Source organism: Aricia agestis, chromosome 8 (genome assembly GCF_905147365.1).
Source record: "Aricia agestis chromosome 8, ilAriAges1.1, whole genome shotgun sequence".
Lineage (NCBI taxonomy): Eukaryota > Metazoa > Arthropoda > Insecta > Lepidoptera > Lycaenidae > Aricia > Aricia agestis.
Window position 1 is genome coordinate 9,688,343 of NC_056413.1, and position 104,491 is coordinate 9,792,833.

Below are 104,491 nucleotides of genomic sequence, written 5' to 3' on the forward strand. Positions count from 1 at the left end.
ACTGGCTGGATAAATGGATTTTATATATTTTACTGCAAAACTGGCAAAGTTTAGCAGACCCACGGTGCTTTGCACCTGTTTAAAGGTGACATGCTTTCTTTGCAAAATCGCAATTAAACTTTGAACGATCTGGTTGCACTTTTCTTTCGGAAGTGCTATCCTATTTTCCCAAGGAAACCACTGGATTCCCAGGAACACCAAATTTTTTTTGAGGGACTAGTATGGATTTGTCGAAATTGATATGCCATCCGAGATGTGTTAAAAGTGCTATAAGCATGTGTACGTGATTTTTTAAAGTGGATTGGTCTTGATGAGCCAAGAAATAGTCGTCCAAGTAAACGACAATCCGAACACCTTGATTGCGGAGTACCTGAGCTATCCAATTAGATATTGTAAACGTTTCGAACGTTTTCGGAGCTGTGCTTAGTCCAAAAGGAAGACAAGTCATCTGCAACAACTCGTTTATGTAAATATCTCTCAGAAAACGTCTGTGACATTTCGCAACCGGAAGATGGAAATACGCCTGGGAAATGTCTATTTTGCATAGCCAATCGCACTCCTGCAAGAAGTCCGGTATTCGGTGCATGTTTATCAAGCGAAACTTGTCTGGCTTGATGAACTGGTTGAGGTTCCTCAGATTGAAAATAGGTCTCATCGATCCATTGCTTTTGGGTACCAAAAACATCGAAGAAACGAAACTTGGGGAAATCCTTGCTCGTTCTAGGATACCTTGAGATTTCATATTTTGTATTATTTGAGTCATCTCCTTTGATTCGCTCGTTTTGGCAAACTGTCTATTTGGCATGGCAAGTGGAGATTTCTTTACAAAGGGTACCCGATAGATACCCTTCAATAATTTCTAAAATTACATTTGGTGCGCCGATCGCTTGCCACCTCCCCAGGAATTGTTGTAGCTAACCGGCCTGAAAATGTTTCGAGTCATTGTCTCGATCTTTTAGAATTCCCTCTATTGGCAGAGGGAGAATGATTCCGCTTACGACCACCTCGCTAGGCATTATAGGGTCTTGATCCGGTTCTTGAGCCTCCACTACGGAAGGAATCGTAATATCCTTTTGTTTTGTATGCTTAGGGCCATTACAATGGATGTGGCTCCTGTCGGCTGGGCTCTCCCGAAGAGCCATGATTATGTGAATTATTGTTGTCCACTCTCGGGGAGTGGCCCCGAGAGTGGACAACAATAATTCCAACGATCTACAGGTAAATCGTACGATCTATAATTCCCACGAGATTAAACCTTCTATGAAGCCGGTCCCCCCGAGTGACGGTTTGATCGTTTACTGGTACCAGGTTCGGTTTGGTTGTCTGGAAGAAACTGCTTAAAGCAGTAAGACTTTTTGCACAATTTTGTATTTTTTTATACCTTTTTTGTTGTTGTTATTTCTTTTGTTTTTTTCTCTTTTATGTGTTTTTGTCTTTTCTTTTGTGTGTGCAAATAATGAATTTATTATTATTATTATTTCCAGGTTGCGAAGAGCGTTCAAAACCTATATTATTATTAGGCTAAAAAAATGTTCGAACACCACCAGCATTTTCTAGAGCATTTGTGAAGGCGTTAGCATTAAAAAAATTGGTACAAGAGGGTGGAATCTTGTTCAAGGTCGATTTCATTAAAGGATCGCGTACATGAGTAAGGATAGCATCACGACGCATTTCAATACTTTCTGACCTATGACCACAAGCTAATTGCAATAAATCGCTAGAAAATTTATGGAATTCACCTTTAACAAATAACTCCTGAAGCTTAGTACTTAACACTTCCGAATTAAAGCCACTTATCTGCCCATGTTATCAAAGAACTTAAATTAAAGCAATGCAAAGGAGTTCTCTCAGCACCTTCCCAATCTAATCATGGTATACCTTGGTGCAAAATCTTACTTGTTGATTCAGGGCTGTAGCTACAGTCACATTTGAGGTAGGGCAGCATTGGTTACAGGTAGGGCAGAAGTACAAAAAAATGATCATAATTTATTGATTTCTTGGGTTTTGGTATTTTTAAGGTAGGGCATTATGATTTTAAGGTAGGGTATTGCCCCCCAATGCCCCCCTCTAGCTACGGCCGTATGTTGATTGCATATGCTTAGACTACTTCCCACGAAACCGAAGTCACCACATGTTTCCATATAAATTTTAAGGAGTTCCCTCGATTAGTCATGGCTCCCAGCATCAGATCACCACTTTTGTGAGTATAGTACCAAATTGGGATGACACTCTTCACCAAAAGAAAAATTTTGAAAATCGGTTCACAAACGGCGGAGTAATCGTTAAATATAAAAAAACGAACATAACACCTCCCCCATTTTGAAAGTCAGTTAAAATTGTAGCCTATGTGTTATTCTATGTAGTTTCTGCGTGAAAGAGTAACAAACATCCATACATCCAAACAAACTTTCGCTTTTATAATATTATAAAGTAATAAAGTAAATAAAGTAATAAAGTAATAATAATAATAATAAAAGTAATAAAGTATATAAAGTAATAAAGTATAAAGTAGGATTAATTATATTCTGTTCACTAAACAATGCTGGCATGCCTTGTATGGCAAAAGCCCTTATTAAAATAAAGATTTAAAAAAGATCTCTTTGTCGCGGGACAGAAAACCGACAACAATCGGGGAACGGGCCGCGAAGTGCGAAACATATGCGAATCGGATCTCTCACTCATGCTTCGCAGGAATTTCGCGGCGCCGCGGCGTCGCGCACGATTCGCGCGCGAGTGGGGATGCGGTCGGGGAACCAGCCGCGAAGTGCGAAAAATATGCGAACCGGATCCACACTCACGTTTCGCGGAAATTCCGCGGCGTCGCGTCGCGCGCGGTTCGCGCGCGAGTGGGGATGGGGCCTCACTCATGCTTCACAGGAATTTCGCGGCACCGCGGCGTCCGCGTCGCGCACGGTTCGCGCGCGAGTGTGGATGCGGCCGGGTAACCAGCCGCGAAGTGCGAAAAATATGCGAATCGGATCCACACTCACGTTTCGCGGCGTCGCGCGCGGTTCGCGCGCGAGTGGGGATGGGGCTATAGACAAGTATCTATAGAACTTCTGCTTACGATCGGCACAACGGGGAACGAGCGATGCGAGCGCTCTATAGCTTGCTAATGTATACTCTAAGATAATATAACCCTTGTAATTGTTGAGGTAAACCTCTTTAGTGTAAGATGGTGTTGGCCGTTCAGATTTTAGAAGATGTTTATTTCCTATGTTTTTGATATTTGACACCTTGTCAGTTTTTGATTGTTCTGTTGATTGTCTAAAGAAAACCAATATATGATTTACTTTATATACTTTGCTTTTTATTAATTTCACAAAGTACTTCATTCCACCGGAGCCGAATTAGAATAGCAAACGACTCCTTGTAAAAGGTTATGTGCCCAGAACGTAAGAAGTACTAAATATATTCATTATGGAATTAAGTAAAATGCAAATCTCAAAGTTGGATGGTAACTGGGTGCAGTGGCGATACAGGATGACTGCACTACTGAGAGGTATGGATGGGCTTATCGATATTGTGAATCGTAAAGTTAGTAAGCCAGAGAAGCCAGCAATCAACAGTGGCGATGCTACTGCTGCAGCGGCAATGGCCGAATACAAGAAGAATTTAGGAGAGTACTTGAAACTAGAAAGTACGGCTCTTTTATTGATTACGAACAATATTTCCGATGAAGCATTAGATAAGGTGATCAGGTTTTCAAGTCCAAGTGATGTCTGGGATGAACTACATCGGCTATATGACGGCGTGAATGATGACCGTCTGTATCACGCCTGTACGAGCCTATTTCAGTTAAAGATGGACATCTCAGACGACATTGCGACTCATATATCCAAAGCGAAGAATTTGTGGCATAATCTAAATCAAGAGCTAGTTATCGGCTATATGACGGCGTGAATGATGACCGTCTGTATCACGCCTGTACGAGCCTATTTCAGTTAAAGATGGACATCTCAGACGACATTGCGACTCATATATCCAAAGCGAAGAATTTGTGGCATAATCTAAATCAAGAGCTAGTTAAGGCTGATGATGGGAAGGAGCTGCCAGAAATACTACTTATCTGCATGATTTTGGATACATTGCCGGAAGGATATTTTTCCTTCAAGTCGAGTTGGTTAATGATGTCAAAGAAGGACAGAACTATAGACAATCTGACCAGTCAGCTTTGTGCCCATGAAAGGGCATTGACGACAACCTCCAAGGAAGATACTGGATGCGTGTCAAGATCCACTGGTGAAGCTTTGATTGTTGACCGTACGCGAAGGTCTATAAAGAAAAAACCCAAAGCGTTTAAGTGTCATGGTTGTGGTGAAGTTGGGCACTTCAAGAAGGACTGCCCTAAAAAGGAACGGCGCGGAAAAGCAGGAATGACCAACATGATGGCTGTGCTGGTCAACGTCATTGATTGTAACACGGATCGGGATGAGTGGTACGTTGACAATGGCGCCACACATCACGTTACAATGAGAAGTGACTGGTTCCAGGATTTCGAGCGTTTCCAAGAACCACACATGGTAACCACTGCTGATGGGAAAGTGGTAGATGCGCTAGGAAAGGGTTCGATTCTTATGCAGACAAAGAAAAGAACATTCTTAATGAATGACGTGTGGCTAGTTCCGAATGTCACGAAGAATCTTTTTTCGGTGCTCTCAGCACATGATATAAACACGGAAAGTTTGTTTACGTCACAAGGCACTACTTGCTCATTTAGCATTAAAGGAGAATTGTGCGTGACTGGAAGTAGACAAAAACATGGCGGTTTGTACAAACTGAACTGTAAACCGATTCAACCCAAGAAAATGGTGATGTTGAATGCAATTGACACGTTACAGCTTTACCACGAACGTATGGGTCATCAGGACAAACGCCATGTGAAGCGAGTAATAGAACGAGAACTTGATGTAAAGGCAAAGGACAGTGGGAGTCTATGCGAAGGATGCATTTTTGGAAAGACACATAGGAAGAAGTTTGGTGTCCGAGAAAAAGCTGTCAGTCCAGGAGAACGCATTCACTCTGATGTATGTGGTCCATTCCCACCAAGTTGTTCGAAGTCTCGGTATTTCGTTTTATTCAAAGACGAATTCTCCAAGTACCGTTACGTGTACATCATGAAAAATAAATCGGAAGTACCTGAGTTACTAAGTCTGATGTTAGCAGATGCGAAGGCAGCAGGTCACCGAATTAAGGAATTTCTGAGTGATAACGGAGGCGAATTCGATAATGAAAAAGTACGTAAAGAATTGGACAAGTACGGAATACACCAACGGTTGGTTATGCCTTACACGCCTGAACAGAATGGCATTAGTGAAAGGGAAAACCGCACAATCGTGGAAATGGTTAGAGCAATGATGTATGCACATGAAGAACTTCCTCAAGTTTTATGGGCTGAGTTGGTGAAGACTGCGGTTTACATTTTGAACAGAACAGGCCCAACTTCTGTGGAAGATAAATCCCCATTCGAGCTGTGGTTTGGTAAGAAACCACAAATTAAACATTTGAGGATCGTCGGTTCTACGTGCTACGTGCATATCCCCAAACAAAAAAGGAAGAAAATGCAGAAGAAGGCACAAAAGTGCATCTTTATTGGCTATGACAACGACGATGGGTACAGAATTTGGAACAAGGAATCAAACTCTCTGGTACGATCTCGAGATGTGACATTCGATGAAAGACCCATAGAATCAAAAATTGACTCCGATGGTTCACAAGTGGAGAAAGATTTGACTGACCTGGAAGTTCCTTTATATGTTAGAAGGAAATCTACCTCTAATACTGATGTGAATGAGGACGTACTGGTTGAGAGGCACAGAGACATAGCCCAGGAAGAAAGCCAAGACGCTGTTGAAGCCCCTGTTGCCAGTGATGAGGTAGAATTAGGAAATGTACTTCCAGAGATGCCAGATGAAGATGAATCTATTGAATTAGGGGGGGAGAATGAGGAAAGAGATGAAGAACGAGTCAATGAAGAAAATGAAGGGAAGATCATTGAGGAGTTAGTAAGACATGAGATGCGCTTAAGAGACCGCTCTCTCCTCAGACGCCCTGGTAAATTCAATGATTTCGTATCATATGTCGGTACAGATTCCTATGTAGAGCCTAACACGTACAAGGAAGCAATAGCCTGCCCTGATAAGGAGTTGTGGATTAAAGCTATGGAAAGCGAGATTGAATCCCTGAAAGAGAATAAGACATAGATTCTAGACAGGTTACCCAAGAACCGGAAAGCTATTCCATGCAAATGGGTTTATAAGGTAAAGCAAAACCCTGATGGTACAGTCAACAAGTACAAAGCTCGACTAGTAGTAAAAGGCTTTCGACAAAGAAAGGGAGAAGACTACGACCAGACTTTTAGCCCTGTAGCCAAGATGGCAACAGTCCGAGCGGTATTGAGTATTGCAGCTAGTGAAGGCATGAAACTAAGTCAGTTCGATGTTTCAACAGCTTTTCTTTACGGATCTCTATCAGACGAAGAAATATATATGAAGCAGCCAGAAGGGTATGATGACGGGACGGGTCGAGTCTGCCTGCTAAAGAAAAGTTTATACGGTCTGAAGCAAGCTCCTCGTTGTTGGAACAGGACTATTCTGGATTTCTTCAAGGAAATTGGCTTTGAAGTCAGTGAGGCAGATCCATGCCTCTTCAAAAGAAATATTGGATACGAAAAGCTGATAGTGGCTCTCTATGTCGATGACGGGCTGGTCGCTGGTACAAGTGAAGGTGTAATTGAGAAGTTCCTTGAAAAACTAAAAGAGAGGTTCAAAATTACAACGAAGGCAATCTCGTATTTCCTGGGAATAGAGATAGAAACCAGAGAAGGTGGTGATATAAGAATCCACCAGACAGCTTATGTTAAGAAAATTTTGAAACGGTTTGGAATGCAAGAATGCAGGCCGGTATCCACTCCGATTGTTAAAGAAGAAGTAGTTCAGAAACCAGAGAAGGACGACGACTTTTTTATCAGGAACTACAGGCAAGTGGTTGGTGCACTCGCATATCTGATGGTTGGCACTAGACCCGATATCGCATACGCTGTGAGTGTGGTCTCCAGAAAACTAGAAAATCCCACTCCAACAGACTGCGTAAGGTTGAAGCGCATTCTACGCTATCTGCAGTATGCACCCGATTTGGGAATACTTTATAAAAGGAATTTAAAAATGGGTAACATAGAATGTTATAGTGACGCCGACCACGACGGAGATATTGCGACAGGAAGATCCACTTCTGGAGTGCTATGCCTATATGCTGGTGGAGCAGTATCGTGGCTCACAAAGGCAACAAAGCGTTGCAATATCTACCACAGAAGCCGAGATAGTCGCTGCCAGTGAAGCAGCAAGAGAAAGCATTTGGCTAACTCGTCTTATTGGTAGTTTGGTAAAGACGGAAGGCCTACCTGTACTGTATGTAGACAACGAGGCAGCTGTACGTCTTGCTGAGAACCCTGAGTTTCACAGAAGGACAAAGCACATACGCATTCGGCACTTTTTTGTACGAGAGCTAGTGGCGAATGGAACTATAACTGTGAAGAGGATCAGCACTGAGCTGCAGCTGGCAGATATTTTTACAAAGCCTCTTGCTAGGACTCGGTTTAAACATCTGGCGAACTGTCTTGGCCAGCACATCTAGAGAAGGTGTTGAGGTAAACCTCTTTAGTGTAAGATGGTGTTGGCCGTTCAGATTTTAGAAGATGTTTATTTCCTATGTTTTTGATATTTGACACCTTGTCAGTTTTTGATTGTTCTGTTGATTGTCTAAAGAAAACCAATATATGATTTACTTTATATACATTGCTTTTTATTAATTTCACAAAGTACTTCATTCCACCGGAGCCGAATTAGGATAGCAAACGACTCCTTGTAAAAGTAATGTGGCAAATATGGAGTGTAGATTTAGGAGAACTATCTCTGTTTGTAAAAAGTGTCCGCTGAAATGCGTTAAATTAGGGTGGCGCTACAGTAGCAACAGGGTAAATTTTAAATCATTTAGCAGCTTTTATTTCAGCTATTTTAGGTTATATTTGTCAAAATATATTTATTGGTATTAACCATAGACTTATAATATATACTGGTATTAACCCTTACTGTTTCTGTGACTCGGCTATTTGGCTAGCTTCAATTTATATTTTGTCACCAACGGCTACATTCATTCCATACTCTTTGCTGCAGCTAGCGCCATTCTTGGAGGATTTTTCAACTGTTATTTACTGCGTACAGCTGGACACTTTTTCAAATATTCCCCTATAAAAGATAGTTCTCCTCCGTCTACCCTCCATAGTGGCAAAGTACACCCCGGTGTTAGTGCCAAAAGGCAACAAAAAAAAAATCATCTGTGCACTTGAGAATTGATTTTTTTTTATTTATTTATTGAGAGCTGGAAACGAGTCCTTTGCTTTAAAAAAAATACAATAATAATACAAAATACAACAGATTAAAATTAAAAAAAAGGAATGTCTTTCTTCTATGATGGTTCTCACCACAGGTTCTCACCAATGTTCACACTAAGCACTATTTACAAAAAAAAAAACAAAACACTACGGTACCTATTTACAATTATTTTTAAACTTTTTCCATCGTTGAGCATATATAACGGTATAAACATTTGAAGAAATTGTAATTAGACAGTAAATCTTCTGGGCGGCGGGGTTTTTATGAATAAATGATGCATTGAAGAAATCATTAGCTAATGCCGCTTGTTTGAAAGTTATTTTTATTTTGCGGGCGCTTATTCTAGTTCTTTCATAAACTCCTTTTGCGTTTTTGATAATTTTCGAAAGGCTAAGGGGGTTCATGTTTCCTATTTTTGTATCCTTATTACAATGTTCGACGAAGACAATAAATTCTCCGTTGTAATTATTGTCAGGATATTTTCTTGAATATGAAGGTTTAAGAAAGGGTTTGTACATATCGCCTGAGTTTTCAATTATTTTCCTTTTCTTCGATGACGAAGATTTATAGTTAGGATCATCTCCGTCGTCGCTCTCTTCCTGCATATTATCTACTTTTAACTTACTTTTAATGTATAAAAACGTTCTAAATGTGCAGAGAATCATTCTTGTAAAGAATGCACATCAGAAGTTTTAAAATGTAAAAACTGTGGAGGTAATCACCTAGCTATTTCTAAGGAGTGCCCAATTAAGGCTTCTAAAATTAAGAAAACATATCTTTGAGAGTTAATAATTCTACTTATGCAGACATAACAAATAATTTAACATCTTTCCCATCTCTTACAAAAGCTAATCCTCTTTTGGATTGGGCACTCCTTAGAAATAGCTAGGTGATTACCTCCACAGTTCATTCTTTATAAGAATGATTCTCTGCACATTTAGAACATGCTTGTTCATTAAAACACTATTTTGCAGAGTGATTGAAAAGTAAGCATTCAAAACATTATAAACCGGAGGTAAATAATTATGAACCTTATATCTTCATCCATCTAAGAAAATGCAGTGTGGTATGGCAATACAGTGCCAGAAAAAGTAACAGTAGAAGAACGCAGATTAAACTTACTCCTGTCAATCAATTGTAATATCCCCATCATTTCTCAACATGACCGCCTCTTCAAAAAATCGCATCCGGTTGGTGAGGGTATCCTAGGGGATTTCTGGGGAGAAATTAAATTAGTTCAGGGGTACGTCGCCGAGACCATCTGGCAACACTGGTTGACACTTGACAGTAGTTCTATAACGTTACGTTTACGTCCTGTAAAACTTACGTTGTGTGATGACGTAAGTTTTGCAGGACGTAAACGTGAATTCAGATTGAGATAATTTCCTGTAAATGTTAAGAATTGTTAAAAGTTCTAATGGAATATCATTGTAATGGTATAAAGCTGCGTAAAATTTATAAATGGCATTTTTAGACACATCCAAAATGATCCTAATTTAATGGTGACGCCATTACAGTTATTAACTGTCAGTGTCATAGGGATCAAGGTTCGCCGCGCCGAGTTTAGCGTTGGCGTCGGCAAGTCGGCAAATATATAGGTACCAAAGAGAATGTCATTTACTACGTAACAAGATGTCGGACTCAGAAGAAAAAAAATTAACAGTTATTATTTTTTAAATTGAAACTGAAGTTAAAATTTTTAAGTGCCACGGATTAAAAACTAAAGTGACGATATGTATATTTTTAGAGCCTCTGCCTAAATGGCAAAGGCCTCAAAAGTGAAAAAAAAAATTTTGCTCATTCATAAGTCATAACAATAATGTGGTTGGTGGCTCTAGAGATTTCATTAGTGTCTGTAAAATTCAAATATAATATTTTAATATTGATTGGATACTTCTAAATACTTGCTTAAAGTGTTGTGTTTGTAAGTTATACCTACTTGGATGTTTTAATCTGAACTTACATTTGGATTCATAAAATCTTTTAATATTGATTCTCATATTAATGGTAATCTGTTCTATTGTAAGTTTAAAAACTAAGTACATAAACACAATTGCACTTTCATTCAATGATACACATAATATTACAGTTTGATTACAGTGGTAAACTATTCAGGTTATAGAAAGAGAGAAGATATTATTGAACCACTTTTTAATCATGTGTGCAATGTTTTTGAAAATATTCTATCATGCATTTTCTTGGCAAGGTACCTGTGCTAAAGTTATTAATGTATGATTGCTGTATTGTCAAACCTAGCTAGCTAGACAATCATAATACTATGTATATAAAAAAGACTGAACACGCTATAGTTAGCATTTCAATCTCAGTCATATCAATCAACTCAGCATCCTTACAAGATTTTTGTTTAAAAAGATGAAATCATATAACATGCCAATTGCCAGGATGAAATTCTAGATGGAGCCCAAGCCACAAAAGCTGGACTACCTTAAATTTTGGCCTGATTTACAATCATAAACCTAGTTTTATCGAAATGCCTGGCAATTATTATTAGTTTTAATGCTATACCAACTAATGTTTGTGTTGAAACAAAATATTATAATTATACAAACTTACCTCCAATTGTTACTGTTTTATGTATAAATATTGCATTTACAGGTATTGGTGACATAAGCTTAAGCAGTTGCAGTTAGTCGTGTTCCTTTGTTACGGAAGTTGCAGTTAGTGGTGTTCCTTTGTTACGGAAGTTATTAACAGGAAAGTGTTTACCACATAAGAAATGAGAATAATGTAACTGACCAATAGTTAAGCTAGCTAATGCTGGTTTCCCAGTGGCTTGAACCCATTTCTTACAACTGAAAGAATAATAATATTATGTAAAACGAAAGTTGCAGTTGCATAATATTGTAAGTAGTAAGTATGTGGACTATCCATACGTTTTAATATATACTTTACTTATATTACTTATTAGTTATTACCTACTACCTATTATTATAAATGTGAAAGTGTCCGTCTATCTGTCTGTTACCTCTTCACGCCTAAACCACTGAACCGATTTTGCTGAAAAGCATAGAGATACTTTTGAGTAAGTAGGTATAGGGAATGGACATAGGATACTTTTTGTCCCGGAAAAATGTACGGTTCCCGCGCGATAAACGAGTTTTGACGCGCATCGTTTTATTGAAATATATTTTGCTTTAAATTTTAAAATTCTTACACATTAGTACTAAAATTTTACTTACCGTTCCTTGCTGGTGGGAAATCTTGCTAATAAGTAGTTTTCTTATCGATATTATGTCCCATGCAGATTTCACACTTTTTGTACTTTTTCTGACTCATTTTATCAATTTTTTTTGGGTTTATTTTAATACAAAAGCGAGTTTAACAATTGTTCAAACACGGAGAAAATTTTTCTGAATCTATCCAAATTCAAATAAATTTAAAAACCGCGGCGGACATTGGCGGGAAACGCTTACTTAATGTTAGAAAGAGTACACACTATTTATGAGTGAGACAATTATATTTGAATCGCACAGATTATGCTATTTCTTCAGTCACCTCGTTTAAATTTCGAACCCAATTTTTTTTGTTCGGAAGTTTCGTCCACCTGAATATATATTAGTAATCTGTGCAAGTCGGCAATCGGTTATTCCTGTATTATCAGTGATTTAATTGATTTTGCTTTAATATTTGCCTAAATATAAGTGTTTCTAGCAAGTACGAAGTCTAAAAAAGATTTACTCAGTTGAAAGTATGTAAAAACATATAATTTTATCTTAATATAGTAATATAAGTACCGTATTACAGAATGCACAACTGAGCATCGATCTCAGTCATTTCAAATGTAAAATGATAATTATATTTAAACTTTGTTTCAGTTTTCTACTTTCCTTCTTTTAGAACTTTTACAAACACCAACTTTGTACTTGAGTTAGTTAAAAATATTTTTAACTCGCTACTTACTATTATTTTATTTCGTAGGTATGCTTTGAATTGCAGCCATTTTTAAACGACTTCCAAAAAGGAGGAGGTTATATTATATCATATAGCCTCCTCCTTGGAAGCCGGATAAAAATGAATGCAATTTCAACATATCGCTCCCGTCAATAAAGTCGTAATATCAAAAATACTTTTTTACAGGAGAGACCAATGAGTTTCTAAAATACTTAGTAACATAGAATATCATTGGGAGAGACAAAATAAGCTAATTTGTTTAAAGTGCACCGTACAGTGGTTCAAAACAAGCGTTTGAAGTGTCATATGAAAGTTAATTTTTTTACCAATATAACCATATCAAAATAATTGTAATACTTAGTTTAAAAATTTATTGAAATAATTGAAAAAATGTATACAACTCGGGCGAATTAACATGACACCTGGTTCAATTGACGTTTCTCATAAGTACTGAGTGCAAAAAAAGTTTTTTTATTTTAAGTTCATTTCAAAAAAAAAATTACGTTACCGGAACTAGTTATTTTTATAGGGCTACACTAACCACAGTATTAACCAAGTACGAGTTGGACTCGCCCAAGGGTTCCCCAGCAGGAATACGAGGTTTATGGATGCGTCCGATAATTTGTATCTAGCTTCATATTAATATATTCCGTGAGTAGCTAATTCATACCACAGACGCACGGCAATGTTCAAACGTTAATACGAATAACAAAAACTTAACAAATTTAACGTTCAAACGTAACAACTAACAAATAACACAACAAAACTCAACAAAAATCCAAAAACAATAACCATTAACTACTAACAAATAACTCTGAAACGCAAACTCAATAACACACGTGTAACGGTAACAGATTTAATATGCTAACGCTACTGGACGCGTACGACGAGAGCGGGGTGCTGCGCGGGGAAGCGAGGGAGGGGTAAAATTTAAGCCAGGTGTCAAGTTAACTTGCCCGAGTTGTAGTACAACCAATTAGCGGTATTGTATCAATTGCAACATTGTTTATTAACTTTATAAAAACAGCAAACCGCTTGAGGTTTACGACTGTAAGAACATAATACGACATATTTTTCGCCTTAGATTTAGAGTGCACCAGCCGATTACTCCCTTTTTCTGGGGAATCTTACAGCTAAAGCTTAGCTGTATATTATATTCACCGGTTTTTTTTAGTTATGTTTCATAGAGTAGTGCAAGAATACAGTTTTAGTCGTAAGAGAATTTTCCATTCAATAAAGCTGTTGCCATTTATTATAAGTACCTAAAATGTTATTTAAAAAAAAATAGGGGTGCTAGACTAATACTCAGAGAAGCCAAAAAATCAAATAACATTAAAAAGGGTGTAACCAGCATTTATCCCTATATTGCCCAGGGTCAGCGATATAACTTAGTAAATATGTTTCGTCTGTTTATATTTGACAAGGGTGTTTTAAATCATATACTGGTATCTTATACAACATAATAAGTAATAAATCATTATTAGCCAATTTAGAATCAGTGTAGGCATTCAAAAGCAAAAAGTAAAAGACCAAAACTTAAAAATGGGATGGTCAAAGCTACACAGTAGTACTTTAATAACAATGCTTAAGAACCAAGACCATCTACCTACACTTTTTAACCCCCGATAAAAAAGAGGAGTGTTATAAGTTTGACGTGTCTGTCTGTCTGTCTGTCTGTTTGTCTGTGTGTGTATCTGTCTGTGGCATCGTAGCATCCAAGCGGGTAGACCGATTTTGATCTAGTTTTTTTGTTTGAAAGCTGACATGATCGAGAGTGTTCTTAGCTATAATTCATCATCATCAGCCTGCTCAGCGCTGGACAATCAGGGTTTATCTGTTTCATGAAGGGCCGTTAGCAACTTGTAGTCGTTTAATGGGTTTTATATTTCATTCTAGTTCGTGACATTTGTGAAAATACAATATACGTATACACATATTAATGGAAAGTTGACCTGGTGCTGCAGCATCACCTGGTGATCAATAGGATATCCAACTCCTCGGCAACTTAGAGCAGAGGTTTCGTGTTTGGGCTTATTTTAATTGCGACAACCAGTAGATAGACAGTAGAAATATTTACATGCTGCTGCTGCAGCATCACCTGGATTCTATAGGAACCGAGCTTCGTATGAACCCAAAATGGAGGTTTCATGTTTGGGCTCATATTAACGGCCTCATTATTCATTAAAAAGGATATTGATAAATGGTAATCATGAGAATATGATTCTGTTGACAGGCATTATTTTGCACTTTAACCAACACAAGTTTAAAAAGTATGAAATAAAATTAAATTAAGAAATTTAAAAAAACCCCTGCCAAACAACTTTAAAAAGTAATGAAATAATATTTACTGCCTTTTAGTTCAAATAATTTCTAACTTGTGTAAAGTTATATTTTAGTACATAATTGTCACGGTGTGTCGGGGGACCGCCAAGTAAACTACAAACTACAACCGCCAAGTCGCTGATTATCTCGATTCGGTTTGCTGTGAACTGATGTTAGTATGTGAAATCAAACATCTACATTAGCGGTCCCCCGACACACCATGACAACAATTATGGACTAAAATATAACTTTACACAAGTTTGGAATTATTTGAACTTAAAGGCAGTAAATATTATTTCTTTACTTTTTAAAGTTGTTTTGGCGGGGTTTTTTTTAAATTTATTAATTTAATTACTTTTTAATGCAGTTCTTAATTTACACATTGTTTCCTTTGATCGGTTACCTCAAATTTGCATTAAAAAAGAAGTTATGAATAAATACCAATACCACCTAAGTTATGGGACAAAATAAATTTACGTAAATACCACCTATCTACACACTATGTACACTACCAATTTCGTCAGCAAAGTTCAACCTCCTTCAACAATTAAAAGAAGTTCTACAAAGGATTGTCATCTGTTTTATAATTCGTTGCTACACATTAAATCCTACTCATATTATAAAGGCGAAAGTTTGTTTGGATGTATGGATGTGTGGATGTATGGATATTTGTTACTCTTTCACGCAAAAAGTACTGAACGGATTTTATTCATTAAAATAATGGGCGATTCCGCTAGAGACGACTCTCAACACGATTTTTTAAAGCATAGCATTTGTTACATTTTTTTATTGAATTATAAATAAAAAGATGTATATTTACTAGCAAAAGAACTTTTATGAGTAAAAATTGTAATTTGAATGATTTAGAGCATTTTGAAGTGATATCATCTAACGGCGCGAGAAAAACTGCTTATGCCACACATGATCATTTTTACTCTAAATCACTATCTCGAAGTTGAATTTCATTACATAATATTGACTATAACATAAGTTTCTATTTCGGTGCAAAAAAAAACAACAATTTTGAAATAGTTTTCAAACATTATTAAAGGAAAATTGCCATGGTTGCACCCGCGATAAAAAAGGTACAAAAGTTTAGTTTTCTCGCTAAAATATGTTGTTAATAATTTAAAACTTTATGAAAGTAAGGGGAAATGTGAGGGAAATTAGAATTAATCATTGGAACAAACTATTTCATTATTTTTAATAAAAAAACAGAACCTTTAAAGTGGTTGCGCCCGCGATCGATGCAGTACAACTGGAAATGCAACAAATTATTTTTTTACTATTGTATTGATTTTCGTCTTATTTCGTATTATTAAGGTAAACAATAACGTTAGATTATATTTGTTATCAATAATTTACATGTAATTACAAGATTTATAAAAATTTGAATGGAGTCACATCGTGTTTTATATTTTTCGAAATATTTCATGTATTACTTAACAGATGTTTCAAAATGATGATTTATATTCTTTTATTTTTAAATATTTTAGAAGAAATGCTACAAATGACAGGGAAAATCATAAATATTTAGTAATTTTCTTTGAAAAAAATATTTTCACTTTTAATTCTCCCCTATTCTTTTAAATTATGAATATTAATTTTGAACTAAAGGTGTGTTGTAATTCGGTTTTATAACAATACATCAAAAAAGGTTTGCTTAAATTACATTATTTAATAGTTTTTAGTGGTTTAGATGATTTCTTTTCTTAGATCGATAAATGACTAATAATTAAAAAATAATAAAAATTTAAATAGTATTATTACAATTTACTAATAATATTATGTATTGCATATCAAAAATGTAGAAATTAGTCGCAGACTTATGAATAAATTCAATTTCTTTAGACTCGTTGCGCCCGCGATATTCTGATGTTGCACCCGCGATCGTGAAAATTGTTAATAATTCCTAGTACTAATTACTTAAATTCTATCTAGTTAAATCATTTCTTTGTCTTATACACTTTTGAAATATGGGTTAATAAATTACTAAAAGTTCCACAATTAGCAGTATTCTCAAATGAACTCGTCCGAGTTCTTAATAGAGGACCAATTTGGTTGCACCCGCGATAGTACTTCAAACATGTTTTGTGGCTTTTCTTAGATTTAATTTTAGTTTTCATTTTCAATTTATGATTAAACTAGTAAAAATGTATCCCTTCAAAAGATTATTTATTAATAAATGTGTTTTATTTTGTCAGTAGGACGCTTTAAGTGCGTCAAAATGTTGCACACGCGATAATGGAATCGCCCTAATATAGCTTATACATCAGAATAACACATATTATGCTACAATTTTAACCGACTTTCAAAATGGGTGAGGTGTTATGTTCGTTTTCTTATGTTCAACGATTACTCCGCCGTTTGATAACCTATTTTCAAAATTTTTCTTTCAGTACATAGGGTATCATCCCAATTTGGTATTATATTCACAAGTGGTGATCTGATGAAGGATGCATAAGTAATCGAGGGAACTCCTCAAAATTTATATGGAAACATGTGGTGACTTCGGTTTCGTGAGAAGTATTCTAAGCATATGCTACCAACAAGTAAGATTTTGCACCGAGGTATACCTGGTATACCGTGGTTCGGAAGGTGCTGAGAGAACTCCTGATTCTTTATAGATACAAGTTTGGGAGTTTCGGCGATGTTTTAAGAACGGAAAGCATATGCTACTATGCAAATTACATTCATCATCATCATCATCATCATCATCATCATCACTACCATTTTATACCATACATCGTCCCATGGTTATGACTTATGAGCCTATAATGACCCTGTTATTGGTACTTTTCACAGTCTTTTAGATCGAGACTCGAGTTTGTCAAGCGATAATTGAAAAAAATCTATACTTAATATTGCTTGAGAGTATGTTTGCTTGAACGCGCTAATCTCAGGAACTACTGGTCCGATTTAAAAACTTATTTCAGTGTTAGATAGTTAATTTATCGAGTAAGACTATAGGCTATATATTATCACGCTAAGACTAATACGACCGAAGAAATTCAGGAAAATGTGGGAAAAACGGGGGAAATATTAGAAATTAGTAATTACGAACTAATGGAGCAATTTTTATGGCAATATTTGGCACAGATATAGAGTAAACCAAGTGAAGGGAATAGGGACATAAGAGCTATTTTTTATGGGAAAATGTACGGTTTCAATTCCTAATTTACGCGGGCGAAGCCGCGCGGGACATCTAGTTTTTCTTAATTTAGATAAAAATTTACGCAAATAGAATATAACACACAAATATTTTAAATAATACCAGCTACCATTAAATAATATCTACCATAATTTTGAAACGAATAAATCTTTCTTAGCCAAGAAATGGAAAAGAAAACAAGGAAGGCAATGTAAAAGGTGGGAAGATGACCTACCAAAGAACTGGAGAAGAGATTGTAAAGACAGGACTATGTGGCATAATCTGGAGGAGTCCTATGTCTTAAGACAACCAACAACGAAATAAAATTTTAGTGTAATTTGTAAATGAAAAATATTTGTTTTGAATAAAGGCTTATCATATCTAAAGCTTTCTTCAAATACATCTAAACATTTTTTCCTATGCTTATCCAGTTAAGCTTAGGCCTAACCTACGCGACCAGGCGACTGCGAAGCGGAGCGTCAAGTTGTCAAATGTGTTTTTTGTATACAAAACACACATTTGACAACTTGAGGCTCCGCTTCGCAGTCGCCTCTGGTCGCGTAGGTTTGGCCTAAGCTTTATGTTCAGATATAAAAAATATCTAAGAATTGTTTGAAGAAAAAAAATAACTTTTTTTCGTCTACTGTAAAATCGACTGTTTTGTAGATAGATAGTTTTGGTTCTTAAGCGTCGATAATTATTAAATGCTAATTTTTATTTAGACTAGTATTTTTGACTTGTATTTTGTTTTTACAGAAAACACTATGCATTTTGAACGGGATTATTATGATGATGAAGAATTTGAAAATGATGATATGATAAATAACTTTAGTGGACCACCTTCAAGATTTAACCATCCGCGGAGGTACAGTAGAATACACTTTTTTTACAGTCAATTTTAATATAATAATAATTTTCTACCAACATTTTTCGATTGCAATCTTAATGCCCATGGAAGTTTAATAAATCGTTAACTACTTTATTTTAATTTTTTACTAATGTTGCCAACTACAGAGAAAAATTTTGTTTCTAGAAAGATATTGTACCTAACGGGTGTATTGGGGCATTTTCAAAAAAATGTGTACCCCTGGTTTTTACCTTGTCCCTTGACTTCGCTACAGATTATTTGTAAAAAATTACATACTAACATTTTGTAATTTTAATGTAGGAGCAAAAACAAGTTTTCTTTTATTAAAATACATTCACGTTTGTATAAAATTTTATTTAGTATGAGATTTATAAGGGTTTTTAAGTACCGAAACCTATTAAATTCACCTGTCCCCTTCCCAGAAGTTGTAACAAAATCTTTAATAACTATTTTTTTTCTTAAAGTAAATTACTTAAAAAACATATGTTAGATTCCTAAATACTTAATGTATCAATTGAATGTCTTGTTATTGAAAAATCTAACATAATTTAACTACAATTTAATTAAAATTATAATCATGAAAAAACAACCCGGCCGGAATGTTCGGTTTAGTGACCGTTTTTTTTGGTTTTATAAACATACTACAAAAATATTTTCGGCACTAAATGATAGCACTATATTTTATTGTACATCGAGAAACTTCAATTTGAATTTAGTAGTTAAAAATCTGCTACAAGACGCGGACGCAGGTTGGATGGTTCTTCAGGAACGGTTTATTTGTTCAGATAAGTGACCATATTTTGTAAGCATTATTATACTTTCTCCAACTGTTTTTACTGTTGACACGTTGCAAAATTAGCTTAGTATTTAGTAAAAAAAATGAAATTGTGATAACTATTATCGGTTATTTACAAACACTTTAAAAGTAAAAGAAAGTAATATTACGTGACTTCCGACTTGTGACTTTTCGTATGGTCACATATAATGGAACGGACAAGTCACAACAGGCGGAAAGCATAAGGCTTAGTGCACATTTTAAATAAATTATTTTTTTATTCACAGATTTTATTAAGAAAATTGGTGATTTTTAAACTGGTACGATTAACGTACAAATATATTTTTTTATTACTTATGTGTTAAGGTGACGCCGCGTTAAAGTAAAAAACCGTTTTGGATATGTTTTAGATTGCTAGTTTTCTTTGCATCTAGACATCGGATTATATGCATTGCATACTTGCATATGCAAATGCATATTATAATGTCACTTTTTAGGCGATAGTGCATATTTTGGCAATTTTGCATATTTCGGTAGTTTAACTTCTATGGGCATTAAGATGGCAATCGGAAAATGTTGGTAGACAATTATTATTGGCGTATAATAAATAAATAAAAACTAAAAAGGCTTTATTTCAAGAAATTAAAAATTTTGATTTTATGAAATTATAAAAATTGGCGCTTTTATTAATGTCACTACCGGAAAAGTCTTAAAAATAATAATAAATTTTAATATAAAGTTACTTTTGATTGATTGATTAAATACTGACAATGAACTTTAATTTCTTAGCTTTAGTCATTGCTGAGAAAAATCGATATCGCTACAGCCAAATTATAAAGGCGTCGACTTTACTTAACAATAACAAATATACTATTTAAAATTTAAGTACCTAAAAGTTTTATTTTTTTTAATAATTTTGATTTTATTTCCACTACTTTTCTATCAGTAAAGTTGAAAATCATTTTGTGTCGTTGATATTTGCAGATTTATAATAACTAGACATCAGATTATATGCATTTGCATACTTGCATATGCAAATGCATATAATGTCACTTTTTAGGCGATAGTGCATATTATGGCAATTTTTCTTTGATAGTGCATATTTCGGTAGTTTAACTTCCATGGGCATTAAGATTGCAATCGGAAAATGTTGGTAGGAAATTATTATTGGCGTATAATAAATAAATAAAAAGTCTTTATTTCAAGAAATTAAAAATCCTGGATTTTATGAAATTATAAAAATTGGCGCTTTTATTAATGTCACTACCGGAAAAGTCTTCAAAAAAATTATAAATTTTAATATTAAGTGACTTTTGATTGTGCATATTTTGTGCATATTTCGACCATTTTTCGTGCATATTTGCATGGATATTTCGGCACTTTGATCGTGCATATAATCCGATGTCATTAATAACTTAGGAATTCGTAGACATGTGAACACATCTTTATGATTATGAGATGTTCGTCCCTCTAATTAATGAAGTTAAATCTATGAAATCAAAGAATTTTTTACTTTTATAAGTAGTGCAACAATAAAAATGTTTAAATAAAAGGTTTTTGTGTTATAAAAACTTCTTTATATATGTTAAATATTACTTACTCATGTAAAAAAATGAAAAATAACCTAGTGGATAGGTCACATAGTCACACTATGGATTAAAAATAATTGCTACTCTTGTTGATCCTTGAAATTATCAATTTTTTTTTTAATAAACAATTAAATATGCATTTCATTAGATTAAATTAACGAAGAAATCCATTTATTGCTGTATTTTTTTGTATTAAATTATATTTTACATTTAGTCGCACAACGGAATCTGTTTCGTCGAAAATTCGATTTTTTTTCAATAATATCAGAATAATATAACGTTTTCAGCGTTCTTTTTAACTTATTCCATTAGTTCAATATTTTTCCTTGTATATGACATTCAAATAAAGGTAAATAAATGACCTTAAAAAATATAGACATATTTTTGCAAGGGTACACGTTTTTTTGAAAATGCCCATTGCATTCTTTAAATGGGGATGGAGCACTGACCTCTATAATAAATAATAATACACGACAGGCGATCACTATCAATAAAATGTTCGTATTTGATAGTCGCCATATTGGCGCTGATTGCTATGTGAAAGCAGTACTGAGTGCACTTGGAACTACTACCTATTTTGCAAATGGCGGTTGTAATTTTCTATGTAATTAGTTCACAGTACGCTCACCGCGGCGCTTCAAATCGGCACAAAAAATAGGTGTCATTTTATACGGCATAGCCTGTCCAGCGTATTATAGAGGTCAGTGGGATGGAGCCACATGTTTCAAGTGTTTTGATCTATCGTACGTCTGTTTTGTGGCCTCAGTGTGTGTCATGATAGCTAGTTTGGAGACTACGAGGGCATAAAACTACCGAAATATGCACTATCAACGAAAAATTGCCAAAATATGCACTATCGCCTAAAAAGTGTCATTATATGCATTTGCATATGCAAGTATGCAAATGTGAAATGCATATAATACGATGACTAGTCATAATCATTATAAGAAAAAATATTTTTCAGATTGTAATGAATTATTGAATACTTAATAAAGGTATTAAAATATCAAAAATATGCAATTTTAATAGTAGAATCTCTATCCATACTAATATTATAAATGTGAAAGTGTGTCTGTCTGTCTGTCTGTCTATCTATCTGTCTATCTGTCCGTCCGTCCGTCCGTCCGTCCGTCCGTCCGTCCGTCCGTCCGTCCGTCCGTCCGTCCGTCCGTCCGTCCGTCCGTCCGTCCGTCCGTCCGTCCGTCTGTCTGTCTGTCTGTCTGTCTGTCTGTCTGTCTGTCTGTCTGTCTGTCTGTCTGTCTTACTTACGTACTTTGAAGAACATAGGATACTTTTTGCCCTGGAAAAATGTACGGTTCCCGCGTGATAAACGAATTTTGGCGCAACGGAGTTGCGGGCGTCATCTAGTTTAAAATAAATATAAATGCCACTTTTGATGTCATTTATTAACTCAAGAATGGGCTCACCTATCCAAACTTTGTTTGTTTGTACTATTTAGTAAACTTAATCAATTCCTTTCTTTTCAGTATGAATTTCAATAGAAATAATGCATACAATAATGCATATGGAGACTATAGAGGAGGCTATGGGCCTCCTGGTGGCTTTGGAAGTAATTGGCGTGCACCTCCTCCACCAAGATTTGGACCACCCGGTTCGTTTGGACCACCACCTAGAGGTTCACCAGGACCACCAATGCGTTTTGGAAGACCACCTAAAGATCTTGGTCCACCACCATTGTTGCCTCCGCCTCCGCGTGGGATCCCAGAATTCCCCTGGGGAAGGGGATTTGGGCCCCGAGGCCCACCAATGAAGAGGCAACCTCTTGAGGACAAAACCATTAAGTATCTAATAAGTAAGTAAAGAGTCAATTAATTTTCTTTTGCAGCTGTTGTGTTATATTTTTTTATTATTTTAAATTACTTTTTATTAAATATTGGTTACATTTTTAAACAGAATGTGGTGTAACAAAGGAGAACTTAAAAAATTTGCCAAAAAACCTTTTGGCCTTATATGAACCAGAGTATTGTGGATTGTGCGCCCACAATCTCGAGAGCCATGCAGTTTGTAAGTACCACAGTCTCATATATTATATATCATACATTACGTAAATTAAATATTTTTTTTATTTATTATTATGTACAAACTTAAAGAAATGTAATACTAAATTTTTGCAAAATATTTTCTACATGACGTCTACTACCAGTTCCATACCCAACCATCACTAAATGTATATTATTAAGTGTACAAAATCTATTCTTCTATACTATATATTAATATTATAAATGCGAAAGTATCTCTGTCTGTCTATCTGTCTCGTTTTCACGCCAAAACTACCGAACCGATTGTAATGAAATTTTGTATACAGATAGTCTAAAGCCTGAGAAAGGACATAGGCTACTTTTTTACTGGAAAAAAGTAGTAAAAAAGTCCACGCGGACGAAGTCGCGGGCAACAGCTAGTATACTTTATAAATGCTTATTACAATTATTTTAGTATTCTTTTTTAAGATATTAATAGGCCCTTATTAATATCTTAAAATATATAGGTTGTCATAGTACAGTATCTGTTAAAAAGTGTTTGAATCTGTTTTCTGAGATATTTAAAATATGTATACAGTATCTGTTGTTGAAATTTATTTGCAGCTCGCATGCATTACCTTTCCAAAAATCATCAGAAGAACCAGAAAAAATGGTTAGCTCAGCAATCCGATGATGGCTCTCGCAAAAATAAGGAGGTAAATCGACAATTTGTTAATGTAACGTTTCCGTAGCCAGCTTTACCGGATATTATATTCACATAGAGTCAGCGGTCCTTTTGCTTGATTCCCTGTTAGCGACTGTGCTCGCTAACAGATCGCTTCAAGTGAAATTTATGTGAATACTGTTGGTAAAGCTGAAACTTACATTGAAACAAATTGTCAGGCGTCACGTTGCAGAGACGTGAGGTCCCTCAACTAAGGTATAATATATCACTCGACAGAACACGTCGAACGATATACACTTTATTGCTATTTTATACATACTTTATGTTAACATAGAAACAATGAAATTTCTTTTTTCTTTGGTATAAACCATTTTACTTAAAAAAAAGATGTATCCAAGTAAAAAACCATCACTTAAATGTTTTAAGGAATTTTCGTTATGGTAGACCTAGTTTTTTTATTTCGTTATGATATTGGACTGACCAAAAAAACAATAGAGGGAATAAGAAATCAATGACTGTTATAACGATTAACGCACGCTATGTCAAGGACTCTTCGTTCATATTATCCATTTATATTACAGATTCCGATAAAATCTCGTGAGCTGTACTGCGAGCTGTGCGATGTGCACATCACATCCAAAGCCCACTCCGACTCGCATTACTCTGGGAAACAGCATAGAGCGTAAGTTTTCAATATTTTTTAGGCCTACTTGCTAGGGTTGCCTATTTTAGTTTAATACGTCACAATAAAGTGTTCACATTTTGATGCTGAAAACAGTATTTTGTATACTTTATTTTTGTTCAACAGTAAAAAGTATAATCTAAAACCAGTATTATTATATATAGGGTTGCCAACACCTATACTGTTTAAAACAGTATAGTTGGCAACACTACTACTTGCCAAGATCTGGGTTAAATATCATATCGTCCTCGTTCTTATGAACGTAATGCTAAGTACTCACATACGGTTTTACTTGATCGAGTAATCACGTAGAGTAAAACCCACGGCTTGGGCTTTTGTCCTCACATTCAGCATTAATCTATTGAGTGACGCGTGCCGTTCAGTTATCACCGAACCGTTCGAGCCAAAAGATGACTGTTTAAGGAGACTGTCTCTGAGAGAGAGGATTTAGCGAGTCTCGCAATTCGTACACAGTACACACGCTTGAGTAAAGTTCGATGACTCGCGTCGAGTAAGTTCGAAGGAAATTAGATTTATTTAATTCCATCGAACCGGCTCAATGCGAGCCTTCGAGTTGTCAGTTTTCGGTCCACACGATAATTTTTACTCGATTTGGAGTAAAACTATCGAGTAATACCGATAGTGAGTACTGACCATTACATTATATTTTACCCAGGGTTAAATGTATCTGACTTTTTTATTACAGAATCGTCGAAGGACGTAAGAAACCGCGCAATCCCATTTTGCTCCAACATGGAATGGAAAACAGAGTGTAAGTATATGTTTCGTTGGAGCCGATTCCGGGATTCCAATTATTATATATATATATATATATATATATATATATATATATATATATATATATATATATATATATATATATATATATATATATGTATATATATATATGTGCTGATAAATTATTGCATGCCATATGTGATTTAAGATTTTAGTTCTTTTTATATATTTTATTTATTATATTACATAAGTATGCTTTTATATTATTATTATCTGAAACATTTTGCATAATTTATTTTTAAATTGCGACACTGTAGCCTTGGGTGGTCTGTTTTGCGCCTGACATTTTGGATCCACTGTGGTTATCCATAGTCGTTTTACCTGAGTGGACTCCATTTCAATGGCTTGAGCATTACACCTCCTACCTTCCCATAACACTCTTGCTTGCTAAGTTATAATTGAAATATTTGTTACTTGCTACTTTTCTTATTTTTATTTTTTGTTCATTCTTAGTTAGGCTAGTTACAGTTCATATTAGACTACTGTTTCGTATTGCCATGTCAACATCATTTTAACTGTTCTGTGTTTTTTTTTGTTTTTTTTTGTAATGTAGTGTGGTGTAATGTCCAAAGTTCATGAATAAATGTTTTATTATTATTATTATTATTATTAAATGATTGCAATTATAACCTATTATATTTACTGTATTTTAATTAAAACCTAATGTTACTTATCAAAGGAAAGCAGAGCACAATGCTGGTAAGCATGTTTTGTGATATAGCTGCAATCTACCCATTGGTGTATGGCGAGCAATGTTGCTGTCCTTTTCAATCAAGTGAATTTTCCGATGTATCAGATAAACACGGCAATAAAATAGTTAATTTTTTAGTGATCAGCTCATCCGTCGCGAGAAGAAGTTCATCAAAACGTCTAAGGACGAGGAGTCGGGCGACGCGGCGGCAGGCGGCGACGCCAAACCCAACGTTGCATCTGACCTCTACTGTGACATTTGCAAGGTAATATGTCGTTAATACTCAGCCCTGTTGGCAGTGTTGTCACATCTACCAACTTTGTGGTAGATCTACCTATTTTACCGCCCTTCTACCTATCTACCAACTTTGGTATCAAATCTACCTATTTTTCGACATATCATTGTTCACGCACAAATAATAAACATTGCAGACTCCTCAGATACCATTTTGGTATAAATTGTACCAAAATGGTATCCAAGTCGTCTTGGTACAATACTTCCTTCAGCAATTATCATTTAAAAACAAAAACGGACCGCTACTACAAGAGCTGCAGCTGTTCTGAGCCGTTAACTCACTTTTGGAACGCAGATTGATAGATAGAAAATGCTTTATTTGTACAAAAATTAGAAACTAAATTACAATTTAAAATATATGAACCTGTACAAACAGGCGGTCTTACCGCTGAAAGCGCGTATATATACTAGATGTCCCGCGCGGCTTCGCCCGCGTAAATTAGAAATTTTACAGAATCCGTAGGTACATTTTCCCATAAAAAATATTTCCCCCGTTTTTCCCACATTTTCCTGAGTTTCTTCTGTCGTATTAGTCTTAGAGTAATAATATAATATAACCTTCTCGATAAATGATGAGTCTTACTCGATAAATGATCTATCTAACACTGAGATAAGTTTTTAAATCGGACCTGTAGTTTCTGAGATTGACGCGTTCAAGCAAACATACTCTTCAGGTTTATAATATTAGGTAGATATAGATTTTTTTAAATTATCGCTTGACAAACTCGAGTCTCGATCTAAAAGACTATGAAATGGTATAATATGGTAGTGATGATGATGATGATGATGATGATGAAGAATGTAATTTGCATAGTAGCATATGCTTTCTGTTCTTAAAACAACGCCGAAACTCCCAAACTTGTATCTATAAAGAATCAGGAATTCTCTCAGCACCTTCCGAACCACGGTATACCAGGTATATCTCGGTGCAAAATCTTACTTGTTGGTAGCATATGCTTAGAATACTTCTCACGAAACCGAAGTCACCATATGTTTCCCTATAAGTTTTGAGGAGTTCCCTCGATTACTTATGGATCCTTCATCAGATCACCACTTTTCTGAATATAATACCAAATTAGGATGATACCCTATATACCAAAAGAAAAATTTTGAAAATCGGTAAACAAACGGCGGAGTAATCGTTGAATATAAGAAAACGAACATAACACCTCCCCCATTTTGAAAGTCGGTTAAAATTGTAGCCTATGTGTTATTTATTTAATATTTTAATCAGCACATGAATTGAATAACAAATTTTTTTTCAAATTAATCGTAGCACCATCTGTCAGGACAAACTAAAATTGAAATAGAATAATATTGAATGCGATGATAGCGCCGTCCGCCGGATCTAATGTAAAACATTCCAAAATCAACAACTCCTTATAAATAAGAAATTAATTGAAAAAACATTTTCCAGTAGACCAAACTGTAAATCTAAACCATTCTCGAATCTCCACGAACACACACAAAAAATTTCATCAAAATTGGTCCAGTCGTTTAGGAGGAGTTCAGTCACATACACACGCACACAAGAAATATATATATTAAGATATATATATATATATATATATATATATATATATATATATATATATATATATATATATATATATATATATATATATATATATATATATATATATTATAAGTACATAATATTATTAATTATTATATATATACCAATTTTTGGTTCCAACATCTACCTAATTCTACCAATTTTTAGCATCTACTGATTTTCTAAAATTCCGTGTGACAACACTGCCTGTTGGGCTGGGAAGTGGGCAGCACGAGAATGTAAACACTATTTATGCTGCCCACTTCCATTTTACTAAATAGTCACTCGCGAGTCTAAGCGAGTAGAAGGCTGAGTGTAAACACCCACTCGCGTCGATGCTGCCGCAGAAGTATCCAGGAAAATATTTCCCGCAGCGCGAGCGGCGGCAATGGCTGAGTGTAAACGACTCATGTTTATTAGTAAGGCACACTGTACTGTGTGCCGGGGCAGAGTGCAAAATGTAAGCTGAAATTGCTCAAATACAGTTTGTATGTGTTATAATATTATATTGTGTCGGATTCCGAGGCTTTGCGTCCGTAGCACTACACAAATATATCAATGCACTGATGAAGATTATATTATAATAATGTAAATTGCTCAAAGAACGCGGCACGTTTCGGAGCACTGCCTAGCATTATAAACACATCTTTGTTGATCCTTAGAACGCTAGTTTTTCCTTATTTTTTATTAATTTAGAATTTAATGTATTTTTTCAGACTTCAGTGACTTGCACGGAGCAGATGACGATGCACTTGAACGGCAAACGCCACCTCGCGAAGGAAAAGCAGCACATACTAAGGATGATGAAGGGAGAAAGTGAGTCTTGTTAAAAGCTTAATTTTTTTACAGCTTAGCAATAAAGAGTCTGCCGCGGTGACAGCTGGAACTAAAAGTTTTAATTTATGGCACCATTAACGTACTTGTCAACTGTAGTTCTATCAGAGAAGTTGATTCATAGACAGATGGCAGACCTACGTATTTTGGTCGCGTTTTGTCAAACCTAGCCGACAGATGACGATTTACAGTACTCCCAAATTAATAATGCGCATGGAAATCTTCGCTAATTGTCGTAATGACGAAAACACCCGAATCTATGAAACTTGTATTTTGGCCCTTGTTAAAGGAAATAGAAGTAAATATCATATAGCCGGTGGCTGTCCGCTGTCGCCGGTCCGTCAATAAGTGCTAGCCATCGCGGCGTTACCATGGTATGGTCCAAGCAACGTCAGGCGCCTCTACGTCGCTGCAAAGAGCTAGTTAAGTTTAAAACAGCGCTTGCAGCGACGTCTTCCGACGCTCGGGAAATACGACCGTTGCCGAACATTTCTATGCGCATTATCACTTTGGGAGCACTGTACATTAGGTTGATATAATTCAACCAAATGACTAGTAGTTCCGTCAACTGCCTATGAACCCATTTCCTCGATACCTTTTTTTTTACATGATAATGTCCAAAGTGCGTTCAAGCTTAGCGTAATGTTGCCTATAATAAAATAAAAGCGCTCTCATTATTGCTAAACTGTAATATTTTAGTAATATGTAATCAATTGTAAATTATGACATTATTTTTAAACTGAAACAATTAAGCAAATAAATTTTTTATAGAGTCAGATGAAGCAAACGAGTCGGCGGCCAATGAAGAAGAGATGGACGTTAAAGACGAACAGGGTAAGTATCATAATGTATATAAAATACACACAATGTTTGTGCGCGTTTTTATATTGATACTAGATAAATAATTTATATGGCAAAACAATGTTGCCGGGTCAGCGAGTATCAACTGCTGCTGCTGACCCGGCAAAAATCAAAATTAAAATCAAAATATATATTTCTAAATAGGTTAACAAAGTTAACACTTTTAGAACAACATATATAAACTGTAGTCGATGACCATCTTTTATTTTTTCATATAATGACTGGTATAAGTACATTATTCAAATCCAATCCAGCGCTTGTTTTGCTAAATTGCAAATTGCATATGTAGTTCCAGAAGGGCAAGATGACGCTGCAGCTGCAGAGCCAGAGGGCGACAACCACGACGACTGGGCCAACGGCAACGGCACGTGGGAGGAGACACCCAACACTGAATAAGAGGTTAGTACAATCTATGTTACTAGATGACGCCCGCAAATACGTTGCGCCAAAATTCGTTTATAGCGCGGGGTCCGTCCAAAGGAGGAGGGGCAAAATGACGCTGACATGTTTTTTTTTTGTAATGAAGTAAGGGGGCAAAAAAGGAAACGAGTCACCTGATGGAAAGCAACTTCCGTCGCCCATGGACACTCGCAACATCAGAAGAGCTGCAGGTGCGTTGCCGGCCTTTTAAGAGGGAATAGGGTAATAGGGGAGGGTAGGGAAGGGAATAGGGTAGGGGATCAGGCCTCCGGTAAACTCACTCACTCGGCGAAACACAGCGTAAGCGCTGTCGCCGGTTTTCTGTGTATGTCTTTACGTAAGTAAAGCTCCTTTTGTGACTAGCATTTGTTACTATGGGGTCTCCAGCCTATCTCTGTAAAAAAAAAGTTACAGCTAAAAGAAATCAATGAAAAATCGTTTATTCCAGGTATATCAAAGCTATAATAATTTATTTCATTGACATTTAAATTTTTTAAATCACGATGCAAAAGTGCGAGCAACAGAGCTGAGTTGATTTCTTTTAGCTATAACTTTTTTCCCTGTGATTGGCCGGCAGGCTGGCCCTCGCCCCTGATAATAACAAATGATAGCCAAGAAAAGAGCTTTCTAACGCGATACCTCTGACAGTTATTGGTATGTAGATATGTATAGATCTGTTCAGTAGTTTGGGCGTGAAGAGGTGACAGACAGACAGACACACCTTCACATTTATAATATAGTATGGATGTAAGTGTGATTGTGGGAATACTATGAGTGGTGGCCACAAAGGAAGACCTTCGACGTCGAGAGGTTTAAGGGTGCGTTTCCACTGACGCGGAGCGGGGCGGAGAGGAGATTAGCGGTGCCCGAATCGACCAATCGTGCTGTTCCATTGTAGCGGGGCGAAGATTTCGAGCATGGTGATCTGTAAATTCGGCACCGCTACGCTCCTCTCCGCCCCGCTCCGCGTCAGTGAAAACGCACCCTTATGCTCGGTCAGAACAGAGCCTACTATAATGAATAAGGTCCAATAAACCAATAGGTAACATAATATTATTGTCATTATCACCATATTTTAACCGCGATCAATCACTAACCTCATATGTTTTGATTATTGATCCACCTATCGTATGTGGCTAAGCGGGCCTCTAGACAAGCAATTTTATTGCGCAATATCACGTTTTGCGTAATATTATTGACCGTCTAGAGTTGATATTGAACATCGCGTTCAACCTTGTCAAATTAGTGGAGCAGTATAGAGCAATTTCACTAAATTGCGGCAATTATTTCGACAATATTGTTTCTAATTGCTCCATTTTTTTTCGTTTCGTGCTAAGTACTCACATACGGTTTTGCTCGATAGTTTTACTCCAATCGAAGGAAATGACTTATTTGACATATTTAATTCCATCGGAGCCGGCTCGAAGCGAGCCTTCCAGTTGTCAGTTTTGCGGTCCACACGGTGGTTATTGCTCGATTTGGAGTAAAACTATCGAGCAAAACCGTATGTCAGCACACAGCATACGACAGTTTTGACAATTCATTTTGTGAATTGACTGAGAGGAATTATTGCTAAATGTGACCATTTTAGCACCGCAGATATTTCATATCGCTCAATGTCGCAGATACGAATTGACGAATATCCAATGGGCTTGGAACTTCCAGGCAATTTTTATATGTATCTCGTTCGCACTTGTTTGTTTTGCGTCTTGCTGTCTTGCTTCCGAGCAACGATGTCGTCCATAGCGAACGAATACTGAAATGCTCGTGTAGGACAGTATTGCCTAGTTGATGAAGTTGCGCCATATCGCTCAATACTGTGTTGCGCAATATTGATGCTTGTTTCCGTTGCCGCAAATTGCTTGTTGTAGTCGTGACGTCATAATTGACGAGTATTGACTGGAATTGAGCAATTATAGTTGCCCGTATAAGCGCACCTTAGGCTGTTTACACACACGCCGCAGCGGCAGCGGCACCGCCACCGCGGCGGCGGCGCTGCAATAGTCATCCTTGCCAAGGCGTTCAACTTACAAAACTATAAAGCAAACACTTTATATAGTAATACTTATTTTTATTTGTTTTTCAGATTATAGCCTAGAGCCAGAAGTATCCGTTGGAGTGGATGTACGTTGTACTCATAATTTTTCATTACATCAGTTAACTTTATTTTTACAATATTCTTAAGTAACATCCAATAGAATTCCATTTGTCTAGAATATATTGCTTTATAATATTACAGTGTTTTATTTTTCTTTTGTTTTGTAACGAGTATCTTGAGTTATCTGAAATCATAAAAGGATTTAAATAGAGGAATTTATTGTAAGTACATTTTTCATCAGGTATTTTAAGAATTAAATGGCCTAATGTTCACGTCATTGAAGGCCACGGTTTATTCGATGTTATATTCTGAAATCTGAATCCTACATCTAATAGGTTGGAGACTAAGTAATTGCGGATTTTACTCATAGATGGCTTCACTCGAATTTTGAGTTTGCAGACGTGGTGGTGGTACAAATGTAAAACATATTTTGTCTGTTATTTGAAAAATAGAAAATGAAAAGGAACATTTTCGTCCTATTTCAATAGTGATAATGATATCAAGTCTTATCTGACTCAGTTTTTTGCTAATAAAAACCAGAAGTTAAATTTATTAACGTGAATCCCACGTTGCCTGAAACATGGCAAAAGGTCATTAATCAAAAATTAGTTCCATGAATAATAAACATTGTCATTGATTATTTTAAAAAATCCGCAATTACTTAGTTTCCAACCCAATATCAATGCAAGTTTCTATAAGCGAATGCTGTAATGACTTATTAGTGTCACGTCGTGACATCATGGAAAGAATTATCCAATAATATTCCTTCAGCTCCACAAAGTGAGACAGCTGAGGTCAGTCGATTTTATGATTTATTTATTCATTTATTCCCAAATCTCACTGCCAATCCAAACCTCATCTTCTACTTACGGGTATTAAATCCTGGTGCCTTGTATTTTGGTATCCGAAGTTAATATAACAACGTGAAAAATACGTTTCTCGCGCGATTCACGATTTTCTGTGCGAACGACGTGTCGGGCAACAACTAGTAATATAATAGAGGAAATTTATGGAGATGTAAAAAAAGATGTTTTCTATCAGCTAACGCTATAAGCATTGTAATAGAATAAGCTGATTTTGTAGAATATTCTACAAAATCAGCAAAATCAGCACGTAGTGTTTATGCACTACGTGCTCAAAATTACATAATTGTCGTGCCATTGGTTCGTCATCCCTGCCCTAGTTCGTGCTTGTGACAGTAACTGGAGTAAAATTTTAGCGGTCCAATGTTCGAGAGTTATCGTACTTTATACAGAAGTATAAAGTTAAGCAGGGTAAGTTCGGACACAGGGTAAGTCCGGATAATTCAAGTTAACGCTAAATTAAACTACAGTTTGTGGTTGCAGTGCAGTATGGCGTATATAAAAAACACTGACTAATTCAGTGATATGTTAAATTATCCGGACTTACCCTGTGTCCGAACCCTGATTAACCTTACGTACAGTGGCGTAACTATAACATCCGGGGCCCTTGGCAAATTGATGGGGCCTCAGTAAAAATCGTAACGTTAATAATAAAACAATGTAAGTACGTATGTATAATTATTTTTATAAGTATTTATAAAAAATTCTAACCTCACGGCCTCTTGGGCCCTTTTGGGTCGGGGGCCCGTGGCATTTTGCAGCCCTGCCACCCTATAGTTACGCCACTGCTTAATATGTATTTCCATGGTCTTTACTATGACACCTACCGACAAGGGCTGGTTGATCTTCTTCTCCGTCGTCGTCGCCTCATGCAGTTGGCGCTGAAGCCGTACCACAGCGCTACTCCCAGCACCACCAGCAAGCCCACCAGCACCACCGACTGCGTCTTCGGGTCGCGGATGTTGGTTGCGTCCGTCACAATCTTGGATAAGTCCTTAAACGAGTACGATGTCGTGGGTTTGGGTTTCGCCGGGGCTGGTTTCTCTATGTCCGTCTGCGACATTTCTCTTGCCATCTTTTAAAGTTATATTATGAAGGTTAATCTAAGTGACCCATTTGCATTGCCGGGGTGTTAATTTAGGTGTTTTGGTTACGTATTATTGATTTTAATTTTTAGTTTCCAAACATGTTTTAGGTAAGTATTTTTCTGTTTCTTTGACACAAGTCAATATGTGACATCTTGGTGACATCGTATTCGCATGTTCTTGCACCAAAAAGTTTATGTAGCGCGTTCAGAATAATTATTTTACCTCGAAGTTCTAACCTGAGAAAGTTAGATTCTACGGTCTTTGTGTTCAACGTGGTTCAACCCACACTGACCATATTTCTTGCCTAAAGCATAGTAGGTACTTAAATTATAAAACAGAGTTGAATATGCCTTGGCGAAAAACGTGATTCGTCGCTTTGACACTGCCCCTGTGTGAAAATAACTTAACCATTTATCGCAGTTGCCGCGAAGGAAATTCATAGGAAAATTTTGAAATGAAAGAAAAATTATTATATTCCTATTTTTATTTGATCGAGGTCAAACTATGGCAATCACAATATTTATTTCACAGTACCCATAATAACAAAATGTTATGATTGTAAATTAATAAAATAAATAACAATTTCTCCTACTCACTTTCCTTAATAACTAAACATCGTTCACTTACATATTTATCAGTCCGTGTTGGAATAAAATGCCGCTAAGTCATTATGTACAAGAGGTACTTAACATACACTTACCTATCTAGATATAATTATATTCCAAATATATAAATTCAAAAGTTTCTTACATTATTAGGCCAGAATTTGTATCAAAAAATTGTCTTGAATAGGCTTTGTAAACGCTTAGCGCGCAGGAGGACCGCGCTTTCAAAATGATTTCTTTAATTCTAGGTAGGTAAATAAGACATAAGAAGGACGTATTTTTGACCCTATTTTGTGACAGAAATTCTGATGCCATCTGAATATTACATCTACGCATACCACCTAGGTACACCTACCTACTCGACCTTTAGGTAACTTACAATTAGGGGAAGATAAACAAGTGTAAGTTGGAAGTGATGTATTCATACACTACTAAAATGGCAACGAAACTTATGCGAACGGTAAAGCCATTGGCATACGATAATGACTAAGTATATCTCTAAGTACCTAACTGCATTATTCCAAAACGTTATTCACGAGAAACTTAACAAATACAGAGCGCTCGGACAAAATGCATTCGCCAGATCCGATGGCGCAGATAGATATCAAAAATGTACCTATGGGATCTAGTATAACGCTTAGGGTCAATTCAGACCGCAATGCGACGCGTAGATGCATTTTTAAATTTGTATGTATGTGACAGATTTGTTTTCACACTCACGAAATCTGTCAATTCAGTTCTTTAGAAATGAAGATACGCGCGCGTTGCGATCCTGAATTGACCCTAAAGTGTCATGGCGCTTTCGATGCATTATGCCAAATCCCATACATTTTTGACATTTAACTTCGCTATCGAAACTGGCGAAAGCATTTTGACTAGGTAGCCACTAGCTTCGTCCTAGTCGACGACACCGCCATTGGCGATGAACGTCTTCTTCGCGACCTCAAAGAGCTGGGCGGACATCTTGTCGCTCGTCTCGTTGACCATCTTGGTGAAGTGTCCCTCGGGGTTGCTGAGCAGGCGGTAGGGGTAGTCGAACTCCACCAGCCGGCCGGAGTCCATCACCATGACGCGGTCGGAGTCCATGATGGTGTTGAGCCGGTGCGCCACTGTCAGCACGGTGCAATCGGCGAACCTCGTTCTTATCGTTCTTTGTATGAATTCGTCGGTCCTGTAAACAAAGTTTTATGTTTAGGCTTTGTCACAAACATACAAAACAGCCAACACGAACTGGTAAGTTCATTAGGTAGATCTGAATTTTATAAAACAATGATTTGACTATGGAAGCTCTTGTGTTCTATTGTGTTTCATCAGGCAACTGCAGTTAATTAGAACACCTATGTCCTAACAAAAAGGTAGAGGCGATAAACTTACTTAGGATCGACATTGGCGGTGGCTTCGTCCAGCACGAGTATGCGGTTTCCGCGGAGTATGGCTCGGGCCAGGCAGACCAGCTGCCTCTGTCCCAGTGAGAAGTTGGATCCACCTTCCGACACCTTGAAGTCCAGAGCTGGGATGGCTGCCTTTAGGTCGACCTGCAAGATTGGTAGGCATGTTAAATTATGAACGAAACACGACGATTTCTTTTAACTATTAGGTGAATATAAAAGTAATGTATCAAAAAATTAAATTGCAGCAAAGCACTAGAGAAGTTAGAATATTTACCGCTTCAAGAGCCTGCCATAGCGCATCGTCTTCGTACGAGTTGAAAGGATCCAAGTTGTATCTTATCGACGCGGAGAACAACACTGGTTCTTGAGGAATAATTGATATTTTCGATCTTAGGTCCTGTAAAAATAACAAAGTGTTAGGTAAGTACTCACATAAAGTTCTATTATCCTAAGATCCGACCGTAAAATTCTGCATGAATCGTTTTTTTCGATCAAATATATTTTAAAATAATCTTTAGAACGTATATAATGGATTAATGTTGGGTTGCCTTGTTAAAAGTAGCCGCAAGTACCTCTAATTGAGCAAAATGAAAGCCCGTAATACAAACTTGCGTGTATTCAATAGAAAAGTAAGAGAATTAAAAAGGAATGACATTGAGGAATGTCAGGACAATGCACATAAAAATAAAAACGCCTGTTAAATAAAAATAGCAATCTTGCGAGTTCTCGACGTCCTCAAATAATGCCAGGCATAATAATTATAGGCCTGAACATATGTCATATACAAAAGTGATGGCAACCCCAGTTTGCGGCTATCGTGCAACTGTCATCCATGGATATTCATGTACAAAATGCATAAAACTTTAATTTGGTATCAAAATGTTTACGGGCTGGCAACCCTAGGTTGCGGCCGACTTAGAGCTGGCAACCATTTATACCTTATTTTCTCACGTCATTTTCTTTCAAATGATGTAAAAAAAATATACATGCAAATTATGCATTTATCTCATGAGAATGTTCATGAGAACTTAATTAGAGGTACTTGCGGCTACTTTTGACAAGGCAACCCAACATTAATCCATTCTATACGTTCTAAAGATTATTTTAAAATATATTTGATCGAAAAAATGATTCCTGCAGGATTTTACGGTCGGATCCAATACAATGTTGTTTTTGTTATTTTATATTGTTTATAACACGGACGTAAAAAAAGTACGGACGTAACCTTCTCTAATCACGAGTGAAGCCTAGTTATGGCCGCCCGTGTAGGACGTGTGCGTGATATGAGGGTTGCCATATAAATCATAAATTTCCCTACTTTTAAATTTTGTAAACTCAGACAAGTTAAATGTATTTTTTATAGGTACTTAAACATATTTTTATGTTTTTTTCGCTTCAGAAATGTAAGCGGTTGTTAAAGATGTCATAATGAAAATATTATTTTTATGACACTATAGATAGAAAAAAACACATATTACGTACAGAGAAGTATATTATTTACATAACATTATTAGTAATAATGATTATGTACAAACATTTACAATAATAAAATTATTACTAGCTATTTGACCGAGCTTTGCTCGGTATTCGATAAAACACGAATAAAATGACATTTTCTAAAAATAATTCCTAGCTAGACATATTTATCGCCCCCGAAACCTATATAAGAAACCTGTATACGAAAAGATATAAGATACTTAAGTCCCATAACCCGTTTCATGAAACAATCAAGTAATGTTAAATAAATAATGGCTTGTTAAATCAGTTAACGGCCTGTTAGAGCTATCGAGAGTTCTACCATGCGCTAACGTCAAATCAAATCACCTAACATGGTGTTAAATTTATTCCTGGTCCATTCAATATTTTCATTCCTACTAGGTCTCAATGACGCTCGGGTGACTACACCAATAGCACCTTCCCTCCCCTACTACTGAAGGAAATCTAAGACAACAATTTTATCTATGGACGCTTCACACCACGTCAGTCTGACCCCGTGCTAAGTACCTGAAGGACTTGTGTTACGGGTACTAGACAACGGAAATATATTTAATACTGTTATACTATACATATATTTAAGATTTTTATTATATGATACACATATTTAATACACACCCATGACCCAGGAACTTTGAAAACTTTTTGTTCCGTCGGCAGGATTCGAACCCGCGACCCTCGGCTTGAGCCACCGACAGCCCACCCACTGAGCCACAGAGGTCGTCAAACAACAATATCCACTTTTGTAAATTAAGAAATTAATAGGGGTGTAGACTATTTTTAGGAAATATATTTATTTTACAGATGTACCATCAAGGAAGTTGATTCCTATGCAACTGACATACCAACGTTATTTGGTCGAATACTTAAGTCAATTCAATGTTAATTGTGATCTGTCGGCTGGGTTTGACGTAACGCAACCAAACTACTTATGTCCCCGATTTGCATAGGAATCAACTTCTCTGACAGTACATAAGTATTTTGTTACACCTAAAAATATGTATAAAAAATAAATACACTCTTATTTCAATTAAAAAAAATCACTTATTAAATATAAAAAAATATTATAAAGTTATTAAGTAAAATATGTCCATTTTCGGTAATTCTATAATACAAACTCTCAAAAAAACAATAATTTGTATTAGATTTCGTTTACTGTCTACACCCCTATTATTGTATTCCTGCCTAATTACTGGTCAATAGTATGCTAAATACTTACATGACACTAATAAAAGACAATAAAATTAATTATTTGATTATTTAAAAATAATTTAAAATTTTCCCCGGTTTGGGGAAAATTTCCCCACTTTGTTATGGACATTACTGACCTGTTGAAGTTGAATTAATATTTACATTATTTTATCAAAATACTTTAAAAATATGTTATCTTACCTATGAAATATTATTCCTTGAAGTTTTTTGTGTAAGGTTGTATTGTTCTTGCACCATTTTACAACACAAGATGGCATATTTATTTTTATTTATGAATGACAAAGATGTGTCACCGCGATGCAGTCTAATTGCGTAATGGCGGTACGATCGGCTTATTACAGTGCGAGTGTTTGTGCAAGATGTGTACATATGATCGCCTGGGCTTATTAAGGGTGCTTCACTCATTTCTTAATGGCGATCCGTCCGTATTTTTTTTACGTCCGTGGTTTATAATGCAAATAAAGAATTTATAAATAAATAAATAAATATATGTATCATATTTTCATTTAACTTCGGTTACTCAAATGATAGTTTTATTTTCCATTTCTAGATAATTTTTAGTAACTCGCTGGTCATCTTTGAATCCTAATAATAGTCCTATATGAGCAGATTCCATCCCAATCCGCTCATTCGTAAGGCTGTGGACTACGAACATGACGCATCATTCCGATACCCCTTCAGACGGCCTAAGCATATCTTAGCCGACCCTGTAGACCCCATCACAGAATACGTAACGTACTGTGTACAGTTACGTAAACACAAATCACACTCACCCGCGTGGTTAGTACTGCACCGGGGACGACGCCGGCGCCTTCCCCGAGGACTTAACACGACCCGAACGACAAACAGACAGACCGACCGAAATCCGGTGCCGAGCTCGATCCCGGGTTCGAGTTCGCATGCGGATAGCATAGGAACACACCTAAATCATGACCGCGACCGCGACATTGTCGTAGAGAGCTCTACCAATTACTTTGACATTAGAACATACACGCATGTGTCACCCCAACCGGACTCGGAAGGGGAGAGGGACGGCCCTCTTTTAAGCAATAACATTAATAACTTGAGCTCATCTACCGCGATAACTCGTACGCAGCTAGTTTGTGCTACCGCGCGCGAGCAGCCTCACTCGTCTGAGAGTGAGTAAGGGGTCGGACCCCTTAAGAGCAGGGGGGACCCGTGTCCCCACGTCAGATAAAAATAGCTTATTTTCGTAGCTCTCCCCAATATTGCCCGATTAGAATGTCACACGTGTGACTTTAGGGGAGGGGGCCAGGCTCCGCTCATTGTTTATCTCCAAACTAACTAGCAACAGACTAGTTATAGCCACGATTAAACTACCATGGTCTTAACCAGACCAGTAGCTTAGACCCTTTCGAAAAAAAAAGAGCAGATTCCTACCTGTAGTGCTAAGCTGCCAGTGTCCACACCGTCTATGATAACTTCTCCTTCCACGATGGCAAGTCTGAACAATGACGATATCAGCGAAGATTTTCCGGCACCCGTTCGCCCGACTATTCCCACCTGTGTACAAAATATGAAATTACAAACAGATAAATTTATAAACTATGCAAGCGATTGAAGTAATTTGAGTGAGATCACGGAATTGAGCGGTAGTCGATTATGATTACAGTGATCATGGCTTTTTAAGTGCATAGTGCATACCTACCTAACGTCGAGTAAGAAGTGAAGACATGTAAGTTATTCAATAATTTTTATATACTTAAATGACAAATCATCCAAAGATGTTTCTCACCTTCCAGCCACTCTCAATGACTAAGTTTAGGTTCTTGAGTACAGGCAAGTCTTCTGGTGTGTATTTCATGTAGCAATTTCTGAATTCCAGTTGGCCGCGTGCTGGCCAATTTTTAGGCGTTTCCTTGGCTGGAATGATAAAAAACCTATCAGAATAGCAAGACATAAAACTATCAGTACGCTGACCTATAAAAATAGGAGGCAGTTGCCAAGTGTTAAACATTCGAACAATTTCCAAGGATATAAAATGTTTTAAATCTTGTTCAACCGCAATTGTCAAATTTTTACAATGTGATGCCGTTAGAATATTATACTTTATTTCTATTCATCTTTAGTCTGAGCGTATTGGGCATAATATTATAATCTATATTACCTATAAACTTATTAATAAATTACTGACCTCCCTTATCCCACTGCGGTTCCCGCTCGATGTGCGTGTACTGCAGGATTCTCTCCACGCTGGTCATCTGCGAGATGACCTCGGCAGTTTGCCGCACGCCGAATTGCAACATGCCCGTCAATATCAGAGTCTGGGATATTGCCAACCCCACGTTGCCAGAGAATATGGTTTCTGTGAAATAATCGCGGTTATGTAATTTCATACGATTGTGATATTATGTTACACATTATGTAACTAACGGAGAAATCTGGATGAACAAAGGCCTCTTTTGTATAAATGGACATTGTTCAATACTATATTGTGAGTTTTCCAATTTCAGACCAAGAGCACAATGCGACTCAGTGGCAAAGTGTGCTAATGCTTAAGAACGTGAATTAGGCTTTTTGAAACATTTAACGTAGATCATTATGCCGCAGTCCGCACTATCCACACGCTTTTGACTGATTTTCCATACTCTATCTGTCAAGTTAAGTGGTGAATATCCTATCCGGCACTTATCAGGAAGTGGTGAAACAAGCCCTGATTGTGTTTTTCAATAAATTGGCGAAACTTACTGCTATCAATGACTAGGAAGGCAACGATGACGATGGTCAAGTAAAGGACGCAGATGAAGTCCAGCCAAAAGCCAAGAGTAACTCCGCTGGCGAGGTAGCTGCTCCAAGTTGAAGTGTGCACGTCCTTAAACATAAATATTCCAGTTAGTTTTGTATTGAAATTGGAGTTTTTTAAAGAGTTTTCAAAAGATAGAAGATATACCTGGAAACGATCGAATTCCTTGATAAGCCTTTGTTGGGCACCGGCTGATCTGATAGTACTGATTCCGTTGAGGGTGGCGGACATGTGAGAGAATACAGGACTGCGAGCTGGAAGAAGGAAACAATAATTAACATAATTAGCACATCGGGTAGATAAAATGTTAAAAAAGCGGCCAAGTGCGATTTGGACTCGCCCATGAAGGGTACCGCAGCAGCAATAAGGTTTATTTTTATGAAATTAAAAGGTTTTTGATTTATTTTTATGTTTCAGTTGATTTAATGAAAGTTTATTTAAGGTTTATCATTTATGACGTGTAAAAAAAAAACTACTTGATAGATTTCGTTCAAACCAATTTTCGTTGGTAGTTTTAATAGTAATGTACTATCAGAGAAGTTGATTCCTATGCAAATCGGGGACCTAAGTAGTTTGGTTGCGTTACGTCAAACCCAGCTGACAGATCACAATTAACATTGAAATGACATATTCGACCAAATAACGTTGGTCTGTCAATTGCATAGGAATCAACTTCCTCGATGGTACATCATATATTTTTTTAGACTTATCATGCCCCTACTTTGGAAGTTAGAGGGGGGGGGGACACATTTTACCATTTTGGAAGAGTCTCTCTCGCAAACTATTCAAGTTAGAAAAAAATGAAATTAGAAACTTTAATATGATTTTTAAAGACCTATTCATAGATACCCCACACGCATAAGTTAAATGAAAAAAATTTTTTTTTGTTGGTGTAAGGTTTACCATTTATGACGTATAAAAAAAACTGCTTGCTAGATATCGTTCACACCAATTATCGTTGGTAGTTTTTACAGTAATGTACATTATATATTTTTTTTTAGAATTATCATGCCCTTACTTTAGAAGTTAGAGGGGGGGGGGGGGGGGACACACATTTTACCACTTTGGAAGAGTCCCTCTCGCAAACTATTCAGGTTAGAAAAAAATGATATTAGAAACCTCAATATGATTTTAGAAGACCTATCCATAGATAAAAATTTTTTTTCATCTAACCTAGTACCTATGGGGACCCCTAAAATTTTTAATAACTTTTCCATTTTTGTATCAAAATCTTAATGCGGTTCACAAACTACATCTACTCACCAATTTTCAATAGTACAGCTCTTATAGTTTCGGAGAAAAGTGGCTGTGACATACGGACGGAAAGACAGACAGACAGACAGACATGACGAATCTATAAGGGTTCCGTTTTTTGCCATTTGGCTACGGAACCCTAAAAATGAACTTGAAGAGTAAAAGCGAGTTTAGAAAAGAGGGGCATTCAAAAAGCAAAAGTTATACTTACTTGTGCCTTCGAGACGCTTAATTGATTGAGCTGACTTCAGATATATCTGGAGAATCATGTAGAACACCAGTAGAATACAAGTGGTAGGTAGCAGGGTCCACACTAGGGCAGCTGCGTTTAAGGCCAATATACTGGACATCACAAGGTAGATCTGTATGCACTCCAGGAAGAAACGCGGTAACAGTTCATCCAAGGCACCCATATCCTTTGAGAAACGGTTCAGAATACGACCTGCGAATAGAATTCTTGTTGAAACTATCGTTATATTTATACGGTAGAGTTAGATATTGTAATTTTGTTTATATGTATAACTCTTAAGGGTAGATTTACATACCTGATGAATTAGTGTCAAAGAATCTCATAACACCACGCAGCATGGAATGGAACATGTCGTTATGGAGGTTCCTGGAAGCCGTCATGCAGACCTTGAAGAACATGAACGCTCGGGCCGTGATGAAGAAGATGCAGCAGATGATGAGTATCGTGTATATGTACAGATACTGCACGGTGTCCAGTGGGCCGATGTATGCGTGGATGTCCATACCTGAAAGAATAGGGATGATGACAAGGTCAAAGATTAGCGAATTTTGTTAATAAAATTAAGAAATTACGGTAAAAAAATAAGTGTTCTTAAAATTTCAGCTTTATAGCATTTGTATTTTTTTTGTTATGCGCCTTCAAAGTCAAAGATATTCAAGTCGATTTTTTTTTCAATTAAATTTCTTAATATTTGTATACAATTCGATAACTTATGCAATTAAAAGCAACTTTTGTTATGAAACCACTTTCATAAACGCAATATTTAATATACCTGTCGAACAAAGTTGTCTCCCGATGCGTACAAACTACGAAAGACTGACGTCATACTTTCGTAGCACTTTGTATGGAGCGTTTCGGGCAGGTCTTTTTTATGAGATATTTGAATTGTCATATCTTGGTGAATTTTTAAGCTATGAGAGTCATTCTTTCAGCGATGTTTCTATTTTTTAAGTGTCTTTCAATTACCGATAAGAAAAAAAAAATAGTCAACATGCCAATTCAAGATATTAGATTGTAAAGACATTGCCAAATATTATAAAATCGATATTACCAAAACGGTTATATGCGTTTTCTATGTCTTATTGTTAGTTTAAAGCAGCATAAGAACTTACTTGGTTTAACTTCAATTCCGGTAAAGTAACTAGCAAAGCTGAAGGTAGAGTTGGCCCTTTCGTTCACGTCCATGTCAAAATCGTCTGCGATTGTGTTGTTCTTTTCTCTTTCCTTGAGCCGTGTGACTTCGTTTGTCCTAAAATGCAGAAGTATCAACACGTGGTTTCTTTGACAGTTGCTCTTTTTCCGACATCCAAAAAAAGGAAAGTTCTATGTTTGGCTGTGGATATATTTTTTTGACAGTTTTTGTTAAACTTACCAGAACATCACCCAATAGTCGCAAAGTGTTGCAGATAGTTGTCCGATTACTAGAAGGAGCACCATCAGCAATAGTCTTGGCGCTTTGCCGCCCGCCCTCATGTAGGCGCCATACACATGCCAGCCCATAGAGCCAGACTCTCTTTCTTCCTCTTCCATCTCTTGTGCAGGAATTTCGGTTCCGATAGACACAGCCGAAGCCAGGGAAGCTCGTCGGCAAGTCGAAACAATTGACGCTCGTCTAGTTGTAGATACCTGGATGTAATTGTGGGTATTTTAGAAGGTTTAGATTGTATGGCTGACAGACTTTTAGGCCTGTTACGAAGTTTTTGCAGTAATTTTATAGAGTTCAAACGATGGATGGTTTGATAGAATTTTTCTATTCGTCTTGAAAAAATCTGTTGCAGTCTGTTATCTAAATTTCAATGACATAAAACTTACCCTCGAGGCGCGACGTGACAATGGCATGGGCTTTTCCACGTCCTCATTAGTTTCATTTGCATCGTGAGTAGTGTCCAGTAGCTTAGCGAAGTCTTTGCCCGATGAGACTAGTTCTGAGTAGCTCCCGGTAGCTTCGATGGATCCCTAAGAAACACAAAAAATGTTGTTAGGAACTATTTGCCACACATTTTTTAGCAAGAACCCTACCAAGAATCTAATTAATTGGAAAAGAAACTATAAGTACACTAAAAGTGTACCATCAAAAAATTGATTCATAGGCAGATGACGGACCTACATCAAAGGTCGTATTGTGCCAAATCAATATTAGGCGTGATCTGTCGGCTGGGTTTGATATAACACAACCAAATTACGTAGGTCCGTCATCTGCCTATGAACCGACTTCTCAGCCCTATATAGTAGACAAGCGTAAACGCTAACACAATGTATGCGATTTGACATAAATCATCACTTTGCTAGCGAATACTAATGTCAAATCCCTTTTGTGGCGTTGGCGTTTACGATAATTGCTTGCCGCTTGTCTAGGCCCTCTGATAGTACATTATTTTCCTTAGGGCCTGTTTCACCACTTCCTGATAAGGCTATCCACCACTTAACTTGACAGATAGAGTATGGACAATCTGTCAAATAAGCCTATACGGCACCTTATCAGGAAGTGGTGAAACAGGCCGTTAGTCTATGATAGTATTAAGGGGAAGAATATCTTACGTTGTTCAGAATCACGATGTAGTCGACGGCTTTGAGGTAATGCAGTTGGTGGGTGACGAGAATCCTCGTGCTGTGCCGCAGGTAGCCGTTGATGCACTCGTCGAACAGCTGCCGGCCGACGTGTGCGTCCACTGCCGACAGCGGGTCGTCCAGCAGGTAGATGTCAGCCTAGTGAATAATTAGTCCAGGTTTATAACAAAGGTATTATCATATTAAGCTTAACAAAGGTATTATCATATTAAACTGGAGGGCGCTTAGACATATTTTATTACGTAGATCGAAAGTTTCAAGCTGTTATATACTCGTATTACAATTTACAAGGGACTTGAACCGTCAATATATTAATATTATCTCAAATGAAAGGTGAATAACTTGTTTTTTTTTTTCATGAAATCGATCCAACACAAAATTGCGTTTTCTTTATTACCTGCCTGCAAATGGCTTTGTAATCACTTCTGCTTCAATAGATTCTTATCATAGAAAATAGCTTATTATTATTTGCCGTTTCGAGAGCCAATCCGTAACCTTGAAACTTTGAACCTTACATTAAAGTTTTGAAATATATACTCAGGGCCGGTTTTAGCACTACCATCGCCCGGGGCGAGATTTCTTCGGCGCCCAGGGTGCTGATAGTGCTGAAAAAATTTGGCGCCCCTTTTGTCGGCAGACAGCGCCCCTTTTTATCCGGCGCCCTGGGCGGTCGCCCACCCCCCCCTAACGCCGTACTGTATATATAGTGATAAGTGTCTTGGGCGGCCATTCATTTGTGATGGACCATTTTTGAACATATTACCTAGCTAGTAGTTAGGTAAGTCAAAATCAAAATACATACTTAAGGAAAAATTTGAAAAAATATTACCTGGCGGTATACAGCTCTTGCAAGGTTGATACGAGCTCTTTGACCTCCTGATAGTGAGGCACCCCGCTCTCCAACCAGCGTCTGGTCTCCGTGAGGGAATTGTTGGAAGTCCTTTTGTAGAGCGCACACTCTTACAACCTGAAAATGTTAATATCGTTAAGAAACATCAAATCGCTTGTGTAGTAATTTTTGGTTGTGAATTAGTGTGTCGATGTAGTCGTACTCGTAGTATAATATACTATATTATATCGACACAATAATTAAATGATTACAATGTATATTATGTATTACATTAGGCGCTTACTGAAAACCAGCGTTGCGACTACGGTCGCAACACATGCTGAGTAAGCACCTATTTGGTAAAGGTGTTGAAATGTTTTTTAATTGTTTAGTTTGTTTGTATTGTTTACCAAATAAAGTTTGTTTGTTTCTTTCTTTCTTGGTATTACTGAGAATTTTTTGAGTGACCAATAATAATAATAATTATTATTATGAAGAAAATCATACACTTAACGTGTATGATTTTCTTCATAATTTGTATATATTCAAAATAAGTTCGTCATGCTAAATGAGTTCAGAATACGAACCTCCATATATTTTTTGGGGTTATAAGGCAGGCCGAACAGGATGTTCTGTCGGACGGTGGCCACGAACAGCCATGGCTCCTGGCAGGCGTACGACAGGGGCCCGGACAGGTATATGCTGCCCTGCGTGGAACGTAGCTCATTGAGTAGCAGCTGCAGGACGGAACTCTGAAAACACAATGTTTTTTTAATCCCCGTGGAAATAGAGGGGTGACATTTTGACGTGTCTGCATGTCTGTTTGTGTTTGTGTCTATCCGTGGCTAGGGATATGTCATATTGCTATACTGTGCCGTGGCATTGTAACAACCAGTTTCTATCTAGTTTTTTTTTGCTTGAAAGCTGACATGATCGAGACTGTTCTTAGCCATAATTCATCATCATCAGCCTTTTCGCTGTTAGATAATTTCGTTTTTTATTTGATATTTCTTAATTTATATTTATTATAAACTGTTAAGTGAAATATAATAAACTATTCACGATATACATCCGTTTATTCAGCTACGGCATGTCAGAAACAAAATAAAATCGTGTGCATTTTTCAACTAACCGGGAGGAATGTTCACTGACTCTGTGAAACTATTCTTGCGTGACTTTCAAAATTGTTTGCAATGTTCATCCTCTACAAACGCCTATACAAACGCCGAATATACAGAAGTCATGGTGGTGTATTGGCACTTTGCCACTTAAAGGGGTTGACAGAAAATGTAGAGGATAATTCAAAATTTAAAATAAGGGCTATAACTCACAGGGACGCCACCGCGACGTAGCCAGCGACGTCCAAGCAACGTCTTATACGTCGCCTCAAAGCGCTGTTCTTCTTAAAGTTAAGTTAAAAAACACTGCTTTGCGGCGACGTATAGGTGAACTGGTAATGTCAATGGCTACGTCGCGATGGCGTCCCGGTGAGTTATAGCTCTTAAAGTTAATTAATCATTAAAGTGATAAGCTTACCTTTCCCGATCCAACGGACCCGATGATGGCGCAGAGTTTTCCCTTAGGGATGGTGATGTTAATGTTTTTAAGTGTGACGGCGTCGTCGGTCCACCTGGCGGATACGTTCTGGATGCTGATGCCCACGTCGGGGCTCGGCGGTACAGCGTTGTGACCCGGACCCATGATACCCTTTTCGTTGCAGTCGAATCCTGGAAAATATTCATAAGTGTTATCAGATGGCGGACCTACGGAATTTGGTCGACTTAATATGTCAAACCCAGCCAACAGATCACGACTAATATTGAAATGACATAACCCGACCAACTGACGTAGGTATATCAACTGCCTGCGAATCAATTTCCTCGATCGTATATTATGTTGGGAATATTTTCTGGAGATACTATTATTTGTGAGAGTTGTGTGGTGTGGCTGTCTACGTTTGCTCGTGATGGACCAACAGAAGTGATTGCAAAAGTGAAGAGGAACACATTTGCCCATCACTGGCGTTGATTGTGCATGCTATCGAGTATTGACAGCTTCGCAGTTATGGAGCAATCAAAATTGCAATAATATAGTTCAACATGGCCTAAGAGCCCCCACAGACTACACATTTTTAGTCGGCCGATAGTTTGATCGAAAGCTTAATCAGTACGAAGATGTATGAAGGTGCGCACACTAAACGATTTGTATCTGCCGATAATAATGTACTGAAATCCGAATTTGGTCACACTATCGGCTGACTAAAAGTCTGTAGTCTGCGTGGGCTTTAGAGCCCCCTAAAGTTGTTAAACTAATATGTATTCTGTGCCTAAAAGTAAAGTAGGGCTGCCATCATCTAAATTGCTGTCGCCGGTCAAGCACGGCAAAATTCCTGACCATTAGGACGCCCTTCAAACTAGGACAAATCCGGAGAAATCTGAACGGATGGCAGCCCTAGCCCAAAGTAGACACTCTACTGTATGTGTAGTAGCGACTTTAATATGTTTACGTGTGACGTAAAATAATTTGCATTGGAATGGAAAAACTCGGTTGGAATAGTCATAACTTGTTTGTATTTCGATTTATAATGATCGGGTTTGATAATAATCATAAAAAATGAAGCAGGTCGAATGACGAGAACTTACGAATCACGTTACATAATAATATCACAATAGTATCTTGTCTCATATTACCTGTGTTCAATTTCATTATCACAATTTTGCAGCTACATTTTATCAATATAACAAACAAAGCCTAATTAAAATCAATGATTTCATTGGGAATAGGGTGGCCCTATACAGGCTACTATAAAATAATTTTTATTGTAATTAAAATATAATTAGATCTTAAGACATAATATTGTTATATTATTTTTTGAAAAGATAAATTTTCCATCGTGTTGGTAAAAGAGCCCCGTAGGAGTTTCTTACGCTGGTTCTTTTCGCCGGGTTAGTTCCCGAACCGGTGGTAGGCACCATAGTACCAACGTTCAGAAAAAAATGTAAAAAATTAATTCTAAATAAAAAAATATTTGATTTGATCTGCCTCCAAATAAAGACATGAAACCTTTTACGTTGGAACGTACCTGGATTGTAAATGCCTTCGTCGTCAATTTTCTTGAATGTGTTCTGACAGAGATCCAATTCGCTGAGATTCTTGTTCTTTTTGTTCTCGACCATTTGTACGAGCTTCGCTATGTCGACGTCCGCGACGCTCCGGAGGTCTTCGCGTTCATCTGTTACATAAACTCCTATTCAATCTCTGTGCCTGCATTGCTGAATTGAGTAATTTAGTTTACGATTGAATATTTCTTAGCATCTTAATGGAAAACTAAAATTATGGTAAGTTATTACGTAGGTATTATTCAAGAGAACTTAGATATAAAAGAGCAAGTTAAATTATTTCAAAATTTGTATTTTACAACTATCTTATAATTTATCTATCAAATATCCTGTCGCACTCAGAGTAGAACATTAATTATTATTATGTACTTAGATGTAATTACTTAATTTAAAATTTTGACATAAGTCTCATTACATTATCTGTCAAGATCTTCATTAAATTGAATGTTAATCGCAATTAAATGTCTCTGAGTGCGGCAGAAAGAGCCGTAAGAAGACTGTGGATTGTGGAACTTATGAATAATAAAATATACGAGTTAGTGGTTAGTTTCACAAAAAGCAATCTACTCAAGTATTTCGAGCATTAGAGCGTGTTTAAAGTAGCATGCAGTATACGTATACCTACACCCCCTAAAGCGGTTAGAGCTCAGCATTTTATCAAAAATATTAAGGTAAAGACAGGTCTCAGGATATCGGAACGGAGAACTTTAGGTGTTCGCAACTTAAAAACTTGGCCATATTTTTTGGCGAAGTAGCTGATATAAAAGGGTACATAATTCATATCATACCTAGGGACATGAGACGTTCTATGCGGAGTATCGAAATGTACGACTCCGTTAACATGGACAGGCTATTAGGCATATGTACAGCTAATGAAGCTTGTAGAATGTTAAACATTTGAGCCAGTGGAAATGCCTGCAAAGACCATACGGAGACATCGTTTATTATTCGTGTTACACTTTTCGCTGCTACATATTACTATCAGAGTAATTGATTCATAGGCAGATGGTCGAGCTACGTAATTTGGTGGCGTTATGTCAAACCTAGCCGATAGATTACTACTAACTATTGAATTGACATAATGCGACCGAACGACGTAGATCCGTCGTGCTTAGGAATCAATTTCTTCGAGGGTGCTAGTTGCTACACATAATTAGTAACTACCACTACTAGTGATATAACAAATCGACCCCCCAATTTTCTACAACATATAGGGTTAACGACAACACAGACGATAAAGTTAGTTCAGTTGACACGTAGAGCCATTGTTATAAGTAGGACTCTTCGTAATACGAACAGATAAGTTTCATGCAGTGGCTTTCGAGGTCCTTTCGACCCCACGTACCCATCAGCATGAAAGATTCGAGACGCTGGACCGAAATGAGGGCTTCGGCCAAAAACGACACAGCGTGGGACATGATAATTGATAGGGTGCCCTGTAGAGTGTTGTAGAATTGCGCCAGTGGGAATACCTGAAAATTACATTCGATCAAAATATACATCATCATCAATAACGGGTTCGGACCGTTTTTAACCGACTTCCAAAAAACGTTATATGTTCGGCTGTGGATATTTTTTTTTAGTTTCATTTAGTTTTACGTGTTACACGTTTAATAAATATTCATTTTCTTGACAGGAATTTTCAATTTTAAGGCTTTGAAACAGATAACGCAATAGGCGCATTGCAATCACATTTTTAATTAATGGGACATACTTATTTGTCTTAAGGCAGGATTATCCTGTCCACCGTCGAATTCGAAAATCTTCTTGACTTATATTAAATTGGGCTCTATAAAATGTTACTTACAATGTCAGCAGTCACTTGGTATCCGAATAGTGAGTAGGAGAGTAGAGTGATGTAGAGGGAGAGTCTTTCGGTGAAGACCATAAAGCTGAGGTAGACCCCTCGCAGGTAGGAGGCGGACGTGATGCAGTTGATCTCGTTCTTACGAGCCAGCGCCACCACTTGCTCGAATGGTTTTTCCCACGCGTACATTTTTATAACCTGAAAATTTTTAATTTTAAAATATATTTTATTTCCTTTTGTGTTATAATTGCTATTTATAACCGAAAATATATCGCAGTTGATTTAGGTTTGCTTTACATATTCAGGTATATCATTTGTAACTGCATTTTGTTTTGATTGATGATGGTGATTGGTGAGAAAATTTGCTGATGATGATTATATAGAGATATATATTATATACAGTAGACCACGCTAATCCGGCCCCTGGCTAGTTCGGCGCCCTATCTATCTACAGCTGCAGCAGATATCTAAACTGTTGAAATAATAAAATCAAGCTGATTCATTATTTAATATACCTGCATGCCGCTGATGATTTCGTCCATGATGCGGACACGTTCGTCAGTTTTCACAGCGGTTTTCATACGAAGAATAGCGGCTAGTTTACTCATATAAGCTGCAATTAAAAAAATAATGGTAAGTAAATTTACTATTTTTAGACGTAACAGCTTTGTTTGTTGCCAAAATTTGCTGTAAAGACTGTATTTACAAGTTATAAAACGAATTCGCTTTGTAGGTACATATCAAAAGGATTTAAGTATGTGAGTAAAATGTAAATTTTATTTTGTGTATGCTAATTTCGTTTCGTATAAATTATGAATTAAGTACAAAAAACAAAGAATTTCAAGTTGGGTTATTACGGCGACAAAGCGTCGACTTTTCTACGATATAAATCTACGAGTATTGGTAGTTGCTTTCCAGTTATATTATACCCTTATTTCCTTCCTTATTACAAAGGGTTAAGGGTTATAGTATCTACGTACATTGCACTGGCAGGGTTTGTAGGACAATTCCAATGACACCAACGATGGCTGCGTAGCCTATTTTCAGGTAGATCAAGTAGCAGACGAGCACCACTTGAAGCGGCAGCAGCCAGATGAAATGGGTGTAGATGAAGGCGTAGTCGAATCTGTTCACGTCGTTGGAGAGCAGATTCACCACCTGACCTGCCGTGGTCTCGGCCAGCGCGCCTGAACTCATGCGCATTACCTGAAGAGTGAGAATTCAACTATCAAAACAATTCTAAATTGGTTTTATGTATGAATAATTATGATATTAAATATCCACGTTTGAAAACAGAATTTTCTACATGTAATTGTCGAGCTCTAGAATATAATTCTGGTTTAAGACATTTATTTCTCAAAAGAACTTACACAATTCACTTAACTGAGAAAATATACAATAATTATCAGTTTACTAGCTCTAAGCGTACCGAGTGTACAGGCTTACAATAATACATTATAATATTATAAACTTTGCTCAAAACATTACAATTTACAAACCTTATTCATAACTAATTAGTAATTAATTTTTGTTTTCGTTTTGAGGGTGGACAGTAAAAACTTACGTAAAAACAGAATAACATCATGGATCTCATATTTAAATATAATTCACTTAGATAACAATCCATCGTAGAATTTCAAGTATCTAATGTATTTTCGAGCAAATCTAACCAACACCAAGAAGAAACTCGATCCAAAAATTTGCTCCTATGTCGTAGGTTACACGCTCAGTCTGGCATCAGTTCAGTCTATCAATCTGAGATTGACGCTAGATTGATGGCTAAAAAGTATGTACTCGTAAAAATTTTTATCAATCATCAATCCGTGGGTTACACGTTCAGTTTCGCGTCAATCTTTACCAGGGCTACTGATTGATGGATAAGATTGATGAGAACTTAACGTATAACCTCCGACTATGATATTATATGAATAGTTAAAATATACCTTTCTATAGATGAGCGAGCAGGCAGCTATGCGCACTTTCATGCCGAACTGCTGCGTGGAGAAGGTGCCGTGGTGGTTGAGGAAGGCGATGAGCAGCGACATGAGGATGACGGAGGCGGCGCAGTAGATCGCCTGCTCGTACGTCATGTCCGACCCTGGCTCCCAGTACGACAGCATCATGCTCAGAGCCACCGGCTGGAAAGGCCTGGAAATGTTTTGTTTCGCGTTAAATATAGAAGACAGAAAAAGAGTGACATAGCGGCTTAGGTAGGTGCTACACTAATCTTACTCTAACTGCCGCACTCACATTTAATTATGGTTAACCTTCAATTTAATGAAGAGTTTGACAGATAATATATATTTTTTTAATGAAATCAGGGGGCAAACGAGCAAACGGGTCACCTGATGGAAAGCAACTTCCGTCGCCCATGGACACTCGCAGCATCAGATGAGCTGCCGGCCTTTTAAGAGGGAATAGGGTAATAGGGGAGGGTAGGGATGGGAAGGGAAGGGAATAGGGGAGAGTCTGTGAGAACGTGGTATTTCTCCGGCCGAGCCGGCCCATTCGTGCCGAAGCATGGCTCTCCCACTTAATACCATAATGTATGAGGCTTATGTCAAAATTTTTAAATTAATTACATTTAAGTAATGTTCGACTCTGACTGCGGCAGCTGCTTCCTACAGACGAATGGCACTTGTCGACGATACGTGTCGTCGCTGGATATCTTTTCATTGATTTTTTTTTATCAAATTCCGTTCGGCTGTACAAGAATAAACTAAAATGTGTACGTAAGCTATTGAATAATATTAAGGAACTTCGTTCTAAAAATGTTTGGTCGTTGATTTGTACCGAACCTTTTTCTAAGCTTGTCCCGATATGCTCCTGATTAATAGGACATGTTCTGTACCCAAAAGGTAAAAACGGGATCCTATTACTAAGACTTCGTTGTCTGTCCGTCTGTCTGTCTGGCTGTCTCCAGGCTGTAACTCAAGAACGGTAATAGCTAGAGAGTTGAAATTTTCACAGGCTATGTATATATCTGTTTCCGCTATAATAACAAATACTAAAAACAAAATAAAATTAATATATTTGGGGGACACCCATACAACAAACGTGATTTTTTTGGCCTTTTTTGCTCTACTTAATATATCAAAAATGGCAACAGGTAGGTACTTGAATTTTCCTTAGTTATATTATGTGTAAGTACTTTAATATTTAATTTTAATACCAAAATAAAACTACAGATTAATTACCATACAAAAATCCCAATTTTTGGCCTAATTTTGCTCTTTATTGGTACGGAACCCTTCGTGCACGAGTCCAACTCGCACTTGGCTGATTTTTAGGAGGTTTTTTTGTATCTACGTTTATACGAAGTTAAAACATACAAGGCTCATAGATTCTGAATTCTGATTAACGACGAGAATATAAGAATTCCTGAAAATACTTTTAAATGAAAATGTGCTTCCAAGGCAGTTTCTTGTGTTCAATACGTAAGGAAACTTTAAAACTGGTTCCATTTTCAATTGAACTTTTGCTAAAGGAAAAATTTAAAATTCTAAAGCTAGTTTCTTAGAAAAATATCGTGTATTTAACTATAGTGCGTCAAGAAAGTGAAGAAATTAAAAAGTGGCAACATCGTAGTGTCATCCCTTTTTTCTTAGATTGATTTGAAAAAGATGACACTACGATGTTGCCACTTTTTAATTTCTTCACTTTCTTGACGCATTATATGTGGAAATTTATAAAATTAAAAAAAATATATTTGGCAAAATAATAATAATAATGTAATTAGCGACAAAAACAAAAAACAACTAACCTAAAACGGAGATTTGATAAATCATACAAACAACGTAAAAAGGATATCAAATTAGGAAAGATCAGCGGATCAACACTTAGCACAAATGTGTTTTTTGCATGTCAATGTCAATAACTCACTTGAGGATGAGCGCCTGTATGAAAAACATGACGCCGGAAGGTGCGTAGCTCAACCAGAATGCCTTGGTCATCGCGCGGAGGAGGGACGGCTTGCGTCCCTGCCGGCTCGCTAGCGATATCTCCTCCAGCCATTTCCTGGAAATAAAAAACATTTATTAGTATAAATATACTATAATTTTCATAGGAAATACACCATAAATTAATGTAATTGCTTCAGACGTTAGTGTTTTAGTATCTTGTATTTAACGATGTTGTATGCAACTTTAAAACTTCAAACTTGCCTCACATGCGACCTTTACCTATTCTAAGATTAAACAATTTTCTGGTAATGATATTGCGGATAATATCTAGTATTCTCCAAAGTCTAGTGCTGTGACTACATGTACATAATATAAAACAAAGTCACTACTTGTCTTGTCTGTCTCTACGTGCGCGTGTTCTTAAATCTTTAAAACTACACAAAGGATTTTGATTCCGTTTTCTTTGTTTTCGTGATTTAACCGGAAGGACATAGGCTATTTTTAGCGAAAAAGGGGGCTAAAAGGGATCCACCCATGGTCATGTGGACAAAACTTCGCGAGTCAGCTTGTCTGTAATATAAAAAAAAACACATTCCATAAAGCTCGCTTGGAAAATATTTTTGTCAATGTCGCGCTCCTCGGTGAAGGAAAACAACAAAGAACCTGCATCCCTAATAAGGGATTTAAGCACGTCTACCGTCTTCAGTTATACCCATGTAGAGTTCATGAACTCCTTCCAACCTGCAGTGCAACTTGCTACTTTTATTAATTAAAATGATTAAAAATATTATTTTATTTTACAGAATGTTGTGAATTTGTTTGTCTATAATCTATATTACGTCTTCACTTTTAAGAACGTAAAGAGATAAAGATTTAAATTCTTTATTAAACATATCTTATCTTATTTATATCTTTAAACGAGCAATTCTTGTATATATTATATATAATTGGAATCTCGGAATCGGCTCCAACGATTTTCATGAAATTTAGTATATAGGGGGTTTCGGGGGCGATTAATTGATCTAGCTAGGAATCATTTTTAGAAACTGTCATTTTATTCATGTTTTATCGGATACCGAGCTAAACTCGGTCAAACAGCTAGTATTACAATAATATACAATAGTATAAAAGCTAGGTAGCGTCCATCACGCATGAAACTTAGTATCTCGATACTTCATGTTATGGGGAAGGAGGACATAGTCTTTTTATCTTTTGTGTCAATAGGTACAGTTACGGTATAAATAGTAAATACATTTGTCCGTTAACAAAATTGCGGGCAACGTGAAATTGTTGAGCTATAAAACTGTATATCAATATGCAATAGTTCGATAACAAAGTTCATTAAAGGTTTAAACATTTATTGAATTTTTTTACCGAACCCTGGTGGCTACTGGCTTACGTTTTGTTTTGCCGTCGAGAAAATTCGATTATTGATATAAATATTCCACAACATTGTTCCTAGACGTTATTCAATTATTTATGGTAATTAAACCTCATGCACGAGGACTTGATCATGATTCATGACATATTTATGGTAAATAGTGTTTTATATCTGCTACGTGTGCTCTACTACTGCACAATCTTTATAAGGATACAATAAACAACGCGACGGCGCTAGACAAAAATATGTAAAAAAAAAGAATTAAGGGTGAACATGACAAAATTGATAAAGAAAAATTCGAAATCTCAGCATCTCCTAGTGCACTCACATGTATTTTAACTAAGTGACTTTTGATAAAATAATACACTGCAAATATTTGATGTATAGAAGACTAGCTATTGCCCGCGACTTCGTCCGCGTGGACTTTAGTTTATAGCGCGCGGTGTCAACAAAATTTGTGTCAAATTTAAAAACTTTTTAAAACCCTGGTAAGTGGTACCCCTCTTAGGGTCGCGCTACACCGGAATGGCAGCGCTGAAAGTGCTCGCCTCGCCGCTGCCATTCCGATGTAGCGCGGCCCTTAATTAATCAAAATACCCAAAAACAGCTGTGCAGTGTGCACATAATCTATACTAATATTATAAATGCAAAAGTATCTCTGTCTGTCTGTCTATCTGTCAGTCTCGCTTTCACGCCAAACGCCAAAACTACCGAACCGATTGTAAGGAAATTTTGTATACAGATAGTCTAAAGCCTGAGGAAGGACATAGGCTACTTTTTTACTGGAAAAAAGGGTTGTCAGGGGGTGAAAATGCGTAAATTTGTTCAAATTAAGTTAGTTCCAAAAATTCATAATAGATGGCGCCGTGCGTCTTCTACATCGCGCTGACGCTTGCTCAAAAGTCTTTCTATAAGAGGTGGTATCATCTTACATTTAAGTTTCGATTTTTTTCGATTGTTATATCAATTCTACGGTATTAAATAACTCAGTACTTTATCTGTGCAGTGACGTAACCTTAAACCTATCAATGATAAATAGTTTATGGGTAAAGTTGTGTAATTGGGGGGCTAAATAAGCTTTAAAATTTGGCATAAAATATAAAGTTTAATATAAAAAAATGAAATACTTATTGTGTGCACACTGCACAGCTGTATTGATTTAAGGGGTACCAGGGTTTTTTTATAAAAGCTTTTGACACCAATTTTGTTGACATCGCGCTTTATAAACTGAAGTCCACGCGGACGAAGTCGCGGGCAACAGCTAGTAACTAATAAGTATGATTAGTTCTATGTTACAATGAAGTAAAAAATAAAACGCCATCTGTTGAATCGTATTAGAACTAAAATGTTCATTGCATCGATATATTTCTGGATTTTTTATAATATTATACATAAAATATATATTAAGTAAAAAATAAAACGCCATCTGTTTTCATATATTAGAATTAAAATGTTGATTGCATTGATATATTTTTTGGATGGAATATAGGCCAACACGATAGACTTGAACTCCTTTATTTTAGAGCGCCTTCTGTCGTCAACTTGTCACATATATTAGAAATGCAGTAGGAGTTCTATAAGATAAGATAGATTGATTATTATTATACCAAGTGATAATATTATTAAACATAATATTCTAACGTATTAAAAACTATAAACAAAAGCATAATAACTAATAAGTATGATTAGTTCTATGTTACAATGAAGTAAAAAATAAAACGCCATCTGTTGAATCGTATTAGAACTAAAATGTTCATTGCATCGATATATTCCTGGATTTTTTATAATATTATACATAAAATATATTTAAGATTTTTGAAATTTTATTTTAATACACATCCAAGACCCAGGAACATTTAAAACTTTTTGTTCCGCCTGCGGGACTCGAACCCAGGACCCCCGGGAGTGCCCGGGATGAGCGCTGGCCACGCGCAATGCGAATTCATTTTCATCGATATTTTCATGGAAATAAGATATTTTCCCACATCAAAATGTAGCCTATGTCCTTTCTCAGACTCTAGAATAACTGTGTACAAAATTTCATTGCAATCGGTTTTGGCGTGAAAGCGAGACAGACAGACAGACAGACAGACAGAGATACTTTCGCATTTATAATATTAGTATGGATAAATATTAGAGGTTCTCAAAAGTTGGAGGATAAACAAAAAACGGAACCAGGCTAAAGCTTAGCAGGTTTCCATGTCACGAGCTGGCCTTAGCTTTTTGTTTGCGTGTCAACCCGCTCAATAGACAATAATGTTCTGTTTTAGTCGTTATTATTATAAAATGAATTTATTGAATAGATTTTTAATGATATGATTTAATTAGTCCATTTAATGGCTTGTAGACCACGATTGATCATTAACGACGCAAAATATCGTGACTGCAGCGTTGACCGCTATAATTAAAACAAAACACAAAATGAATATATATACAATGTGTCCCAACTCCCAACACCAGTATCCGAACCTACTCTTAACTCTACCTTTGTCTCTACGCTACCGTAGAGGTAGAGTAGGTTCGGTCACTGGTGTTGGGACACATTGTATATATATTCATTTTGTATTTTGTTATAATTATAGCGGTCAACGCTGCAGCTAGCGGTCGACTCAAAGTTCTTTAGAGCATATGGACAAGAGCGCATTCATAATTATTCAAATTTTTGTGGGTTAATTATGATCATTTGATGCGATACAATCATCGTCACCTTCTGATCATCAACTGGTCCCATTATATAAATTATGAATTTGTTATCAATATTATGTTATCCATTCGAAGACATTTGATATACTTGAAAATCCAGTCTTAAGCGCTGACTTAGACTCGATCTTTAAGTTTTTTTGTGCATAATATTTTGAAACACATCAGGATGTTTGATTATTGATCTTTTCTACAAAAGTCTGCTTTTATTACAGATGTTTTTTTTATTATTGGTTATCAATCACGTTTCGTGGCATTTACTGAGTTATTTCTTATATTTTTATGTATAAAATGCCTCTGTATAATTGTTATTATAAAAAAAATCATATCTATAAAAGTTATCAAGCTAATATATTGACTAATTAGACATAGAGATTAGAGATAAATGTTACATAAGATATTATATCTAAGGAAAATCCATGCCTCGCTTAAAAAGCTTTTGAGTGAGCTCGCACGCGTTCCTTCTTAATGAGCTAAGGAAGGGATGGCGAACCTTTTCGTATTAATGTGCCCTTTTTCTGAAGAAATCTTCATGTTATGAACGTGCAAATAAATTTTGTGATGCTATGCGTATTTCAAAATTTGTCTAATTTGGTGCCCACTATGCAGAGGACGGCCCATAACCTTTATTGCTGATTAAAATAATTTCGATACTAGTTTTGGGACCGATAGGCCTACTACGAAACCGTTTTGAGATTCAAACAATCGGCTGAGAATGCCGTGTCCTGCTCTAACAACGTCATTTCTCGTTTGTTAGAATAGGACGCAGCATTTTCGTACGATTGTTTGAGTCTCAAAACGGTTTGTGGTGGCACGCGTGCCATTGGTTCGCCATCCTTGAGAGTTTGAAACAAATCCTTTGTAGATACTTACTAGACAGTACGACTGAATTAATAAAAAGAGAGTTAAGGCGTATTTAGATAATACGAGTATACACATTATAATGCTCTGGAATTAGAATTTGGTACCGCATTTATTTCACCGTATTTTTACATTAAAAATAAAAAAACGCTATTGTTTTTAAAAAGTAAAAGAATGTAGGGTGAACATGACTAGTGATTGGACCGTACTAGTCATTGGACAGCACAAAAACACTATATTTATTAAGGTTGCTTTAAACACTACGTCCTGTTTTTCTTTAAAATCAGGAGTTTTATTACTTTAAAAACATACAGACAAACCTAAAAGCTTAAAAATATTATATAATAATATAATATTTTTAAGCTTTTAGGTTTCCGTGCTTAATAATTGAAAATAGGAACCTATCAGACTTCGCTTTCTATATGTGGTCCGTCCGTCTATCGCCGAGGTTCATCTCAAGAACCGATAATAGATATTTTCACCAAATTACGTTTTTTTGTAAGCGCTTTAAGAATTTTTTTTTTTTTATGAAATAAGGGGGCAAACGAGCAAACGGGTCACCTGATGGAAAGCAACTTCCGTCGCCCATGGACACTCGCAGCATCAGAAGAGCTGCAAGTGCGTTGCCGGCCTTTTAAGAGGGAATAGGGTAATAGGGGAGGGTAGGGAAGAGAAGGGAAGGGAAAAGTTGAGGGTAGGGAAGGGAATAGGGTAGGGGTTAGGGGATTGGGCCTCCGGTAAACTCACTCACTCGGCGAAACACAGCGCAAGCGCTGTTTCACGCCGGTTTTCTGTGAGAACGTGGTATTTATCCGGTCGAGCCGGCCCATTCGTGCCGAAGCATGGCTCTCCCACGTATAAAATATATTAAAATCAAAATAAAATTAATGATTATTGTGGGGCCTCGAACAACAAACACGTTTTTTTGCTCTATATCCATACCGGTAAGGCCCGATGGTTGTTCATCGTGAAAAGAAGCCTCAGTCTCCGTTGCAGCTATTATTTCACGTCACTGATTATTTATAACACTTAAACATTCATATTGGTTAAAATTTGATTGAATGTGTGGCACTAGTCCCACTGAAAACAAACAAAAATCTCATAATAACTGAACGTAAATGATAACAAGTCTATATAAATAATTCTCTACCTTAGAGGTAAAAACGGACATGCACGACATGTCGCGGGACGGTGCGTAATTTCCAACGCGGTACAAGACGGTAAGTATAGATGTCCGCATCTACCACAGTAAAATCTAATAAAACTCCCAACTTTTCGTCATATTTTACGTCTTTTTATCTTTGGAATTACTTGTGATAGAAAAAAAATAATAATGTAGGAATATGCGTCTCATCATATGGAAGTGCATGATGCAAATAAAAAAAATTTGCTATTTTGGACATGACCTTTTATCATAAAATAAATAATAGTACTTACAAGTACTTTTATACGTAGGGACCGTCAGTCTGTTTGCTTCCTAAGAAAAGTTAAGCAATGTTGAAATAAATTTTATTGCTTTATAAGTTTTTCTGCGAAATGGAAAAGCTTAATTAAAACATGGAAAATATTGCGAGAAAGTCTACGTGCCTGTTTACATTTTAGATACGTTAACATTAGGTATAATACATGACTCATTTGCCGCTCGACGTAAACAAACTCAAACATTTTTTTCATTCGGTTGAGATATTATACCGTATACACAATGCATAATAAAAATACTTCAAATTATTTACCTACCTAATGGTTGTGTCCTAAAAATCATATTTTAAAACTCCAAACAAATATGAATTAAAAAAGTAACAGTGTCATTTCGACAACGATTTTAATGGCTTTCGTCAATAGGATTTAAATTTGATTTAAATTATTAACTAATAATTATGTTAATTGATCTTAAATAAAACCCTTAAACCAATTATTAACTACAATGTTTTTAAAGCTAGAGTGCAGCACTAGCATACTGTACTTAAACAAAAAGTTTTTTTCGTCGTTTGACAACGTTAAAGTCAATATTCTAATAGGTCGCGTACAATTATTATGATTATTATAATATTATGTAATATGTATGTGCTAGTACCGCCCTCTGCTCCGATCTTTGGACTTTGCGTAATATTCCTTATTGTTAATTTCATTAGTCAACTTTATTCTTTTCGTTTTTCGTTCAATTTATTTTTCTCTCTCCTACAAACCTTATATAGGTATAAGATTGCTACTTACTAATAGTAGAAAATATTTACGATTTGTATTTACATACTCGTAATTTAAATAGGGGAATCACAGAAAATAAAGAGAATAACAGAAAATAATAAAAGACAAGTCCTACCTGTCTCTGACCAGACTATAAACTATACCTACAGGTTGACTTTTATTTTACCTGTTACAATAAATTTATTACACTGCCTGCATAATTTTTAATAAATTCGAAATCAGGTTTATTAGTATTTTTCAAAATCAAATTTATTAAGTACTTAATTATATTCAAAATTCACAACCAACGTCTATTTCGATGGTTTAGGTGTTTGATGAAATGGATTTTTTATGAAATCAATCATAATATTTTAATGGATATGTGCCACGTCCATAAAGTGTATGTTATTATACGTAGGAATTCTCAACACTATTCATTTCCATACTTTCCTTCTGATTAAAAATACTTTCAGGTGGTTTCAGCATATAGCGCTCTCTAAAAGATCATATGTTTTTCTTGGTTGGTTTCCGTCTTCGTCCTTGTTTACAGGAGTTGTGGTGGTATCAATGTCATAAAATATCTAGTACACTTTATTCGGAAAACACTTTGAGTTGACATCTTTTCCAACCGTTCAAGTACCGGCTTTTAGCTTAAAGATATTAGAAAGAAATAGAAAGTGATATTTTTATGTGTATAATGTAATTGATATGAGATGTTCCATCCTTGAATTTCTGGGACGGATGTTTTTAGTACACAAGTCGAGTTGTGATTAAGAAAGTTGTCGTACCGGTAACGAAATATTTAAATAAACAGCCGATGAACCCGCGTATCGTAACATCGTTGTACTTGAGTATTTTTTTAAGAACATTAAAAAAATACTCAAGTATTTTTTTAATGTTCTTTTTTTGTTCTGCAAAGTGCCTCTCACTTGCAAATCCACTTGCAAATCTTTTGTTGGCTTTAAAGAGGCATGCATGCGGGGCATTTTTATGCTGAGAAATTCCTTTTTTTAAACTGTGTAATGTGTATGTGAAATAAAATATACGTGTATTAAGTATTAACGAATAAAGAAGCCATACAATATGCAAGTTCTATATGACAACGTAAATATTTAAGGTAAATATTTAAGATATTAACGTTGTTAAATAAATTTTGAGAAGATTAACAAAATAAATTTTATTTTATTGAAATTTCCCATGTCAAGAATTAAATTGTTACGACCGGATGAGTTGTATGTCCTTATTTTGCATAAACATTTTGATAAGAATTTTGACGCGAATACCATCGTTTTTATCTTAAGTTCGTTTACGGTTCCACATTAACATGAATTCCTTTTTTGTGCCACATATTCTGACCTTGATACGGTTATTTATTAGGTTGGTATGTGACAACTGCTGATCTGACGACGGCGATGTAACTTTATAAAGAAATTGTACAACAATGCAACTAGCTGCTGCTCAAGACTCGATATAGGTACAATGTGAAACGCAGCTCTATAAAATAATCATACTCATGGGGGGCAAGGAATATTTGCGATAATTTAAATACATTTAAGTAACTTTAGTTACCTTATTAAGATTGCAATGCACCGGTTTTAATCTAATGTTGATTGGAGTTATACAGATAATACACTAATTCACACCATATTTACAAAAATATAATGATGTGATGTTAATCGATCAGTGAAAGTGTATTAGCCAACGGGGAATAACGTCACAACCGGTATCTTCTACGCAGTTACGTATCTGTGATATACTGTGATATTGACATATATAAAGTGTTTTATATAATATGTAGAGGTTAACAACACAAACACACACACACAACATAGAAGTAAAAAATAACTCTTTCAGCGCTGCTACAGTTCTACCACAAACACACACACACCCTTAAGTATTATCACTTTTTTTTTTATTTATTTATTTTAGGTCGCTCAAGTTTTAATATGCCCTGTATAAGTAATATTATTTTGTTCTAAATTCTAATTTTAACTTTTTTGCGACGAAATTGAAATCGAACATTTTCGGTGCAACAAATTATTTTTTGAGTGCCTAGTGCGAAATAAAATATTTTCTACCCTCAATTTGGATTCGACGTCCGTGCCAAAAACTATCTATGCCAGATTTCACAAGCCGCTTGAGCTGTGCCTCGGTACCATTCTGAATCTGTATATTAAAATATATAAGTACTATGTTTTGTTAAATAGTTAAACTTTGGTACTGTATTGATAACACCCAACCATTATAACGAGGCATTTCATACTGATATTTCATTCAAAGTTTTGTGTCTCAATTCGCAATTTATTTTTAGTATTTTTTAGTAAAGAATTTGTAATCTCTACACTACAACAGTTATTTGGTTTTATTCACTTTTTAATGTTTAACTTATCGTGTAATATAATCACCAAGCTATAACAGGAATGAATATTAAATTCGTATGACATATTTATCGAAAATCTTTATATTTACGAACTGGTATAGCAGGAAAATGCCTTGTAAATAGCATCGAAAGCAGTCAAGGTAGAACTTCGCACTGTCCAATGAGGCTTACGCATTATAATCATTAACCATAATATAGGTCGCCAAATAATTGTAGTCATGTTCATTGTTCGGTCTAAAATATACATCTATGGAATATGCTTGTTAAAGACGAATAACGATGAATATTGCTCACTACATTGCATGAAAATTGTTTATACGGAAACTGTACATTTTAGAAAAAGCTGTTATGCGGTAATCTCGAACAAATGACAGACATACAGGCAGTTGACTTCGGTCCCTGTCTTTCTGAGAGACAGATTGGTATTAATTATTATAATTGAGTGTTTAAAAATGCTAAATCAGAAACTGTAACTAAAGTTCTATCTCAGAAAAGCATCTGTAATTTGAGTGAAAAGCTTTATACGTGAGATTAAGTGCATATTGATTATCACACTTTTACATTTTATTCCAAACAAAGGAAGATAGATAGATAGATAATAATTAATTAAGGGATTAAAGTCTGAGTATACTAATTACTAAACTGAATACGAGTTTGAAAATATTATCAGTTCTCGAGAAAAATCATTATCTTCTGCGACTTTGGTAACACAATATCATACTTTTTATTTATTGTTCTGATTAAGTATTATTATAACTTCGGCAAGTAGGTATTGTTACGGCTAAATTAACTGTAATAACATCTCAATTTATATGTGAAATTAACGTAATAACGTAATTCCAAAGAATGTATGAAAAACATAATGACTTACCTAACAAAAACAACATGAAAATTCTTATTAACATGGAATGATTTTCGTAGTTGTCTAGTCATTATTCATATTGTTACTATTTATTTATTGCACTACAACGAAATAAGTTATGAATTTAAAGCTCGACATAATATAGCTTTAAATTCATAACTTATTTCCAATACACAATACTTTTTAAGAATGTAATTAAACTAAAAGACATTTTCTTGAATTCAAAAAGTTTTTCTTAATGAAGAAACCTAAGTTGCTAATGTGAGCAACTAAAAAACTTTATAATTTGTAGCGTGTGGTCTTTACCTCTCAAGAAGTCAAGTAAATCCTTAACTGTACAGATTAATTTTTTTAAATTGTTGCTTTGGCACGAATGGGCCGGCTCGACCGGAGAAATACCACGGGCTCACAGAAAACCGGCGTGAAACAGCGCTTGCGTTGTTTCACGCCGGTTGAAGTGAGTGAGTTTACCGGAGGCCCAACCCCCTACCCTTATCCCTTCCCTACCCTCCCATATTTCCTTCCCTACCCTCCCCTATTCTCTTCCCTACTCTCCCCTATTCCCTCTTAAAAGGCCGGCAACGCACCTGCAGCTCTTCTGATGCTGCGAGTGTCCATGGGCGACGGATGTTGCTTTCCATCGGGTGACCCGTTTGCTCGTTTGCCCCCTTTATTTCATTTTAAAAAATCCAAAGCCTATGTTACCAACCTTGTCATAATAATTACATAATATTATATTTACTTTAACTACAAATAAGGAGAAATAAATGAACATAGATAAGATAACAATAAATACTACTTTAATGATAATTATAACTTAGTTAAATTAACAAGGAAAAGTTTTAATGGTATTATTGTCTATTGCTTTCGTTTTAAAAACATTACGCAAGGCTGAATCTTTAATTTAGCATTGGATAGTTTGTTACAAAGTAACACGTTAAATACTCAAAATAATAAAAAAATAAATATAATAGACTTTCATAGTTTTAAAGTCCTTTATTAAGTACCTATATGCATTTCATTTATTTTGAATACAAAAAAAAAATCAAGTAATATAGCTTTGTTTTATATTTGATGAAAGATATTATAATAGTCAGCTACGGGCAACACACAGAGCTCAAAAATGTAATGAAACAGAAAAACCAGAAACATGCTAAATAAAGAGAACATTAATGACTAACACTACGCTAGTAGCACCTAGTAGTCACTACTTAGTCAATAATATGGTAATTACGTTATTAAATGTTCTAAGTTTACCTGCCAATTAAAACTAAATTAATCACACTAATGTTTATAACTGTTGGTCATTAATGAATTCATTCATTTGGTGTACGAAATAGTCACACGTTAAATAATAATTATATTATTATAATTGAAAAATTTCGACTTTTTGATTTAGATAAATACCTTATATCACGTCAGTTTTTTAAGTGGAATGATGTTTTATAACCTAATAATAATAATAAGCCGCAGGGCAGCTTGTGGCGAGCTGCTGGGGAGTAGCGACCTTACGTACCCGAGTGCTCCCAGGGAAGCCCCTGTTCTCCATCTCCGGCTTGCCTTCACTGGCCGGCCGGAGTGAAAACTGACGGAGAATTAGGGCCTACCTCTGCCTTGCCTTAACCGGCCGGTCAGAGTGGAGTCGAAAGAGCCTCGGCTCGGAGGGAGGATGTGAAGCGTAAGTGGTGAGTGGGCGACGTGATGGGACCCTCTGAGGTTGCAAGTGATCAGCGTTTAAAGTCCAGCGAAACCTCTCCTGCCTCACGCCACTCTGTAAATGTTGCCGCCTCGGTGCACCATGCGTGCGGCCATTTTGAGGGGCCAATTCAAAGAGTTTGCGAGTCACCGTCTGCCAACTTTATGATACATATTGTTACCACGTTGTATCGGCAGACGCAATAGTCCTTCCATAGTCCCAGTTACCCAGTCCACTAGCACCTCACCCCCATAGCCCGGTATTACATCTAGAATCCATTCTCTACTGGTCGCTGGCTCTCCTTGGGCGTACTTTCATAGAGCGGACAGGGAGAGTCCCCGGCTAGTGTCACAGCTCACATTACATATAGATTCTAGATTAAGGCCATCCCCCGAGCAAACGACCTTGACCTTCACATTTGACGCGTTGCCGAGATCGGACAAAAATCCTATTTTTTTACTTAACTTAGTTCAAAATTGATCTAAAAAAATTTAAAACGGGGAATAGGTATGTAGTTAATGAAATTGTCTATCTGTTCTTGTGAATTTCTGTTCTAATGAAATTGTCGTGTGTTTCAAATAAACGTAATTTGTAAATCCTAGGGAGATGCTGAAAGTATGCTTCAATTTTAATAAATTGGTATTACTTTGGAAGCTAACATCATGAGTATATAAACAAAAATAGAAAATTTAAAACGGGGAAAGGAATGTTTATATACTGAAGATTATTGCTGTATTTTTATTCTAACTTTGTAGCTTTCAAATTATGAGTCTATAAGGCTCTAAATACGGTAAATTACGGAATCTCCGTAGGGGAAGGCCCTTAAAACTGTGTTACGGGGCCTCTACGTGTTGGCTTCGGCCCCACGCATGCCTTCCAAAGGTCCGGGATTTAATTGCCCGTGATTAGTGAACAAGGAGTGCTTAACACAAACATAATTATAGTAATAATAAAGACGTGAGTGGCAGAACCAAATATCTAACATTTTGTAAAATAAGGACAATTACTCATTTTTTCTCTTACTTTTTAAGTAAATTAAATTATATAAAGAAATGTTGCAGTACATAACGCGGTACTATAATAACTAACTCTAGGTTAGTTGATAACTAACATTATCCGTCTATGCTATAATTATTGTATTATAAATTATTGTTAACATTTTTCTATAAAGAAACAATTCAATAAATATTCATAAAAGAAAAGGAGGTATAAGATAAGTATTTTCGTGATCGCAGTGGAGGCTAATTAGGTCGTTTTATGACTTGTATAGTAAGTAGTATAATATAAATAAATAACGTGACCATTTCTTTTTTTGTAAGAGCGGGACATCTACTTGTGCGGTTGGGGAGACTTATGTCCTGCTGTGAACGTCTACAGGATTGTCGTCATGACAACGCACTTTTTTTCAAGTAGGTAACATACAAAACGAATGACGATAACGATTCAAACGAACATACACACCTGACGGAAAGCAACTACCATCACCCTGGATGGCCATTCGCAACGCCAGAAAAGTTGCAGGTGCGTTGCGATACTAAACTCTACGCTAACATTGCGTCGTGACGCTTTTTTATCACTTATCAGACGTAAACGTTGTCATGCGTCTATGCGGTTTATAATTTGCACGCGTAATTAATAAAAACATTTCTGTTTTACTACATAGAGACAATTATTCTGTTTCATTAAATCGTATTGCTTTTTTTTAATTAATTAGACACATGCAAAAAAGATCATTTTAGAGGTATATAAACTACAATAAGTTTTGCATATGAATAAGCTGAAATTACTGGGTCAGGCGATTTAAAGTTGATTATGTTCTCATAAAAATCATTTTCCATTTCATGCGTTGCTCACAACTTATATTTAGCTTGTGAAAAACTATCTGTGATTTTCACATATTTACTACTTACTTTATTATTTACATTGAAGGATTATTCGACAACCTTTAACACAACAGCTATATTATAATTGTACATAAAATAGTGTTAAAACATGATAATGCAACATGTTATTTCCTATTTCCCTCCCTATTTCCCTATTCCCTCTTAAAAGGCCGGCAACGCACCTGCAGCTCTTCTGATGCTGCGAGTGTCCATGGGCGACGGAAGTTGCTTTCCATCAGGTGCCCCGTTTGCTCGATTGCCCCCTTATTTCATAAAAAAAAAACATGACAAATCACTTGGCGATTTATATTCCTCAGCGAACAAGACTTTATCATCACTTCTTTATATAAGTTCACCAGTTGCATCTGCATTGATGCTATTTCAACACGTCTATCACAGCAAAAGTAGGAAGTACACCCAAGGTAAACTAGCGGTTAAGAGACGATTTCTTACGATTATGTAACTGAGGTACCTAATATAACAAAATACGAGATGACGCCCGCACCTTTTTTTTTTTAATGAAATAAGGGGGCAAACGAGCAAACGGGTCACCTGATGGAAAGCAACTTCCGTCGCCCATGGACACTCGCAGCATCAGAAGAACTGCAAGTGCGTTGCCGGCCTTATCCCTCCGTTGCCGCTAATTCGTTTATCGCGCGAGAATGTGCCCTTTTATAATTTTAGACGTAGCGGTAATATCGTGGACGTCCGCAGTAAAATGATAACATAGGAAGTAAAATGTATGGAAATATATGAAGACGCTTTTAAATCTCCGTCGACGATAATTTTTTAACGTGCACGTTAGAGGACATCACGACGTCGACACTCTTCTGAACCGCACAAAACGTCCGCGGTGCGTAAAATCAAAAGGGCATTTAACGTACCCAACGTTTTATTGTGGAAGTCGGCGTCCACGATAACGTGACGTCCGGAATTATAAAAGCGCACATTCATACAAGTTTCGGATACAAAAATTACCCTTTGTCCTTTCCCGGCACTTGAAGTATCTCCATAACAAATGTCAGCAAAATCGGTTCAGCTGTTTGAGCGTAAAGAGGTAACAGACAGACATACACACTTTCGCGTATACATAATAATTGTAGGGATTTTAATATGTTTCATGTGTTTTAAGGTGAAGGTTAATGACGTATGATTTTGTGCATTTTGACTGGTCAGGAAACCTCCGTAGATTTGTGTACAAGCCCTTATAAGTATCGATCAATAACACAGTATGACGGCTTCAATAAAAATATTATTCCTACGTACACAGATCGAGACGATAAGAGAATAGTTAATTTGCATAAAATGTTTGCGCGGAGGTCACTGGAAGCGCGGTTTCTGGTAATATAACTCAAATAGTTCAATTACAAATAAACAGAAGTTATGTTGTTTTGGCTGGCACACGGACTTATTACAAAGGTTCTTTATCAAGTAGTCATTACCGTGCCATTTATTTTCATACAGTTATTCTTTATGGTCCTGTGCTAGACCGGTGTTGGCCACCATGCTGAGCCGATAAAAGGAAAAACAGTTATTATAATATAATATCAATTCCTTGCTCATACTGAGCGGATAGCAACTTGTAAATACAGTGCGCTTAAAGTATAATAAGTATGTTTTTTTATCAGTGTTTGTTTTCAGACTGTCGTGGTCGTTCCCACGAATTACTTAGTAGCTTGTATCATTTTGTTGTATGAAAACTCTTCGTTTGTTTGTACTATTATGGCGTCACGAGCGCTTCTCGCCTTGTCCCTGTTTTGTCGGCAACGCGATTTACACAATCCATCTAATTATTACTTATTATAAAACTATTAACGCCGAAGATGCATGGAGCACTCTTCGACCTAAAACTGGATACGTGAGCTCTATTTAATGATACTCGAATGCGCAAACATGGCGTATGATATTTAAATATAGTGAATATGGATTGAGCCGAGCTTAAGTGGCGTTCTCGGTACCGATTATCATTTACGTCAGTTCTAGGAACTCAGGTAAAGCAATCATGTTCGTTTGTTCGTACGAATCTCCGGTAAATATATACGGAGCTTTGGAATTTAAAACAGCACAGGACGCTGACACGTGGCAAAAGTGTTTTAAGAATGCACCACGCATATTTATAAGACTATACACGACAGTTAAATGTATTTTTATACCGTTTTTGTCATACTGAACTTAAGTTGCTGTAAATGCTTCGTCAATCTAAAGCATCCATTACACGCTCATGTAAGCGACAGTCAATTCCGTCAATCATGAATTATGTTTCAAGACTGATGGTGACTGATGGACTGACGAATGGTATTAGACGGTCACTCAATTCTCTTCAATTTTATGTCAGTCAAAGCCAAAATGTTCAAAGATATACGTTTCTAATTTTTTCCTATTTTGTCAGATGTGACAACAGTCACTCAAAATTCGTGACTGATGGTTACATGAAGCAAAAATCAAAATATCCAGATTTTTGTCAATCAACTTCATGCAACCGTCTGTCACGCTCTTACACGGTAGGTTATTCATCAGTTACAGCCATGACTGTGGTAAAACTGACAGCAAAACCTACGGTGTAATGGATGCCTTATAAGACATTTACACATACCTGCGAAATGCCATCAACATAAATTGTTCATTAAAAGTTTTTCAAAGCTTTACAATATTGCCATGCTTCCACCGACCACACAACCAGTCAAAATGTAACTTTGGTAGATCTTGTGGCACTTGGTTGACACTGTGTGTGTGAGTGTCTCAATTTTGTATCTAGAATGTCTTTCAGGTTTCAAGTGATACTTGTCAAACAAAGCTTGCAAGCCAAACCAAAAAAAACCAATAAGGGACAAATGGCGCTATGTAACCGTACTCCCAGACCGTAGGGTCTCTCGTGTCAAACAGCCGTCACATGACACGTGGATTACGATATAGCTGTCATATTATATCGATCTGACACGACATTTGACACGAAATATCCTACCGGTGGCAAATGATAATATATCGAAAACCCTCATTAGCAATAAATCAAACTGATTTACCTATACCACCATTTAAAAGGTTAATATGTTACGCTGTTATCAAATATGTGTTGAAAGTGTTTTCTCATGCGACGTCCGTAGCAGCGCGTGATGCATATCGTCTGATATCGTCTAGCATGCACGCGACATCTCGTACGTGAACTGTGTACGACTTTACTAATGTGTCACATGCAAAATTATGTGAACTCTGACTGAATGTTTATGTAATCTGTTAAAATGTTTGTAATCGGTTGATTATTTATGTTATTCCATTGGGATATAGAAATATATTTTTATTTTTAACCGACATCTAAAAAGGGGAGGTTTTATATCTCATCGGTTAGAATTGACGATTAAACGAAACTCAAAGTAAAAAATCTTAATTTGTCGATGATGAAAAATCTCTTTAAGCTTAGTACAATCCAGCCATCAATTTTAAACAGCAAGCTTACACACTGCAATAACGTATTAAGTATTAACTATGTCCTTCGCGCAATATCTTGCATGCTAATTATCCTCAATACTACCTTGAGTCTTGACTAGTATACAGTATATGCGAAAGTGTGACTGTTTGTTATCCTATCATGTTTTAACTGCTGAACTGGGGGGTGAGCCAAGATCTTTTCCTTATCGCTTCTTTATAGAATCGCCGACGAGTCGGACGTCAACGTCATATTAACGAACGATTATGTCAATTCCATTTTGAATGGCGATTCTATAACGAAACGATATCGAAAAAGTCTTGGCTAAATTGCCTCATTTTGATTAAATTAGGCATAGCGATACTTTGTTTTCTTAGAAAGGGCATAGTAAGGTTTTCGTAGCGGCAAATTGTAGGGTAACCACGCGATAATCAAAGTTTTGCGCGAGCAAAGTTGCGGGCTACATTTAGTGACATAAAGCCAACATTATCATCGTCTGCAAATTCCTTCCCAATGATAAAACGCCATTAATCTTTAATACATATTATAATCTACTCGAGGAAGGAAAAACATAATAGAATTGTTTAATTGTTCATATTTGCAATAATAACTACCTGCATTACGAACACAATCCATGTTAGCAAATATTGAAAGGACGTTACTAATAAAAAGCTATAAAGCGCTTTTCCTCTTTCAATAATAACATGAATTTAAAAATTCCTATTGGGGGTAGTTCATAATTGCAATAAGTGAGTATAGACTATAGTAAGGCATGACTTATCCAGAAGCTTTGTCTTTCAGATATGGCACAAAAAAGAACAAATCTAGCTCGATTTGAAAAAAGAACAGCATTGACCACAGACCAGGGACAATTTTAATTAAGTTTTGCTGCAAATCGAAAAAGGTCAGTCAAATAAAAGAACAGCCGTGTGTAATAGAAGTTTTTTTTTATATTTTGATCTAGCAAAATAAAATTAAGAAGAATATTAATACACATTTGTTTGAAGCAATCAATATTTTTATAATTTGTATTGAAAGCATATATTGTAGCTTTAATATAAAATACTTAACATTTTTCTCATATGACTTAAGAAGGGAATCAAAGGACATCTAAGATTTGAAGGTAAAAAGTAAAAACATAGTTTGCTGCGTTAAAGTTGACTTCTTACTCTTAGTAATTCCGACAACTGCAGTCTTCCTTAATATAATTACGTCGACGTCATAGTCAACAAAATTGTCGTAATCGACGAGCAAAACGTTGCGCTTTTGTTATTTTACAGAGTAAGCGAGGTCAAAGCTTTATAACTACATATTTTAACATTTGTTTTTTGTAGTCTTTGGTTCCTTACGCTAAATTTCTGACGGTAATTAATTACATTTAAAGTCTAACGCAATTGGGCTATAACAGCATCTTTTATACATATAAACAAAGTCGCTTTTTTCCCTCATGTCAATTTGTTCCCTTTAATCTTTAAAACTACGCAACAAATTTTGATGAATCTTTCAGTGTTAGATAGCTCATTTATCGAGGAAGACTATAGGCTATACTTTATCACGCTAAGACTAATAGGAGCGAAAAAGAGGAAAATGTGGAAAAAACGGGGAAAATTATTTGAAAGGGCTAACCAGGATAGACTGGTCCGATTTGAAAAAGAAAAAGAGAGGAAGGCTACGAGTATAAGGCTATATTTTATCACGCTAAGACTTATAGCAGAATGTGGAAAAAACGGGGGAAATTATTTGAAAGGACTTATCTCGCGAACTACTGGAGCAATTATTATGTTTTATGTTATTTGGCACAGATAAGAAGTAGACCACGTAAAGGATCATAGGATTTTAATCAATTTTTTAGTGGCTATATAATATTGTATACCCGTGCGACGCCGGGGTGGGTCGCTAGCATACAACTATACATACATAACTAAGCGCATTTTCAAATGATCTAATATAATAAGGAACATTACGCAAATAAGAAGGGAGCAAAGGGCAGTGGGCACTACTAGCACAAATATACTATTTGTGCTAGTAGTGCCCACTGCCCTTATAAATAAAAAAAATTAATAATCCGACTTTTATTAACTTCTAATGGAATATATTATGCTACAGTAAAATTGAATGTTACTGACAACGTGACATTTACCAGACCGGTGAAACCTTGCAACAAAAGCTCGATCAACGGATTTTTATTTACATTTTATAATCATAAATATTTATTAGGCATTTGTCCATCACGTCGCCGCGTCGGTATCACGAGCCGGCCTGCCCGACCGGTCCTTACTGTTCGTCTTCTAGCGACGAGTACTAGGAATTCGCTATTATTATTAAAAAATGTTATGCAATAGTCATAAAATTCGGCTCATATAGGTAATATTAAAAAACCCGTAAATTAAACAGGCCACGCGTGGACAGGAGGGGTTTTAGGGTGAATAACATAGTATCGCTTGAGAATTCGCGGCCGCGAGACTTTCCTAGTTTCTCAAGATATACTTACAGTAATGAAGATAAAGTTTAAAATCATATGACACTGAAAATGCTGGCCGCTGCGCTGTCATTTCTGTGTGAATTGGCCCTTAGAATCTACCTCAGTTGTCTTGATTGTAAAAAAATGATACATTTTTGTATTAACATTCAAAAAACTTTAACCCAATATCTTGGTAAGTATATTATGTTTATTATTTGATTAATAATAGTTGCTATAGCGGCAAGAAACATGTAAGTAGCCAATGAATGAATTACGCACAACCTATACATTTAAATTCATGTTTTGATTGTGCGTTTAACTCTTTTCATAGTACTATTAACTAAATTTATGAGAAATTCCCACTTTTACGGAAAATATACGTTGTATTAAAATAAATCAGAAGGTACTAAATTAGTAGTTTAAGAGAGAAATCAACTCGTGTATCAAGAGGATCCAAATGCAGATCTCTACGTCAACGATCAAAGAACTTAATTATAGTTTTGATTTAAAACCGTCGAAAAGATGAAATCGGTTCCCAGGTTAATTACAGATAGGCTTCCGTGAAATTAATGTCAAAATTGTATTTGAGAAGTCACAATTTTCCTGCATTTTCTTTTCTATATTTTGCAATTCAGAAGACAAAATATAGTTAGAAGAACTTCATATTGTGTGTGCTTTAGTATAGCTAGAGGGGGCATTCGATTTGGCGTCTAGCGAAAAAAATTTATGCTCCAATTCATGAAGCAAATCGCAAAATGTGCACCTGAGCCTACCTGAGCACACATTTTGAGATTCTACATAATATAATTTTCTGACTTGCCTTACGACTTAGATCATACTTGTTAGGTATGTATGTGCTTTGGCTGGCAATGTTAAAGAGTCATAATTTTGTCTCAAATCTATGAATTGTTCAAGGAGAATCTTCCGTCGCTAACTATAATCTAACAGTTTATCTGCACGGAATTTACCAGGAGATATTCTCATGCAATGTGATATATTCATGAAACATAAGTGTCACTGATAAAAACATACTAAAGTAAGAAATAAGTAAAATATAATAATTGTAGTAATACAATATTTACGAATATTAGTTTACATGTTTTTATTGCTTTCAAAATTTTAAGACTTCAGTGAGATCAGGTAGCTTCTGGAATATTCCTTTACAATCTATATTTTACAAATAGTCAGCTCTTACACAGGGTTAAACGATAAAAAAATATTGTAAACAAAACGTTTGAAAGATGCGTATTGTGAGTACGGCCACACAATATATTATACTAGCTGTTGCCCGCGACTTCGTCCGCGTGGACTTCAGTTTATAGCGCGCGATGTCAACAAAATTGGTGTCAAAAGCCTTTATAAAAAAACCCTGGTACCGTACCCCTTAAATCAAAACAGCTGTGCAGTGTGCACATAATATTTCATTTTTTTAAATTAAACTTTATATTTTATGCCAAATTTTAAAGCTAAATAAGCTTTAAAATTTGCCCCCCGATTACACAACTTTACCCATAAACTATTTATCATTGATAGGTTTAAAGTTACGTCACTGTATATAATATAAAGTACTGACTTATTAAATAACGTAAATAAGAAATAACAATCGAAAAAAAAAATCGAAACTGAAATGTATGATGATACCACCTCTTATAGAAAGATGTTGGGCAAGCGTTAGCGCGATGTAAGAGACGCACGGCGCCATCTAGTATGAATTTTTGGAACTAACTTAATTTGAACCAATTTTCGTATTTTCACCCCCTTACAACTCTTTTTTCCAGTAAAAAAGTAGCCTATGTCCTTTCTCAGGCTTTAGACTATCTGTATACAGAATTTCATTACAATCGGTTCGGTAGTTTTGGCGTGAAAGCGAGACAGACAGACAGACAGACAGAGATACTTTCGCATTTATAATATTAGTATAGATTAGTTGGTACGGCTTATAAAGAACGAAATATAACGTACGTAATAAAAAAACGGACGAAATATCAAGTTAACGCGTATGTATACAATTTCTAACCGACTTCCAAAAAGAAGGCTGTCGATATTTTTAAATTTTTATTTAATGTTATCGTTTAACCAGTAAACCGATAAATCTCGCTGCTGAAATTTAAGCATACAACAGAATATGATGTATATAATAATTATGTAATCTATCTATGATATCAAATTATTTTAGCGCGTAACCGAAAATCGAAATATTCCAAAAGAAGTCAAGCCTATTCCTTTGGCTGTGGCGACACGTTACTCCACCACTTGCTGCAAGATAATGTTGCATATTGCGCCGACGCATGGTTACAAGTTAGCGAGTTACGTGTGATTTGAGTGACTAATGCAGTGCGTTAACTCGACGCCTTGATTAGTACTTCCCATTCGCACAGATTCTGTGCATTTGTGATGCCTTGTAAATTGTAAAGCACACCTCCTGTGGCGGCGACCGGCGACAGGCGATCGGCGGCGGCGACTGCAGTATTCTTGGTGGACATAACGGCTCTCACACAACTCTACGTCACACATTCTATACTACCTTACTCACTACTTAATAAGTATGCTGTATACATTGTAAGTGTAAAGTATCTAGATAGTGTATGTTGTGTACATCTTTGGTATTATATTAGTTTCGATAATTTATAAGGGTTCACTTTAACAATAAGTGAGTAGTGACGAGTAGCTTATCTGAACATTTAGACGCTGTTTACCTTGGCCTTATAAGAAAATTATAATATATGGAAAAAAATCGCGATTATTTCCGTAAGCGACAAAAAATCTAAATACCCTTAAGGAAAATCGATCTCTCTAAAGTTATTAGCATTTTAGAACACGTTTAGTGCAATTTGGATCAAAGTACGTGCGTGGATTATAAACAGATGATGGCAGTTCGCATGAGTATATTCAATACAATGATCCGGGCTCATAACAAAATTCTGTTCCCACAACGAATGCTAAACAACTAACCTCAACTAGGACCTTCACGCCAGTCGCGAGGATTTAAATTGATTGGACTAACACCGAAACGTCCAACAGACGTGTAAATTATTTTATATTCGTCAAAACGACGAATAAAAAAAATCTCGAAGATTTAAACATTCTCGGTACGGCACTTAAATTATCTCAAAAATATAATATCAAACGTCAACACTTTTAAGGCACTCCCCCTACGGAGATGCCGTAATTTACCGTTTTTAAAGCCTTATAAACTCATAATTTGAAAGCTGCAAAGTTATAATAAAAATACAGCAATAATCTTCAGTATATCAACATTCCTTTCCCGTCTTTTGATTTCATGATATTAGCTTCCAAAGTAATACCAATTTATTAAAATTGAGGCATACTTTCAGCATCACCCTAGTATTTACAAATTACGTTTATTTGAAACACACCACAATAGATAGACAATTTCAATAACTACATAATCCCCGTTTGATTTTTTTTTAACAATTTTGAACTAAGGTAAGGAAAAAAATAGGATTTTTGTGCGATCTCGGCAACGCGTCAAATGTTTGCTCGGGGGATGGCTTTAACGTCTCTACTTATAATCTCAAAACTGCCCCAAAACCCACCAAAGTGTTTGGCCTCGTTTTTTGTCCTAACATGAATGTCTATTACATGCGTCTATGTCTAGAAACCATTGCATTGTTATTACTTGAACGCAGCGGGTGACGGGTAACAAGATTTGATTAACATAACAATTCAAATTATTATTAATTCTTTCATTGTTTGTATTAGATGTCGTTCAAATGTTTCTTGCATACGGTAAATCATGCATTAATTCGGTGTTCGACATCTACAAAGGTCGCGTCTTCTTAATATTTCCTCTTTCGTTCGTTCAGCATCTTGTCCCGTGATCGAACCTGTCCATATTCGCTATTCAAAATCATGTCATATAAGTGACAAAAAAAAAAAAGAATTGAAATATTGTATGCGATCGAATTATTAAAATATAATATGCAAGATTCAGGAAAAGTCACATTTTTTAAGCGAGACCGGTGCAGTGTTATTATTGCTATTGACATTAGTTTAGCGAAGGACGTAAACTATACTGATTTAGAAAGGGTATATAGGTATAAAATATACATATACGACCAAAATATAACGCATTGATGTTGTGAATGATAGTTTGGCAGCAAAAATTCTAGATTTTTAAAGTGAGATGTGCGAGGCTTGGGAGTCCAATCAAAAATGTGTTGTCCGTGCGAATGCCATTTATTGAATGCCATCAGTTATAATTATTACTTACTATTGCTAATATTACACAATACAGTCAGCAGTAATATAAAGGAGCTTACACACTATATCTCCCCCCAAAAAAAAAAAAAATCCATACTTTTTTTTTAAACACAATATTCCATCAAAATTCAATAAAGACAATTTTTATAAATATTATTATTCGTAACAAGGTTTAGTTCTATTTTTATGAACAGTAACTTCTTTTCCATCTTTTAAAATAGTCACATTTGGTCTATTATCACTGACTACAACATATGGACCATCATACAAAGTATTTAATTTAGTACCAGTTTCATTCTTTAACATAAGTTTATCTCCAGGTTTGTACAATATTGGACTAATATGATCATCATATTTTATTTTACGTTTAAGTTTCGAGTTAATTAAATTATTTCTAGCATCGTTCTGTGCTCTTTGTAATCTAAATTTAAATTCTAAAGGGTAATTATCATGATAATATAAAATATCAACATTATTTGTTAAACTAGTGGGTATGCGACATACTTGACCAAATACTAACTCAAATGGTGTATACTGTGTCTCAGTGTGCACAGTAGTGTTGTATGAAAAACACCAAAACTGTACCCAAGAGCCCCATGAAGATGGCTGATTATTAGTTTGTATTCGCAAGTATGCGCCTAACATTTTATGACTATTTTCTAACGCACCTATGCTCTCATGATGGTATGCAGTAGACATTAATTGTTTAATATTTAAAATTTTCAAAAGTTCTTGCATTGTGCTCGATATAAATTCTGTACCTCTATCTGTAGCAATTTCATATGGAATTCCGTAACGTAAAATAAAATTTTCTGCAAAAGCTCTGGCTACTTCTCTGGTAGACTTATTTTTCAATGGATACGCTTCCACGTATTTAGTTAATTCACATTGTAAAGTTAAAATATAAGTGTTATTGTCATCATCCCTATCAAGAGGTCCTACTAAATCTAAATAAACTTTTTCAAAAGATGACTTCGCTGTCGAAGTTAATGTTAAAGGTTCTTTAATAAACTTTGTATACTTCTGTGACTGACATTTCTTACATTTATTTAGTGTTAATATTAACTTATTAGTTAACAGTTAGAACTTATTACTTATTAAGTATTATTTATCACCAAATTTTCTTATAACTTACAACAAAAAAAAAAATCTAAGAAAACCTAAGAAAATAATATTAAGTACATTATAATTTAATGAGGAACCCTAAATAACGTTTCCGTAGAACACGAAAGTCATATTGCACTGACGCGGCAAAATATCGCTCCGATCGGGGTCATGCGCACATTTACGGACACTTAATTACCGAGTTTTAATAATTACTCATCATCATCACTACACTATGATATCACTCACTTGACTTTCGATGCTGTATACAGATTACACCGATGAATCCGCTGCGAAGGCTGGGTTTTGGGCTCCTTGAACGAGCCGACGGGCCGTCTGCTTCCTTAGCTCCTCACGCATGTTGTTACCTCCCGAGGCGGTCTGGGCAATGATGACTTCCTCTTTGCTTTGGGATTTACCCATAATTGTCTTCTTGTTAAAAGAAAGTAAAGATACGGCTCACCAGCTGGAACAGCAGCTCGAAGGCAGAGGCAGGCTCAGTCGCAGTTGCAGGGTCGCCATGAGATGTGCGAGGCTTGGGAGTCCAATCAAAAATGTGTTGTCCGTGCGAATGCCATTTATTGAACGCCATCAATTATAATTATTACTTACTATTGCTAATATTACACAATACAGTCAGCAGTAATATAAAGGAGCTTACACACTACAAAAGCATTAAACTTATTTAATTACAATATACATATACGACCAAAATATAACTGCATTGATGTTTTGAATGAGAGTTTGGCAGCAAAAATTCTAGATTTTTAAAGCATTAAACTTATTTAATTACAATATACATATACGACCAAAATATAACTGCATTGATGTTTTGAATGAGAGTTTGGCACAGAAATGAATGGAAGACCATTCATTTCTGTGCTAAATTAAAAATGGTAATACGCATATTACAATTATTACACGAAATATAATATTAATCATGCCAACAAACATTTTGTAAGCAGAGTGTATCAAGTTATCAACCATGAAAATGTTTGTGCTTTTTGCAGTTCGGACTGTCATGTCTAGTTAAGCTTCTACATCGTTTAACACATGAATGGAAGACCATTCATTTCTGTGCTAAATTAAAAATGGTAATACGCATATTACAATTATTACACGAAATATAATATTAATCATGCCAACAAACATTTTGTAAGCAGAGTGTATCAAGTTATCAACCATGAAAATGTTTGTGCTTTTTGCAGTTCGGACTGTCATGTCTAGTTAAGCTTCTACATCGTTTAACACATGAGCTTTGAAGCGGAAAGCTTATATCTAGGTCTACCAGAATCTGATGGCAAAAAGTAAGAAAATAATTTGACTCTAGCAGTACCGGGTTAATAGGAGTAAAACATTTTGATACTTTTTTTTCTTTAGTGGCCTATTTTGTGTGTGAAACATGCAAATATAAAAAATAATCCAATGATCAAGGATATTTTTTAAAAATCTGCCGTCAAAATTTGCCATCAAATTCTGGTACTTAACTACTTACTGCCGTACTCAGAGTGGAACATTAATTAGGTACTTAAATGTAATTAATTCAAAATGTTGACATAAGCCCCATACATTATCTGTCAAACTCTTCATTTAATTGAAGGTTAATGATCATTAAATGTCTCTGAGTACGGCAGTTAGACCTATAACTTATTAAGTTTTGTATTGTACATAAATGTATCGCTTATCAGTCGACATATTTTATGACAATTTATTTTAGATAAAAAAATAACGTAATCTCGTTTTGATACAACCTGTTTTTTGGCAAAAACAAAATTAATTTGTATTTTTTATACATCATCATATTGATCGATCAGCTTTGAGTTTATTTAATTCATACAAATTTTTCTGTTTGCTACGAATATAAAGCCATGTGTTAATGCATAGCATATAAATTATAATATAATATACGTACCGAAATTAAGACATGAGTGGACCGGGTAACCAACATTTGCAACATAGGAGCAATTACTATTTTGTCCCTACTAATAATTTAAACAAACCTTGCAACTTAGGTACCTATTTCATCATCTGGCTAATATATCTAGCTATACAAAGAACCCAACTTTTTATTTCAAATCATTTTCCCAGTCCAAGCCTCCATTTATACAAAAACAACCGTTTTCAAATTGTTACTTACTCGCTTCATCGACTCATGTCTTTCAATGTTAAATTATATTATTATGAACGCGCATTTAAAAAGTCATTTTAGGGACCCTCGGTTCACTTATGAAAACCATTTGCATAAACAGTATATTATTGCACGTCAGTTTCCGGTTCCGCGATAAAACCCATATAATATTCAACATGAGGAGTTACATTTTTGTCTGTTTATGCTTTAGGGATGAAATGTGGAACGGTTATGACTTCTACGGACCAAAAATGTACGAAATAACTCGACATCAATGATGATTGAGCTGTTTTTACTAGTGAAACCTACGTCACACTAACAATATATTTTAAAATTTAGTTTGTTATTATTTTTAAGCAATATTCCGCGAAATAAACTTCCACCTTTAAGTAAATGAGTGAGTGTACGCATAGGCATGCGTACAGCACCTCCCTCCTCCCACACTGCCTCAGGATGTGGACTCTACGAACAACGTCGGTTAAGGACGTTGTTGGGGCGAAACGCGCGTCGAGGTTTTCAACCTGCATGGTGGTGAGGGGCCTTGCACGGATTTGCCAACATTATTGCTTGTGTGGTGGTGGTATTTGCAGGTTCCTTCATGCGAGTGTACGCATAGGCAGTGTGGGAGGAGGGAGGTGCTGTACGCATGCCTATGCGTACACTCACTCATTTACTTAAAGGTGGAAGTTTATTTCGCGGAATATTGCTAAAAATAATAACAAACTAAATTTTAAGCCATGGATTTCCGCAAAGTAACGCCTGATTCCATTAACTACTAATATATTATTTGAAATAGGAATACATGTTACATACATATTAAAGTAATTTGCTTTAAAAGAACTAAATGAATTTATTTACTTTTTTCACTTTTTATGGAGTCATGCCCGTCCAGTTCAAAATTCAGAACGCCAGAGCAACTAGTTTTTATTATTCGTAGAGAGCAATACATTTTATTAGAAGCAAAAGACTGGTCATCTGTTTCCGTTCAATGGACAATGACCTAATAGTCTGATTGGTAGTTTTTTTTAAACGAAATCAAAATTTGCTAGATATTATATGTAATAGAAAACAGGCAAACTATAAGTCTTTGGGATGTTAAATAAAATAAGGCCTAAAATACTTTTACTCGCGTAAAACTAGCATGTTAATGTTAAACATCTAGCTAGTACATAAAAATGTTTCCACTAGAATAAAATTTATATTATGCTACTTTATATGGAACTGTGCATTAAACGTCAGAACTCAGAATGTATTCCAAGCATATTAAATAATACTGAACATGGTACGTGCGCAGTTTTGAATTGAGTTTTCAATTACTCAGTAACGAGCAGATATTTTCGAGTCAACTTTAGTTTCAAATATAGAGTACCCGGCTCCTTTAAATTGTGTTTCCACAAACGACATGTAAAGGCAGAGCTGCATTTAAATTTTGCAACTCAACTGCAGAGTAATTTCTATTGTACTAGTCTAAATTGAGTGTATGGAGAATATAAGGACGGAAGAGAAGAATGCACGGTTAAAGAGAGCGCTACGAAGAATTGACTTTATTAGTACTTCCTTTGTTTTTCCGCAAGGAGAGTCTGTAAGAGATAAGAAGATTTCAAGTCTACCAGGATCTGATGGCAAATTTGAATGTCATATTTAAAAAAAAAATATCCTTCTCATTGGATAAATTTTTATATTTGCTTGTTTCACACACAGAATCAGCCGCTATAAGGAAAAAAAAAGATCAAAATGTTTTATTCCAATTACCCCGATAGTGCTAGAGTCAATTTCTTTTCTCACTTTTTGCTATCAGATTCGAGTAGACCTATACCATCGAAGAAATGGATTCAGGCAGTTGACAGACCAACGTCATTTGGTCGAATTATGTCAATTTGTAGGTAATTCGTGATTAGCTGGGTTTGACAAAACGCGACAAAATTACCTTCCACCATCTGCCTAGATGAATCAACTTCTCTAATACTACATATTTTAGTGTCAAAAGATGATTAGGGAAGTAGTCGCAGTAGAAAACAGTGTAAATAGTATTTTTTTCACATATTTGTGTTGCGTTCGTCTAAACGAGTCCAAAGTACCGTCTTGAATTGGTTAATAAGGCGAAGTTCCTGTGTGGTACAGGCAGCTATCGAAATGCCGCCGTCATAGCGAACATTACTCAATGAGTCCGTCTACAATTACTCTCTTCGCTTTTTAAACGACTTCAAAAAAGGTAGGTTATCAATTCGACCCGTATGTATGTAATATTTCCAGAACAGCCCAATAATTAACGTTTATACGAATGTTAGTTTATAATTTTATATCAGCATCTGAACAAATGTGCCTCAAAAGTAAAAATGTATGTATGTATATTTTTGTGTTTTTCTCTCCGGAACTACAAGTCCGATTTAAGTATTTCTTTTTTTGTTGTACTGGGTATTGTTCAACTTAGGGAATCTACAAGTTTCATCAAAATCGGTTCAGCAGTTTTTGAGGTAGGTAATTTTAATTCTCAGTTACGTACAATTTTGAAGTTGGTTTTATCTTAAAAAAATAATATTTACTACAGTTATAGTAGAACTAGTAGGTTCCTACGTTGGCTCATGGACAATAGAAATATAGGCGGTTACTATAGAGAGGTATTTAATCGACTTTGATTGCTCATGATCGACGTTGATTGGGCACACTCTAGTCCACTACTGCGACAATCATGGTCATCCATCAAGACCCAAAGTAGAACTTTAAATCGGAACGTCCATCTTCAAGACGGCGAAGTAAGAAAAAAATTTTAAATTAAAAAAAAATTTGTTTGACACCCAGTTTTGTGTTATTTGAGTAAGGCTCAGTGGCAGTCAATATACTTTCGTTAATTTTACTGTAGAGGTCACAAACCACATGCCATATCACATCACATGCAAAGACTCGTCAAATCGTAAGTTTGAATTTAAAACTTCTTTAGCAATTATCCGAATATAAGGTTACTTGGCTTAAGCTTTCTGAATACTTCCCTCCACGTGTCGCCACTTATCTACTTTTATTTCTCTTCGTAAGCGTTAATTTCCTTTCTTATGACCTATATTTCCACGTTTGACGTTGGTTCCTCATCATATGATGAGTCATATGATGAGTAAAATTGTCCGTAAAGCTGCAATTACTTTATTAACTAATTTGTTATTTTACTTCTTTCTTAATTTTTAATGTATATGGAGATTACGTTACACGTAAGAAGCATAAAAAATAATGTAAGATCTGTAAGCAACTATTAGTTGCCCAAAAAACTCATAGAGGTGACTGAGCGAAAACGCTATATTTTTAAGACTGTCCCAGTTTTGGAGTCCGATTTTGCGTTTGCTAATAATTCGAAATACCATAAAGTCGTAATAATTATAACTGCGTTGTAATGGACTCCTAGTCAGTATATCGGACCCAAAGCCTTCTCAAAGCGCTCTCTCTATTATCTATATATTAATACGTGAGAGAAAAACTTTGTAATCCTTTTTACGAAAAATGGGGAAACGTAGGTGCATGAAATTTTGCACAGTTATAGTTTATATGGTGAAGGAGTGCATCGAGCTAATATTATATTAAAACGATGCTTTTATCATATATATTTTTAAGAAATAAAACGTTACACACACTACGACACTACTACTAGGAAAAATGACAGATTTTTGAGTGACAAGCCTATACATACGAATTATACTCTTTTATATTTTATGGTTGAAGTCTGTTGACAACAAGTTGACAAATTGAAAATTGATTATTGTTTTTTTTATTTAATTTTAGATACTATATTTTGTAAAAAATATTGACTTCATCATAGTTTTTTCAATTCTTGTCTCTGGGACTCAGCTGCTCTCAGACTGGCCGTTTAAGCATTGTGTAATACAATGCTTAAACGGCCAGTCTGAGATCAGCTGAGTCCCAGAGACAAAAATTGAAAAAAAACTATGATGAAGTCAATATTTTTTACAAAATATAGGTAGTAGTCCTAATAAGGTCGAATTTCGACCACTGGGCGATCTCTAGTATGCTTTAAATCTTTATCCAAGGACGAGATGTTCGTTTGACATTTAGAGTAGTCGTCAACACACTGAGACACGTGCCAATTAGATGATCGTGTGTATAAATTATTATTACATGTTTATGGCCAATATACGACGGTGTCATGTGACCTAGTCATACTGAGGCTAGAAAAAGGTAGATCTTATCACGAGCTAATCGTTACATCATAGGAAGGGTTTGCTATTTCAACATATTACGTAGCCTTCCTATAACCCTTCTTATAAGAACTTGGCAAATATATATAAATTTATTTATAAATTAATTTATATTTGCCCATTTGCCAAGCCAAAAGTATGCCCTACTAAGTAATAAATAAATGTTGAAAATTACCGACTGACGAACTGATGGATGATTGTTACTTAATTTAACGCAAAATATTTTTTAACGAATTTCGATCAAATCAAAATAATTCATTCACGTAGGACACACAGTAACACTATGATATTGGTCAGATATAATTGGTATTCTAATAATCTAAAGTTTATACTTAAGAAAAAAAAGATTTTTTGCACCGCGAGCAACAGAGTACATAATATTTTAAAGCATGTAATTTATGGACGTATAATATTAATATAATCTATATGGGCACCAAAGTTTGAAACTTCTCAAGTTGGTGATGTTCTCGATGTACAACAACAATGTTCCGCACCAGGTGGCTTATATTGGAGATTTTACCAGATTTGTTTGAAAACAGCATGTCTGAACTCTGATCTACTAAATTTGAATTTTGTCAACAAAAGTTATTAAATATAGACTTATTTCATTAAAAAATTGGCCGTAGTAAGATATATTTAATAATGATTAAACTTCAATTTAATGATGTGTTTGACTTAAAATGTATTATGTCAAAATCTTCATTTAATTACATTTAAGTAATTAATATTGGTCTCTGAGTATAGCAGTTCATTAATAAATGCCGTCTGCCGCACTCAGATACCAATATTAACCAGTAGCTTTGTCCACACTGTGCCTTTTTCTGTTCGTCAAGGGCATGCGTTATAGCGCAGTCAACAGCGAACGTCAGACATGCCCGCGACGCATGCCCTCTGACCGTATCCAAAACTTCAAAAATGACAATAGTGGCGTTGCGTTCCTTGACGCATTCAATTATTGATTGCGCCAATATGAAAGTTGCTGATGAAAGTGCAGTTATTGTTATGTTTGCAATATTAGTTTAAAACATAACTAATTAGTATTCAATAATAATCTTTATTTACTTCTGATTGCAGAGTTTGCTGGAAGTGACACAAAAAGTGTTAATTACGAACTAAGTACGAAGTTTGCGTCTTAAGATATCGTCTCTTAGCGGTCTGTTACTAATTTTGCCTTGATAGGGTTTTAAGCGATTGTATTTTCCTATACTTTGCGGAAAATTATTGTTGATAATTATATTTTTATTTATTTTACTGTGGTGCCGGTGTGTACTCTTGGGTTTGTGCACTTGTAGACAGTTCTCCTGAGAAGCTACTATTTCATCAGTTTACCTTGTTTTAAGATTGCAATATACTCTGCCTGTATTTAACTCATAAAGTTAATATACCTAGCGGAATAGAGCAACAATCTCGAGCTGTCAAACGAAACCAAAATTGGTTTTCATCTGTGTGAAAAATATGTGTACGTATACACTTACACAAGCATGATTGAACATGAATTCTATGAGTTTAAATTGTCAACGTGCGGCACGTGCCGACTGGACGTCAAAAAAAGAGCTGCTGTCATGTATCACACGTCTCTTTTTACCACGCACTTTACTGATAGTGACATCTCTCTTGCTCAGGCTTTTGTTTCTTTATTTCGCTAGGTATATTAACTTTATGATTTAACTTTACTAGAGATCGCCCAATGGTCGAAATTCGACCTTAGTTTCAACGACATTAAGGGCCTGTTTCACCGCTTCCTGATAAGGCTATCCACCACTTAATATGACAGATGGAGTATGGAAAATTTGTCAAATAACACTATCGGGCACCTTATCAGGAAGCGGTGAAACAGGCCATAAAACTACTACCTATATTTTGCAAAAACATATTGACTATCATATTTTTTTTTATCTCTGGGACTCAGCTGATCTCAGACTGGCCATGTAAGCATTGTCTAACGGCCGTTCCCAATATTTGATCTATCTCTGGTTTTGTCCTACTAGAGATAGGAATAGCTCACAATTGACATAAAATATATGTCTCTAATGTCTAATGTGAGCTATTCCTATCTCTAGTAGGGCAAAACCAGAGATAGATCAAATATTGGGAATGGCCGTAATAGTATCTAAGGCCGGTATAAATAGTCAGTACTCAAGATGCACCTCGGTCTCAAGACACGGTTCAGGATCTGTGATTGGTTGGCTGTCAAAATTAGGACCAATCACAGAGCCGAACCGCGTCTTGAGACCGGGTCGCATCTTAAGTACTGACTATTTATACCGGCCTAATAAAAAAACTATAATCCTCTCACCTTGTTGTCAACAGACTTCAACCATAAATAAAAGAGTATAATTCGTATAGGCTTGTCACTCAAAAATCTGTCATTTTTCCTAGTGTGTATGTTGTAGTGTGTGTAATGTTTTATTCATGGGCGGTCCTGGGGGTCCATTACTATCCATCTTACTTGTTAAAATAATTAAGTATTATTACACTGTGGAGCGTATTACTTTTTTTTAATATAATTATAAGAAATTTATTCAACATTCCGATATTCAAATTTTAAAAAATACTTTTGATTTCCTAAAAGTCCAACTCGCACCTGGCTGTTTTTTTACGTTAGGACTTAGGGACCCCACGTTTCCCACCACCTACGTTTCCCCATTTTTCGTCAAAAGGGGATAAGTACAAAGATTTTGGCTCAGTAGATATAAGTTTTGATAAGATTACATACGTAAGCATGACTAAGATTTTTAGGAATATTTACATAAAATACTTATATTATATTTTATTACAATCAATTCGTAACTATATTATGTTCAGGTTTCTGTAAATTATAGCATTTATTGAGACTGGTTTTCCAAAGCCGAGGGATTCCCGGAAAACATTCGAAAACACTAAGTTTGGCAAAGCATATTTCGTAATGTTTACCTATTCTTAAAAATGTTACGAAATTCTTTGCCAATCTACTTAGGGTGGGTTGCACCAACTTACTTTAACTATAACTGTAACTTTAACTATAACTTTAACTACAATGCAAAATGTCAAATCTTTGGTTAAAGTAAAAAATGAACGCCATATTTAACCATAACCATAGACCTCGATAAGGTTTTAAATGCACGTGGCGAAAAAAGGAACTAACGCGGTCATCATACAAAAACGCCATTTTTGACAGTTCTCCTTTACCATCAGTGACCCTGCTCACGTTCATTTAAAGCCTCGTCGGACCAGCAACGTCTTCTGTCAAATTCTGTGGTCAAAGTTAAGGTTAAAGTTAAATTTTCCTTAACTATAACCACAACTTTAACTTTAACCACGCCTCTGGTGCAACCCGACCTTAGGGTACAAGGGAAGACAAATTTGTAGGAATTTTTCCGTGGTATGTACGTGTTTGTGATCACTACTAACGATAAACTTATCACGTCCTCGCCAAGTCGTTAAAATATTATACTTGCAAAAACTTCTTAAATATCTTTATATATGTTTGCCTCAATTAGTCATCGTTCTTAATCTAGAGTAATTTATCCACGCTAAAATTATACACGAAAGTGTCTGTTTTTACCTTTTCACGTTTAAACCGCCGAACCTATTTTTATGAATTTTAGAATGATGATACTTTGAGTCCGGGATACTTTGATCGTAGACCAGAGGTTCCCAAACTTATTTTGTCTACTGCCCACTTTGAGAAAAAAATATGTTTAGCGCCCCTTTGTTTCAATTTATAATGCATTCAGATGAAATAAATCACGAATATAGTATCTATATATATAAAACTCAACTCACTGATTGACATAGTGATCTATCAACGCACAGCCCAAACCACTGGACGGATCGGGCTGAAATTTGGCATGCAGGTAGATGTTATGACGCAGGCATCCGCTAAGAAAGGATTTTAAAAAATTCTCCCCCTAAAGTGGTAAAATAGGGGATGAAAGTTTGTATATAATAATACTTTTTAACGCGAGCGAAGCCGCGGGCAAAAGCTCGTAAGAAATAAAAGGGGTTTTTAAGTTTTTTTAACAATTATTATTTTTTAACTATAAAAAGCATGCTCCCACGTGGTAAATAGAACACGAGCAAATCTCGATAAATTGTATCGTGAGTTATTTATCATTATGAAGTAACGTGGAACTTAACGTTTAACAGGCAATAGATATAGACATATTAAAAATTACCATATTAGCGAGTGCTATATAAAAACTGGTCGTTTAAAATGTATTGCGTCGTTGTTGCCCGTTGTTAAATAAAAGAACGTGCTTGCTCATATGATTCGGGTTCTCCATACGCGTGGCCTTTTATATATTATGTAGATTGTAGAGTACTATTGTAAACTTTGGATCTAGATCTAGATTTATTCTAGTACTAGACGACGCCCGCTGTTCGTTACGCAGAAATACGTTTATCGCTCGGCAACCGTACATTTTTGCATAAGTAAAAATTGTCCTATGTCCTGTCCTGTGCGATAGTTTGAAACTCGTCAAACTATCGCCATACCTTAAATTTCATCAAAATCGGTTCAGCGGTTTTAGCTTGAAGAGGTAGCAGACAGGCTGATAGACTGAAAGACAATAATTATATCACGCCACAAGACTTTCGCATTTATGATATTAGTATGGTAGGTACGACTTTTTAACCGACTTCCAAAAACGAGGAGGTTATACGTTCGGCTGTGGTTCTTTTTTTTTTAATGTATGTTCAACGATTACGCCGCTGTTTGTGAACCGATTTTCAAAATTTTTGTTTTATTGTATAGGGTATTACTCCAATTTGGTACCATGTTCAGAAAAGTGGTGACCTGATGATGGGATCCATGAGTAATCGAAGGAACTCCTCAAAATTCAAATGGAAACATATTATTTTTTTTGGTTTCATATGAAGTATTCCAGGCATATGTTACCATACAGTAAGATTTTGCACCAGGATATACTATGGTTCGAAGGAGGTGAACAGAACTCCTTACTCTTTATAGATACATGTTTGGGGGTTTCGGCGTTGTCTTAAGAACTGAAAACCTATACTATTATGCAAATTTCATTAATAATCATCATCATCACCACCATTCCACCATACATCCATGAGTAATACTCTTCAAAATTTATATGGAAACATATTATAGGGACTTCAATTTTTTAGGAAGTATCCTAAGCATACGCTATTAAAAAGGAAGATTTTGCAATAAGATATACCATGGTTCCGAAAGTGCTAAGAGAACTCCGGATTCCTTATAAATACAAGTTTGGGGGTTTCGGAGTTGGTTTAAGAACTGAAAGCATATGCTAATATGCAAGTTACATTTATCATCATCATTATCACTACCACCAGTCACCACACCATGAATTGTCTAATTATAATAACCCTTATTATTGGTACTTTTAATCGTCTTTAAGAACGAAACCCGATTTTGTCGAACGATTTACAAAATTATAATGTTATTTCAATGTAAATACCAGTCTTAAATATTAAAAATATTTTGTCATAGAACTCAGCATTCTTAGCTGGTACCGTCTTCAAAATAATGAAGATTGTGTACATAGAAATACTTGAGGTTTAGGAGAGTTATGCATAAGGCACATTAAAGAGTAAGAATTATTTAACACTTTTTTGTTCATTATAAATTATTATTGTTTTTACCCTGGAAGTCGGTTTTAATTTTTTGTTAAAAATAATGGTGAACAATTTCAGTGGCTGGTCCGCCGTCGACGTTCGCTACAAACGCTTTTAACAATATGTTTTACATTTTGTCTGGTTCAAATCTAAAGGTTAATAAAAAAACTATTTTATCACAGTTTTTTTACTTAAGTATAAATTTTAGTTTTGTTAATATTTTCATTATTTTAATGGCATCCTGCTTCCACTGTTGGTTGTCAACAATTACTAACGACGTGATTTCTATGTAGAGCTTACCAGGAGCATAAATTAAAAAGTTGCTACTATTATTAAGATGACTAGATTGCCATGTACCTAATGTTATTGAAAAAAATTAAGCCTTTACTTTGAACCTTTAAATACTATCAAAATCGTCTCGTTCAATGAAACGATTTACGCACTTGAATGTGACAAACGAATGTTAATGTGTAAGTAAAATAGATGATGCCATGTTTGCTTACGATATTATGTGCATTTCTCGGTAAAGCAGTTATGGTATAACAAGTTCGGATTTTAACAGTTCGTACCGAAAATAAATAAAACACTTAGCGTTGTTTACATATTTTCCTTTAAAGGATCCCCAATATTTAGAGCGTACGTGAGTTCCTTGAGATTTTGGGGTTTTCTGTATCTTAATAGTTAATCGTAATATTATTTTTTACACGAATTCTGCGAATAAATGATAATCTTTACTTTAGTCCTAATTCCGCTCGCCTTGATCTTTTATTAGTAATAATGTTCCACCTTGAATAAATTATGTTTTATTAGCGCATGTATTTGTTATGTGTTTGAAAAACGTAAGATGATCGCTTTAGTACTTTAATATATACTTAGACTAAATATTCTCGTATGAAGAAATCGTTTTAAGCAATACTAATGCCTATAAAATGCTCCTTTTGTCCTTAGACATGAACATTTATGGATGTGCCAGGAGTCAGGAACTCAGGACTTACACTAGGTTGCAAAAAATATGTAGTTAAGTTACGTTCGTAGACATGTTACAGGTATCATGTGAAAATAAACATTACGATCATTGCACAAGCATGTAATCACAAATAGATATCGCAATAAACTGTAATGAGTTCTAAAAAGGGATGCGCTTGTAACATAAATACGCGACGAACGTCCTACAAAAAGGGCAAATACAAAAAATTGCGATGCGCAAATGGCTGACCGTATAGATTATAGGATAAGTGTGCACCGCAGACCCGCGATCCCCCCCTTTGCCCCCCTTCCCACCGCACCCCCGGGACCAGTTCCAGCTAATGAGCCAGCTATTTAAAGTACACATAGAACACTATGAAAGTTTATGGAGTAAAAACCTCTCCGGAGGAGGTAAACGCACCCAACTCGGCAATCTTAGATATAAATAGACGAGGGAGGGAATTCGGTCTAGTTTTTACCCGCCTGGAATTTGTTCTCAGTTGTATAATTTCTTGCCAATAAAATTATGCTCCGGCCGGTATAATCAAGTGAATAATGTTATTACGTCTACTAAAGTGCGTGTAATGCTTTTGTAATTAGCGAGGTTGGACCTGCGGTTTTGTCCAGACTCAAAAAAGAATTAAGTACAGAAGAAGGCTACGTTGAAAAACTTAAAATTACTCAAAAAATTTACTAACGAGCAACTGATTTGCCCCTTTACAACGATAAAGCATAACCGCAATAGGTCTTGAAAAATTAATACTATATATTTTAAAGGATAAAAATGAATTCTATGTATTTTAAAGGAAAATATAACTCCCATTCAATTTAATAAGACTACAGTTTATTAAATAGGATGTGAGGTTGTTTCTTTAACCAAGTAGAGCGGGGAAAATGCAATGCGACAAGTCCTTACAAAATTACACTTTCCTGTGCTTTCTAGTGTTTGAGGAAAATCGAGTTAGTTTACTTCTCGTTCATATAATAAGTATGGTGAAACATATTTTCACCATACCCATTAGGAACAGAGAATAATTTTGTGCTGTACTTAGCTAATATTAAATTTTTGAGATTTTATCAACAATTCGGTCTGGAAAACTATAATATGAAAAAGCTGAAACGAGCTTTATATTTATGTTTGTCGTTTGGTTGTGAAACGTACTTAAAAATTAAAAAAAAACACTGTGTAAGCTCTTTTTGTAGCATTATTAGTATTTAAATTAGATTCAGCGTGGAAATCAATATTTTTTGTTTCATTTTAATATTTTGTAATACTCGTATTAGGTACATCATATTTGTATAGCGAAAAGGGAGCAAGGCTAAAATTTTCAATCTTTTTTTATTATTTTTCGCTTGGCCCGCCCGCCTAGATTTAGGAAGGATTTAAACCGCATTCCCGAGGTAAGTAAAAAGCTTTAACGTTATTTTTATCAAACTTCTTTGTTAAACATTTCAATAATATAGCTGTATGTGCAGCTGTGCAATGATGAAAAATTAGTCTTGTAAAAATGTATTTTATTTTTTAATTTGGCCAACGTTTTGGATTAAAATTTATAAGTTTATTTTGGGGGTAAAACATTCTGCGGTATTTTTAAGTTTTTAACGCAGGCGCCGCACAAGTATTGGGACATATTGACTGTTTTAGCGCTTTTCAAACTTTTGCTCGCCTGCGCCATAACAAAGGTTTAATTTTTATTATTATTATTCGTAGGTTAATCCAATATAATCATATATTCTATTGTTTTATAATATCATTTGTCATTACATATAATTAATGACCGGGAAGTTTAAAAACAGAATAGACAAAAATGAAGGTTGTATGCGAGGAAGGAGACGCACATAATATTATGTTTTTATATACTTTAGAATATTTGCTTATAATATTATACTATACATATAATTAAAGGTTGGGCTCTAAGAGCAGGTGTTTACATAATACCTGTTTCTGACTGAGGACGGCTTAAGTTTAGGGTGGAAATTATACGAGTATTATAGAAGAGTAAGAGCAGCTTTATTTAGCGTGGATATGAGGAAAGGAAAAAAAGAGGATGGCTTTATTTTAGCGTAAAACTGTGAAAGAGTGATAATAGCTTTAATTTTGGCGTAAATATGAGAAAAAGTGTGGGTGACTCGTGTTTTAACGTAAAATTGTCAAAAATATGAAAAAGTGCGACTGTCTTTATTTTTTAAAAGCTTTTATTAAGCTTAATAATTGTGGAAAAACTAATCTCTTTAATTTACCCTTATTTAATTAGTTTATATGTTTGATCAGTTACGTAAAAAATAAAATATTATGAAAAGTAGATGCAAGATCTTACTTTGACTGATTTATTTAACTGATTAAGGTACCAGAAAAAAGTATTATTATTTAAGTTACTATAATCTCTAACAATGCAATGTAAACTTTAAATATTTGTGTATTTAATTATAATAATCGTCATGGTTGCATGAACACAAAACAAAACTGAAAACGATTCTGTTGATATTTGAGTCCTGCAAAGGACGAACTTACTTTTAAAGAAATTTCTTGTCAGATCTGGCACAGTATAGCAATATTAGTCCCTATATGTCATATTGCTATACTGTGGATCTGGCATACGTTTAGCAATGAACCTGTGAACCCTATTGCGAAATACATGTACATTTCCGCGATTCTTAATTATGGTACCTAATATCAACATTTTTAAATAATCTTAGTAACAAAGATTGTTCGTAAAATCTTGAATATTTTTTCCTCTTGGGTTTCGTTCATGTGGATATTATACATATTAATTAATTTAATTTACATAAATATTCTCTACATTAGGTATATTCGTTAGTGTGAGTCAAGACAGAAGGCGGTTCGATGCGTTGTGTAACACAAACACACAAACAATATTTGAGAAACTGATTTTCTACGAAATCGTGTATAAGACATCCTTACTCGTATGCTTAAGTGGCGGGTCTAGTTAATAACGAAATAACCAGTTACTTTATTTCCACATCACCTTGTGGATATAAGGTCAATGTCTGTAAACTCAATTGGTAAACGATCGATACTAACAACAAAGATTTACCGGAATTTCCGTTAATTTTAAAACAGTCACGCCAAACGTTTGCAGAACACGAGCCGAACGTAAATGAGAATGGATACTCACTTTTCGAGTCGGTCCCCGAGTTTGTCGGAGAGGTGGCTGTCTTTGGGCTTGGTGAGGTCGGAGTCGTATAGGTCCCTCTTGTAGCCCCTCCAGAACGTCGGCATCATCCACATGAACCATGTTTTCGTGATGAAGTTGGCTCGCTTGTAGTTGTTGGTCTTCTTGTCGCGGTTCTTCGGCGGTATCTTGATCGGGTCCTCGGGGTTTTTGTTTCCGCTAACCATTTTGAATTTTTAACGTTTTTCTTTCAATAAAACAAAGAACGAACTGAGTCTGCGATTACGTCTTAAGGACGAAATACGAGTGTAACTAAACGAACATGATTTTTGTCCTCTGTGTCGAAGTCGCGGTGCAGTCGGCGGCGCTCGGGCGCGGTGCAGGGTGCGCGTGCGCTGAGCGCGGTACGGTGCGACGCGGGTCGAGCGCTAGCCTCCTTCCACTGAGCGGGGCGCGCGCTCACCACGCGTTTATATGAACCGGCGGCGTCGGCGTTAGTGCGGCGCCAATGTCTCGCTCGCCAATAACTTGTGTTCTTCAAAGTCCCATTAACACTATTAATTTTGCGTCAGAGCTTTTCGAGTTAACTCAAGTTTTCCTCTACCTCGCCATGATCTGCGTTTGTTTCTCCGACACTTGCAGGTGGTAGGGTTGTGTTGGAGACTTGTTCACAAATTGTATTACGTTTATATTTCTAGATTATAGATGTCTTTGTAGAACTTTCCTCTCTTTTCCAACTTTTCTCCTCCAACTTTCTCCTCCTGTAGGTGAATGATTATTTTATTGATCTTCCAGCTAGAAATTAATAAATTGTTACAATATTTTAAGAACTGAGGTCCAGATTTTTTCGGTTGTGTGTAAGCAGTAATTACTATTGTACTTAATCTGTAATTGATTTCCTCATTACTTAACTGTAATTAGAGTTAAGTTGTGGGATGAAATATTCGGTGCAACTCTTTTTGTTTTATTACTCGTGTCTATGAATAAAGGCAGGGTGAAATAGAGCTCTCCTGATTGGATTATAGGAGAAAATCTGACCTTTCAGCCGTCTCTTAGAATGCTCTGGATTAACAAAGGTGTACAGCGTGTATTCTTTAATTCAAATAAATCTAATACCACGATTACAGAAACGACTACGGGTTTTTTGTTCTATATTAAATACTTCGATACAAAATCATTATATTTTGTAACAGCTTATATTTATTTATATAAAATAAAATATTTTTAATAAACATATTAAATACCACAATAATATGATTGGAATCGATTATTATATAACTACGATATGTATTGACAACGACGTAATAAATGAATCGATAAATATTCAGATTATTACAGATGAATTGCTCCACGTATTATATAGAGCGGTTGTGCTCACTGCTCTAGCCTCTACCTGTTATAGAATTCGCTCAGATATTAGCGATTACGAGTTCTAGAAACTTCCGTGTACGAGTTCTGCGTAGTCTTGATGGAGGAAGGGACGTTTCCTCTAAATGTCCAATAGTCAATACCCATTTGAAGTACATGTTCCGGTGCACAGATCAAACCGGTTGGAGAGACACCAAGTGTGAAAATTTTGTTCTAATTTCTAGGCTCAGCTTCCAGGAAACAAGAAGTTGATGCTAGGCTGTAACGCGCCCCTTGGGGACTCGGAACACCAGAAGGGTCACACGAGTAAAGCCCTTTTGTATTACGAATCCCAAGCTCAGATCTCTTGCTATGATTGTGCTATCAGATAAGTTGATTCGTCGGCAGGGTTTTCAAACCCTGCCGACGGATTACTATAAGTTACAACTAACATTAAATTTAAATAACCCGACTAATAAACGCAGGTGCGTCATCTGCTATTGAATAAATTTCTTCGATGTTTTTTTTATGAAATAAGGGGACAAACGAGCAAACGGGTCGCCTGATGGAAAGCAACTACCGTTGGCCATGGAAACTCGCAACATCAGAAGAGCTGCAGGTGCGTTGCCGGCCTTTTAAGAGGGAATACGCTCTTTTCATGCGCATGCTTTTGTACCAGCTTTTGTGTTCACGCGGTCGCACTGACCTATTCTACATAAATTCTCATGGGAAGATCATATTTATGGGAAAAGTTGTACCTTTTCCCATAAATTTTCCCATACATTTCATCATAATCCACACAGAATTTTATTGGGTGATACGGAAACAAACATTAATCCTCACAAGCCTCTACAATTCACATGTTAGATATTGGGTATTTGATACCCACCTTGATACTTAATATATCATGAGGTCCCGTAACACTTGGCACCTCTTGCGGTCGCTCACTCTGTGTTCCGTTCGTGTGACAGTATTGAGCTGTTATTGTCGTGTGCAGCGGGGTCATCACTCTGAATGGCTACAATGTATGGACAATGAGCTCCATTGACGACGTGAGACGGTGCCAACTGCCAGCCAGCGTGTCTGATCTTCGCCTCCCTTTATATTTGAAATCTATCCGATTTTTGGGACACGTAATTTGCCTAGCTGTGCTTCACTGCAACTCCTATGTCACCAAAATTGAGTGGTAACAAATACGTAACCCTGTTACCTTAGTATTTGAAAGCAGCACTAATGGTTTTTTTTTTTTTTTTTTTTTTTTTATGAAATAATGGGGCAAACGAGCAAACGGGTCACCTGATGGAAAGCAACTTCCGTCGCCCATGGACACTCGCAGCATCAGAAGAGCTGCAGGTGCGTTGCCGGCCTTTGAAGAGGGAATAGGGTAATAGGGGAGGGTAGAAATGGGAAGGGAAGGGAATAGGGGAGGGTAGGAAAGGGAATAGGGTAGGGGATTGGGCCTCCGGTAAACTCACTCACTCGGCGAAACACAGCGCAAGCGCTGTTTCACGCCGGTTTTCTGTGAGAACGTGGTATTTCTCCGGTCGAGCCAGCCCATTCGTGCCGAAGCATGGCTCTCCCACGTATAAATAGGATTTGCGTTTATTGTTTGATTCTGTCTTAATAAATGAAAAAAAAAAACAAAATGGTCACATGCTCAATCACCAATAGAATCAAGAGATCAATTGGAATAATCGTTGGAGTAGTCACTAGTAGTATCGGATTAACTGACGTACTTAATTAATAAATTCCTCGATTTGATTAGCAAATAGTGACCTTAATCTGTTTTAAATTGTGACCTAAAATACTTAAACCCATTTCCTCTATTCGCAATTATTGTTCCTTCTACGCTCGGCGATTGCCTCGTAGATGCGCCCACTTGAAACTTAATATCATTAATGTCTTTACAATACCTTGTTTTGTTGTAAAGTAAACCAAATACGCCAGCTACAAAGGTAAGAGTACCACAAATTCTGTAGATTTAATAAGTCTATATTTGAAAAAAAAACACGAGTTATTTCCTGTAAAAAGTTTCGCCATAATTTTTTTTTCACGTTTTTATAATTTCGTCCCAACTCTCGTTTGTTATTATACAAAGAAAGTAGTCCATGCCCTTAAGGTCCATCATGATACTATCAGGTAGACAGCAGATATAGTCCACACGAGCGCCATGAGGACAGTAAACGGCCAACATCTGTGTTAAGTACATCGCCTAATGTTATAATTATCGCCATGGCACCAATTACGATGTTGCGCTGTTTATCGTCAACTTACGTGCTCGTCTCGGAATTCCAACTGTTCTGCCTTGTGATGGTCTCTGATTTGCACAGGTATCATTTTGTGCTCATCAGGAACTATAAAAAATAATGGGTTGTACATTGGGAGCATATGTGTAAACGTCAGGTGCATGTACACGTACACTGTACAGTATTCCAAGGCTTTAAATGAATGAGTCAATGGGCGCTGCTGGAAAAGGAAATCTGTCAAAATTACGTTTTTGTGTGATATAAGCGTTAGTTCCTTTTCTCGCCACGTTCATAAAGAGCCTTATCGAACTGTATACACAATACAAAAAAAATATATCCACAGCCGAACATATAACCTCCTCTTTTGGAAGTCGGTTAAATAACAGCAATACAATGCGGCTAAAGAGGTTTTCTCATAAAAAACATTGCAAGGAAAAGGTTTACTCTAGATATATTTAGACTCCAGAAAAAAAGTGAGGCCTTGCCTACCTCAGTTTTTCCTTAGAAATATCCTCACTAAGTCTTTGTGTACAAGAAAACGAGTCATATTGATATGGTCTCCCTGCTTAAAAAAATTGTGATGGAAATGTTTTTTTTTATATAACATAATATAGTAAATCTCGACATAGCATATATTTCGAATGCAAAACTATGGTAAAAGCAAACGTGAATTTCTTCAATCGCTTAGCTAGCGCGTCATTTTCTGAACGTGACTGCTGCATCCGACGTGGTGACATTTTACGAACATGGCCCAAAAATTCGCACACAAAATATTTTTAGAAATAAATTTTATGTTTGGATATAAGGTATGTTGAAAGACTTCCAAAAACGTAAATTATACTCAAACTTATGGATCTGCCATTGCAATAGCTATACGATCTGCGATGCTTACCAACATTTTATTATTTCTTTTATGTAAAATGAGTAATGGTACAAAATTAATTAAATATAACCTAAAAATATAAATAGAATAAGCAGCTATATTTTATGATTTCATCTATTGAATGCTTGCAAAAGTATTTTTTTCTTTTTATGCAGGCTTATATGAGATATAGTTGTTTAAGTTTCAGAGTAAAAATAATAAAATAAATATTCTGAGCAAATATCCTTGACCTTGATGTCCGACTTAGAGTCGACATTGAATTTCCAGTTTCGCAAAGTTTAACAAAAATTATTACCAATAAGAGGACTGCAGAGGAGGCGAGGAATTAATATTTTCATAAAGGATGATCATAAAAGGATGAAAAAATAGTATCTGTGATATTATATTAATTTATGTTAAGTATTGGTTTAGTTTTTAGGGTTACGTTACCAGAGGGTAAAAACGGGACCCCATTATTAAGACTTCGATGTCTGTCTGTCTGTCTCCAGGCTGTAACTCAAGAACGGTACTATCTAAAGAGATGAAATTAATTTCACAGATTATGTATTTCTGTTGCTGCTATAACAACAAATACAAAAAAAAAATATTATCCCATACAACAAACGTGACATTTTTTCCATTTTTTGCTCGATATCAATGATGGTAATAGATAGGCACCTGACAAAATACTTAATTGTATTAATTATACTTAAATTATTAATAAAATTTTAATAAAATAAATAATTAAGGTGGGCTCCCATACAAAAAACACATTTTTGCCTATTTATAATTATGTTCTATAATGGTACACCGTACGGAACTTTTCGTGAGCGAGTCCAACTCGCACTTGGCTGATTATTTATTAGTACAAAAGTATTATTTCATCTATTTATATGCAGATGTCTAGTTTCAATAGTAGGCTATTATATTATCGAATTTTATTAGACTTGAATTTATTTATTTTCTAATCTAGATTTTGATTATTTATGAATTTTAATAATATTTTGAATATAATACTAATATTGTAAACTGTAGGACTTGCGTATGCGTTTTCCAATTTTATTATTATTCGAGAGCCGTCATATAAAATAGATTCTTGTTGTTCCTCTTTGAGAATGAACATAATATTAAAAGTGAAATGTTATATAAGAAGCTTCCTTGAGATGAGAATAGTACCTTACTATACCTAATTCATCGATTTATTGAACAGATTAAATCGACGTTCACAATGAATTCAAAAAACCTTTAATATTAATGGCGGTCGGCACGCTACGGGTTGCATGCCAGTTGAAACGCGTTCCGTCCTTTTTGTTAAAAGTCAGTGTTAAAACAGGTTAAATCACAATCGAAATCCATAACAAATGATTGTGAAACTCTATTATCGTATAACGGATACTCTCGTGGTTCGTTTCGTCCTCAATCCGCTTAATTCCAATGCCAGAGTCATATGTCTCCAGTCTCTCCACTCTCCCGCAGATTTTTGACTCATTTTGTTTTGAAAATACGGCGTCATGCTTGTTTGTTATTTTTAAAGCGAAAACTTTTTGGGCTGGGTAAAAATGTTAGGCCGGCCGCAAATTGTCCGAAATTTCTGATCAGAAACATATGAACTGCCATCCGATCGAGTACTCTGGTGTTTCGTCCCAACCAAGGTTTTTGGGCCCAGTCGGCCCGATCACCAGATATGAATTTTTATTTTTTTTTTCATCTGGCGATTGGTCCCAAGTAATTATTTTTTATGACTTTTAGGCTTATGTCCGTAGGGCTAGCAAAAAAGTTGTAGATTTGAATAAAAAACAAAATAATTGCTTTGTATGAAAGCATTCATAACACACTGAATGAATATAATATGATATTTAAAGAAAAATAATACAATGGACATGTATATATTAAAATCTCTTATGACATAAATAATAACAAAACTACTTATTTTCTAAATAATCTAATTATATTATTATTGTATAGTTATTTCAGTTTAAAATTTATTTATAATTATTATTTTTATACAAAGCTTATAATATATTTCTTTAATTGGCAAATTATAGGTATATTTTTTTTTTGTAAGAGAACGACTAACTAATTAATTAATTTTACATAAGTAAGTTTAATTCAATTACGCGCCATTGTTGTGGCAAAATGTTAAAACTATAAGTATTTAATAAAACCTTTATATCAAACACATTCTGGCAATAAAGACATTTGAATTTGAAAATGAAAAATATTTTGCACCACGTATGGCAACTTTATGCCGATAGGCGCGAGCGGCTATAGCCCGGCCGAATTTTATTTGTGATTTGAATACAAAAAAAAACTTCCCAAGTCTATCGTACAACTAAGATAGAATCATTTTACTGTGGGAAAACAACCATTAAAATTTCACGCAGTACCTATTAGAGCAGGTATTTTTTAAAAACTTGATTCGACGCAGTATGTTTAGGTATTAATAATAATAATAATATAAGTTTTAAGGTGTTAGATATTTTTTAGTGTTAGATATGTTTCGGATCGGAAATTACGGACAATGTGCTCTTGGGCTTAATCGGCATAGTCTTTTCTAACAATTATTATATCTGACTTAAATAAATATTAAATAAGTTATTATTTATGTAATTAATTATTATTATTTTGAATAATTAATATTTCCTGTTAATGCAGTGTTGCAATAATTAGTAAGATGAAAACTCGTATATCCAATACGTGACCTATAATATGTTAGATATTTTTTAAATTTACAAAACAATATTATGGTTATAACTGATTATTTTTGTGCCAACCCTACTTCAAAATTTCTTGCCAGAAAACAATGAATCATAAAAGTAGGACCAATCGCCAGATGATAAAATGCTAAAAATTCATATCTGGTCATTGGGCCCACTGGGCCTAAAAACCTTGGGATGAAACACCAAAGTACTCGACGTCATCTGACACATAATGTCAGATGCCTGCCGGAAAGCACTTTGCTCATATATTTTGTATCTGACGTCCGGTCCGGATGAGTTGTCAGATGCCGTCTATCGGATGGCAGAAATTTTTAATTGCGTTCCGGCGGGCGTCTGACATTATGTGTCAAATGACTCAGATGACGTCGATCGGGTGTCAGTTCAAATGTTTCTGACGGATCGCGCTCTCTTTACATTTTGTACTGAGCCGAGTGAGCTCGAAATCGCCGGAAGGAAATTTCGGATGGTGTGCGGTGTGGCGGTCCGGCCGACGTTCAAATGTTTCGTATCAGAAATTTCGGACAATGTGCGGCCGGGCTAAACTCGCGTCATAAGACTTGACCGAAAAATTGTAAAACGGATCGAGTCTCTATATACAGGATGTAACAAAACTAAGTGATAATACTTTAGGGTGTGAATGTGTTCCTTGTAGGCAGTTCACTGTGAAAGTAGCAGCGCTGAAAGACTAATTTTTTTCACTTTTGTATAGGGAAACGCTGAGGGTTGACGCTCGCGCTGGGGCGCTTGCCCATACAAAAGTGAAAAAAAATAATCTTTCAGCGCTGCTACTTTCACAGTGAACTCTATACATTCTACAAGAAACACATACACACCCTAAAGTATTATCACTTAGATTTGTTACACCATATTGTGTAAACTATGGTATCGAAAGTAGACCGCTGGCGCGATGTAGTAACAACTCCCCTTTTCTATCGCTCGAGAAAATTTATGCCTGTTACGTTTTCAGATCTGCCGGCACTGTTGGAGTGCAATTCATTGTTTTTTTGGTACTTTTAAAATAAATTGCCCTTAAAGTCTAATTTAAAACTCAATAATTACTGAACTTCGAAACACAATTTAAGTGTTACCTGTTTTG

At 35.8% G+C, this 104,491-nt stretch overlaps 3 protein-coding genes across 6 annotated transcripts; 1 reads left to right on the forward strand and 2 right to left on the reverse strand.

The window, feature by feature from the left end:
* Positions 1-11,967: 11,967 nt before the first annotated feature.
* Positions 11,968-32,039, forward strand: LOC121729703 (formin-1-like). Of its 3 annotated transcripts, none has more exons than XM_042118301.1 (12): positions 11,968-12,099; positions 18,532-18,640; positions 22,495-22,820; positions 22,922-23,032; positions 23,611-23,702; positions 24,253-24,353; positions 25,060-25,125; positions 25,981-26,107; positions 28,408-28,507; positions 29,297-29,359; positions 29,676-29,785; positions 31,893-32,039. In XM_042118301.1, the coding sequence occupies exons 2-11, from the start codon at positions 18,540-18,542 to the stop codon at positions 29,780-29,782; spliced, it is 1,194 nt and encodes a 397-aa protein (XP_041974235.1). In that variant the 5' UTR covers positions 11,968-12,099; positions 18,532-18,539; the 3' UTR covers positions 29,783-29,785; positions 31,893-32,039. The 3 variants fall into 3 exon arrangements, with proteins under 3 accessions (XP_041974235.1, XP_041974237.1, XP_041974236.1); XM_042118303.1 differs by having other exon boundaries at positions 29,682-29,785; XM_042118302.1 differs by having other exon boundaries at positions 11,968-12,061.
* LOC121729704 lies at positions 31,869-33,979 on the reverse strand. The gene is made up of 2 exons (XM_042118304.1): positions 33,595-33,979; positions 31,869-32,088 (listed from the first exon to the last, which is right to left on the reverse strand). The coding sequence occupies exons 1-2, from the start codon at positions 33,840-33,842 to the stop codon at positions 32,085-32,087; spliced, it is 252 nt and encodes an 83-aa protein (XP_041974238.1). The 5' UTR covers positions 33,843-33,979; the 3' UTR covers positions 31,869-32,084.
* Positions 33,980-34,330: 351 nt separating this feature from the next.
* LOC121729975 (ATP-binding cassette sub-family C member 4) lies at positions 34,331-96,706 on the reverse strand. Of its 2 annotated transcripts, none has more exons than XM_042118752.1 (25): positions 96,224-96,706; positions 55,031-55,165; positions 53,092-53,296; positions 52,129-52,354; positions 51,664-51,761; positions 51,149-51,346; positions 50,130-50,256; positions 49,305-49,454; positions 47,759-47,949; positions 46,810-46,974; positions 46,223-46,360; positions 45,364-45,531; positions 44,638-44,781; positions 44,198-44,451; positions 43,938-44,074; positions 43,121-43,330; positions 42,787-43,017; positions 41,469-41,575; positions 41,267-41,390; positions 40,713-40,883; positions 40,314-40,441; positions 39,959-40,081; positions 36,126-36,248; positions 35,835-35,995; positions 34,331-35,631 (listed from the first exon to the last, which is right to left on the reverse strand). In XM_042118752.1, exons 1-25 carry the CDS (start codon positions 96,445-96,447, stop codon positions 35,358-35,360), a joined length of 4,212 nt encoding a protein of 1,403 aa, XP_041974686.1. In that variant the 5' UTR covers positions 96,448-96,706; the 3' UTR covers positions 34,331-35,357. The 2 variants fall into 2 exon arrangements, with proteins under 2 accessions (XP_041974686.1, XP_041974685.1); XM_042118751.1 differs by lacking the exon at positions 50,130-50,256 and adding an exon at positions 50,687-50,813 and having other exon boundaries at positions 96,224-96,704.
* Between the last annotated feature and the right edge of the window lie 7,785 nt (positions 96,707-104,491).

Coding starts and splice junctions, on each gene's coding strand:
- LOC121729703 (XM_042118301.1), top strand. CDS start 18,540: ATGCATTTTGAACGGGATTATTATGATGATGAAGAATTTGAAAATGAT. Junction 22,821..22,921: donor AACCATTAAGTATCTAATAA/GTAAGTAAAGAG, acceptor ATTTTTAAACAG/AATGTGGTGTAACAAAGGAG. Junction 23,703..24,252: donor GCTCTCGCAAAAATAAGGAG/GTAAATCGACAA, acceptor TTTATATTACAG/ATTCCGATAAAATCTCGTGA.
- LOC121729704 (XM_042118304.1), bottom strand. CDS start 33,842: ATGGCAAGAGAAATGTCGCAGACGGACATAGAGAAACCAGCCCCGGCG.
- LOC121729975 (XM_042118752.1), bottom strand. CDS start 96,447: ATGGTTAGCGGAAACAAAAACCCCGAGGACCCGATCAAGATACCGCCG. Junction 49,455..50,129: donor AGAACGTCTCATGTCCCTAG/GTATGATATGAA, acceptor TTTATGTAACAG/ATGAACGCGAAGACCTCCGG. Junction 40,442..40,712: donor ACCGCAGTGGGATAAGGGAG/GTCAGTAATTTA, acceptor TTATCATTCCAG/CCAAGGAAACGCCTAAAAAT.